This window comes from Pseudophryne corroboree, chromosome 8 (assembly GCF_028390025.1).
Source record: "Pseudophryne corroboree isolate aPseCor3 chromosome 8, aPseCor3.hap2, whole genome shotgun sequence".
Lineage (NCBI taxonomy): Eukaryota > Metazoa > Chordata > Amphibia > Anura > Myobatrachidae > Pseudophryne > Pseudophryne corroboree.
In genome coordinates this window covers 145,533,823-145,678,001 of record NC_086451.1, presented here as the reverse complement: position 1 = coordinate 145,678,001, position 144,179 = coordinate 145,533,823, and the positions used below count along the sequence as shown (strand labels likewise).

The window sequence follows — 144,179 nt, the reverse complement described above, 5'->3', positions numbered from 1 at the left end:
CTGGCAATCCCTAATTTCTCTGACGTCCTAGTGGATGCTGGGACTCCGTCAGGACCATGGGGATTAGCGGCTCCGCAGGAGACAGGGCACAAAAATAAAAGCTTTAGGACTAGGTGGTGTGCACTGGCTCCTCCCCCCATGACCCTCCTCCAAGCCCCAGTTAGGTTTTTGTGCCCGTCCGAGCAGGGTGCAATCTAGGTGGCTCTCCTAAAGAGCTGCTTAGAAAAAGTTATTAGGTTTTTTATTTTCAGTGAGTCCTGCTGGCAACAGGCTCACTGCAACGAGGGACTTAGGGGAGAAGAAGTGAACTCACCTGCGTGCAGGATGGATTGGCTTCTTAGGCTACTGGACACCATTAGCTCCAGAGGGATCGAACACAGGCCCAGCCATGGAGTCCGGTCCCGGAGCCGCGCCGCCGACCCCCTTGCAGATGCCGAAAAGTGAAGAGGTCCAGAAACCGGCGGCAGAAGACTTTTCAGTCTTCATGAGGTAGCGCACAGCACTGCAGCTGTGCGCCATTGTTGTCAGCACACTTCACACCAGCGGTCACTGAGGGTGCAGGGCGCTGGGGGGGGGCGCCCTGGGCAGCAATGATAATACCTTGTTCTGGCTAAAAATACATCACATATAGCCCCTGGGGCTATATGGATGTATTTAACCCCTGCCAGGTCTCACAAACACCGGGAGAAGAGCCCGCCGAAATAGGGGGCGGGGCCTATCTCCTCAGCACACAGCGCCATTTTCCTGCACAGCTCCGCTGCGAGGAAGGCTCCCAGGACTCTCCCCTGCACTGCACTACAGAAACAGGGTAAAAAAAAACAGAGAGGGGGGGCACTTTTTTGGCGATATTGATATATTAAGCTGCTATAAAGGAAACAACACTTCTGTAGGGTTGTTCCTATATATTTATAGCGCTTGGGTGTGTGCTGGCAAACTCTCCCTCTGTCTCCCCAAAGGGCTAGTGGGGTCCTGTCTTCGATAAGAGCATTCCCTGTGTGTCTGCTGTGTGTCGGTACGTGTGTGTCGACATGTATGAGGACGATGTTGGTGTGGAGGCGGAGCAATTGCCGGTAATGGTGATGTCACCCCCTAGGGAGTCGACACCGGAATGGATGGCTTTGTTTATGGAATTACGTGATAATGTCAGCACGTTACAAAAATCAGTTGACGGCATGAGACGGCCGGCAAACCAGTTAGTACCTGTCCAGGCGTCTCAGACACCGTCAGGGGCTGTAAAACGCCCTTTACCTCAGTCGGTCGACACAGACCCAGACACGGACACCGAATCTAGTGTCGACGGTGAAGAAACAAACGTATTTTCCAGTAGGGCCACACGTTATATGATCACGGCAATGAAGGAGGCTTTGCATATCTCTGATACTGCAAGTACCACAAAAAGGGGTATTATGTGGGGTCTGAAAAAACTACCTGTAGTTTTTCCTGAATCAGAGGAATTGAATGAAGTGTGTGATGAAGCGTGGGTTAACCCCGATAGAAAACTGCTAATTTCAAAGAAGTTATTGGCATTATATCCTTTCCCGCCAGAGGTTAGGGTGCGCTGGGAAACACCCCCTAGGGTGGATAAGGCACTCACACGCTTATCAAAACAAGTGGCGTTACCGTCTCCTGAAACGGCCGCCCTCAAGGATCCAGCTGATAGGAGGCTGGAAACTACCCTGAAAAAGTATATAAACTCATACTGGTGTTATACTGCGACCAGCCATCGCCTCAGCATGGATGTGCAGTGCTGGGGTGGTTTGGTCGGATTCCCTGACTGAAAATATTGATACCCTGGATAGGGACAGTATTTTATTGACTATAGAGCAATTAAAGGATGCTTTTCTTTATATGCGAGATGCTCAGAGGGATATTTGCACTCTGGCATCGAGAGTAAGTGCGATGTCCATATCTGCCAGAAGAAGTTTATGGACGCGACAGTGGTCAGGTGATGCGGATTCCAAACGGCATATGGAAGTATTGCCGTATAAAGGGGAGGAATTATTTGGGGTCGGTCTATCGGATTTGGTGGCCACGGCAACAGCCGGGAAATCCACCTTTTTACCTCAGGTCCCCTCCCAACAGAAAAAGACACCGTCTTTTCAGCCGCAGTCCTTTCGTTCCTATAAGAACAAGCGGGCAAAAGGACAGTCATATCTGCCCCGAGGCAAAGGAAAGGGTAAGAGAGTGCACCAAGCAGCTCCCTCCCAGGAGCAGAAGCCCTCCCCGGCTTCTGCAAAGCCCTCAGCATGACGTTGGGGCTTTACAAGCGGACTCAGGGGCGGTGGGGGGTCGACTCAAGAATTTCAGCGCACAGTGGGCTCACTCACAGGTGGACCCCTGGATCCTGCAGGTAGTATCTCAGGGTTACAGGTTGGAATTCGAGAAGTCTCCCCCTCGCCGGTTCCTACAGTCTGCTCTGCCAACGTCTCCCTCAGACAGGGCGACGGTATTGGAAGCCATTCACAAGCTGTATTCTCAGCAGGTGATAGTCAAGGTACCCCTCCTACAACAGGGAAAGGGGTATTATTCCACACTATTTGTGGTACCGAAGCCGGACGGCTCAGTAAGACCTATTCTAAACCTGAAATCTTTGAACCTGTACATACAAAAATTCAAGTTCAAGATGGAGTCACTCAGAGCAGTGATAGCGAATCTGGAAGAAGGGGACTTTATGGTGTCCCTGGACATCAAGGATGCTTACCTGCATGTCCCAATTTGCCCTTCACATCAAGGGTACCTCAGGTTCGTGGTGCAAAACTGTCATTATCAGTTTCAGACGCTGCCGTTTGGATTGTCCACGGCACCTCGGGTCTTTACCAAGGTAATGGCCGAAATGATGTTTCTTCTGCGAAGAAAAGGCGTATTAATTATCCCTTACTTGGACGATCTCCTGATAAGGGCAAGGTCCAGAGAACAGCTGGAGGACGTAGTAGCACTAACCCAAGTAGTGCTGCAACAGCACGGGTGGATTCTGAATTTTCCAAAATCTCAATTGACCCCGACGACACGTCTGCTGTTCCTGGGAATGATTCTGGACACGGTTCAGAAAAAGGTGTTTCTTCCGGAGGAGAAAGCCAGGGAGTTATCCGAACTTGTCAGGAACCTCCTAAAACCAGGAAAAGTGTCTGTGCATCAATGCACAAGAGTCCTGGGAAAAATGGTGGCTTCTTACGAAGCGATTCCATTCGGCAGATTCCACGCACAAACTTTTCAGTGGGATCTGCTGGACAAATGGTCCGGATCGCATCTGCAGATGCATCAGCGGATAACTTTGTCTCCACGGACAAGGGTGTCTCTTCTGTGGTGGTTGCAGAGTGCTCATCTGTTAGAGGGCCGCAGATTCGGCATACAGCACTGGGTCCTGGTGACCACGGATGCCAGTCTGAGAGGCTGGGGAGCGGTCACACAGGGAAGAAACTTCCAGGGAGTGTGGTCAAGCCTGGAGATGTCTCTTCACATAAATATACTGGAGCTAAGAGCGATTTACAATGCTCTAAGCCTGGCAAAACCCCTGCTTCAGGGTCAGCCGGTGTTGATCCAGTCGGACAACATCACGGCAGTCGCCCACGTAAACAGACAGGGCGGCACAAGAAGCAGGAGGGCAATGGCAGAAGCTGCAAGGATTCTTCGCTGGGCGGAAGATCATGTGATAGCACTGTCAGCAGTGTTCATTCCGGGAGTGGACAACTGGGAAGCGGACTTCCTCAGCAGACACGATCTACACCCGGGAGAGTGGGGACTTCATCCAGAAGTCTTCCACATGATTGTGAACCGTTGGGAAAAACCAAAGGTGGATATGATGGCGTCCCGCCTCAACAGAAAACTGGACAGGTATTGCGCCAGGTCAAGAGACCCTCAGGCAATAGCTGTGGACGCTCTGGTAACACCGTGGGTGTTCCAGTCAGTGTATGTGTTTCCTCCTCTGCCTCTCATACCAAAAGTACTGAGAATTATACGGCAAAGGGGAGTAAGAACGATACTCGTGGCTCCGGATTGGCCAAGAAGAACTTGGTACCCGGAACTTCAGGAGATGCTCACGGAAGATCCGTGGCCTCTACCTCTAAGACGGGACCTGCTTCAGCAGGGACCGTGTCTATTCCAAGACTTACCGCGGCTGCGTTTGACGGCATGGCGGTTGAACGCCGAATTCTAAGGGAAAAAGGCATTCCGGAAGAGGTCATCCCTACCCTGGTAAAAGCCAGGAAGGAGGTGACTGCACAACATTATCACCGCATTTGGAGAAAATATGTTGCGTGGTGTGAGGCCAGGAAGGCTCCGACGGAGGAATTTCAACTGGGTCGATTCCTACATTACCTGCAAACAGGATTGTCTATGGGCCTCAAATTAGGGTCCATTAAGGTTCAAATTTCGGCCCTGTCGATTTTCTTCCAGAAAGAATTGGCTTCAGTTCCTGAAGTCCAGACTTTTGTAAAAGGAGTACTACATATACAGCCCCCGGTTGTGCCCCCAGTGGCTCCGTGGGATCTTAATGTAGTTTTGGATTTTCTCAAATCCCATTGGTTTGAGCCACTCAAATCGGTGGATTTGAAATATCTTACATGGAAAGTAACCATGCTACTGGCCCTGGCTTCAGCCAGGAGAGTGTCAGAATTGGCGGCTTTATCGTATAAAAGCCCATATCTGATTTTCCATTCGGACAGGGCAGAACTGCGGACGCGTCCTCAGTTTCTGCCTAAGGTGGTTTCAGCGTTTCACCTGAACCAGCCTATTGTGGTGCCTGTGGCTACTAGCGATTTGGAGGATTCCAAGTTGCTGGACGTTGTCAGGGCATTGAAAATATATATTTCAAGGACGGCTGGAGTCAGAAAATCTGACTCGCTGTTTATACTGTATGCACCCAACAAGCTGGGTGCTCCTGCTTCTAAGCAGACGATTGCTCGTTGGATTTGTAGCACAATTCAACTTGCACATTCTGTGGCAGGCCTGCCACAGCCTAAATCTATCAAGGCCCATTCCACAAGGAAGGTGGGCTCATCTTGGGCGGCTGCCCGAGGGGTCTCGGCATTACAACTCTGCCGAGCAGCTACGTGGTCGGGGGAGAACACATTTGTAAAATTCTACAAATTTGATACCCTGGCTAAAGAGGACCTGGAGTTCTCTCATTCGGTGCTGCAGAGTCATCCGCACTCTCCCGCCCGTTTGGGAGCTTTGGTATAATCCCCATGGTCCTGACGAAGTCCCAGCATCCACTAGGACGTCAGAGAAAATAAGATTTTACTTACCGATAAATCTATTTCTCGTAGTCCGTAGTGGATGCTGGGCGCCCATCCCAAGTGCGGATTGTCTGCAATACTTGTACATAGTTATTGTTACAAAAAAATCGGGTTGTTATTGTTGTGAGCCGTCTGTTCAGAGGCTCCTACGTTTGTCATACTGTTAACTGGGTTCAGATCACAGGTTGTACGGTGTGATTGGTGTGGCTGGTATGAGTCTTACCCGGGATTCAAAATCCTTCCTTATTGTGTACGCTCGTCCGGGCACAGTATCCTAACTGAGGCTTGGAGGAGGGTCATGGGGGGAGGAGCCAGTGCACACCACCTAGTCCTAAAGCTTTTATTTTTGTGCCCTGTCTCCTGCGGAGCCGCTAATCCCCATGGTCCTGACGGAGTCCCAGCATCCACTACGGACTACGAGAAATAGATTTATCGGTAAGTAAAATCTTATTTTTTTGTTTGATATATAAGTACTTGCGCTATCCTCTTCATCTATTGTTTGTTTTTATATGCTGGTATCAGGGGTGTATCAGGATGGCACTCGCCAGGGGCGCCAGCCAAGGAGTGGGCGCCACCCGGCAGTGCCACCCTCAACCAATAGGTGGATTCACTTAGTAGTGGCATCACCGGGGCTGGAGGATCTCACAGTAGGCAGGAACAGGTGCCGGTGTTCAGCACCGCAGTGCACTAGTGAAGAATGTGAAAGTAAACTACAGTTCCCAGCAGCCCTTGCTGTCGGGAGCTCCTGGAAGCAAGGGTTGCTGAGAGCTGTAGTTTACTTTCACTTTCTTCATGAAGTGTGGTGCGGTGCTGATGCGTGGTGTTCCCGGCTACAGTGCAATCCTCCAGCCCAGGTGATGCCCAGCTCATCACACTAGGTACTGCAACATATTAATTGATATGTGGTTTGAGGGGGAGGACTATATACAGTGAGGGAAAAGGACTATATTCGGGGAGGGCTGAGACTCTGTGCTGGGAGGGGGGGAGGACTGTATGCAGGGAGGGGGGAGGACTATATGCAGGGAGGGGGGAGACCATGGCTATGTGCAGGGAGGAGGGAGACCATGGCTATGTGCATGGAGGAGATAGACCATGGCTATATGCAGGGAGGGGGACGGGGGCTACTGCTATGTGCTGGGAGCGGGACGGGGACTACGGCTATGTGCTGGGAACGGGACGGGGACTACGGCTATGTGCTGGGAGCGGGACTGGGACTACGGCTATGTGCTGGAAGCGGGACGGGGACTACGGCTATGTGCTGGGAGCGGGACGGGGACTACGGCTATGCGCTGGGAGCGGCACGGGGACTATGGCTATGTGCTGGGAGCGGGACGGGGACTACGGCTATGTGCTGGGAGCGGGACGGGGACTACGGCCATGTGCTGGGAGGGGAATGGAGACTACGGCTATGTGCTGGGAGGGGAATGGAGACTATGGCTTTGTGCTGGGAGCGGGATGGGGACTATGGCTATGTGCTGGGAGCGGGATGGGGACTACGGCTATGTGCTGGGAGCGGGATGGGGACTACTTTCACGTGCTGGGAGTGGGATGGGGACTACTTTTATGTGCTGGGAGCGGGATGGGGATTACTTTTATGTGCTGAGAGGGGGAGGGGACTACTTTTATGTGCTGGGAGGGGGTGGGGACTATGGCTATGTGCTGGGAGAGGGTGGGGACTATGGCTATGTGCTGGGGACAGGAGGTTATCTACACATTGGCCAGGATGGCACTCACCAGGTGCACTGGCTGAGGAAGGGGCACTGCCTGGTGGTCCCACTCTTGGCTAGGGAGTGGAATCACTTAGTAGTGGCAGTGCCTGGGCTGTTGGGTCGCACAGCAGCCAAGAGCTGGATGCCGCTGTTCGGCATAACAGTGAAGAAACTCAAAATAAACTACTAGAATGCTATTCTTAATATATCACTACATCACCACTACTAGGTAGTGTGCAGAGATACCTTTTCACTGCCATTAATATTTGATTATACCCCCTGGCCGTGGGTGGCATTGCCAAGTGGTGCCCCTCCTTGGCCGCGCCAGGCACTGCTGCTTTCTCCACAGTGTGACAAGGATTACTGTGTGGGCATGATGTGTAAGGGGCACTAGTGTGTGACATAATGTGTATAAGGGGTTCTACTGTGTAACGTAATTTGAATTGGCAGTACTGTTGTGTGGTCATGCCCCTTTCCCACAAGATCATGCCCCCTTTTTTGCACATGCACCTTCCCTATTTCAAATATGGGTGGGGGGGCGCCAGTCCCTTACTTTGCCAGGGTCGCCCGGTCCCCTAGACACACCTCTGCCTGGTATTCACGCCAAAGAGTTCAATCTTTGTCTCATCAGACCAGAGAATTTTGTTATTCATGGTCTAAGAGTCCTTCAGGTGCATTTTGGCAAACTCCAGACAGGCTGCCATGTGCTTTTTACGAAGGAGTGGCTTCCGTCTGGCCACTCTACTATACAGACCTGATTGGTGGATTGCTGCAGAGAAGGTTGTCCTTCTGGAAGGTTCTCCTCTCTCCACAGAGGAATGCTGCAGCTCTGACAGAGTGACCATCAGGTTCTTGGTCACCTCCCTGATTAGGGCCCTTCTCCCTCGATCGCTCAGTTTAGACGGCCGGCCAGCTCTAGGAAGAGTTCTGGTGGTTCCGAACTTCATCCATTTACGAATGATGGAGGCCACTGTGCTCATTGGGACCTTCAAAGCAGCAGATATTTTTCTGTACCCTTCCCCAGATTTGTTCCTTGAGACAATCCTGTCTCGGAGGTCTACAGACAATTCCTTTGACTTCATGCTTGGTTTGTACTCAAACATGCACTGTCAAGTGTGGGACCTTATATAGACAGATGTGTGCCGTTCCAAATCATGTCCAATCAACTGAATTTACCACAAGGGGACTCCAATTAAGCTGTAGGAACATCTCAAGGATGATCAGTGGAAACAGGATGCACCTTAGCTCAATTTTGAGCTTCATGGCAAAGGCTGTGAATACTAATGTACATGTGGTTTCTTAGTTTTTTGTTTTTAATAAATTAGCAAAAATCTCTAAAAAAAAACTCTTTTCATGTCGTTATGGGGTATTGTGTGTACAATTTTGAGGGAAAAAAATAATTTATTCCAGTTTGGAATAAGGCTGTAACATAACAAAATGTGGAAAAAGTGAAGCGCTGTGAATACTTTCCGGATAAACTGTACATCAGCAGTTCCTGCGATTTGCTATTGGTAACCTACATTACCAATTCCAGGCTCTGCCATTTGGACTGGCGACAGCTCCTCGTATCTTCACCGAGGTTATGGCTGTTATGGCGGCTTAACTCCGTCGCCAGGGGATCCGAAGCCTCCCATACCTGTACAATCTTTTGATTCTGGCAAATTCACAGGAAGTTCTCCTCAGTCATCTCCAACTGATGGTAATTTTCCTTTAAACCCACGGGTAGCTGATAAATTGGAGAAAGTCCTCCCTGATTCCATGTCAGAGCATGGTACACCTAGTGGCACTTCTGGAAACCCACAGTCAAAAACAGTTTTTTTCTCCAGACAAGGTCCTGAAAATTCAGGACAAGATACGACACTTCCTCTGTCACCAGTGTGTCAGTAGACTTGGCGATGCAAGTGCTTGGTCTGATGGTGTCGTCCTTCGACATGATAGAGTACGCTCAGTTTCAATCCCGCCCTCTACAACGTTTGATCCTATCCAAGTGGAACGGCCTGCCTCCTCGGATCAGATATCAGATGATTTCCTTCACTCTGGAAGTTTGCTCGTCACTGTCCTGGTGGCTACAGGACTAGCAATTGAGTATAGGCCATTGATTCTGGATCCCCAACTGGGTCCTACTAACAACAGACGCCAGTCATCAGGGTTGGGGAGTGGTGACAGAGCAACACTCCTTTCAGGGTCGTTGGACCAGGGAAGAATCCCTGCTTCACATCAATATTCTGGAATTGAGAGCAGTGTTCAATGCACTGTCTCTGGGTCTTCCATTGGTATAGAACAGACCTGTTCAAGTACAATCAGATAATGCCACCATGGTGGCCTACATCAACCATCAAGGTGGTACCCGAAGCTGGAAGGCAATGTTGAAAGTATCCAAGATCCTTCAATGGGTGGAACGCCATCTACCGACAATATCAGCAGTGTTCATTCCAGGCATCCTAAACTGGGAAGCAGACTTCATCAGTCACCAGGACGTTGGGGTTTCCCAGATGTGGACCTCATGGCATCTCGACACAATCACAAGGTTCAAGTCTTCGGATCATGAACCAGGGATCCTCAGGCGGCGTTCGTGACACATTGGCAGTCCCGTGGAACTTTTGTCTACCTTACATAGGGGGTCCTTCAGACCTGATCACATGCTACATTTTTGTCGCTGCGCTGCGATCAGGTCACAACTGCGCATGCGTATGCACCACAATGCGCAGGTGTGGTGTACAGGTGCAAAGCGGATCATTGCTGAGCGATGGATTTAACGAAGAATCCATTCGCACAGCGGATCACAAGGAGATTGACAGGAAGAGGGCATTTTTGGGTGTCAACTGAACGTTTTCTGGGAGTGTTTGGGAAAACGCAGGTGTGTCCAAGCGTTGCAGGGTGGGTGTCTGACGTCAATTCCGGGATCTGACAGGCTGAAGTGAATGCAGCGGCTGAGTAAGTTCTGAGCTACTCAGAAACTGCACAAAACTTTTTTGTAGTGCTCGGCTGCACATGTGATCACACACTTGCAAAGCAAAAAAACACTCCCCTATATGAGGCGACTATCTGATCGCAGCACTGCAAAAAATAGCTAGCGAGCGATCAGGTCTGAATTAGGCCCCTATTCCCTCCAGTGTCACTTCTGCCTAGGGTCCTTTCGTGAAGTTCAAACAAGAAGGAGGAATTCTCATTCTGATCGCTCCAGCATGGAGCCAGCACATCACTGGTTCTCAGACCTACAGGGACTCTCAACAGAATGTCCCCTTCTGCTTCCTCAGCGACAAGACCTTCTACAGCTGGGCCCTTGCCTGTATCCGGACTTGGCCAACCTGGCTTTGACGGTGTGGCTCTTGAAGCATCACTCCTAAGGACCAAAGGGTTCTCTGAGGCTGTTATTCAGACTATGCTGAAGGCCCGCAAACCGGCCTCTACCCGGATTTATTACACAGTATGGCATTCTTAATTCACCTGGTGTGCTGCTAAGAATTATGATGCCTCTAAATTCAGAACTTCCAGAATTCTGGCTTTTCTCCAGAGAGGTTTGGACTTAGCCTTCGGCTTGCCTCTCTCAAGGTACACATCTCTGCCTTGTTGGTATGGTCCCAATGCAAGATTGCCTCCATTCCTGATGTACGCATGTTCCTTCAGGGCATGGTATGTATTCAGCCTCCCTCCGTCTCTCCAGTGGCTCCATGCAACCTGTCCATTGTACTGAAGGCTCTTCAAGAGACTCCGTTCGAGCCCCTTGAATCAGTAGACCTCAAATGGCTTACGGCCAAGGTCATTTTCTTGCTGGCTATTGCCTCTGCAAGGAGGATTTCTGACTTAGGCGCATTGTCCTGTCGTCCTCCCTTTTTAATTTTTCACCATGACAGGGCAGTTCTACAAACTAGGCCTGGTTACCTACCTAAGGTGGTTTCATCCTTTCACCTTAACCAAGAGATTGTGGTTCCGGCCTGTATTTCTTCAGACTTGTCGGCTAAAGATCGGTCTTTGGATGTGATTAGAGCCCTACGTATATATGTGGACCGTACAACCCCCATTAGACAGTCTGATGCCCTCTTTGTACTGTTTGGATCCACAAACATGGCTGGCCTGCTAATAAGCAGATGTAATAGAATAGTGATTGCACATGCTTTATACGCAAGCTGGTCTTCCAGTTCCAGCTTCGATTAAATCTGTTGGACCTTCTTGGGCGGCCTGCCGTGGCGCGTCCGCAGAACAGGTCTGTAAAGCGGCTACATGGTCTTCAGTGAACACGTTTCTTAGGTTCTATGCCTTTGATACCTTCGCCTCCCAGGATGCTTCCTTTGGATGCCGGATTTTCACATCCGCTCAGGCGCGTCCCCTCCCTTGAGTACTGCTTTAGGACATCCCCGATGTTTCCCTGTGGAAACCCTATGTACCCTGCTACGGTAAATAAGAGTTATGCTAGACTTACCATTGTTAACTCTTTTTTTGCAAAGTGGGTTTGTATGGCATTAGCCACTGGTTCCTTCTCCTGTCAAGAATGTGTTCTTATGTGACTAACATATTCCTTCTCTCTTGCCTGCTTCCTGCATTGGACTAGTTAATATAACTGAGCTCACAGTACCTGGAGGCGGGGTTATAGAGGAGGGCCCCAATGCATCCTGGGACAGCTAAAGCTTTACCTGTTGGTGCCTGGATCCAGAACCATCTCTACACCCCAATGTTTCCCTGTGAAATCTATGTACTTTGCAGAAAAAGAGTTAACCATGGTAAGTCTACCATAACTCTTATTATTTTATTGGTGTATCAGCCAGTGACACATACTATATGAGATGCTGGACATTCTGGTCCATAAATAGTAGAATGCAAATACAGTATATAGCCATGCCTAATGTCCCATTACCCACCACCTTCTTCGGCACAGAGTTTTCACTCTTTCTGTTAACCTAAAAATCAGTATTAAATTGGCCAGAGTCTCCCAAACGCTGTCCTCAATGCACCCCAACAGTCCAGGTTTTAGGTATATCCATGGCTCAGCACAGATGGTTAAATCAAATTGACTAAGGTGCTAATTAAGTCACCTGTGGTCAAGCATGGATACATTTAAAACTAGGACTGTTGGGATGCCTAGAGGACCGTGTTTAGGAACCTCTGAAATAGACAATAGGCTTTATTGCCACCACCTCTAACTAAAACTCTCATTGCATACAAAGTATAATTTTAATGGCTATCATGGGGTAGGTAACTTGTGGCACTTCAGCTGCAGTGGAACTACACATCCCATTATTCTCTGCCACAGTTTTGTTGTTAGGACATGCTGGGAGTGTCCGATGTTGCCTACTCCTGGGCTATATTGGTTACTTGATACTTGTAGTTCCTAACATCTGTTTTAGTAGATGAGTCAAACATATAAAATAATGAAATTAGCTAGCCCATGTTATCAGGTCAAATGATAATGAAACTCGTGAAGCTCTAGTAACTTTATTAATGCGTGAAACAGCTTTCTTTAATAGTCACACCTTAGTGGACATTATGGACAATATTTGTTGTATAGAAACCAATGTTTTAAATGATTCCTATATTCCCATATCACTAAAAATGTACGATGATGTAGGTCTTATAGATCTGGCTCCTGTAATTTAAGATCCTACCAGTTGTAAAATTATAAATATTTTCTAGTGACTATTTGTAGATGTTTGAGGATGAGCATGATAAGACTACGATATGATAGTCCTACTTCGAGGAATTAAATTAATGAACTTCCCATGATCAAAGGTGGCCAAAAAAGGTCAAAAACAAAAGTCCCAGATGGTAAACTGACTAAAATCTGTGCACCGAAACATTATTTTAAATGTCATTCCAATTGAAGAAGCTGGGGATCCTTTAAAACTGATTTGCAGCAGAAAGCTCTGTTTTGTAATAGTAGAGCACAAAAAGCCTAGATGCCTAGATGCCAAGACTAAGGCATCTATTTAGTAAATGAAAAAAGGCTTTTCTCTATTACTGTATTTGTGCTGGAGAAAGCCTTTAATTTCTCTGACGTCCTAGTGGATGCTGGGTACTCCGTAAGGACCATGGGGTATAGACGGGCTCCGCAGGAGACTGGGCACTCTTAAAAGAAAGATTAGGTACTATATCTGGTGTGCACTGGCTCCTCCCTCTATGCCCCTCCTCCAGACCTCAGTTAGTATCTGTGCCCGGCCAGAGCTGGATGCACCCTAGGGGCTCTCCTGAGCTTCCTAGAAAAGAAAGTATTTGTTAGGTTTTTATTTTCAGTGAGATCTGCTGGCAACAGACTCACTGCTACGTGGGACTGAGGGGAGAGAAGCGAATCTACCTGCTTGCAGCTAGCTTGGGCTTCTAAGGCTACTGGACACCATTAGCTCCAGAGGGATCGAACACAGGCCCAGTCCTCGGTCGTCCGGTCCCGGAGCCGCGCCGCCGTCCCCCTTGCAGAGCCAGAAGAACGAAGAGAAGTTGAAAATCGGCGGCTGAAGACTCCGGTCTTCATTAAGGTAGCGCACAGCACTGCAGCTGTGCGCCATTGCTCCCTTAGCACACCACACACTCCGGTCACTGATGGGTGCAGGGCGCTGGGGGGGGGGGGGGGGGCCCTGGGCAGCAATTAGATTACCTTACTTGGCGAAATGCACATAATACAGTCTGATAAACTATATATGTGCATTAACCCCCGCCGTTAAAGTACATAAAAGGACAGAAGCCCGCCGCTGAGGGGCCGGGCCTTCTTCCTCAGCACACCGGCGCCATTTTCTCTTCACAGCTCAGCTGGAAGGAAGCTCCCCAGGCTCTCCCCTGCAGTATCCTGGTACACAAACGGTAAAAAAGAGAGGGGGGGCACATAAATTTAGGCGCAAAAATGTGTATATAAGCTGCTATAGGGGAAAAATCACTCAGTATAGTGTACATCCCTGTATTATATAGCGCTGTGGTGTGTGCTGGCATACTCTCTCTCTGTCTCTCCAAAGGGCCTGGTGGGGGAACTGTCTTCAAATAGAGCATCCCCTGTGTGTGTGGTGTGTCGGTACGCGTGTGTCGACATGTCTGAGGTAAAAGGCTCCTCTAAGGAGGTGATAGAGCGGATATGTGTGTGGGAGGGTGTCTCCGTCGACAACGCCGACACCTGTTTGGATATGTGTAAGTGCTGAGGTAAAATTATTGCACAAAAGGTTAGGGAACAGAAAGGAAATCTACCCTGGTCTGTCCCTATGTCACAGAGTCCTTCAGAGTCTCTCTATGTTCACTATCCAAAATAACAAAGTATCGACACGGAGTTTAACTCCACTGTCGACTACGATAATGCAAAGTTACAGCCAAGAGGGCTAAAAGATATTCAATATATGATTATTGGAATAAAAGATGATTTGCATATCACTGATGACTCATCTGTCCCTGACACGAGAGTACACATGTTAAGGGGAAGAATGCTGAGGTAAATTTCCCTCCTCTCATGAGGAAAAAGAGCGGGAATCTCCAGACAAGAGACGGCAGCTTCCCACAAGAGAATTCTCAGGCTGTATCCTTTCCCCACTAGGGCCAGGATGTGTTGAGAATCTTCCCTTTGGGTGTCCTGTTTGCACTAGCTATTCTCAGGGATCCTGCAGATAGTGTGCACATTCTAGTATACTACCCAGACCGGCGATTGTGTCGGCATGGGTTTATAGCGCTGTGGCAGCGTGGACAGGTACCTTATCAGCAGAGATTGAGACCCTAGTATGCATATAAATATTTTAAGATGCTGTCTTAAGTGATAGATATATAATTATAAAGCATGCCCAAAGGGACATGAGTATACTGGGTCCTAGAGACAAAAGCTATGTCGATTTCTGCTTGACGTGTCCTGTAGAATATACATTGGACAGATGATGCCAACTTAAGAGGCATATGGAAGGCTGAGGATTGTGTGGAGAAAGGTTCTCGGGCCTGGTCTCCACAGCTATAGCTGGTAATTCTGATATTTTGCCTTATATTCCTGCACAGCCTAGGAAAGCACGACATTATTAAATGCAGCTTTTCGAATAAAGAAACAAGAAAGTCTGAGGTGCGTCCTTTCTTGTCAGAGCCGGGGGCAGAGGAAAGAAGCTGTACAACACAGCTAGTCCCCAGGAACAGAAGTCCACCCCGGCCTCTACAAAAATCCACCGCATGTCGCTGGGGCTCCACAGGCGGAGCTAGGCCCGGTGGGGACACGCCTTCGTAAGTTCAGCCACAAGTGGGTTCACTCCCCGTTAGATCCCTGGGCAATAGAAATTGAATCGCAGGGATACAGGCTGGACTGTGAGAAGATGCCCCCTCACCGAGGACCCGGCGGGCTTCCCCCCAAGAGAGGGAGCCAGTGTTAACTGCAATTCGTAAATTGTATCTTCAACAGGTGGTGGTCAAGGGTCCCCTCCTTCAACAAGAGGGTGTTATTATTCGACCATGTTATAATCCCGAAACCAGACGGTTCGGTTAGACCCATATTGTATTAAAATCCCTGAACATATACCTGAAAAGGTTCAGGTACAAGATGGAATCGCGAAGAGCGGTCATTGCAAGCCTGAAATGAATCGGGACATAAGGGATGCATACCTTCGTGTCCCCATTTATCCACCTCATCAGGCGTACCTCAGAATTGCGGTACGGGATTGTCATTACCAATTTCACCAAGGTAATGGCGGATATGAGGGTGCTCCTGCGGAAGCAAGGTGTCACTATTATCACATACTTGGATGATCTCCTCATAAAAGCGAGATCAAGAGAGCAGTTGCTGGACAGCGTATCACCTTCTCTGGAAGTGAAACGGCAACACGACTGGATTCTATATATTCCGAAGTCACAGTTGGTTCCTACAGCTCATCTGCCTCGCCTAGGCATGATCCTAGACACCGACCAGAAGAGGGTTTATCTCCCGATAGAGAGAGCTCAGGAGCTCATGACACTGGTCAGGAATCCATTGAAAACCAAAACAGGTGTCAGTGCATCACTGCACTCGAGTCCTGGGAAGAATGATGGCATCATACGAGGCCATCCCCTTCGGCTGGTTCCATGCAAGGACAATGGAACTTACTGGATAAGTGGTCCGGATCACATCTTCAGATGCATCGGTTAATCACCCTATCCCCCAGGGCCAGGGTGTCTCTCCTGTGGTGGCTGCGGAGTGCTCACCTTCTCGAGGGCCGCAGATTCGGCATTCAGGACTGGGTCCCGGTGACCACGGATGCAAGCCTCCGAGGGTGGGGGGCAGTTACACAGGGAAGAAAATTCCAAAGTTTGTGGTCAAGCCAACAGACTTGCCTTCACATCAATATCCTGGAACTAAGGGCCATATACAACGCCCTAAGTCAAGCGGAGTTCCTGCTTCGCGACCAACCGGTTCTGATCCAGTCAAACCGCAGGGGCTCATGTAAACCGCCAGGGTGGCACAAGGAGCAGGGTGGCGAGGGTAGAAGCCACCAGAATTCTTCGCTGGGCGGAGAATCAAGTAAGCGCACTGTCAGCAGTGTTCATTCCGGGAGTGGACACGACCTCCACCTGGGAAAGTGGTGACTTCATCAGGAAGTCTTCACGCAGTTTTGCAAATTGATGGAAACTGCCTCAGGTGGACTACATGGCGTCCCACCTCAATAAAAAGATAAAAAAGGTTTTACACTGGGTCAAGGGACTCTCAGGCGATAGCTGTGGTCGCACTTGTAACACCGTGAGTGTTCCAGTCGGTCTATATATTCCCTCCTCTTCCTCTCAGACCCAAGGGCTGAGAATTGTATTAAACGAAGGAGTGTGAACAATATTCTTTGCTCCGGATTGGCCAAGAAGGACTCGGTACCCGGAACTGCAAGAAATGCTCTCAGAGGACCCATGGCCTCTGCCTCTCAGTCAGGACATGTTGCAACAGGGACCCTGTCTGATCCAAGACTTACCGCGGCTGCGTTGGACGGCATGGCGGTTGAACGCCGGATCCTAGCGGAAAAGGGCATTCCGGATGCAGTTATTCCTACGCTGATAAAGGCTAGGAAAGACGCGACAGCAAAACTTTTTCACTGTATATGGCGAAAATAGGTTGCTTGGTGTGTGGCCGGGAAGGCCCTACAGAGGAATTCCAGGGGGGTCGATTCCTGCACTTCCTACAGTCAGGAGTGACTATGGGCCTAAAATTAGGATCCATAAAGGCAAAGATTTCGGCCCTATCCCTTTTTCTCTCAAAAAGAACTGGCTTCACTGCCTGAAGTTCGAACGTTGTTACAGGGGTGCTGCATATTCAGCCCCTTTTTGTGCCTCCAGTGGCACCTTGGGATCTTAACGTGTGTTGGATTCCTAAAATCCCACTAGTTTGAGCCACTTAAGACCGTGGAGCTAAAATATCTCACGTGGAAAGTGGTCATGCTTTTGGCCTTAGCTTGGACTAGGCATGTGTCAGAATTGGCGGCTTTGTCATGTAAAAGCCCATATCTGATCTTCCATATGGAAAGGGCAGAATGGAAGACTCGTCCCCAATTTCTCCCTAAGGTGGTATCATCGTTTCATTTGAACCAACCTATTGTGGTGCCTGCGGCTACTAGGGACTTGGAGGATTCCAAGTTGCTGGACGTAGTCCGGGCCCTGAAACTTTATGTTTCCAGGACGGCTAGAGTCAGAAAAACTGACTCGCTATTTATCCTGCATGCACCCAACAAGCTGGGTGCTCCTGCTTCAAAGCAGACTATTGCTCGCTGGATCTGTAGCACGATTCAGCTTGCACATTCTGCGGCCTCAGTTAGATTTTTGTGCCCGAACGAGAAGGGTGCACACTAGGGGCTCTCCTGAGCTGCTTAGTGAAAAGTTTAGTTTTAGGTTTTTTATTTTCAGTGAGACCTGCTGGCAACAGGCTCACTGCATCGAGGGACTAAGGGGAGAAGAAGCGAACTCACCTGCGTGCAGAGTGGATTGGGCTTCTTAGGCTACTGGACACCATTAGCTCCAGAGGGATCGAACACAGGCCCAGCCATGGAGTGCGGTCCCAGAGCCGCGCCGCCGGCCCCCTTACAGAGCCAGAAGCAAGAAGAGGTCCGGAAAATCGGCGGCAGAAGACATCCTGTCTTCACCAAGGTAGCGCACAGCACTGCAGCTGTGCGCCATTGCTCCTCAGCACACTTCACACTTCGGTCACTGAGGGTGCAGGGCGCTAGGGGGGGGCGCCCTGAGCAGCAATAAAAACACCTTGGCTGGCGAAAATACATCACATATAGCCCCCAGGGCTATATGGATGAATTTTAACCCCTGCCAGATTACACTGAAAAACGGGAGAAAAGGCCGCCGAGAAGGGGGCGGAGCCTATCTCCTCAGCACACTGGCGCCATTTTCCCTCACAGCTCCGTTGGAGGGAAGCTCCCTGGCTCTCCCCTGCAGTCACTACACTACAGAAAGGGTTAAAAAAGAGAGGGGGGCACTAATTAGGCGCAGTATAAACAATACAGCAGCTATAAGGGGAAAAACACTTATATAAGGTTATCCCTGTATATATATAGCGCTCTGGTGTGTGCTGGCAAACTCTCCCTCTGTCTCCCCAAAGGGCTAGTGGGGTCCTGTCCTCTATCAGAGCATTCCCTGTGTGTGTGCTGTATGTCGGTACGTTTGTGTCGACATGTATGAGGAGGAAAATGATGTGGAGGCGGAGCAAATTGCCTGTAATAGGGATGTCACCCCCTAGGGGGTCGACACCTGAGTGGATGAACTGTTGGAAGGAATTACATGACAGTGTCAGCTCTGTACAAAAGACAGTGATGACATGAGACAGCCGGCTACTCAGCTTGTGCCTGTCCAGACGTCTCATAGGCCGTCAGGGGCTCTAAAGCGCCCGTTACCTCAGATGGCAAATACAGACGCCGACACGGATACTGACTCCAGTGTCGACGGTGAAGAGACAAATATGACTTCCAGTAGGGCCACACGTTACATGATTGAGGCAATGAAAAATGTTTTACACATTTCTGATAATACGAGTACCACCAATAGGGGTATTATGTTCGGTGAGGAAAAACTACCTGTAGTTTTCCTGAATCTGAGAAATTAAATGAGGTGTGTGATGAAGCGTGGGTTTCCCGCGATAAAAAAACTGATAATTTCTAAACAGTTATTGGCATTATATCCTTTCCCGCCAGAGGTTAGGGTGCGTTGGGAAACACCCCCTAGGGTGGATAAAGCACTCACACGCTTGTCAAAACAGGGGCTCTACCCTCTCCTGAGATGGCCGCCCTTAAGGATCCTGCTGATAGAAAGCAGGAGGGTATCCTAAAATGTATTTACACAACATACTGGTGTTATACTGCGTCCAGCAATCGCCTCAGCCTGGATGTGCAGTGCTGGGTTGGCGTGGTCGGATTCCCTGACTGAAAATATTGATACCCTAGATAGGGACAGTATATTATTGCCTATAGAGCATTTAAAAGATGCATTTCTATATATGTGTGATGCACAGCGGGATATTTGCCGACTGGCATCAAGAGTAAGTGCGCTGTCCATTTCTGCCGGAAGAGGGTTATGGACACGACAGTGGTCAGGTGATGCGGATTCCAAATGGCATATGGAAGTATTGCCTTATAAAGGGGAGGAGTTATTTGGTGTCGGTCTTTCAGACCTGGTGGCCACGGCAACAGCTGTGAAATCCACGTTTTTACCCCAGGTCGCCTCTCAACATAAGAAGACGCCGTATTATCAGGCGCAGTCCTTTCGTTCCCATAAGGGCAAGTGGGCAAAAGGTTCCTCATTTCTGCCCCATGACAGAGGGAGAGGAAAAAGGCTGCAGAAATCAGCCAGTTCCCAGGAACAGAAGCCCTCTCCCGCCTCTGCCAAGCCCTCAGCATGACGCTGGGGCTTTACAAGCAGACAGGGAGGCAGTTTTGGAAGCCATTCACAAGCTGTATTCCCAGCAGGTGATAATCAAGGTACCCCTCCTGCAACAGGGAAAGGGGTATTATTCCACACTGTTGTGGTACCGAAGCCGGACGGCTCGGTGAGACCGATTTTAAATCTAAAATCTTTGAACACTTACATACAGAGGTTCAAATTCAAGAGAAGGGGACTACATGGTGTCTCTGGACATCAAGGATGCTTACCTTCATGTCCCAATTTACCCTTCTCACCAAGGGTACCTCAGGTTTGTGGTACAGAACTGTCACTTTCAGTTTCAGACGCTGCCGTTGGATGGTCCACGGCACCCCGGGTCTTTACCAAGGTAATGGCCGAAATGATGATACTCCTTCAAAGGAAGGGAGTTTTAGTTATCCCTTACTTGGGCGATCTCCTGATAAATGTAAGATCCAGGGAACAGTTGGAGGTCGATGTAGCACTATCTCAGGTAGTGTTGCGACAGCACGGTTGGATTCTCAATATTCCAAAATCGCAGCTGGTTCCGACGACTCGTCTTCTGTTCCTAGGGATGATTCTGGACACAGTCCAGAAAAAGGGGTTTCTCCCGGAGGAGAAAGCCAGGGAGTTATCCGAGCTAGTCAGGAACCTCCTAAAACCGAGCCAAGTCTCAGTGCATCAATGCACAAGGGTTCTGGGAAAAATGGTGGCTTCCTACGAAGCAAGCCCATTCGGCAGATTCCACGCAAGAACTTTCCAGTGGGACCTGCTGGACAAATGGTCGGGGTTGCATCTTCAGATGCATCAGCGGATAACCCGGTCACCAAGCACAAGGGTGTCCCTCCTGTGGTGGTTGCAGAGTGCTCATCTTCTAGAGGGCCGCAGATTCGGCATTCAGGACTGGGTCCTGGTGACCACGGATGCCAGCCTGCGAGGCTGGGGAGCAGTCACACAGGGAAGAATTTTCCAGGGCTTATGGTCAAGCCTGGAGACATCACTTCACATAAATATCCTGGTGCTAAGAGCCATTTACAATGCTCTAAGCTTAGCAAGACCTCTGCTTCAAGGTCAGCCGGGTTGATCCAGTCGGACAACATCACGGCAGTCACCCACGTAAACAGACAGGGTGGCACAAGAAGCAGTCACTGGCAGAAGCTGCAAGGATTCTTCGCTGGGCGGAAAATCATGTGATAGCACTGTCAGCAGTATTCATTCCGGGAGTGGACAACTGGGAAGCAGACTTCCTCAGCAGACACGACCTCCACCCGGGAGAAGGGGGACTTCACCCAGAAGTCTTCCACATGATTATAAACCGTTGGAAAAACCAAAGGTGGACATGATGGCGTCCCGCCTCAACAAAAAACTCGACAGGTATTGCGCCAGGTCAAGGGACCCTCAGGCAATAGCTGTAGACGCTCTGGTAACACCGTGGGTGTACCAGTCAGTGTATGTGTTCCCTCCTCTGCCTCTCATACCCAAGGTACTGAGAATTATAAGATGGAGAGGAGTAAGCACTATATTCGGGGCTCCGGATTGGCCAAGAAGGACTTGGTACCCGGAACTTCAGGAGAGGCTCACGGAGGATCCGTGGCCTCTACCTCTAAGAAGGGACCTGCTCCAGCAGGGACCCTGTCTGTTCCAAGACTTCAAACAAACAACAGCTGGCGCTAACTGCTAAATAGATAGTGTGTGCATCAATTAATATAAATATAAAAAGGACACTCTTGATTTAGATAGCAGCTATTAAAGAGGGAAAGTACACTACCCTCTGACTGAGGCAACTAAACAAAACAAAAATAACAGCGCTAATCCAAATCATATGTGTGCTTTTATTATATGCAATTTAAAAACAATTTATACATATAAATACCCAAATCCTAGGTACCGATTAATCCTGCAAGCATGAAATGATAAGCATAATTAGTACCATACAATCTAGAGAGGATTGATGATAATTTAAACCGTAAATTAGTTAATCGTAACACATGAGTGTAATCACTCTAGCCTATTAGTCTCTTCCAACAATGATAAGATAACTTAGTATAAGTCAGTCAATTAGTAGCAGCTATTAGTAATATTGACAATCTCCACTGAGACAGATTTATCAGTGGATTCCGCAGTTCAAATTGAGCAATGATGAATTGATGCTTATAAAATTAAGCTATCAGAAATCAATGAAATTTTCATTGATTTCTGATAGCTTAATTTTATAAGCATCAATTCATCATTGCTCAATTTGAACTGCGGAATCCACTGATAAATCTGTCTCAGTGGAGATTGTCAATATTACTAATAGCTGCTACTAATTGACTGACTTATACTAAGTTATCTTATCATTGTTGGAAGAGACTAATAGGCTAGAGTGATTACACTCATGTGTTACGATTAACTAATTTACGGTTTAAATTATCATCAATCCTCTCTAGATTGTATGGTACTAATTATGCTTATCATTTCATGCTTGCAGGATTAATCGGTACCTAGGATTTGGGTATTTATATGTATAAATTGTTTTTAAATTGCATATAATAAAAGCACACATATGATTTGGATTAGCGCTGTTATTTTTGTTTTGTTCCAAGACTTACCGCGGCTGCGTTTGACGCCATGGCGGTTGAACGCCGGATCCTGAAGGAAAAAGGCATTCCGGATGAAGTCATCCCTATCCTGATCAAAGCCAGGAAGGATGTAACCGCAAAACATTATCACCGCATTTGGCGAAAATATGTTGCGTAGTGCGAGGCCAGTAAGGCCCGACGGAGGAATTTTAATTGGGTCGATTCCTACATTTCCTGCAAACAGGAGTGTCTATGGGCCTGAAATTGGGGTCCATTAAGGTTAAAATTTCGGCCCTGTCAATTTTCTTCCAGAAAGAACTAGCTTCAGTCCCTGAAGTGCAGACGTTTGTAAAAGGGGTACTGCATATACAGCCTCCTTTTGTGCCTCCAGTGGCACCTTGGGATTTCAATGTAGTTTTTGGGTTCCAAAAGTCACATTGGTTTGAACCACTTAAAGATGTTGGCCCTGGCCTGGGCCAGGCGCGTGTCAGAATTGGCGGCTTTATTCTGTAAAAGCCCTTATCTGAATTTCCATACGGACAGGGCGGAATTGAGGACTCGTCCTCGGTTTCTCCCTAGGGTGGTTTCAGCGTTTCACCTGAGCCAACCTATTGTGGTGCCTGCGGCTACTAGGGACTTGGAGGACTCCAAGTTGCTAGACGTTGTCAGGGCCCTGAAAATATATGTTTCCAGGACGGCTGGAGTCAGAAAATCTGACTCGCTGTTTATCCTGTATGCACCCAACAAGCTGGGTGCTCCTGCTTCTAAGCAGACTATTGCTCGTTGGATTTGTAGTACAATTCAGCTTGCACGTTCTGCGGCAGGCCTGCCACAGCCAAAATCTGTAAAAGCCAATTCCACACGGAAAGTGGGCTCATCTTGGGCGGCTGCCCGAGGGGTCTCGGCTTTACAACTTTGCCGAGCAGCTACTTGGTCAGGGGCAAACACGTTTGCTAAATTCTACAAATTTGATACCCTGGCTGAGGAGGACCTGGAGTTCTCTCATTCGGTGCTGCAGAGTCATCCGCACTCTCCCGCCCGTTTGGGAGCTTTGGTATAATCCCCATGGTCCTTACGGAGTTCCCAGCATCCACTAGGACGTCAGAGAAAATAAGAATTTACTTACCGATAATTCTATTTCTCGTAGTCCGTAGTGGATGCTGGGCGCCCATCCCAAGTGCGGATTGTCTGCAATACTTGTACATAGTTATTGTTAACTAAATCGGGTTATTGTTGTAGTGAGCCATCTTTTCTAGAGGCTCCTCTGTTATCATACTGTTAACTGGGTTCAGATCACAAGTTATACGGTGTGATTGGTGTGGCTGGTATGAGTCTTACCCGGGATTCAAAATCCTTCCTTATTGTGTACGCTCGTCCGGGCACAGTATCCTAACTGAGGCTTGGAGGAGGGTTATAGGGGGAGGAGCCAGTGCACACCAGGTAGTCCTAAAGCTTTACTTTTGTGCCCAGTCTCCTGCGGAGCCGCTATTCCCCATGGTCCTTACGGAGTTTCCAGCATCCACTATGGACTACGAGAAATAGAATTATCGGTAAGTAAATTCTTATTTTTATTTATAAGGCGCCACATGTGTTTCGCAGCGCCGTACAAAGGACAGTACAGGGGACAAAACATTGCATTACAGTAAATAAATAACAAATAGAGTACAGGTAACAGAGCACCACACATTCTCAAGACATAATACAGCTAAGATGTAAGTATTGAGGGAGTGATCATCGTACTACTAGAGGCTGGTGGCCATAGATGGAGATGAGCCTTTACCAGCAGGATAAAGATGGTCATTGAGTAGGGGAGAGCTGTGAGTGAAATGTGTTGAGACGAGGGCTTAGATAACAATCCCCATGGTCCTTACTGAGTACCCAGCATCCACTAGGACGTCAGAGAAAATAAGAATTTACTCACCGGTAATTCTATTTCTCGTGGTCCGTAGTGGATGCTGGGAGCCCGTCCCAAGTGCGGACTCTCTGCAATACATGTATATAGTTATTGCTTAACTAAAGGGTTATTGTATGAGCCATCTGTTGAGAGAGGCTCAGTTATTGTTCATACTGTTAACTGGGTATAGTTATCACGAGTTGTACGGTGTGATTGGTGTGGCTGGTATGAGTCTTACCCTGGATTCCAAATCCTTTCCTAGTAATGTCAGCTCTTCCGGGCACAGTTTACCTAACTGAGGTCTGGAGGAGGGGCATAGAGGGAGGAGCCAGTGCACACCAGATATAGTACCTAATCTTTCTTTTAAGAGAGCCCAGTCTCCTGCGGAGCCCGTCTATACCCCATGGTCCTTACGGAGTACCCAGCATCCACTACGGACCACGAGAAATAGAATTACCGGTGAGTAAATTCTTATTTTTGTGTTCATTATTTAGAAAAAAAAGAAAAAAATTGGGAAAATCACAATTTCTCCACCTTTCTTTCCTTGAATGACAGTACGGGCTGCATACAAACTGTATTTAATAAAATGAGAGAAGTGATACGTGCACAGTGCACATAGGGGGTAATTCTGAGATGATCGCAGCAGGAACTTTGTTAGCAGTTGGGCAAAACCATGGGGGTCATTCCGAGTTGTTCGCTCGCTAGCTGATTTTAGCAGCATTGCACACGCTAGGCAGCCGCCCTCTGGGAGTGTAATTTAGCATAGCAGAATTGCGAATAGAATTTTTTTTGCATTTTCTGAGTAGCTCGAGATTTACTCCTACACTGCGATCAGCTCAGCCCATTTCGTTCCTGTTTTGACGTCACAAACACGCCCTACATTCGGCCAGCCACTCCCCCGTTTCTCCAGACACTCCCGCGTTTTTCCCTGACACGCCTGCGTTTTTTAGCAAACGCCGGGAAAACGCTGAGTTGCCGCCCAGAAACGCCCCTTTCCTGTCAATCATTTACCGGACACCAGTGCGACTGAAAAGCGCCACAGACGCTACAGCAAAACAGCTAAGTTTATAGTAAAATAACTAAGCGCATGCGCTCTGCGTACCATGCGCATGCGCAGTTAGCGACTAATCGCAGTATAACGAAAATCAGCAACGAGCGAACAACTCGGAATGACCCCTTATGTGCACTGTAGGGGAGTCAGATATAACATGTGCAGAGAGAGTTAGATTTGGGTGGGGTGTGTTCAATCTGCAATCTAAATTGCAGTGTAAAAATAAAGCAGCCAGTATTTACGCTGCACAGAAACAAAATAACCCACCCAAATCTAACTCTCTCTGCACATGTTATATCTGCCTCCCCTGCAGTGCACATGGTTTGCCCAACTGCTAACAAAGTTCCTGTTGCGATCAACTCAGAATTACCCCCATGGTCTGTTATCTCCTCTCCAGGACATACCTTTACCGCAAGGTCTGTCCCAGCACCCTAAAAAAATATAATTATAGATCTAACAAGAAAATGAAAATATTTTAATGCCGTTTTTCGTTTTCTTTATAAAAAGACCCCAAAGGGGTAAATTTACTAACATGGGTGTTCTTTTTAAGATGGGATGTTGCCCATAGCAACCAATCAGATTCTACTTCTCATTTATCTAGCACCTTCTAGAAGATAATACCTGGAATCACCAAACGCCAGTATTTCTAAATTCCAGTCCTCACAACCCCCAAGTGCTCATGCCATATCTCCAAACTGTCCCGATTTTCACGGGACAGTTTAATTTTTTTGGCGCTGTCCCACCCGCGGGCCACAGTGTTACAGTAGGGGTTGCAGTTGCGAGGCTTTTGGTCACGTCATGGTTCACTTGTGTACAGTGTCTATTCACAGGAGACAGGGAGGCTGGAGTGCATGCCAGCAGTTCACAGAGCTCTGGGCATGCCCCCTCAGTGACGAAAAGGGGAGGCGTGGCTTGCAATCGCAGCATTCCTACGATGCCCCTTTTGCCGAGGTCACGCCCTCTTTTCGGTCACATGCAGCTTAGCCATGCTGTAGTCCCAATTCAGCAATCATAAATGTTGGGAGGTATGCTTCTGCTTTAAGAATTTCTGTCTATAGGAACAAATGGCATAATTACAGACCTAGCAAAATATTCACTTGTGTTGGTTAAATAAATCCTGAAAACATGAGCTGTTGAGGATGCATGAGGTCTAGAGTTAAGAAACATTGCACTGTGCTGTATAACATTGATGGTACTTCCCTTATGTTCCCTTATGCCCACCTTCATGTACACCTAAAACCACCTTCCACTGCCAAGTTGTTGCGTCATGGACTAAGACTGTGTTCCTTTTACTGGATAATCACTATGGCAAAGATCTTTATTTTTACTTCTGGCAATCTGTCATTCCTGCAGCTTGTTGCTTTTATTAATCTGTAAATGTTTCCCCCTGTTTGCCACATCCTCTATAATTCGTGTTGATAAATGACCTCTTATAATGGGATGTACAGTTTGACAGGGGGTGTTTGCTTTCATTGGCACAGCCAATGGCTACCATAGACGCAGGCAGTGCAGCTGCTATGGAGCCCAGAGTTGAGAGGGGCCCACCTTCCCTTTCACAGGTACATGTGTTATATATATATATTTTTCACCATTGGGGTCCTTACAAGCTTTCGCCTTGGGGCCTACAACATATTTAATTATGTTCCTGGAGCTGGTCATTGTAATGTGGTATAAAATGAACTGGAGGGCATTATAATGTTACATAATATGAACTTGGCACTTTAATGTGGCACAATATGATATGGAGGCACTATAGTGTGGCATAATATGAACTGGGGGCACTTAATGTAACATACAGTAATATGAACTGGGGACACTGTATGTTATAATGTGAATTCGGGGTACTGTGTTGCATAATGTATACTGGCAGCCATACAATGTGACATAGGGGGTAATTCCGAGTTGATCGCAGCATCAAATTTGTTAGCAGTTGGGTAAAACCATGTGCACTGCAGGGGGGGCAGATATAACATTTGCAGAGAGAGTTAGATTTGAGGGGGTTATTTTGTTTCTGTGCAGGGTAAATACTGGCTGCTTTATTTTTACACTGCAATTTAGATTTCAGTTTGAACACACCACACCCAAATCTAACTCTCTCTGCACATGTTATATCTGCCACACCTGCAGTGCAAATGGTTTTGCCCAACTGCTAACAAATTTGATACTGCGATCAACTTGGAATTACCCCCATAATGTGAACTAGGGCACTACTATGGGTCTTGACATTAACTAAAGCACTTCTATGGTTCTGAAAATGAAATAGGGTACTATTATGGGGGTTAAAATAAACAAATGCTGCAGAGAGGTGCCACTCTAGAGACATTTGGATAGGGGCTTGTGGCCGGAGAGACTAGCCAGCCACACGTATAATGGCGTCTGCGGCACTGAAGGGGTTAACCCTCGTGCCCAGCGCCATGTTGCGGACTGTTTAAAAGTTTGTTGAATGATGTGTTTTAACATGTCATATGTAGTGCTCTGTGCACCATTGCAGGAAGACATGTTTAAATGTACTTATTTTATATTCAAGACAGGCTTGGTGTATATTTAAAGGGAAACACGTGTTTAAATTAAATGTATTTAAAGGAAAAAATGCAGTTACTTTAGATGTCTGAAAAGGCATCTCTTATCCTCTGGAAATAGGAAGGGGCATGCTAATGGCTCTGTGCTAGCAGAGAGGTGTGAAGGACAATACCTTTTGATGTGTCAGTTCCTTAGAGAGAGATGCTTATCACTGGGTTTATGGGCTTGGAACTTGTTTCATGTACCTGATTTAATTGACATACAAACGACCTATGCAGGAAGGAAGACTGTTTGTATTGTAGCCTTCCTGTTGTAATCTCAGACACTGGGTTTGCCTGGAGATGTGAATGAGACAGAAACATTGTGTTTTGAAGCTATGTGATAAATTTATCAATAGTGAATGTTAATCTGATACCAAACGTCTGTGTCAGAGGAAGGAGGATATTGTTTTATTGCACTTATATCCTTGTAAAATGTGATTTATTGGTATTTTGTAAAATAACCTGATTGGTTGGAGAAGACAGGGAGGGCTTACCCCCCTGTGATACTGTGTGGAAAACTGACATAAAAAGGAAACCTGCGTGCCTCCAGAGTGGTAGTAGTTATACCATCTTATTCTGCTGGAACATCTTGCTGTATGCTGTTGCCCCTAGCAATAGGGAAGAGTTCTCTTTAGAACTATATTTGAGCAAATAAACATCATTGCCTCAAGAAGATTGCTTCATCTTGTGACCAACAGGGTTAGGCCAAACCTAGCCCCGTCCTCCGGCTGTCCAGGGAAGCACCTAACGTCTCCAAGCTCCGCCTTCCGCCAGCTACCGGTAGAGGCCTAGCAAGTGGCTAGTGGGGATTCGTCAGCACCACACAGCTGTGGTAAGGCAGTGCGTCGGCACATACAGAGCAGAACCGTGGTTCCAAACGCCACGGCAGGTTAGGAGTTTGGTGGTAGCAGCGAGAACCCGCCCACAGCGTAGTGGGTGGAGTCAGTAACAGGCGGTTACTGACGGTAAGCGGGAATCCCCTATGTGGTCAGGCCTCGTGCGGCTTGACCTTCCATTCTGTGCGCAGTCGACGGGACGCGGCAAGCGGCGAGTGCTTCCGTACGGTACCGTCCTGTCACAGAAATTGGTGGCATAGTGGTGGGATATTCCCAGGCGGCTTTTCATCACCCGATTGGAGAAGCCGAGTTACTCAGGAGAGGAGAAACTGCAGCGCAGGAAAACGCACAAGATGGCGGAATTCAGCGGAATGTCCAAGGAGGATCTGGAGATTGTATGCCAGGGGAAGGGTGTGGATATCCCTTCCAACGCGTCCAGAAACGTCATGAAGGCGGCGCTCAGGAGCGTGGAGGAGTCTCATCGGGCGGAGGTGGAAAGCACTGACGGCGTCAGCATCGCAGAGGACGGCCCACCAGTGGACCTTCGTGAGGAACCGGTGAGAACCACAAGCCCCGCCCTCTCTCACAGCAGTAATGTTTCCCAGCAATCCCTAGCAGGGCCAGGATCCCAACGTCCCAGGGGGGGCGACCCGGATACCCTAGCAGATCGGCTAGCGGAATTGGGGGAAAGGGCAACGGAGCAAGAACGCATGCTTGTCATTCGGATGTGGCATGCGGAGCGGGCATCACAAGCCGTGGTACCCCGGGAGCCGTTGTCAGCTGTTGTACACAGATCGGGACGCATTCAGTTTGCCAAGTTTGCAGACAGTGATGGGGACATTGATGGACATTTACAAGTTTTTGAAAGGACTTGCAAACTACACAATCTACCCAAGTCGGAGTGGGTGAGACACCTTGTGCCCACTCTGCATGGAGAGGCCTTGGAGGCCTATCGAGGAGTGGCCACGGAGGACTGTGGGAACTACGACGAAGTCGCGAAGGCCCTCCTCCAGCGATTCTTCATCACTCCGGAGTCTTACAGGAAGAAGTTCAGAGACTTGCCCAAGAATCCTAGCAGCACCCATGAACAGTTCGCCAACCAGCTGCGGCAGTACGTGGTGAACTGGGTGAAGGATTCGGAAGCCACTACATGGGACGCACTGATCGACCTGATCTGCAGGGAGCAGTTCTACCGCAGGTGCGCCCAAGAAGTGAAGGAGTGGGTGCTAGATCGGGAGCCACCCAGCTTAAAGATGGCTGCCCAATTAGCAGACAAGTATGTGGCAATTCGGCCACAGGGGCAGAAGCGCCCCGCCAGCAGCCAGCTCCAACAGACTGTACCACCAAGGGGACCCCCCTCTTCAGCTCATCACCCCCAAAGACAAGCATCTTCCAACCCGGGTGCTCTTAGCCAGCAACCGCACCGCAGCGTCCCTGCAACTGATCAGAGATCATCGGTGCCACGACTGGAGAAGAAGTGCTACGGCTGTGGGAAAATCGGACATCTGAGGATGAACTGTCCTGCATCCCAAGCACCCCAGACTCGTGCCCCAAATCCGAGTGCTGGAACCCGGCTCGCTTGTTTGACGAGAGGAGATGAGCCTACAGAGACTGTTCCCCCTCCAGTCAGGCTGATGGAGTGTGGCGAGAGACAGGTGCACTCGGCGGAGAGAGTCACCTGCATGGCCAAACAGCCCCTACACAACATGTGGAGGCACCTGCAGCCGGTCCACGTGGGACCCCTGCAGGGAGAAGGCCTAAGAGACTCTGGGGCCTCAATCACTGTGGTGAGCCCCCACCTTATAGATCCTGCTGCAGTATTGCAGGGTCGCACTGCCACGGTCACCCTGGCAGAAGGAACAGAAAAAGAGGTTCCCATGGCAAGAGTCTACCTGGACTGGGGAGCTGGACCAGAGTTGCGAGAAGTTGCCGTCATGGATGGTCTCCCAACTGATGTGGTCCTAGGAAATGATCTGGGTGGTGGGATCGTCACTACGTTTGTTGGCGCCATTCCCCGGAGTCAAGTTCCAAAACCACCGTTGACATCAGCTACTCCAGCACAGCCCAGCCCAGAGGAAAAGACTACAGCTGCTAGACAACTGCCAGCACAGCCAACCACAGCATCAACCAGCCCAGAGGGAAAGATTACAGCGGCTAGATCAGCACATCGACCCCGCATGCCTTTTGCCTCTGGTATGCCTACGTCCCCTAGCAACGCAGAGGATGTCGGTTCCAGCTCGTGTGATCCTGTGGGGGTGCCCAATGATGCTCCTGACCCAAGTGGTTTGCCAACTCCGGCGGTGAGTATGAGAAACCACACTGACTTTTCCATGACTCACCCCTACCAGACTGACCCTAGTAGTCCCCACCTAGATCCCCCTGTAGAGTGTCCAAATTTAGGAGAGATTGAGGGCCACAGGCAGGAGTTTAGGGAGGCGCAACTCTCTGACCCATCCCCGAAAGGCATGAGGCACCACTCTGGCAGCGGCCTTGACAGGGTTGGGGCGGGGAGTTTGACCTTGCGGGAAGGGTTAAGGTACAGGGTAGCCAGGAAAGTGGGAGGGGATAGACCAGATAGGGAATGTGTCCAACTGGTCCCCTCAGGGCACTTTCCTGTGCAACCGGTGTCGGTTGCCAGCGAAACCCCTTTGGACAGTAACCCGGAGACAGACCGTACCCTGAAGTGCCTGACAGAGAGCTTACCCTGGTCTGGAATGTCGGATGACGCCCAGACCAAATGTAAGGCTGGTGCCATGCGTTGGCAGCTGGGGCACTCCAGCGTTTGTGTTGTCTCTGGGCCTCTGCCCATAGGAGAACCCTTGCAGCAAGTTGCTGTGGACATAGCAGGTCCCCTGCGTGTGCGCAGTAGATCGGGGAAGACACGCAGCCTCCCTGTAGTGGATGCCACACATGATCCAGAGGCTGGTGGTCTGGCCGCCATCACTGTGGCACAGGTAGCGGACGAGGAGGAAGGAGTAGGCCTAGGTGACAGGGTAGGTTTCCCGAGTCATAGGTCGACAGAAGAGGATTGGAGGGCAGGTCTGACAGTTAGGGCAGACAGTTGCCAGATAGGTATGACGGAGGTGCAGTGCCTGGGGCACCATGTGGGAGGAGACAGGGGTAGGCCCAACCCAGAGGGGGTGGAGGCAACCAGAGGCTGTCCCCGACCCACATCACCCAGACAGGTACTGACCTTAGAACCTGTAAGGCCCTACGGACATGTTGTCATTGACTTTAGTCCTGTAGTGAACCCCTTGACAGAGATGGCTAGGAAGGGCATTCCCAAGTCAGTGGACTTTGCACCCGCTTGCGAGTTGGCATTCCAGTCATTGAAGGAGGCTTGGGTACCCGCTCCAGTGCTGATGGCGCACATTCTTGACCAGGACTGTGTGTTACGAACTATTGCGCCACTGCACGGACTGGGAGCTGTACAGAGCCAGAAAGAGCCATATGGGCAGGAGCACCCTGTGGCCTGGTTGAGCAGTATACTGCTATTGTGGGAGGTGGGGTATGCCAGTTGGGACACCGTGGGTGGCACTTGTTTGTAACCAGCCCCCCACCGTGGTGACTTACCACCTACCTGTTAGGTGGCTGCAACCTACCTTGGGGGAATTGGACAGACTTTTGTGGTGGCGCCTTGAACTTGGACTTCAGGTGGACTATTTGAACATTGTGCACCCACGAAGAGAGGCCCACTACACTATGGATGAACTGTCTAGGCCAGAGCCTACACATCCCAGGTAGCGTCCCCTTCAACACAAGGGACTGCGGGACCAGGACCCAAATCGTTGGGACATGGGTCCCTGGTTGACCCGCTTGAATGGGGGGGGGGGGGGGGGGAATGTGGCCGGAGAGACTAGCCAGCCACACGTATAATGGCGTCTGCGGCACTGAAGGGGTTAACCCTCGTGCCCAGCGCCATGTTGCGGACTGTTTAAAAGTTTGTTGAATGATGTGTTTTAACATGTCATATGTAGTGCTCTGTGCACCATTGCAGGAAGACATGTTTAAATGTACTTATTTTATATTCAAGACAGGCTTGGTGTATATTTAAAGGGAAACACGTGTTTAAATGAAATGTATTTAAAGGAAAAAATGCAGTTACTTTAGATGTCTGAAAAGGCATCTCTTATCCTCTGGAAATAGGAAGGGGCATGCTAATGGCTCTGTGCTAGCAGAGAGGTGTGAAGGACAATACCTTTTGATGTGTCAGTTCCTTAGAGAGAGATGCTAATCACTGGGTTTATGGGCTTGGAACTTGTTTCATGTACCTGATTTAATTGACATACGAACGACCTATGCAGGAAGGAAGACTGTTTGTATTGTAGCCTTCCTGTTGTAATCTCAGACACTGGGTTTGCCTGGAGATGTGAATGAGACAGAAACATTGTGTTTTGAAGCTATGTGATAAATTTATCAATAGTGAATGTTAATCTGATACCAAACGTCTGTGTCAGAGGAAGGAGGATATTGTTTTATTGCACTTATATCCTTGTAAAATGTGATTTATTGGTATTTTGTAAAATAAACTGATTGGTTGGAGAAGACAGGGAGGGCTTACCCCCCTGTGATACTGTGTGGAAAACTGACATAAAAAGGAGACCTGCGTGCCTCCAGAGTGGTAGTAGTTATAGTTATACCATCTTATTCTGCTGGAACATCTTGCTGTATGCTGTTGCCCCTAGCAATAGGGAAGAGTTCTCTTTAGAACTATGGCCCTCATTCCGAGTTGTTCGCTCGTTCTTTTTCATCGCATCGCAGTGAAAATCCGCTTAGTACGCATGCGCAATGTTCGCACTGCGACTGCGCCAAGTAACTTTACTATGAAGAAAGTATTTTTACTCACGGCTTTTTCTTCGCTCCGGCGATCGTAATGTGATTGACAGGAAATGGGTGTTACTGGGCGGAAACACGGCGTTTCAGGGGCGTGTGGCTGAAAACGCTACCGTTTCCGGAAAAAACGCAGGAGTGGCCGGGGAAACGGTGGGAGTGCCTGGGCGAACGCTGGGTGTGTTTGTGACGTCAACCAGGAACGACAAGCACTGAAATGATCGCACAGGCAGAGTAAGTCTGGAGCTACTCTGAAACTGCTAAGTAGTTAGTAATCGCAATATTGCGAATACATCGGTCGCAATTTTAAGAAGCTAAGATTCACTCCCAGTAGGCGTAGGCTTAGCGTGTGTAACTCTGCTAAATTCGCCTTGCGACCGATCAACTCGGAATGAGGGCCTATATTTGAGCAAATAAACATCATTGCCTCAAGAAGATTGCTTCATCTTGTGACCAACAGGGTTAGGCCAAACCTAGCCCCGTCCTCCGGCTGTCCAGGGAAGCACCTAACGTCTCCAAGCTCCGCCTTCCGCCAGCTACCGGTAGAGGTCTAGCAAGTGGCTAGTGGGGATTCGTCAGCACCACACAGCTGTGGTAAGGCAGTGCGTCGGCACATACAGAGCAGAACCGTGGTTCCAAACGCCACGGCAGGTTAGGAGTTTGGTGGTGGCAGCGAGAACCCGCCCACAGCGTAGTGGGTGGAGTCAGTAACAGGCGGTTACTGACGGTAAGTGGGAATCCCCTATGTGGTCAGGCCTCATGCGGCTTGACCTTCCATTCTGTGCGCAGTCGACGGGACGCGGCAAGCGGCGAGTGCTTCCGTACGGTACCGTCCTGTCACAGGGCTCCTTCAAAATGTTGTTCTTTTTGTGGGGCATAGCATCCCCCCCACCCCTTAGTACCAAAAGATACCCATTATAGCCCTGCCCCCTTTCTTTATAGCAGAGTGTAGGGCAGGGGAAATTGATCACCCCTACTGCAGCTGATCGCTGCACTCTGCAGAAATCAGCTACTTGTTTCCCCCTCTTCTCTTTGTTATGGCGCATGTACAACAGCGTGCCATTCGCACAGCATTCTAGGGCGATTTCAGGAGTGATATCACCTGTTTCTCTGACGTCCTAGTGGATGCTGGGGACTCCGTAAGGACCATGGGGAATAGACGGCTCCGCAGGAGACTGGGCACATCTAAGAAAGATTTAGGACAATCTGGTGTGCACTGGCTCCTCCCCCTATGACCCTCCTCCAAGCCTCAGTTAGATTTCTGTGCCCGGCTGAGCTGGATGCACACCAGGGGCTCTCCTGAGCTCCTAGGAAGAAAGTGTTTGTTAGGTTTTTTATTTTCAGTGAGACCTGCTGGCAACAGGCTCACTGCACCGAGGGACTAAGGGGAGAAGAAGCGAACCTACCTAAGTGGTGGTAGCTTGGGCTTCTTAGGCTACTGGACACCATTAGCTCCAGAGGGATCGAACACAGGACCCGACCTCGTCGTCCGTTCCCGGAGCCGCGCCGCCGTCCCCCTTACAGAGCCAGAAGCAAGAAGGTGGTCCGGAAAATCGGCGGCTGAAGACTTCTGTCTTCACCAAGGTAGCGTACAGCACTGCAGCTGTGCACCATTGCTCCTCATGCACACCACACACTGCGGTCACTGATGGGTGCAGGGCGCTGGGGGGGGGCGCCCTGAGCAGCAATACTGACACCTTGGCTGGCAAACTGGCACCATATATAGCCCCAGAGGCTATATAGGTGCTTTTTAACCCCTGCCAGAATCCATAAAAATGCGGGAGAAAGTCCGCGAAAAAGGGTCGGAGCTATCTCCTTCAGCACACTGGCGCCATTTTTCCCTCACAGCTCCGTTGGAGGGAAGCTCCCTGGCTCTCCCCTGCAGTCAATACACTACAGAAAGGGTTAAAAAGAGAGGGGGGGGGGGCACAATTTAGGCGCAGTATACAATATATATAGGCAGCTATAAGGGAAAACACTCTTTATATGTGATATCCCTGTGATATATAGCGCCCTGGTGTGTGCTGGCATACTCTCCCTCTGTCTCCCCAAAGGGCTTTGTGGGGTCCTGTCCTCTGTCAGAGCATTCCCTGTGTGTGTGCTGTGTGTCGGTACGGCTGTGTCGACATGTATAAGGAGGATAATGATGTGGAGGCGGAGCGAATGCCTGTAAATGTGATGTCACCCCCTGCGGGATCGACACCGGTGTGGTTGGACTTATGGAAGGATTACGTGAAAGTGTCAACTCCTTACACAAAAGGTCGACGACACAGAACAGCCGGCTACTCAGCTTGTGCCTGTTCCAGCGTCTCAAATGTCATGGGGGGCTCTAAAAACGCCCGCTACCTCAGATGGCAGAAACAGATGTCGACACGGATACCGACTCCAGTGTCGACGACGATGAGACTAGTGTACCCTCCAAATAGGTCCACCCGTTACATGATTGAGGCAATGAAAAATGTATTACACATTTATGATAATACCCCAGGTACCACATAAAAGGGTATTATGTTTGGTGAGAGAATACTACCAGTAGTTTTTCCTGCATCTGAGAAATTAAATGAGGTCTGTGAGGAAGCGTGGTCTTCCCCCTGTAAGAAATTGATAATTTCTAAACGGTAATTGGCAGCGTACCCTTTCCCGCCAGAGGATAGGTCACGTTGGGAAACACCCCATAGGGTAGATACAGCGCTTACACGCTTATCAGAAAAGGTGGCACTACCGTCTCCGGATACGGCCGCCCTGAAGGAACCTGCTGATAAAAAGCAGGGGGTTACCCTGAAAGATATAGTCACACACTCGGGCATTATATTGCGACCAGCCATTGCTTCGGCATGGATGTGCAGTGCTCCCGCTGCGTGGTCAGATTCCCTGTCGGAAAATAACTATGGATAGGGACAATATTTTGCTAACAATAGAGCATATAAAAGACGTGGTCTTATACATGCGTGATGCACAGAGGGATATTTGCCGGCTGGCATCAAAAATAAGCGCTAGGTCCATTGCCGCCAGACGGGGGTTATGGACTCGGCTATGGTCAGGCGATGCCGACTCGAATCGGCACATGGAAGTTTTGCCCTTTAAGGGGGTAAAACTGTTTGGGGATGGTCTTTCAGACCTCGTTTCCACAGCTACTGCTGGGAAATCGACCTTTTTGCCACAGGCTACCCCACAACAAAAGAAAGCACCGTATCATCAAGTACAGTCCTTTCGGCCCCAGAAAAGCAAGAGGGCTAGAGGCTCATCCTTTCTGCCGAGAGGCAAAGGTAGAGGAAAAAGCTGCAGCACACAGCTAGTTCCCAAGAGCAGAAGTCCTCCCTGCGTCCGGTAAGTCCACAGTATGACGCTGGGGCTGCTCAGGCGGACCCGGGTACGGTGGGGGCCCGTCTCAGAAATTTCAGCGCCCAGTGGGCTCTCTCACATGGATCCCTGGGTCCTTCAAGTAGTATCTCAGGGGTACAGGCTGGAGTTCGAGACGTTCTTCCCCCCGCCGTTTCCTAAAATCTGCCTTACCGGCACCTCCCTCTGCCAGGGAGGCGGTGTTGGTGGCTATTCAACACTATAATCACAACAAGTGATTGTCAAGGTGCCCCTCCTTCAGCAAGGAAGGGGTTACTATTCCACAATGGTTGTGGTACCGAAACAGAACGGTTCGGTGAGACCCATCTTAAAATTAAAATACTTGAACTTTTATATCAGAAGATTCAAGTTCAAGATGGAATCGCTCAGGGCGGTTATTACGAGCCTGGACGAGGGGGATTACAGGGTCTCCCTGGACATCAAGGATGCGTACCTGCATGTCCCCATTTACCCTCCTCACCAGGAGTACCTCAGATGTGTGGTACAGGACTGTCACTATCAGTTCCAGACGCTGCCGTTGGAGTTGTCCACGGCACCGAAGGTCTTTACCAAGGTAATGGCCGAAATGATGATACTCCTTCGCAAGAAGGAAGTTTTTATTATCCCGTACTTGGACGATCTCCTGATAAAGGCGAGGTCCAAAGAACAGTTGGTAGTGGGGGTAGCACTCTTTCGGGAAGTGCTACAACAGCACGAGTGGATTCTCAATATTCCAAAGTCACAGCTGGTCCCGACGACACGTCTTCTGTTCCTGGGAATGATTCTGGACACAGACCAGAAAAGAGTGTTTCTTCCAGTGGAAGCACACGAGTCCTGGAAAAAATGGTAGCTTCGTACGAAGCATAATTCCATTCGGAAGGTTCCACTCAAGGACGTTCCAGTGGGACCTGTGGGACAAATGGTCCGGGTCCCACCTACAGATATAACAGCGGATAACCCTGTCGGCAAGAAACAGGGTGTCGCTGCTGTGGTGGCTGCAGAGGGCTCATCTACTAGAGGGCCGCAGATTCGGAATACAGGACTGGGTCCTGGTGACCACGGAGGCCAGCCTTCGGGGCTAGGGTGCAGTCACACAGGGAAGAAATTTCCAAGGAGATTTCGCTTCACATAAATATTCTGGAGCTAAGGGCCTTTTACAATGCCCTAAGCCAAGCAAGGCCCCTGCTTCAGAACCAGCCGGTACTGATCCAATCAGACAACATCACGGCGGTCGCCCATGTAAACAGACAGGGCGGCACAAGAAGCAGGATGGCGATGGCAGAAGCCACAAGGATTCTCCGATGGGCGACCTACACCCGGGGGAATGGGGACTTCTTCCAGAAGTTTTCCAAATGCGGGTAAACCGTTGGGAATGACTACGGGTGGACATGATGGCGTCCCGCCTCAACAAAAAGTTGAAAAGATATTGCGCCAGGTCAAGGGACCCTCAGGCGATCGCTGTGGACGCTCTAGTGACACTGTGGGTGTACCAGTCGGTTTATGTGTTTCCTCCTCTACCTCTCATACCCAAGGTACTGAGAATAATAAGAATGCGAGGAGTGAAAACCATACTCGTGGTTCCGGATTGGCCAAGAAGAGCTTGGTACCCGGAACTTCAAGAGATGCTGGCAGAGGACCCTTGGCCTCTGCTGCTCAGACAAGACCTGCTGCAGCAGGGACCCTGTCTGTTCCAAGACTTACCGCGGCTGCGTTTGACGGCATGGCGGTTGAACACCGGATCCTAAAGGAAAAGGGTATTCCGGAGGAAGTCATCCCTACCCTGATCAAAGCCAGGAAGGATGTCACCGCAAGACATTATTACCGCATTTGGCGGAAATATGTTGCTTGGTGTGAGACCATGAAGGCCCCGAAGGAGGAATTTCAACTGGGTCGATTCCTACACTTCCTGCAAGCAGGGGTGACGTTGGGCCTCAAATTGGGGTCCATCAAGGTCCAGATTTCGGCTCTGTCGATTTTCTTCCAGAAAGAACTGGCTTCACTGCCTGAAGTTCAGACTTTCGTCAAAGGAGTTCTGCATATTCAGCCTCCTTTTGTGCCCCCAGTGGCACCTTGGGATCTCAATGTGGTTTTGGCATTCCTGAAATCACATTGGTTCGAACCACTTAAGACTGTGGAATTAAAACATCTCACGTGGAAAGTGGTCATACTGTTGGCCCTGGCTTCAGCCAGGCGGGTTTCAGAATTGGCGGCTTTGTCTTGTAAAAGCCCTTATCTGATTTTCCAGATGGATAGGGCAGAATTGAGGACTCGTCCTCAGTTTCTCCCGAAGGTGGTCTCAGCTTTTCACTTGAACCAACCTATTGTGGTGCCTGCGGCTACTAGGGACTTGGAGGATTCCAAGTTGCTGGACGTAGTCAGGGCCCTGAAAATTTATGTTTCCAGGACGGCTGGAGTCAGAAAAACTGACTCGCTGTTTATCCTGTATGCACCCAACAAGCTGGGTGCTCCTGCTTCTAAGCAGTCTATTGCGCGCTGGATTTGTAGCACTATTCAGCTGGCGCATTCTGCGGTAGGATTACCGCAGCCTATATCAATAAAAGCCCATTCCACAAGGAAGGTGGGCTCATCTTGGGCGGCTGCCCGAGGGGTCTCGGCTTTACAACTTTGCCGAGCAGCTACTTGTTCAGGGGCAAACACGTTTGCTAAATTCTACAAATTTGATTCCCTGGCTGAGGAGGACCTGGAGTTCTCTCATTGGTGCTGCAGAGTCATCCGCACTCTCCCGCCCGTTTGGGAGCTTTGGTATAATCCCCATGGTCCTTACGGAGTCCCCAGCATCCACTAGGACGTAAGAGAAAATAAGATTTTACTCACCGGTAAATCTATTTCTCGTAGTCCGTAGTGGATGCTGGGCGCCCATCCCAAGTGCGGATTGTCTGCAATACTTGTACATAGTTATTGTTGCAAAAATCGGGTTTTGTTGTGAGCCATCTCTTCAGAGGCTCCAATTGTTATCATACTGTTAACCGGGGTTCCTATCACGTGTTATATGGTGTGATTGGTGTGGCTGGTATGAGTCTTACCCGGGATTCAAAATCCTTCCTTATTGTGTCAGCTCTTCCGGGCACAGTTCCTAACTGAGGCTTGGAGGAGGGTCATAGGGGGAGGAGCCAGTGCACACCAGATAGTCCTAAATCTTTCTTAGATGTGCCCAGTCTCGTGCGGAGCCGTCTATTCCCCATGGTCCTTACTGAGTCCCCAGCATCCACTACGGACTACGAGAAATAGATTTACCGGTGAGTAAAATCTTATTTTTTTTACCATACTTTGGACCCCATACTTGGATTATCATCTCCATAATTTGCAGCCAACTGACTGCCAATTTGTAGAGCTTTCCAGTTTTTTTTTTGTAAGCTTCCAGCAGCTGCTACTGCTGTGACTCTGACTGAAACCATTATATTCTGTCTTGGCACTTACCTTCATACAGCTTTTCACAGCACTGGGACTGAGTGCAGTCAGCAGCCGCATCATACCCCGCACAGCAGCAACAGTTTATCAGACGTACCATGGAACCCCAATGATTATATATCCGGATTATACTGGTAAAGTGGACCTCTCAAGTGACAAGTCCGTAAACACTATTTACATTATTCAATTACCAGACTTTCAGTTCCTAATTTACATTCATTCTTTCAATGTTGCATTTTCCATTTCAGTGTCGGCTATTAAATAATGAGACTAATGCTGGGTACACACCTACAGATATATCTGCAGATCAATTGAACTGCAGATATATCTAAAGCCGGATTGGGCAGTGTGCTGTGCATACACACTGCCCGATCCGTGGGGGACTGACGTAATGAACTGGGCGGGCATTTTCACACGCCTGCCCAGTTCAGCTGTCAGTCACCGCCGGCTGCTGCAGCTTGTGTGCGGGTGGGCGGCTGACCGACCGTACACACACACCAATGTGCCAGTATATCTAACGATATATTGTCCGTCAGCTATGCAGCAGGACTGACGCGATATGTCTGTGAACGACATATCCCAACACTTTTGTAGTAAAGTTGACTCATTGTTGTGCTTTCTGGTACCCAGTCTGCTAATATAACACCCTTGATATCAAAGAAAACAACATGGCTTTAATTTTGGATTTGCGTTGACATGCTTTTTTTGATGGTACAGTATTTTCCAGTGCATGGACTGAGGTTTTGTCTCAGGATCATACTAGAAGATCAAGTTTCATCAACTTTATCTAAAATATGTGAATCCCCTTGAATTTGTTCCAAAATGTCTGTACAAATTTGCTTTCGATTTTTGAGAAGCCTTGGAACCATCTTAGTACAAACTTTTGTCGTGTTAAGATCTAGATGCAAAACTTGCAAAACAGTTTCTTTGTCGATGTTTACCATTTCTGCTATCAGGGTGTAGTATGGTATGCCGGCGGTCGGGCTCCCGGCGAACAGCATACCGGTGCCGTGAGCCCGACCGCCGGCATACCGACAGTGTGGCGAGCGCAAATGAGCCCCTTGCGGGCTCAGTGGTGCGCTACGCGCGCCATGCTACGCGCGCCACGCTATTTTATTCTCCCTCCTGGGGGGTCGTGGACCCCCACAAGGGAGAATAAGTGTTGGTATGCCGGCTGTCGGGATTCCGGCACCGGTATACTGAGCACCGGGATCCCGACAGACGGCATACTGTAGACCACCCCATACAGATGCTGAGTCAAAAGTAAATTAGGAAAATGTTCTAAGGACCTTATTCAGTAAGGAATGCAATTTCTGACAAAAAGCAGTTGCTGTGATCAAATAGTTGCCACCCAGAAATAGAGAAAAAACGCCCATTGCAGAAATTGCGACTGCATCACAATATGCGGGCTGATCGCAAACCCATACGCAATTCCCAGAACATCGAAGATTTTTACTATCTGCGCCAGGCAAGGTCATCCCCAGTTCTTGCGACACAAGAGGCTGGAAGTAATCATCGCTGACATTATAGGCTCTCCTTAAAAACACCTGGGCACGCCTGTGTTTTTTCAGACACCCAGAAAACTGCAGCTTTCCGCTCAGGAACGCCGGGCTCCTGTCACTCAAACAGCGGCTGCATTGCGATCATGATGTGTACACAATTTCTTTTGCTATTTTTACTCACACGTGCGCAATACAAACGCTGCACATGCGCAGTCATTCGATAATCAGCTAGACTGCGAATCACAAATTTTGCAATCCTTCCTGAATGAGGTCCTACATTTTTTCCACGTTTTTCTGTTTGTTTTCAATGTGCAATGCCTTCCGGGACGTTCATCATCTTCGACGTCCTCACAACTGTTACTAAGGGCGGGATATAATGGAGTCTGCAGCAGACATGGGCTTCTTGTTCACAAGCAAAATGATCAATAATGACACATGTTCACATAAATTGCAGTTGAGGGTGACATGCTGTAGAACTTTGGAGTGTTAATTTTACATTTTCTTTCTGGGCCTGCAAAAATACACTGTTTGCATGTGGTATTTCCAAAACTAGGAAGTGGGATGTTCCTATCTATGCACCAGGAGGACAAATATGATCAATCCTGCATAATTAAATGTGCTCTGCATATTCTGCGGTTAATAAATGTCCATTAGTAACCTTTTCCAGAACACCTGTTTAGAACTTTAATATGGACCACTTCAAAATTATTTGTGCACTGCAACATATTTTTCAGCTTTCATCATCTTTTATTGGTTTCTACAAAAGCATTTCATCATTTTCTATATACACAACTGTCAACTCTATATTGAAGACTTGCTAATTTTTTTCTGATAGGAAAGTTGACTGAAAGGAGCATCTATGGGCTAGTCTCTGTAGGCACAACTCGTCCCTTCAGTGACAGAGAAGTTTTCATGGTTGCCTAGTTAGTCCCCAAGAGGTACAGCTTTTGATAAGCTAACATATATGGTGAGACCATGAGGTAATTAGTAATCTGTTTGTTCAAATCCCTGTGGGCACAATTATCTAACTGCTGAGTTCCACCACAACTAGTATATGAAGAAAATGTCAGGGACTGTAGACTTAAAGAAAAACAATAGCTGCCTACTCGTTTAAAGATGAAATAGCATGAAACTACAATAAAAGGTCAATAAATATAATTGTACCTAAATCATTTTTTTCAGAACAGTGACTATAAAAGTAGCATTTAAAAATATATTTGTGAAATGTAAAGGTATTTGTGATTACTGGTAGAGATGAATATAATTTCTGTGTTTATTATACAGTGAAATCCCAAGAATCCTACCTTAAACAGCTTAGCCAATTCCTGAGTTACAAACATACTGTAACTATTTTCCTTACATTTCATCTGAGGAAACCTCACCTCCCTGAAGTTCATTTAATCTTCCCTCCAAAAGGGTGACCCTTTGTTTAAGGGTCTGTTGGGCATTGCTATATTCTCGAAGCAAACGTGCAAATCGAGTATGCAGCAGGTCCAAATTGGACTCTAGATGTTCCAGTTTCTCTTCAGAAGATTTACCTTTCATTGCATTTTTCTCTTTTGTCTCATCAAGCAGGCCTTCCTTTGTAAGTATTTCTCTGCCTCTCTCTTCCAAGATTTTCTTGGCATCTGGATACTCAACCAAAGCCTCCATTAGATCATCTTTTGAAAGGCAGAAAAGGTCAGAGTAGCCAATGCTACGAATGCTTGCCGTCCGACGGTTGCCCATCTTGCTCCCCTCAATATTGAGAATACTAATCTCGCCAAAGCAACTCCCAGATGTCAGAATAGCATATTGAGTGATTCCATCCTCTCCCACAACGGCTAGTTTTCCCTCTTTGATTATGTACATTTCTCTACCAATGTCCCCTTTGCGACAGATGTAATCTCCAGGGCTGAAAACCTGAGGTCGTAGTTTTAGAACCAACTCCACCAGAAGGCCAGCCTCACAGTTCTGAAAGATCCGTACCTGAAGAGAAATACCCACAAACCATAAATCAAAGAAGAAACATAACATATAGGTTAGAAAAAATATGGACATTAACAAATGTTAATTAAGGCAAAACTACCTAGGGTAAATGGATGCTTTTGCTGCTGTTCATTATGGTAGTAAGAAGAAGTAATAATAAAATTAACAGAAATGATAATAGAATTGCAGCTAAGAAAAGTTTTCAGAAATTGGTTATCTAAATGTATTTTCTCTAACGTCCTAGTGGATACTGAGATGACATTAGTACCATGGGGTCCATTGGAGCCTGACACTTTATGAAATCAATAGTGTGTGCTGGCTTCTCCCCTATATGCCCCTTCTGCAGACTCAGTTTAGAAAAATGTGCCCAAGGAGCCGGGTGCATTCTCTGGAGCTCCAGAGAGTTTTCTTCAGAAATTGATGTTAGTTTATTTTTTTCAGGCAGCACTGGTTGGCAACCAGTCTGGTTACATCCTGGGACTTAGGAGGGGGGGAACTGAACCAACTTCCTATAGAGTTAATGGTTCGTATCCCCACTGACAGGACATTAAGCTCCTGAGGCGCTGTTTCACATACCCCCAGGGTGTGCGCACACGCCGTCAGCATGCCGCCACCCCTAACAGATGGCGAAGATGCGGTGCGGTGAGTACTGACACCGGGGTCCAGTTAGCGGGTCTCCGGTGACAATGGCGGCATAAAAGCGCCATGGTCACCCGGCTTTGGTGCCCGCTGCGGCCATCTACACTGGCGCTAATATAAGGGGATTTTTAAGCTCCTTCTTTTTACACAAAACCTGCTATAAAGCCAGTATAATCTGTGAAGGACCGCGTGCCATTGAGGGGGCAGGGCTTCCCAGAGAGCGGGATCAGAGGCTGAAAAGCGCCATTACCTGCTGCTGCTGACTGCCAGGTTGCATGCTGAAGCTGCTCCTCCACAGAACTCACTGAATCACCAATTCTACTGGTATCAGGGGGTCTTATAGAAAGGGGGGCACATATAAGCAGCGCAGACACTGCTGCTGTGCTAAATAAATAAATATATATATATATATATATATATATATATATTCCCAGCGGTGCTCTGCTCTGACTGAGGCATTGTGTGCTGGTCCCAATTCTCTCTGTGTCACTCCATTCGGGCTATTTGGGGTTGTTATGCTGTTTTTATATCTGTGTTGACACTGCACTGTGTTTTTCACCTAACTCTGTGTTTTTTTTCTGCAATAAGAATGTCTGGGAAAAAGACTGTGTCCCTCATGTAACACTAAGTTTACACCTTCTCCAGGGGGGTCCCTCCTGTGTAGCCAGTGTTCTCTGCCCTCACAAGGTAGCAGTATGCAGGAACCTGAGTGGTTAGAATAATTCAAAACCATGATTACTAATATTAATACAGAGTTAGCTACCGCCAAACAGGAAAGGCAGACCCTTAAACAATCTGTAGATGATTTTTTGGTTTCGGCTGCTGACCACAGACAGGCTCTTCAGCCCCCTCTGGTGGTCTCTCATAAAGGCACGCTCCCACAGGTGCTCCAGTCTGCTTCTGATACTGACAAGCAAGAGCTGGATGAGGGAGAAGAAGATGTGGAAGATGACAAATCTCTGTCCCCGTGGGTTGAGGCCTTGATTTATGCTATTAGGGAAGTCCTTAACATACCAGATAAGGAGACCGAACCAGAAGAGGAATTGTTTTTTAATGTGAAACCAAAATCCTCGGCAACCTTCCCTATATCAAAGGAATGAAACTCCCTTTCTAAAGAGGCAATCCTGACCAGAAATTCCAAACACCTAAACGGTTACTAAATTATTTTCCTTTTCCTCCTGAGGATAGGAAAGTAGGGGAAAATCCACAGTCCATGGATACTTCAGTGTCCAGGCTGTCACATAAAATTGTACTGCCTGTACTTGGGGCTCTTTCTCTAAAAGACCCAGCTGACCTCAAAATTGAGACTACACTCAAATCTATTTATACTGCGGTGGGCATAGCTCAAAGGCCCACTATAGCTTGTGGCTGGATTTCAAGGACAATGGTAAAATGGTCTGATAATACAATAAAGGGGTTTGACTCCGTGCCTCATGAAGTGATCTTTACACTACTGCATCATATTTAGGATGCTGCAAATTTTATGAGTGAGGCTGTGAAGGAATTATGTCTCATCAATGGCCATACCACAGCGATGGCGGTCTCGACTCACAGGGCTCTGTGGCTGCGACAATGGTCAGCGGATGCTGATTCCAAAACAGGTGTGGAGAATCTTCCTTTCACAGGGGATGCCTTGTTTGGGGAAGAACTGAACAAGTGGATTTCTCAGGCGACGTCGAGTAAGTCTGCATATCTGCCATCTGCTGTGCCTCCTGATAGACGTCCCTTGCCAGGCCCTCTCTGCAGTCCTTTTGTGTGTCCAGATTCAGAGGCAGAGCCAGAGGTGCCTCGAATGCTGATAGAGAAACTTGCGGTAAGTTCTGTAAACCAGCGGCTGTGGATCTCTGGACAGGGCCTCCGGATCCTCATCCACGAAGCCCTCCGCATGATGGTTGGCCCCAGCAGCAGGGATACATTCAGATAGGTGCTTGCCTTCAACACTTCGCCCATGTGAGGGATCTCATATCCCAAGGGTACCGGTTGGAATTTCATGCACTACCTCCTCTCAGATTTTCAAGTCAAGCTTACCAGCTTCACCCACAGCAAGAGTTACCTTGCAAGATGCCATTCAAAAATTACTGCTAACTCGGGTTGTTGTCCCAGTGCCTCCTCTGTTGCACAACAGGGGGTTTTACTCCAGTCTATTTGTTGTACCAAAACCGGACGGTTCGGTACGGCCCATCTTGAATCTAAAATCTGTGAACCCGTATCTACGTATGTTCAAATTCAAGATGGAGTCCATGAGGGCGGTGGTCTCCGGTCTGGAGAAGAGGAAGTTTCTAGTATCCCTGGATGTCAAGGATGTTTACTTACATATCCCCATATGGCCTCCTCATCAGGTTACCTCAGGTTCACCATTCTGGACTGCCACTTCCAGTTTCATTCCATACCCATTGGTCTCTCCACAGATCCAAGGGTATTCACAAAAGTCATGGCAGAGATGATGCAGGAATTGCGCAGGATGGGGGTCAACATAGTCCCCTACTTGGACAATAAAGGCGGTGTCCAGGGAACATCTGCTACACAGCATCGACTTGACTACTCGCCTGCTTACAGACCATTGGTGGATCCTAAATTTCCAGAAGTCTATCCTGGAACCGTCACAAAGAATTAAGTTCCTGGGAATGGTACTGGACATGGTGTCTCAGAAGGTATTCCTTACAATGGACAAGGCCTTGACTATCCAGGCTATGGTCCGCTCTGTGTTCAGACCCCGCAAGATCTCAATTCATCTATGTACTCACTTAATGGGCAAGATGGTAGCCTCCTATGAGGCGATCCAGTAAGGAAGATTCATGCCCATCCATTCCAGCTGGACCTGCTGGACAAGTGGTCAGGGTCTCACCTGCACATGCACCAGAGTATAGCTCTGTCGCCAAAAGCACGGATCTCCTTGTTATGGTAGGTACAAGTCTCTCACCTGGTGGAGGGTCGGAGTTTCAGTGCCCAATCATGGAATCTACTGACAACGGATGCCAGCCTCCAAGGTTGGGGTGCTGTGTTCCAGGGGGCTCAGTTCCAGGGGAAGTGGTTGAGTCCGCAACTGCACTCCCGATAAATGTTCTGGAACTCATGGTAATTTACAATGCTCTACTGCAAGCCTCCTATCTTCTCCAGAATCAAGCCAGTCTGACAACGCCACAGCAGTGGTGTACATAAACCAACAGGGAGGAACAAGAAACAGGGCCACAATGCGAGAGCTATCAAGAATACTCCTCTGTGCGGAGGCCAATGCAAGGGCCATCTCAGCCATATTCATTCCAGGCGTGGACAATTGGGAAGCGGACTTCCTCAGCAGGCACGACCTCCATCCAGGGAATGGGGCCTTCACCCTCAGGTGTTTCAACAACTGGTTTACTGGTGGGGCTGTCCACAGATAGATCTGATGGCTTCTCATCTCAAGAAGAAGCTCCGTCGTTACTGTTCCAGAACGAGGGATCTGCAGGCTGCAGCAGTGGTCGCTCTGACGGTGCCGTGGACTTACCGTTTTTTTGTACCTGTTTCCTCCAATCCCTCTCATTCCCAGAGTTCTAAAAAGACTCAAAAGTGAAAGCGTTCAGGCAGTTCTCATTGCCCCGGAATGACTTCGAAGGGCCTGGTATGCAGACCTCCTGACCATTTCTCTGGAGGAACCCTGGTCTCTACCGCTTCTCAAGGACCTTCTTCGACAAGGACTATTCATCTATACAGACTTACTGCGGCTACCTTTGATGGCTTGGAAGTTGAGAGGGAGAGTCTAGCCAGAAAAGGTCTGCTATCCAAGGTTATTTCCACTATGGTCCAGGCCCGTAAGGTGGTCACGTCAAAACATTACCACCGTATCTTGGAGAAATATGTTTCTTGGTGTGAGGGGAGAAAATATTCTCTTGTGGAATTTCAACTTAGCCATTTTCTGCTCTTGCTGCAAGCAGGCATGGGCTTATGACTAGACTCCATTAAAGTTCAGATTTCGGTTCTCTCCATCTTCATCCAGAAACAGCTGGTTGTACTTCCAGAAGTACAAACTTTCCTGAAGGGTGTTCTTCGCATTCAACCACCCTTTGTCCCTCCCATGGCTCCGTTGGATCTCAATGTAGTCCTGACTTTTCTTCAGTCGGACTGGTGTGTACCCTTACACAGGGTGGACTTGAAATATGTTACTTGGGAGACTGTCATGTTACTGGCTTTAGTCTCTGCAAGACGTGTGTCAGAATTGGGGGCCTTATCCTGTAAGAGCCCGTATTTGATATTTCACGAGGATAGGGCAGAGCTCAATACTCGCCCGCAGTTTTTGCCGAAAGTGTTATCGGCTTTTCACATTAATTAACCGATAGTGGTTCCGGTACTGACACTTCGGCTGCTCCAAAGTCCTTGGACGTTGTGAGGGCTTTGAGAATTTACATCAAGAGGACAGCTCGTCACAGGAAATCTGACTCGCTTTTTGTCCTTGATGATGCTACCAAGATTGGATATCCTGCTTCTATGCAGTCCATTGCTCGCTGGCCCAGGTTGACTATTCAACAGGCCTATTCTTTGCCAGCTATGCTGCTACCGAGTTCTATTCAGGCCCACTCCACTAGGTCAGTGGGTGCTTCCTGGGCAGCTGCCCGGGGCGTCTCGGCCCTACAGTTGTGCCGTGCAGCTACTTGGTCTGGTTTGAACATGTTTGTTAAGTTCTATAGGTTTAATGCCTTGGCCAGGGATGACCTTCAATTTGGTCAGACGGTTTTGCAGGGGTCTCAGCACTCTCCCACCCATTCTGGGAGCTTTGTGACTTTCCCGTGGTACTAATGTCATCCCAGTATCCACTAGTACATTAGAGAAAATAGGAATTTAATACCTACCGGTAATTCCTTTTCTCGTAGTCCGCAGTGGATACTGAGTGCCCGCCTCAGTGCTTCGTGTTCCTGCTTACCTGGTTGTAAGTGTTCTTGGTTGGGTCTGCTGTCCCTGTTCCATGTTTGGTTAGCTTGGCTATCCTTGTTATAGTTAGCGTTTCTGTCCTCTGGTCTGGTTAGCGCTGCTATCCTTTCTTAATGTTGTGTGTTGGTTCGTTGCCTCACCGCTGTTTATGTATATATCCTTCTCTCAAAGTATGTCCGTCTCCTCGGGCACAGTTTTCCTAGATTGAGTCTGCAGGAGGGGCATAGTGGGGAGGAGCCAGCATACATTATTGATTTCTTAAAATGCCAGGCTCCAATGAACCCGATCTATACCCCATGGTACTAATGTCAACCCAGTATCCATTACGGACTACAAGAAAAGGAATTACCGGTAGGTATTAAATTCCTGTTTTATAAAGCAGCCGAAGAATGTGTTGCAAAATGTTTTTTTTAAATAGGTATAAAAAAACTTTATGCACAAATTAAGTTTAAATTGATAGTAGCAACTGACCTTCTTTAGTGTCTCCAGATGAACATTTATGGCTATTTCAGCTCTCAGTTTGTCAGGCAAGTTTTTCAACACTTCTCTTTCATCTACTGTCTTTTTGTTTGTCCAAAGATAGTCAAACCATCGAATGACTTTGGCCTCCAAATCTTTGCTTACTTTTCTGAACTGCATATAGTGCTTAATGGCATCTATTTTAGCCTGAAACTCAGCCCTGGTTGCATTCATGTTAGAGATCATGGAACCAACATTTCCTACAATGGTGGCAAAGATCAAAACACCAACCAGAAAATCAAAAATGACAAAAAGGTACTCTAAATCTGTGACAGGGGGAGGAGTTTCTCCGATGGTGGTGAGTGTCAAAGTAGACCAGTACAGGCAGTAGACATACTCACGGGTAAGATAGCCATAGTTAGGATCTGTCACATTTGGGTAAACCCATGTGTCTGTGCCAAAACCAATTGCCTTAGATATAGCATAGTAAATGCAGGCATTCCAATGAATAATGAGTAGGATATATAGAACTAGATTTATTATTCGAAACATGTTAGGGTAGCTTGTTCGAGTCTCGGTTTGGTCAAAACATTCAAACATGCGTGGAAAATGTAGAAGACGGTTGAACCGCAGCTCTGGCCGATGAAGTCCAAATGCCAGATAGCCTAGGTCAGTCGGGAGTATAGAGATGATATCTAGCTTAAATTGCAAAGTGTGGACGTAGCTGTCTCTTAGCATCTTGGGATCTCTTACAAGTAGTCCCTGCTCCAAAAATCCTAGAAAAAGAAAACAGCATGCAGAGCTATAATATATACTGACATAAACAGCGATTTCCATATAAGAATAACTCTGTCATTGCTGCAGAACTGTTTGGGTAAATATATGAATTTAGTAGATAAGACAATAGTAGCATACAGGGGAGGCACAAGAGGTGGGCTGAAAGGGCAGTGAGCCCTCCCCATGCTGTAGTAGCCACACTTCTGCAGTCACCTCCACTGGCGAACAAAGGGGTGCCTGGTTGTGCGTTGGACCACCCATTAGCCAGATCGCCAGATACTAAATCTAATTTATAGTAAACTTATATACACATATAAACGTGATGTCAAAAGAAGACTACAGCACACGCATATACATGTGCTCATTTGCGCTCGCCCAGCTGTCGGTATGCCGGCAGTCGGGATTTCGACGCCGGAATGCTGGCCGACGGGAGCCCGACCGTCGGCATCACATACTACACCCATCGGACACACATAGCTGATCACTTTAGCCAGGTCCCGCTCAGCTTTCTCTGCCGGGGCAGAGAAAGGTGGGCAAATGCCTACCTATCTCAGTGCTGCCCTGTGATCTCGCCAGCCTGAGATGGCGAGATTATCACAGGGCATACTGCGATATTTTGTCACATTTTTTTTTTTTGTAAATCTGGTCAGATCGCATTTCCAATTATAAGTATTGGGATTGCAATGTGGCTTACTAAAAATCCAAATGCCCTTAAATACATTCAGGTGATACTAAAATAATGTGAAAAGGGTGTGTAAACACCCTTTTTCACATTATTTTAGTAAAAATAATGTTAATAAATAGACCTCTATATCTAATTTGGAGGAAGACTAACAGCTGCAGCTCCCATCTTGAGCTCCGCCTTCTACTGGTTACACGCTCGATGTGACATGATGACATCATGCCACGTGAGCTCTCTGTGTGTGGCTGTGCCTGTGAAGAACCTCAAGTAACTAAAAGAAAGAGGATCAGGCAAGCTATGAAAAAAGAAGGTAAATAGGAGGGAGCCAGAGAGAGGATTGGCTCTTGAGGTGATACAGAGGGCAGGTGGCTGGAGTGACATGGGGCAGGAGGCTGGACGTGACACAGGGCATGGGGCTGAAAAGACACAAGGAGCTGGAGGGGACATGGAGCAGGAGACTGGAGTGACAGAGGCAGCATGAGAGTGGAGTGACTCAGGTAAGGAGGCTGGAAAGACCGGAGGCTGGAAATAACACTGGACATGAGCTTTGATTGACGCATGTGGCTGGAAAAGTGGGACTGAAACGGACACGGAGCTAGAGGCTGGAAAGTCATGGGGATGGAGGCTGGAAAGACAAAAGGCTGGAGGTAACGGGAACAAGGCTTGAGTGACCTTGGGGGCATGTGGCTGGAAAGACACAGGTGGCATAAGGCTGGAGTTGTATAGGGGACATGAGGTTGGAGTGACATGGAGGAGAAGGAAGCTGGAGAGACATGGGGCAGGAGGGGACACAGAGCAAGAGGTTGCACAGGGAGCACAAGGCTAGAATGATGCATGGAGCAAGAGGCTAGAGTGACACCAAGGAGGAGGGAGGAAAGGAAGATGACACAGGGGACATGAGTTTTGTGTGACACAGGGTGCTTGTGGCTGGAAAGACCCGAGGCTGGAGTCACACAGGGAGCACAACGCTGGAGTAACACAGGGTAATGAGGGGGCACAAGTTTGATTGAACCTCTGTTGTATGATGATTACAGATGTGTCCTCATACATCTAGCATCAATATGCCATGAATCACGATATGCCTGGATTGAGTGAGCTTCCAGGTCCCATGCAACTCTGCTAATGTCGGGTGTCTTTTTTTATTTTTGCTGAAAATGCTAGGACATGCGAGGAGACTGTGCTGATTAATTTGAAATGTGACACGTATATTGTATACGGAGCACAATGGAACTTGTATTGGAAAAAATCTGCAGGTGCTGCATTGTAGCACTTCGTATGCAGATTCATACACTCAGTTGCACGCAGATATAAAAGTGTCATACACAGATGTATGAGGACACATCTGTACTTTAAATTAATCAGCATAGTTTCTTGGTGTGTCCTAGTTGCATTGCAACTAAGACATATTTTCGGCAAAAGAAATCCCAATGTTAGAAGATTCTCACACATGGGACCTGGTGTGCCAAGAGGCTGTTAGGCGTGACTGCAGCAATGATGTATGAAGACACATCTATACATTGGTTATACAGTGCATCCGGAAAGTATTCACAGCGCTTCACTTTTTCCACATTTTGTTATGTTACAGCATTCTTCCAAAATGGAATACATTAATTTTTCCCCCTCAAAATTCTACACACAATACCCCAAAATGATAACGTGAAAACAGTTTTTTTGAGATTTTTGCTAATTTATTAAATAAAAGACTAAGAAATCATGTGTACGTAAGTATTCACAGCCTTTGCTCAATACTTTGTTGATGCACCTTTAGCAGCAATTACAGCCTCAAGTCTTTTTGAATATGATGCCACAAGCTTGGCACATATATGTTTGGGAAGGTTTGCCCATTCCTCTTTGCAGCACCTCTCAAGCTCCAAGGTTGGATGTGAAGCGTTGGTGCTCAGCCATTTTCAGATCTCTCCAGAGATGTTCAATCGGATTCAAGTCTGGGCTTTGGCTGGGCCACTCAAGAACATTCACATAGTTGTCCTGAAGCCACTCTTTTGATATCTTGGCTGTGTGCTTAGGGTCATTGTCCTGCTGAAAGATGAACCTTCACCCCAGTCTGAGGTCAAGAGCGCTCTGGAGCAGGTTTTCATCCAGGATGTCTCTGTACATTGCATTCATCTTTCCCTCTATCCTGACTCCCAGTTCCTGCCACTGAAAAACATCCCACAGCATAATGCTGCCACCACCATGCTTCACTGTACTGATGGTACTGTTGGCCTGGTGATGAGCGGTGCCTGGTTTCCTCCAAACATGATGCCTGGCATTCCCACCAAAGAGTTCAATCTTTGTCTCATCAGACCAGATAAATTTGTTTCTCATGGTCCGAGAGTCCTTCAGGTGCATTTTGGCAAACTCCAGACAGGCTGCCATGTGCTTTTTACTAAGGAGTGGCTTCCATCTGGCCACTCTACTATACAGGCCTGATTGGTGGATTGCTGCAGAGATGGTTGTCCTTCTGGAAGGTTCTCCTCTCTCCACAGAGGAATGCTGTAGCTCTGACAGAATGACCATTGGGTCCTTGGTCACCTCCCTGACTAGGGCCCTTCTCCCGATTGCTCAGTTTAGACGGCCGGCAAGCTCTAGGAAGAGTCCTGGTTATTCTGAACTTCTTCCATTTACGGATGATGGAGGCCACTGTGCTCATTGGGACCTTCAAAGCAGCAGATATTTTTCTGTACCCTTCCACAGATTTGTGCCTTGGGACAATCCTGTCTCGGAGGTCTACAGACAATTGTTTTTACTTCATGCTTGGCATGTGCTCAGACATGCACTGTCTAGTGTGGGACCTTATATAGACAGGTGTGTGCCTTTCCAAATCATGTCCAATCAACTGAATTTACGACAGGTGGACTGTAGGAACATCTCAAGGATGATCAATGGAAACAGGATGCACCTAAGCTCAATTTTGAGCTTTATGGCAGAGGCTGTGAATACTTATGTACATGTGATTTCTTAGTTTTTTATTTTTAATAAATTAGCAAAAATCTCCCAAAAACTTTTTTCAAGTTGTCATTATAAAGGTATTGTGTGTAGAATTTTGAGGGGAAAAATTAATTTATTCCATTTTGGAATAAGGCTGTAACATAACAAAATGTGGATGCACTGTATTCCTACACAAACAGACATCTTCTGGGCCATGTGATCTCCTACATGAACAGTGAATACCAACTGAAGACACTGCCTACGGAGGATCAATTTCTTCAGAGTAGAACAGATAGGTGAAACGCGCATGTCCTTCATATGGTGGATCCCGCTGTGTGCACAACGGACCACTATCATTGACTGAGCATCGGAAATTACTGCAACCAGGACAGGTATCAGTACACTGCTGTATACGTTATCCTCACTGCAGCTCTCATCAGCCATTGTGGTTTACCCCACAGAAGGTGCAGCTTTGACTCCTGTTTACATGCTATGCAAGCCGAGATGCTAGACTGAGCATTCACTGCCAGCACATGCTGAGTAATGTCATCCTGTACAACAGGAGTCTTTCCATTTTCTACTTTCTTCCTTCTCCTTAACAATTTTATTTCTCTAACGTCCTAAGTGGATGCTGGGGACTCCGTAAGGACCATGGGGAATAGCGGCTCCGCAGGAGACTGGGCACATCTAAAGAAAGCTTTAGGACTATCTGGTGTGCACTGGCTCCTCCCCCTATGACCCTCCTCCAAGCCTCAGTTAGATCTCTGTGCCCGAACGAGAAGGGTGCACACTAGGGGCTCTCCTGAGCTTCTTAGTGAAAGTTTTAGTTTAGGTTTTTTATTTTCAGTGAGACCTGCTGGCAACAGGCTCACTGCATCGAGGGACTAAGGGGAGAAGAAGCGAACTCACCTGCGTGCAGAGTGGATTGGGCTTCTTAGGCTACTGGACATTAGCTCCAGAGGGACGATCACAGGCCCAGCTTTGATGGGTCCCAGAGCCGCGTCGCCGGCCCCCTTACAGAGCCAGAAGGCAGAAGAGGTCTGGAAAATCGGCGGCAGAAGACGTCCTGTCTTCAACAAGGTAGCGCACAGCACTGCAGCTGTGCGCCATTGCTCTCAGCACACTTCACACTTCGGTCACTGAGGGTGCAGGGCGCTGGGGGGGGGCGCCCTGAGACGCAATAAAAACACCTTGGATGGCAAAAAATGCATCACATATAGCTCCTGGGCTATATGGATGCATTTAACCCCTGCCAGAATCCATAAAAAAGCAGGAGAAAAGTCAGCGAAAAAGGGGCGGAGCCTATCTCCTCAGCACACTTGCGCCATTTTCCCTCACAGCTCCGTTGGAGGGAAGCTCCCTGGCTCTCCCCTGCAGTCACTACACTACAGAAAGGGTTAAAAAAAGAGAGGGGGGCACTAATTAGGCACAGTATTAACTATACAGCAGCTATAAGGGGAAAAACACTTATATAAGGTTATCCCTGTATTTATATAGCGCTCTGGTGTGTGCTGGCAAACTCTCCCTCTGTCTCCCCAAAGGGCTAGTGGGGTCCTGTCCTCTATCAGAGCATTCCCTGTGTGTGTGCTGTATGTCGGTACTTTTGTGTCGACATGTATGAGGAGAAAAATGATGTGGAGACGGAGCAGATTGCCTGTAATAGTGATGTCACCCCCTAGGGGGTCGACACCTGAGTGGATGAACTGTTGGAAGGAATTACGTGACAGTGTCAGCTCTGTATAAAAGACAGTGGTTGACATGAGACAGCCGGCTACTCAGCTTGTGCCTGTCCAGACGTCTCATAGGCCGTCAGGGGCTCTAAGCGCCCGTTACCTCAGATGGCAGATATAGACGCCGACACGGATACTGACTCCAGTGTCGACGGTGAAGAGACGAATGTGACTTCCAGTAGGGCCACACGTTACATGATTGAGGCAATGAAAAATGTTTTACACATTTCTGATAATACGAGTACCACCAAAAAAGGGGTATTATGTTCGGTGAGGAAAAACTACCTGTAGTTTTCCTGAATCTGAGAAATTAAATGAGGTGTGTGATGATGCGTGGGTTTCCCCCGATAACAACTGATAATTTCTAAAATGTTATTGGCATTATATCCTTTCCCGCCAGAGGTTAGGGTGCGTTGGGAAACACCCCCTAGGGTGGATAAAGCGCTCACACGCTTGTAAGGGCTCTACCTTCGCCTGAGATGGCCGCCCTTAAGGATCCTGCTGATAGAAAGCAGGAGGGTATCCTAAAAGGTATTTACACACATACTGGTGTTATACTGCGACCAGCAATCGCCTCAGCCTGGATGTGCAGTGCTGGGTTGGCGTGGTCGGATTCCCTGACTGAAAATATTGATACCCTAGATAGGGACAGTATATTTTTGCCTATAGAGCATTTAAAAGATGCATTTCTATATATGCGTGATGCACAGCGGAATATTTGCCGACTGGCATCAAGTCTAAGCGCGTTGTCCATTTCTACCAGTAGAGGGTTATGGACACGTCAGTGGTCAGGTGATGCGTATTCCAAACGGCATTTAGAAGTATTGCTTTATTAAGGGAGGAGTTATTTGGGGTCGGTCTTTCAGACCTGGTGGCCACGGCAACAGCTGGGAATATCACGTTTGTACCCCAGGTCGCCTCTCAACATGAGAAGACGCCGTATTATCAGGCGCAGTCTTTTCGTGGACAAGCGGGCAAAAGGTTCCTCATTTCTGCCCCGTGACAGAGGGAGAGGAAAAAGGCTGCAGAAATCAGCCAGTTCCCAGGAACAGAAACCCTCTCCCGCCTCTGCCAAGCCCTCAGTATACGCTGGGGCTTTACAAGCAGAATCAGGCACGGTGGGGGGCCCGTCCCAATGAATTTCAGCGCGCAGTGGGCTCACTCGCAAGTAGACCCCTGGATCCTTCAGGTGATATCTCAGGGGTACAAATTAGAATTCGAGACGTCTCCCCCTCGCCGTTTCCTAAAGTCGGCTTTACCGATGTCTCCTTCTGACAGGGAGACAGTTTTGGAAGCCATTCACAAGCTGTATTCCCAGCAGGTGATAATCAAGATACCCCTCCTGCAAGGAACGGGGTATTATTCCACACTGTTGTGGTACCGAAGCCGGACGGCTCGGTGAGACCGATTCTAAATCTAAAATCTTTGAACACTTACGTACAGAGGTTCAAATTCAAGATTGAGTCACTCAGAGCAGTGATTGCGAACCTGGAAGAAGGGGACTACATGATGTCTCGGGACATCAAGGATGCTTACCTTCATGTCAAAATTTACCCTTCTCACCAAGGGTACCTCAGGTTTATGGTACAGAACTGTCACTATCAGTTCAGACGCTGCCGTATGGATGGTACACGGCACCCCGGGTCTTTACCAAGGTAATGGCCGAAATGATGATATTCCTTCGAAGGAAGTGAATTTTAGTTATCCCTTACTTGGACAATTCCCTGATAAGGGTAAGATCCAGGGAACAGTTGGAGGTCGGTGTAGCACTATCTCAGGTAGTGTGGCGGCAGCACGATTGGATTCTCAATATTCCAAAATCGCACCTGGTTCCGACGACGTGTCTTCTGTTCCTAGGGATGATCCTGGACACAGTCCAGAAAAAGGTGTTTCTCCCGGAGGAGAAAGCCAGGGAGTTATCCGAGCTAGTCAGGAACCTCCTAAAACCGAGCCAAGTCTCAGTGCATCAATGCACAAGGGTTCTGGGTAAAATGGTGGCTTCCTACGAAGCAATCCCATTCGGCAGATTCCACACAAGAACTTTCCAGTGGGACCTGCTGGACAAATGGTCCGGGTCGCATCTTCAGATGCATCAGTGGATAACCCTGTCACCAAGGACAAGGGTGTCCCTCCTGTGGTGGTTGCAGAGTGCTCATCTTCTAGAGGGCCGCAGATTAGGCATTCAGGACTGGGTCCGGGTGACCACGGATGCCAGCCTGCGAGGCTGGGGAGCAGTCACACAGGGAAGGAATATCCAGGGCTTATGGTCAAGCCTGGAGACATCACTTCACATAAATATCCTGAAGCTAAGGGACATTTACAATGCTCTAAGCTTAGCAAGACCTCTGCTTCAAGGTCAGCCGGTGTTGATCCAGTCGGACAACATCACGGCAGTTACCCACGTAAACAGACAGGGTGGCACAAGAAGCAGGAGGGCAATGGCAGAAGCTGCAAGGATTCTTCGCTGGGCGGAAAATCATGTGATAGCACTGTCAGCAGTATTCATTCCGGGAGTGGACAACTGGGAAGCAGACTTCCTCAGCACGACCTCCACCCGGGAGAGTGGGGACTTCACCCAGAAGTCTTCCACATGATTAAAAACTCGACAGGTATTGCGCCAGGTCCAGGGACCATCAGGCAATAAGCTGTAGACGCTCTGGTAACACCGTGGGTGTACCAGTCAGGGTATGTGTTCCCTCCTCTGCCTCTCATACCCAAGGTACTGAGATTGATAAGATGGAGAGGAGTAAGCACTATATTCGTGGTTCCGGATTGGCCAAGAAGGACTTGGTAACCGGAACTTCAAGAGATGCTCACGGAGGATCCGTGGCCTCTACCTCTAAGAAGGGACCTGCTCCAGCAAGGACCCTGTCTGTTCCAAGACTTACCGCGGCTGCGTTTGACGGCATGGCGGTTGAACGCCGGATCCTGAAGGAAAAAAGGCATTCCGGATGAAGTCATCCCTATCCTGATCAAAGCCAGGAAGGATGTAACCGCAAAAACATTATCACCGCAATTGGCGAAAATATGTTGCGTGGTGCGAGGCCAGTAAGGCCCGACGGAGGAAATTCAACTGGGTCGATTCCTACATTTCCTGCAAACAGGAGTGTCTATGGGCCTGAAATTGGGGTCCATTAAGGTTCAAATTTCGGCCCTGTCAATTTTCTTCCAAAAAGAACTAGCTTCAGTCCCTGAAGTTCAGACGTTTGTAAAAGGGGTACTGCATATACAGCCTCCTTTTGTGCCTCCAGTGGCACTTTGGGATCTCAATGTAGTTTTGGGTTCCAAAAGTCACATTGGTTTGAACCACTTAAATCTGTGGAGTTAAAATATCTCACATGGAAAGTGGTCATGCTGTTGGCCCTGGCCTGGGCCAGGCGCGTGTCAGAATTGGCGGCTTTATCCTGAAAAAGCCCTTATCTGATTTTCCATTCGGACAGGGCGGAATTGAGGACTCGTCCTCAGTTTCTCCCCAAGGTGGTTTCAGCGTTTCACCTGAACCAACCTAATGGTGGTGCCTGCGGCTACTAGGGACTTGGAGGCCTCCAAGTTGCTAGACGTTGTCAGTGCCCTGAAAATATATGTTTCCAGGACGGCTGGAGTCAGGAAATCTGACTCGCTGTTTATCCTGTATGCACCCAACAAGCTGGGTGCTCCTGCTTCTAAGCAGACTATTGCTCGTTGGATTTGTAGTACAATTCAGCTTGCACATTCTGTGGCAGGCCTGCCACAGCCAAAAATCTGTAAATGCCCACTCCACAAGGAAGGTGGGCTCATCTTGGGCGGCTGCCCGAGGGGTCTCGGCTTTACAACTTTGCCGAGCAGCTACTTGGTCAGGAGCAAATACGTTTGTAAAATTCTACAAAATTGATATCCTGGCTGAGGAGGACCTGGAGTTCTCTCATTTGGTGCTGCAGAGTCATCCGCACTCTCCCGCCCGTTTGGGAGCTTTGGTATAATCTTCATGGTCCTTACGGAGTCCCCAGCATCCACTTAGGACGTTAGAGAAAATAAGAATTTACTTACCGATAATTCTATTTCTCATAGTCCGTAGTGGATGCTGGGCGCCCATCCCAAGTGCGGATTGTCTGCAATACTTGTACATAGTTATTGTTACAAAAATCGGGTTATTATTGTTGTGAGCCATCTTTCAGAGGCTCCTCTGTTATCATGCTGTTAACTGGGTCCAGATCACAGGTTATACGGTGTGATTGGTGTGGCTGGTATGAGTCTTACCCGGGATTCAAAATCCTTCCTTATTGTGTACGCTCGTCTGGGCACAGTATCCTAACTGAGGCTTGGAGGAGGGTCATAGGGGGAGGAGCCAGTGCACACCAGATAGTCCTAAAGCTTTCTTTAGATGTGCCCAGTCTCCTGCGGAGCCGCTATTCCCCATGGTCCTTACGGAGTCCCCAGCATCCACTACGGACTATGAGAAATAGAATTATCGGTAAGTAAATTCTTATTTTTCTGAATGTCAAAATATTATACCTGTCCTGACAAGCTTGAATTGGATATCCATATATACAATTGTGGCAATAGCTCATTTGCTATTAACCAATGGGTCACTGTTATACAGTATGTGCTGCTGCAGCTCTGTTCTGTCTGCTTAAATGCAGCTCTATTCTGTCTGCTTAATTGCTGTAGCAGCTACTTGAGATTAGTGATCTTTGGAGGCTTAGCTGCAGGAGGCTGTTGATTGGCTCCTGTTCCCTTTATCTTCTGAACCGGCCTTGCACTGCTTTCAGGTCATAGAGCTGTGTTGCAGTGGAAGCCTTTGTCCTTCTGTGTCAAGTCCCAGTCCTGTTGGAACACTGCTTCCATTTTTTTCAGAGCTACAGCTCTGCAAAATCCTTGTTTGTCCCTGCAATCTGTTCATTGTTTGTTTCCCTGTGCTGTTTGTAGGCGTTCATTATATAGTTCCTGCTTCTTGTGAGAAACTGCCAGAACTGTGAACTCTCGTGCTAAAGTATCTTTGCCAGACCCAGTCCTGTCTGGTTCCTGTCTGCCTTAGCATCAGCTGCAGTGTGGATTCTTCTAAACTATACTTGTCTCTTTGTCTTGTCCGTATCTTTGGTCTTTCTGCTTGCTATCCATTATCATTTTATTTGCATACAGCTGTTTCATACGTAACTACCACATTTGTCTCTATTACCACAGCCGTAACTAGGGGGGGGGGGCGCTATGGGGGCATGTGCCCCAGGTGCAGGATTTGAGGGGACGCCAAGAAGTTACAGAGGATCATGTTTTTTGTTTTAACCGGCAGTGCTGTGCTGCTCCAGTGAGGCAGCAGACGGCACCCTTGGCAATGTCTTTGACCCACCTGTCTGCCCAGCTGGCTCCAATGCTGTGCGGGTCAGCTCCAGTACCTGGGATCTCTTTTATGCCGGCTACTGTCTTAAACTTTCTTCTTTGCCACGCAGTGCTGCACTGTACAAGCTATTGAAGTGCACTGTGATCTCAGTTAGCAGTATCAAGCTCCACTTTGCCTCCCAGATGGGTGAATTTGGTGTAGCTAATAGGGGGATGTAGTGTGCCATATAGGGTATGTATTGTAGTAATGTATTGCAGTATATAGGGGCATGTAGTGTACAGATGTGGTGTAGCATATTAGGGGATGTAGTGTAGTGATGTAGTGTAACATATAGGGTATGTAGTGCAGTGCATAGGGGCATGTAGTGTAGTGATGTAGTTCAGCGTGTAGAGGCTGTAGTATAGTGATGTAGTGCAGTGGAAAGGGGAATGTAGTGCAGTGACAAAGTGTTATGATATAGTGCAATGTATGGGGACACACAGTGGAGCATGTAGTTGAACACGCTGGCCGGGCATGTGACGCATACTGTAGGGCATTTGAGGCACATAGGGGAATATTGTCCAATAGTATCCCCATTTTTAAAATTTCCTGGTAATCTGATATTTTAGTCTGACAGAGTTTGTTTTACTGTTTTTTTGTTTTTTTTTTTGGGGGGGGGGGGGGTCACAAACTATTGCCTTGCCCCGGGTGACAAAAATCCTAGTTTCGGCCCTGCTATTACCATAGTCCCATTCCACTACAGTCTCTCTCTCAGGCCTCTTTGACCATGTACATAGTCATAGCCCTGTTAGTCTGTCCTCAGACCAATTCCTGATCTCAGTCTTTCTCTGTCTATCCTTGTCTAATCATCTCCTAGCAGTAGTATTGCTCCTTTGTGTTGGTTACTGCGGTTGCCTTGAGTAACATCCACTGGCCTGGAGCATTCTGTGTTTTTAGTGTATCTGTTCTGCTTTCCCTGTCTGAACTCTATTTTCATGCACTTCTGTTGTTGCCAGCAACAACTACTGCTAGTTCAGAGCATTCCTTGTTATTTATGTACCAGTTGATTTATGTTCCATACCTGTCTCTTTAATTAGTTTACCCTGTCTGTTAGTCGGTTATTGCCATCTCTCCAGGCTACTTCTTTGTGCTATTACCATTGGTGCGCCACTCTTTCTCTGGCAGGGTCCACAGGTTATCCACAGGATAACAATGGGATATGATGAAGCGACAGCGGATTTGCACCAATCGGTCAAAGCTTTCTGGCCTCCCAGCATGCAACGGTCCCGTCCATATATCCCCACCTCCTGGCTTAGGCAAATCAGTTTTTTGTTTGGTGCGGCAGGAGCCTGACCATGGTCAGAGGGCTGCTGGTTTTATCAGCCCTAAGATTTCTTATTTTATTTTTATAGTCTTGTGTGATCTTTCTAAAAAGCGTCTATTACGTACCTTAGAAAGAGTCACTCCAACAACTCCCCGCCGGGTCCCGACACAAGTACAGTGCTGTTTCGGCGGGCGTCTGTGTCGGATATACTAGCAGGTCCAGCAGATGTTAACAGGCTGTGGCCGGAGCACGGGGAGAAGGTAAGGCATCAGTTCCACTTAGAAGGCGAATATGGACACAGCCGCACTGTTTTGGTTGGAGACTATCAAACAGTCACTGACATGGCTGCCACCTCGGGTGCACCAGCGCTAGGCCTTAGGGATCATAGGCTCCAGGAATAGTATGAGGCCATGATCCCTAGGTTGATGTCAGCAGTGGGGAGTCAGACGCTCTCCTGGTCTCCCCTCCCCCCGGTTCATGACCAGTTTCCTCTGAGTCTCCTGCCATGAACTGTTTTCCTGCTTCCGTCTCAGATGCTGTACATGAGGGGACCCAGTCGCAGCATAGGCAACTGTGTGAATGGTGCGTCTGTGTTCACTGAGCGTCTGTGTTCACTATAGGTTCATGGAGTGACACTGTACACTAGTAGCGTCTGGATCCACTCAGTGTTTGCTAATGTGTTGATCGGTCCTGGAAGCGAGGTGAGTTTCCCTGTAGCCCACTCTACTGAGGGGTGGTCTTCAGTTTGCCGGCTGTCGGGATCCCGGCGCACAGTATACCGGTGCTGAAATCCCGACAGCCGGCATACCGACACTTTTTCTCCTTCTTGGGGGTCCACAACCCCCCTGGAGGGAGAATAGATAGCGTGGTGCGCCACCGTGCCCACAGCGTGGTGAGCGCAGCGAGCTCACAAGGGGCTCATTTGCGCTCACCACGCTGTCAGTATGCCGGCGGATGGGATTCCGGCGCCGGTATGCTGGTCACCGGGAGCCTGGCTGCCGGCATACCCTACTACACCCCTACGGAGTACGGGTAATACAGCACTAAGTCTCTATCTACCTTTTAAGTATGAATAGTTAGATAAGTGCCTATTGCATATGAGTCTGTATACATATACTGTTTCTTTTACAATACATCTGAATACGGTAGATCTGTTTAAACATGATTCAGTAATATGTTCTCCTACATACTTGAAATGTAGTTGTAGTTGATGTGCTTATATTGCTTATTATACTAATGTATAACATGTGACTGACTGCTAGTGTGAATGCTGACATTACTATATTCTGTCAGTTTTGTTTTATTCCGATCCTCAATGCTGGTGCATGGGTAGGGTCGGATTGTATGTCACTTTAAAAAACTTAAAGTGATTACAGTCACAAATTGTGTAGTATACTGTGGAAGTGTTGATTATTTATCATGTCTAAGAACAGTAAAGGTGAAGGAAGGTACACTCACAGCAACACCAACACTCATATCATGTTTGTCTTGCAAATCTGTGTTATCCTCTCATGATCTGGTTCAGGTTGGTTTGTGTGCAAATTGTTTTAGCTTTCACCAGGGGTTCTTGAAAAATACAAAGCAGTTTCAGGCTGATCCACCTTGGGCTGTGTTTGCACAGACTTTATCCAGTATAGCTGAATGGATAATTCCTCCAACTCCTGTGCCGGGTATAGGTTACACGATTTACCCTTACATGCAGTTTCCCACTTGCATCACTTCCAGCAGCAGCCTCTCAGAAGAAACAAGCTTATAAGCCGGTGGTAAGTAAATCTTCATCCTCACAGGCTACACATGGTTCAGATGAGGATTCATGGGAGGATGAAAGCTTAATTAATTCTACTTTGGAATATAAAGAAGAGGAGGAAGGTCTCAGCTCAGTGGATATACTGTAGCTGAGTTAATTAAAGCAATGAAAGCCATTCTATCCTTAGAGGATTGAGCAGAGCTTGTGTTAAAAACCAAGGCACCTGTGTTTAAACGTCCCAAAACAATTAAGACTGAGTTTCCAGGGTCAGATCAGCTGACGGAAATCATGGAAGAAGCTTGGGCTATGCCTAATAAGAAGTTTATAATTGCTAAGAAATGGAATTCCAATTACTCTTCCAGCGGGGGATTGTTTAAAAAGGGAGGTGGCTCCTAAAGTAGATACGCATGTGATTCGATTAGTGCGAAAATCTACATTACCTTTGCCTTCAACATCATTAAATTATGTCACGGATAGGAGAGTGGATGGTTTTCTAAAAAACATTCTTTCCCAGTCTGGGGCAGTCATAAGGCCAGCCATGACTTCAGCTTGGATGGCAAAGGCAGTGGCTATGTGGGCTGATGCATTGGAGGGGGATTTTTTTAATAGCATCTAGAGAGCAAAAATCCCATATAGCACATATAAAACAGGCTGCAATGTTATTGGAAGAAGCAGCATTGGATATGGGTACCATTGCCTCCAGGGAATCAGCTTCAACAGTAGCTGCACACAGAGCAGTTTGGCTACATACGTAGAAAGCTGATTCAGAATCTAAGAAGGTTTTGAAATCTTTGCCCTTTTTTGGAGATATTCTTTTTGGTAAAGAATTGACAGATATTTTGGAGTCAGAAGCAGACTCCAAGAAGGTCAAGTTTCCTTCCACATACAATTTCAAACCTAAAGTTCCGACCTTTCGGTCTCAAGGAAAAGCTAAAGGCAAAAGTGATAGCAGGCAGTCCCAATACAAGAAGTCTGGAAAGACTAAAAAGCATTGGGCTACCAGAGGAACGGTTGGTAAAACAGATGATAAGCCATCAGCCTGATGGTGCGGGCCTAAACCTGGGGGTCCCCAGGGTGGGGGGCTGACTTCAGTTTGCACAGATCTGGCAGCAGTCTATAACAGATGCCTGGGTGCAGGAAACAGTATCTCTAGGTTATGCTTTTGGCTACAAGAAGTACCCTCCTCGAAGGTTTTTTTGTACCAGCCCATCTCGGGTAGAGACGAAGGCCAGGGCTTTGCAAGAGGCAGTTCAGAAATTGCTTCAGTCAGGAGTAGTCATTCCAGTTCCTCCTGCACAACGAGGACAGGATTTTTCTCCAACCTGTTTTTAGTTCAGAAGCTAAGTGGGTCATTTCGGCCCATTCCCAATCTCAAACTGCTGAATAAATACATTTGGGTACATCGGTTTCACATGGAGACCTTACGTTCCATCATTTTGGCCATGGAGCCAGGGGATTATATGGTATCCCTGGATTTCCAGGATGCTTACCTACATGTTCCTATAGCACTATCCCATCAGTGTTTGCTATCCTCCAACATCATTTTCAGTTCCAGGCCCTACCTTTTGGGTTAGCCACAGCCCCCAGAGTATTTACCAAGATTATGGTGGTAATGGCAGCCTATCTCCGACTGCGGGGGATAAGAATTTTTCCATACCTCAACGATCTTTTAATCCTGGCACAGTCGCAGGAATTGCTTCTATGTCATCTGCAAAAGACAATAATGTGTCTGCAGAAACACGGGTGGCTCATAAATTGGGCAAAATCGTCTCTGGTTTCACCACAGCGGATGACTCACTTGGGGGCTGTACTAGATTCAAGTCTTCAGAGATTAATGTTCTCTCTGAACAAGATATCCAAGGTTCAGTCAAGGATTCCGGACTTGCTACGCAGTCAAAAGGTATACAGGGGGTTGTGTTTCCAGGGGCAATGGACCAAGGAAGAAGGTTGCCTGCCAATAAATATATTGGAACTTCGGGCCATATACATGGCACTGATTCAGGCAAAGGACATTCTTCTGGGAAAACCGGTCCACATCCATTCGGACAATGCGACAGCAGTAGCGTACCTCAATCATCAGGGAGGAACTTGCAGCCGAAAAGCGATGAAAGAGGTAAGTCACATACTAAAGTGGGCAAAATTTCATCTTCCAGCCTTGTCCGCAGTATTCGTTCCATGAGTCCTAAACTGGGAAGCGGACATTCTCAGTCGACACGCCATTCAGGCAAGCGAATGGGCTCTACACCCAGAGGTCTTCCAGACTCTAGTAGACAAGTGAGGGTTGCCAGAGATAGATCTCATGGCATCCCGTCTGAACAACAAAGTGCTTGCATGTGGGTCAAGAACAAAGGATCCCAGAGCGATCTTTGTGGATGCCCTGTCGGTGAGATGGGACTTTCATCTGGCTTATGTGTTTCCTCCAATCACTCTATTACCAAAGATGGTGAGAAAGAAAAAGCAAGGGAAAGGTGCCGTGACACTAATAGCTCCGGTCTGGCCCAGAAAGCATTGGTACACAGATCTGCAGAGAATGTTGATGGATGCTCCACTTCTGCTCTCTCAATGTCCAGATCTACTGATGCAGGGTCCTTGTTATCACAGACATCTGGATCGACTGTCTTTGACGGCGTGGCTCTTGAAACCTCTATCCTGAAGTCAAGAGGATTCTCGCAACACGTAATTCAAACTATGCTTAGAGCAAGGAAACCTTCCTCAGCTCGCTATTATCACCGAATATGGCAAACCTATATTCATTGGTGCACTGAACGGAAAATGGGCCCTAAGGCTTTCAGAGTTTCCAGGGTCTTAGCATTCCTTCAAGCAGGAATGGATAAAGGTTTGAAGGTGGCTTCCTTGAGAGTGCAAGTGTCTGCATTGACTGTATGGTTCCAAAAGAAAATTGCCAACTTACAGGATTTGCGTACTTTTTTCCAGGGAATGCTGCGCATTCAACCTCCTTTTGTTCCTCCTATAGTGCCTTGGGACTTAAGTCTAGTCCTGAAAGTCCTTCAAGTTGCCCCATTTGAACCACTTAATAAAGTGGATCTTAAATGGTTGACAGCTAAAGTTCTCTTTCTACTGGCTATGGCGTCAGCTAGAAGAGTATCAGATTTAGGGGCTTTAGCAAGTCGTTCCAAATTTCTGATTTTTTTTATCAAGATAAAGCAGTTCTAAGAACTAGATCTGGGTATCTTTCGAAGGTGGTGTCTAAATTCCACCTTAATGAAGAAATTGTAGTCCCGGATTTCCAGGTACCGGGCCTTTCTGCGGAAGATGCATCGCTGGACGTGGTCCATGCATTAAGGATCTACGTGGATCGTACCAGTGCCATCAGAAAGACATATTCTCTCTTCATTCTCAACGGATTTCACAGGAGAGGAGGGTCTGCTGATAAGCAGACACTGGCAAGATGGGTTCGGATGGCGATTTCAGAAGCATATTCTCAAGCTGATCTCCCTGTTCCGGCTCATTCTCTGCTCTCTCTGCTTGTAAGGTAGGTCCATCATGGGCAGCACAACGTGGTGCTTCAGCAGAGCAGATATGTAAGGCAGCCACATGGTCTTCCATTAACACATTCATTAGACATTATGCCATGGATACCTTTGCTTCTCATGATGCTGAATTCGGGCGAATGATTCTGGAAGGCCAGAAAGCTTTGACCGATTGGTGAAAATCCACTGTCGCTTCATCATATCCCATTGTTATCCTGTGGACTTAGGAGAAATACCGTTATCAACAGTAAGTTCTTACCATAACATATATTTCTGTATGTCTCAATACCTCGTTAGCATCTTTACCCTATTACAGGTTGAGTATCCCTTATTCAAAATGCTTGGGACCAGAAGTATTTTGGATTTCGGATTTTTCCGTATTTTGGAATAATTGCATACCCTAATGAGATATTATGGCGATGGGACCTAAGTCTAAGCACAGAATGCATTTATGTTTCATATACACCTTATACACACAGCCTGAAGGTAATTTTAGCCAATATTTTTAATAACTTTGTGCATTAAACAAAGTGTGTGTACAGTCACAAAATTCATTTATGTTTTATATACACATTATACACACAGCCTGAAGGTCATTTAATACAATATTTTAATAACTTTGTTTATTAAACAAAGTTTGTGTACACTCAGCCATCCGAAAGCAAAGATTTCACTATCTCACTCTTGCTCAAAAAATTCTGTATTTCGGAATATTCCGTATTTAGAAATATTTGGATATGGGATACTCAACCTGTACTATTCTTTGTTATTAATTCTCTGTTCTCTTGTCCCGTTCTTGTATTCTTGGTCTTGTCTTTGTTGTCTTTTCTACTGGCATTGATTTTGGTCACCCGAAGGTTAAGATCGTACTACCGCCAGTGGCATAAGTCCTGGTGGGCATCCCAGTACCGGTAGGCGCATAAAGACTTATGGGAAAAGCGGCTCTTATAGGCTACAAGACCTGTTGGCATATTCTAGGAGTCTCAACACTGGGTGTACAGGGGTCACTGCCCAGAAGACAATCTACAACCTCAACTCCTGCGAAGAACCTCAGTTGCATTCATACAGTCCTGTAAAGAACATCAGTTGCATTCATAAGTCACATGACCATGTGATGTTACTGCAAATATTTCACTTACCAATTTAATTGACATAGTCTGACCCTGTGCACACACAGGGTCAGATTAAACTCTGTACTCTACCTTTTCTGTCTGTACTCTCCTCTGCATACTTTCTAGCCAACAGCAGATAAATAGAACACTGTACCCACACATATACTGGTAGCCAGAACTCTCATTGGTCATTCACGGTCACATGACACATGATCAACAGTAGAATCTAGTTCCAAACCCTACTCTGTGTGGATACTAACTTCCTTTTAACACTACATACATTGTTACTAACCAAGTACTTTAATCTACTGTATAAAGCTTTTGGTTTAATATAACAGACTGTATAACTGAGTGTGGAATTAGTGTTCTGAAATTTTGCAGGCAACATAAGATGTGGTAAAGGTTATGGTATCTATGAGACAACAATGGGAGTGTTTTTGGTCAATTTTGTCTACTGTATATACTGGTTTGTCAGTATAATAATGGATTATGTATTGAATGTACAATTGCTTATCTACTATTAAGAGATTATTACTTAATCACATTTGAACTTTAACTGTTGTGTACTTCTTTCACTGCTTTTAAAACAAGATTATTAAAACACTCTAGGGAATATTTTATTGGGTTACAATAATCTGGCTTTAACACTGTTGTGAGTACGGCACTAGGGTAAAATCATTAACCTGTGCATCAACCTGTCACCTTCTTTTCTGTTTAAACCACCATATCCTCTAGGTAAGGTGTACTTTTATTTAGTGCACAAATTAAACAGTATACATTTTTTTTGTTTTTAGGGGGGGGGGGGGGGCGCAAAGGGACTTTTCACCCTCGTCTCTACTTTGTATAGAGCTAACCCTGGTAGCATAGCCATTAAAAAATATTTACTGTATTCTGTAAAAAATTGTTCACTATACATAGAAATCACCTGTACGGAGTCGAATTATGATATCCAAAATGTATACGATGTCACAGAAATAATCCAGTGAGAGCCATACTGTAATAAAACTGATTTGAAGGTCATTAAAGCACGCCCTGTTAAAAAACCACAAACAAATAAAGAACAAATGGACAGATATAAAGTAAAGCGCTTGGTGAAAAAATAACAAGTACTTTAGAAAACGAACAATAAAGATCTAGCAATGTCAAAAGTAAATGACAAAACATGTCTGATGTCTTAGGATGTGAGCTTTAACCACTTGCCTGGCTCTATTAGCTGCAACCACACTAGGCTGGGTTTTCCCTGACATGGTCGCATCTCATATGACCAGTCAAAAAGCCCATTGTGCGGTTGCTGGAAAATAATCTTCCAGCAGCCATCAGTCTCAGAGGGATCTCCTGGCACCTCTACACCCATGGCACTGCCCCAAGTGTCTGCCAATCACTGCTGGGTGATCGGCCTGCCCAGCAGCAGCCCCCACCCAGCGGCTGTAGAAAGGAGCAGTCACCAGGGAAAATTGAATCCAATGAGCAACAGCCCTCCGTGTGTGCCCGACACCTACTCCTCTCTGCCCCCTCTGTGTGCCTGGCACCTGCTCTTATTTTTAGGGGCCAGGAAAGTCAGTAGCAGCCCCCTCCATGTGCCCGTAGCCTGCTCCTAACTGCAGGCAGCCGGGGAAGCCAGCAGCAGCCAACTCCATGCTCCTGGCGCCTGCTCCTCTCTGCAGGCACCTGGGAAATCAACAGCAGCTCACTCCGTGTGCCCAGTACCTGCTCCTCTCTGCAGGCACTGGGGAAGTGTAAATTGAGCAGCAGCATCCCTATGTGTGCCCAGCGCTTGCCCTTCTCTGCAGCCGAACAGGATTAGTATAATATAATCAGCAGCACATCTTTGTATACTGGACTGCTGCGGAGAGGAACAGCCACTGGAAAATACCAGTTCATGATGTTCTGATCATCAATGGTTCAATATTTCAATCATTGATGTTTAAACTGATGTTCATTAAAAAAAAATACTTTTTTATTTTATCACATCATGCTTGATATGTTTTAAATAGATGTTCTTAACTAATTCCATCATTAAAAAAACTGTTTCTGAGCGGTTTCTGGAAGAAAATATTATCCATTTAAGTGGTTAAAGGGGATGTCCACCTTGTGGAACATTTCAATACATCTATCTATAGCCGTAAATCTGCAAGCTTCATTATTTATGTACAGATTCCCAAACATTGGGGGTCATTCCGAGTTGTTCGCTCGTTGCCGATTTTCGCTATACTGCGATTAGTCTGCGCTTAGTTATTTTACACAAAAGTTAGGTATTTTACTCACGGCATAACAAAGCTTTTTCATCGTTCTGGTGATCGTAGTCTGATTGACAGGAAGTGGGTGTATCTGGGCAGAAACTGTCCGTTTTCTGGGAGTGTGTGAAAAAACGCTGGCGTTTCTGGGAAAAACGCGGGAGTGTCTGAAGAAACAGGGGAGTGTTTGGGCGAACGCTGGGTGTGTTTGTGATGTCAAACCAGGAACGAAACTGACTGAACTGATCGCAATGTAGGAGTAAGTCTGGAGCTACTCAGAAACTGCTAAGAAATTTCTATTCGCAATTCTGCTAATCTTTCGTTCGCAATTCTGCTATGCTAAGATACATTCCCAGAGGGCGGCGGCTTAGCGTGTGCAATGCTGCTAAAAGCAGCTAGCGAGCGAACAACTCGGAATGAGGGCCATTGTATTTTCCAAGCACCAGTTGTAAAAGGAAACAGCATTAATAGGATGGTAGCAACTGTCAAATTAGGTATTATTTTCATACTGAAACATTGCCGCCTTTGTTTTTTACACAGCCAGACTTACCTCACTACTAGTAAGAACCAATTATATAGCACGGGTAAGGTAATAACAAGCAACCACCGATAGTACCATTTTCCTGAAGGGTCTACTACACAACGCTCAGATATCTTCCGCCTGGAAGTACAAATTAAAATGAATCATGACTGTCATATAAGCAAGAAGATGATTTCTTACACATTCATAAAACACTACCATATTAGATTGCTCTACAAAGTAAGGTCAGTTCTACAACACTGCTTGAAAACGCAAATCAAGAACCTTTGTTTTTATTCACTCTCACTAGAGAAATGCGAGTTGGGTGTTTGTTAGTATTTTAAGTCTTATTAAAACAATCGGCCTGATTCAATTCTAACGGTATTGCGGCATATAGCGTAGAGTACTAATGTTCCAGACACGTACTGCGCATGTGCAGTATGAATCATGCATTGTTGGATGCATTGCGGCTGACGATGTCACTAGAGTGAAAGTCTGCAGCCGTTTGTGGGCAGTGAGGGGTTAGCGATGGCCTTTGTTTCCCACAATGGAGGCGTTTACCGCTGTTTTGGGGGAATGCCATGGCCTCTTTGTAGGAACTGCAGCGGCCGGCTTGTGAAACCTCATTGGTCATGCAGCTGGCTGATGGTGTTGCCGGTGATCCGATGTAATTTCCGAGGACTCAGCATGGGTCACCAATGCAAGCAGGAGGCATCTACTTACAGTATATCAGATGCCTGCTGCTGCATTAACATATTAGGCATCACTGCTGATCCCAAGTAAGCAGCAGTGATGTCACCTAAGTCTACATTTTGTTAAGTTCGATTAACATTCAGGAAAAACCAATACCTTATTGCACAGTGGTTCGGGCTGCTGCGGCCGCTAAGTGTACGCACTAAACCTTTATGAATATGTATGCATGTTTGCATAAAAACACGCCGACCCACAGTGAGCACAATATAGCTATGCGTGTGGCTGAATACACCTTAAACCCTTTAACAGAAATGGAATGAGACACCAGTAGTTATATGTTATGTTGTGGTCCAACGCAGCAACAAGTATTTACTTAAAAGGGGTAACACAGAATATACAACACAATTACAGAGAAGAAGCTACAACCAATGGATACATACGTTTGTTCACCTGCGCCACCCGGATCCTGTCCTCAGTCAATCTGGAAAGATGACCTTCAGAGAATAGACTGGGGCTGGTCCGGAGGCTTGGCTTTTATACAATAGTCCAAAGCACGAAACAAAGGAAACTGTAATCTCTTCATCCATAAATCAAGGGGCAGGTCATTTACAGTACGTGAGGGGTCATAGGTTGGTTCGAACAGGTGGGCAATGCTTAGTCCAGGTGTACTTGCTGGTGTCCGCCACTGGGTTCCCGCCGAATATCAAGAGTACAGTACATACAGTGAGATATGAATATTGTATTCCTGTGCATAACTATGCGCAGGAGCATGTGATTATCTGCAAACTGCGATCAGAATATTGCCCTTGAATTACTGTACATGTGGATACCCAACACTATGTTCTGACCTATTTCTGTCCCCTCACATCCTGCAAAGTTGAATACCTCCGTTGTTATACATTCTAAGCAAGTGTAAGTTGCTGGTGTGGTGCGTGTAGACTATGTGTAAATAATGCACTATGTGTATAAAATATAGAATATGTCTTTGTGGCATTTCTATGCGTATGCTACCGTATTTACTCATACCACACGCTAATACGCAAGGCCCGCGAGCCAATGTACACTACGTGCAAGTATGCGCACGCACGGCAGAACACGCGCACGCACAGAGACCACTCTGTGTGGTGTTTGCTTGTGATGCATGTGGGTATAATATTTTCGACATCGACAGTCCACCCTTTGGCAGTAAACCATAACTGCCACACATAACTAATAATACTGAAAATATTACATTTACAATATGTACAATGTTCGGGTAACGGGAAGAGTAGTAGGTGGGAAATATATAGCCTAGTGGGATAGGAAAAAAAGTGTGTATGTATGAATAAATGTCTGAGGGGCATGTATCATCATGCCTTATATGTTCCAAGCAAGCTTCGAGGTACTGTGAAGTATACATTTAATCCTTCTCATCCCGTATTAAGGGTCTGTACGTGGGCAAACAAACACTACCGAGCTCATTCTAGGCAAGGGCCATTAGCCCTCACCTTTATGGCTTCTTATCACATCAAATGGGGAGCACATTTATCTGATGAAACATGTGGGGGGGGGGGGGGTTATGTGTATGCTATTATGTGTGGATAACGTTTATTGACTATGTGTGTTATTAACTGGAGATTGCAGAGATGAGGGTAAGAATTATAAAGATACATTCACTTATATCTGGATACACTGAAGTCTTTTCCGGTTGAATGTGTTTGGGTAGAGGGGAAAACAGAAAAATGGTGAAAGAAACAGGCCATGAATTTAATTTGCATTCCTTATCACAACACTGTTTCTACAGTTGGGTCATATATCAAATATATCCGCTGTCATAACGCCCTCGCTCCTTAGACTCATCAAATTTGTCTTATGTTTGCGCAGCATCAAAATGCGAACACATCTGAATATCAAACCAATAATTATGACGACACCCAGAATACAGAGGAGCAACTTTCCCACACTTGCAATTACACTTTGTGCCCACTCTCCTAACCCTGAGAACCATTTGAGTGGGTTCAACCATGAGGCCCAGCTGGTCAATTCATTACCCACAGCCGTTAAGGTAAGGTTGTGCTTCCTTCTGAACTCCCACTTCAACTGCAAGATCTCATCCATCTTTTGATCAATGATCTCCGTTTGGGTATTCAGTACTGTTTGTAATATACGTACAGCACTTCACACCATATTGAGTTGCCAGAGTAACACAGTACCCACCTGCCACAGCCGTGACATAATTTAAGTCCATCCTGTGCTGGACCAGCTCCTTCTTGTAGGCTTGCAGTTCTCAACATGTATACCTGAAGGTGTCATCATACATCTCAGTGATAATGTCTATCAAGTTCGCCAGTGCATGGATGTACCTATAATTTATAATTCCTCTGGCATTACGGGTGATATCTAATGCGAGAAGAATTTGAATCCCGGTGGATTCATGGATCAAATCGGAGGCTGCGACCTCTGTCCTATCTATGAGGTGTCTCTTGACAATGTGTTCATAATGTGTATGAGTATAAGGAGTCTGAGCATTGCGGTGAATGTCTTTCATTTTGTCGTGTGCTATGGTCATAACCTCTGGTAGTACTCTGCCAATGTAACACAACCCTTCAGAGCTTGGAGTAAGCCACTTGTGCGCTTTCCTTCCACATACTATATGAAATAAGCATCGTCTGGAAGAACATAGGGGACAAAATGCGTCAGAATCATGTCACAAATTACTTTCACAAAGAAACCCATCCCTAGCTCTTCCATCTGTTTGATACAAGTATCTGGCTGGATGATGTGCGCACAGTATCCCTGCGACACTTTTCCAGCCCACATGGTTTTGGTCCCACGTGTATACCTGTATCGGAAGTACTTCCCACCTGTGGCTATCCTACGTACAAGTTCGGAGTTGATGGGTACTTTATCAGCTCTATGTGAGAAAGTAATTGTCTGATTGTTCCATGTCAGTTCCCAATTTCCTGGTTTCCGGAAATTGGACACATTAAAACACAGCAGTGACCTATCTACGTGGTACTGGTGGAGCTTCAAGCTAGGGGGCCTAGATATATTGAATTTTCTGTCCATCGGTCTCCCTCCATGTAATTCGAGTACCTCACTTATCGTTAAAGGGTATGGCACTAATCCCAATTTACTCTGGCCTTGAGGTACTTGTGAGCACACCCAGCATTCCGTTTGGTTTAAGACTGTACCCACTAATGAGTGGTAATCACTCAAAGGATGTCCGTCAGTATTGATATTATTGTTTGACTGACATCTCTGGATGCACCCATCTTCGACTATGTTTTCGCAGTACCTACATATGCAGTATTCATCAGACAATAACCCTTCACATTGCTCCGTGACTACCAGATCTCTTACTGATACCAGCTTTGACCAAAGTGATGGACTAATCCTGGGGTCCTACGAATCCATACTCTCCATCAGAACCCATCCCAGATCCTTGCTCAACGTCTCGGGGACCCTCACAAAAACAAATTGTCCTGATCAAAAACAGAGTCACCAGAAAAAGCCGGAACTCAGTCTCTTGGAGTGGATCCATTTCGTTAAGGAGAAAAAAACTTAGGAAGGGAGAAAAAGAAAAAATGCAGTGGGGGGGGGGGGGGGTGACTTGGAGGAGAAAAAGAACAATGTTACGACAACCGTCCTTGATTTTTCTGTTCACCACGCTCAGGTGCACGTCAACAGTCCTGCCTTTTAGCCTTCCCGGAACAAATTCTCTGGTGATATTAGGTCTCCTTCACCATTCTCTTTCTCACGAGTTTTCTCCGGGTCAGCGACTTTCTTGCAGTGGGACGAGTGGACCCAAGTCTCTCTCTCGGCAACCTTCAGTGCTGTCGTGCTGGTCCTTCCCACCTGTCTATGAGGCAACCTGAGCGTAGAAAATTTTTAATCATCACATAATCCCCAGGTTTAATGTCATGACAATTACTGTTTGGTATGTCAGGAATCGCCAGTTTCAGATTCCTTTGCTGGTTTCTCAGTTGCTGGCTCATCCTAACCAAATACTGCACAGTCATTTCATTATTGCACTTCAAATCATCCTGGGGGTCTATCATTACATGGGGTTGTCGTCCAAAAAGAACTTCGAAGGGTGATAGGTTAAGCGGTGACCTGGGAGTGGTTCTGATGCTGTACAACACTAGTTGCAGTGCTTCTGGCCACAACAGTCCAGATTCAGCCATCACTTTGCTCAGCTTGTTCTTAATAGTGCTATTCATTCTCTCCACCTTCCCTACCTTGGCCGGTAGGTAGTGTGTAGCTTACTATTAATACCCATCAGTTTGCACATGACCTGAAAGACTTCACCTGTAAAATGGGTACCCCTATCACTTTCAGTCATTTTAGGGATACCATATCTACACACAAATTTCTGCATGATTTTCTTTGCAGTGAATACGGCAGTATTTGTGGCAGCGGGGAATGCTTCTACCCAGTTTGAAAAGACATCGGTACATACTAAAAAAAAATACTTTAAATTTCTACAGGGTGGTAACTGTATTATGTCGATTTGTATTACCTGGAAAGGTCCGTCTGTAGGAGGGATATGGGATGGCCCGTTGGTATTGTCTTACCAATATTCTTCCTCAAGCAAGTAAGACATGTAATTGCTTTCTTGCTCACCTGAGAAGAGAACCCTGGTGCACTCCAGTAGGCTCTTACCAATTTGCACATACCTTACTTGCCCAGATGAGTCAGACCATGTGCCGCCTCAGCTAGGCTTGGGAGATATACCCTGGGGGTCACTGGCTTACCTTGCCCATCTCTCCAGAGTCCCGAGGAATCCTGACCATATCCCTTTGCCTTCCAGACAGCCTTTTCCTGTAGGGAACACAAATTTTGCATTTCGATTTAATTGCTGTGTATTTATCGTGTTGAATGTCATCAGTTGTGTGGTGGTGTTTTGCGTGAGAGTGCTTGCTAAAGTAAAATGTCTCTTGAAGAGGGGGAGAGAAAAAAAAGAAAAAAGAAAATATTAGAAAAACAAAGAGTATATCAGGTCTGTGTTCACCAACGGGCCATCACTGATGTCAGGTCCCGTAGCAAAGGCCTGATTCAGATATCCCACACCGTCATGCCTATTGGTGTCTATACAAAATCTCCCTTCACCAGTATTCTCATCCTCCACCCTTTGTGCATGACAAGGCACACTGCAGTAATACTGGATGAGACATACCGGGTTCGGTCATAACTTTGAAGAACCAATATGGCATGTGGGTTATGAACAAAAATGTCAAACCATGTACCAGTACTACGTCCCAAGTATTTGACCCTCATCCTACATAACTGTAGTTTATCCACTGCGACCTGGTGTCCTGTTTGGAAGAGGCGAAACAGAAACTATTAGTTAGTCTTTGAGGGTATCTAACATACCTTGTACTTCCTGAGCGGGAGTACAATATATGTATTTCATATGTAACAAAGTCTCTGTCGATTAAGTTAGTCAGGGGCCACTGCTGCTAGGAAAAAAAAAGAAAGGGTTTAGCATCATAGAGGCCCAATCGTAACTTCAGCAGGTTTTGTCAAAGGGTAATGTTGCACTTCTTCTGTTCTTCCCATTTGCCGAATTAGTGTTTCTCATACGTCCTAGAGGATGCTGGGGATGCTTCAAGAACCATGGGGTATAGATGGGATCCGCAGGAGACATGGGCACTTTAAGACTTTAAATGGGTGTGAACTGGCTCCTCCCTCTATACCCCTCTTCCAGACTCCAGTTAGATTCTGTGCCCAGTGAGACTGGATGCACACTGAGGAGCTCTCCAGAGTTTCTCAGAAAAAAGACTTTGTTAGGTTTATTATTTTCAGGGAGACCTGCTGGCAACAGGCTCCCTGCATCGTGGGACTGAGTGGAGAGAAGTAGACCTACTTCTGTGAGATCAAAGGCTCTGCTTCATAGGCTACTGGACACCATCAGCTCCAGAGGGTCCGATCACTTGGTGCGCCTAGCTGCTCGTTCCCGGAGCCGCGCCGTCACCCCCCTTGCAGAGCCAGAAGAAAGAAGCTGGGGGAGTAAAAGAAAAGAAGAAGACTTCAGTGACTGCAGAAGACTTCAGTGTTGAGGTACCGCGCACACACACAGTGGCACTGGCCGGGTGCAGGGTGCAGGGGGGGGCGCCCTGGGCAGCATGAATACTGAAGTTTTAACTATCAAATAAGTATATTAAAAGTGCCTAGGCACTAAATATAGACCCCCGCCAGTATAATTATGTAGATTTGAGCGGGACTGAAGCTTGCCGGTGAGGGGGCGTGGCTTAGCCCTCACAGCTCTGACCAACGCCATTTTCTCTTCACAGAAGCTGCAGAGACGCTGGCCCTGACCTCCACACTGCTGTACAAGTTACAGGCTGCAAAATGGGGGGGGGGGGGGGGGAAGGCACTGTAGATTTGGTGCTATTATCTTATATTATAAAAGCGCTAGCAGGTCTGAGGCATTGTATGTAAGGTCTCAGCACCGGGTTGGGTGCTGGGTTGTGAGCTGGCAAACTCCCTCTGTCTTTCTAACAGGCTTTGCTGTGGGTCTGTCCCCTATAGCCCAGTGTGATTGTAGGTGTCAGTACGTGTGTGTCGACATGTCTGAGGCTGAGTGCTCTTCCCAGGAGGATGCCGGAGTGGGGACAGAAAAGGAGGTGGGAGTGACCCTGTCGGCACAGCGACTGTTGAGTGGGTAAATATGTTGAGTGGTTTGAATGCAAATTTGACTCGGGGGCAGATTTATTAAGCCTGGTGAAGTGATAAAGTGGAAGGTGATAACGCATCAGCCAATCAGCTCCTAACTGTCATTTTTCAAACCCAGCCTGTAACATGGAAGTTAGTATCTGATTGGCTGGTACTTTATCACCTTCCACTTTATCACTTCACCAGGCTTAATAAATCTGCCTCTCGGTTGACTAAGAGATTAGATAAATCAGAGTCTAAGAACCAGACATGGAGGAAATCCATGGAAGATGCTTTGTCACAAGCTCAGACCCCTACGGGGTCACAGAAACGTGCATTTACCCAGATAGCAGATACAGATACCGACACGGACTCTGATTCCAGTGTCGATTATAGCGATGCCAGATTAAATCCTAAACTGGCTAAGAGCATTCAGTACATGATTGTGGCGATAAAAGACGTATTACATATCACAGAGGACCCTGCTGTTCCTGATACTAGGGTCTGTATGTTTAAAGGAAAGAAACCTGAGGTAACGTTTCCTCCCTCTCATGAACTGAATGCTCTTTTTGAAAAGGCTTGGGAAAATCTTGACAAGAAGGTACAAGTTCCCAAAAGAATTCCAGTGGCATATCCGTTCCCCTCTGGGGGACAGGGAAAAGTGAGAGTCAACCCCCACAGTGGACAAAGCTTTATCGCGTCTGTCCAAGAAGGTGGCGCTTCCGTCTCCGAAAACGGCAGCCCTAAAGGATCCTGCGGATTGTAAGCAGGAAAATACACTTAAATCCATTTATGTCACTACAGGCTCGCTACTCAGGCCTGCCGTTGCTTCGGCATGGGTGACTAGCGCTATTGAAAAATGGGCAGATAACTTGTCATCTGAAATGGATACCCTGGACAGGGATAACGTGCTTTTGACTCTGGGTCATATCAGGGACGCTGCAGCATATTTAAAAGAAGCTGCAAGGGATATTGGCCTTTTGGGATCAAGGACCAATGCCATGGCTGTCTCGGCTAGAAGGGCATTGTGGATTCATCAATGGAATGCTGATGCTGACTCGAAGAAGGCTATGGAGTCTCTGCCATTTAACGGTAGTGTCTTGTTTGGTGACGGCCTCAATGACCTGGTATCTACGGCTACCGCGGGTAAGTCGTCATTTTTACCTTATGTTCCTGCACAACAAAAGAAAACGCCCCACTATCAGATGCAGTCCTTTCGGCCCAATAAATACAAAAAAGGACGAGGATCCTCCTTCCTTGTTGCGAGAAGAAGAGGAAAGGGAAAAAGGTCACAGGCTGTGGCAAGTTCCCAAGAACAGAAGTCCTCTCCGGCTTCTACCAAATCCACCGCATGACGCTGGGGCTCCTCTGCGGGAGTCCTCACCAGTGGGAGCATGTCTCAAACTCTTCAGTCAGGTCTGGGCTCGCTCGGCCCTGGATCCTTGGATATTAGAAATAGTGACCCAAGGGTACAAATTAGAGTTTCAAGATGTGCCCCCTCACCGTTTTTTCAAATCTGCCTTGCCAGCTTCTCTTCCAGAAAGGGAGGTGATATGCACTGCGATACTAAAGCTGTGTCAAAATCAAGTCATTGTCACGGTACCCCCGTCACAACAGGGGCAGGGTTTTTATTCGAGTCTGTTCGTGGTACCAAAGCCGGATAGCTCAGTCAGACCGATTCTGAACCTAAAATCCCTCAATTTATTTCTAAAAAAATTCATTTCAAGTTGGAATCTCTCCGAGCAGTGATCTCCAGTCTGGAGGAAGGGGATTTTATGGTGTCGGTCGACATAAAGGATGCCTACTTACACGTTCCTATATATCCTCCACATCAGGCTTACCTGAGGTTTGCTGTTCAGGATTGTCATTACCAATTTCAGACGTTGCCGTTTGGTCTGTCCACGGCTCTGAGGATTTTCACCAAAGTTATGGCGGAAATGATGGTTCTCCTGCGCAAGTAGGGAATCACAATTATCCCGTACTTGGACGATCTCCTCATAAAGGCGAGATCCAAGGAGCAATTGCTGAAAAACATTGCGCTCTCTCTGACTATTCTGCAACAACATGGTTGGCTCCTAAACTTGCCAAAATCACAATTGGTTCCAACGACACGGCTGTCGTTCCTGGGTATGATTCTGGATACAGAATTACAGAGAGTATTTCTTCCAGTGGAAAAGGCTCTGGAAATACAGAACATGGTAAAACAGATTCTGAAACCGGCAAGAGTGTCGATTCTTCAATGCACTCAGTTGCTGGGGAAGATGGTGGCGGCCTACGAGGCCATTCAGTATGGCAGGTTCCATGCTAGGGTGTTTCAGTGGTACCTGTTGCACAAGTGGTCCGGGCCTCACCTGGACATGCACTGGAAAATAATTCTATCTTCCAGGACCAGGATCTCCCTTCTGTGGTGGCTGCACATTTCTCACCTTCTGGAGGGATGCAGGTTCGGGATTCAGGATTGGATCCTGGTGACCACAGATGCAAGTCTCCGAGGCTGGGGAGCAGTCACACAGGGGAGAAATTTTCAGGGAAAATGGTCAAGCCAGGAAGCTTGACTACACATAAACATTCTGGAACTAAGGGCCATTTACAACGGCATTCTGCAAGCGGAACATCTTCTTCGCGGTCTGCCCATCTTGATTCAGTCAGACAACATAACAGCAGTGGCGTACATAAACTGCCAGGGCGGAACAAAGAGCAGAGCGGCAATGGCCGAGGCCACGAAGGTTCTTTGCTGGGCGGAAAGACATGCCAGCGCCCTGTCAGCGGTCTTCATTCCAGGAGTCGACAACTGGGAAGCAGACTACCTCAGCAGACACGATCTCCATCCAGGAGAGTGGGGTCTTCATCAAGAGGTCTTTGCAGAAGTGACAAGTCGTTGGGGAATTCCCCAAATAGACATGATGGCGTCACGCCTCAACAAGAAACTTCAGAGATATTGTTCCAGGGACCCTCAAGCGGTAGCGGTGGACGCCGTAGTGACACCGTGGGTGTTTCCGTCGGTATATGTGTTCCCTCCACTTCCTCTCATTCCAAAAGTGATAAAGATGGTACGAAGAACAAGAGTTCAGGCGATACTCATTGTTCCAGATTGGCCAAGGAGGGCCTGGTATCCAGATCTTCAAGAATTATTCATAGAAGATCCCTGGCCTCTTCTTCTATGGGAGGATCTGTTACAGGAAGGGCCGTGCGTGTATCAAGACTTACCGTGGCTGCGTTTGACGGCATGGCAGTTGAACGCCAAATCCTAGCCCAGAAGGGTATTCCCAGTGAAGTCATTCCCACACTGCTTCAGGCTAGAAAAGAAGTAACGGCAAAGCATTACAGGTTGAGTATCCCTTATCCAAAATGCTTGGGACCAGAGGTATTTTGGATATCGGATTTTTCCGCATTTTGGAATAATTGCATACCATAATGAGATATCATGGTGATGGGACCTAATTTCATATACACCTTATACACACAGCCTGAAGGTAATTTTAGCCAATATTTTTTATAACTTTGAGCATTAAACAAAGTGTGTCTACATTCACACAATTAATTTATGTTTCATATACACCTTATACACACAGCCTGAAGGCCATTTAATGCAATATTTTTAATAACTTTGTGTATTAAACACAGTTTGTGCACATTGAGCTATCAAAAAACAAAAGTTTCACTATCTCACTCTCACTCAAAAAAGTCCGTATTTCGGAATATTCCGTATTTCGGAATATTTGGATATGGGATACTCAACCTGTACCTGTACCTGGAGAAAATATGTGTCTTGGTGTGAATCCAAGAAGGCTCCTACGGAAGAGTTTCAGCTGGGGCGTTTGCTCCATTTTTTGCAAGCAGGTGTGGATGCAGGCCTAAAGTTGGGCTCAATTAAAGTACAAATTTCGGCTTTGTCAATCTTCTTTCAGAAAAAATTGACCTCCCTTCCAGAAGTTCAGACCTTCGTGAAAGGCGTGCTGCACATCCAACCTCCATTTGTGCCCTCTGTGGCACCGTGGGATCTTAATGTGGTATTGCAGTTCCTGCAATCTCATTGGTTTGAACCTTTACGTAAGGAGCCAAAAGTGGTTTCATCATTTTACGTAAACCAGCCTATTATGGTGCCAGTGTCTACTGACGCCTTGGCGGAATCGAAGTCTCTCGATGTGGTCAGAGCTTTGAAAATCTATGTCGCCAGAACGGCGCAGATTAGGAAAACGGAGGCTCTGTTTGTCCTGTGGGCTCCCAACAAGATTGGGGCTCCTGCTTCCAAGCAGACTATTGCGCGCTGGATCTGTAATACGATTCAGCAGGCTCATTCTACAGCAGGATTGCCGTTACCGAAATCGGTGAAAGCCAATTCTACCAGAACGGTGGGCTCATCCTGGGCGGCTGCCCGAGTGGTCTCAGCATTACAGCTTTGCCGAGCTGCTACTTGGTCAGGATCAAACACCTTTGCAAAGTTTTCAAGTTTGATACCCTGGCTGAGGAGTACCTTTTGTTTGGTCAATCGGTGCTGCAGAGTCATCCGCACTCTCCCGCCCGTTCTAGAGCTTTGGTATAAACCCCATGGTTCTTGAAGCATCCCCAGCATCCTCTACGGACTAAGAGAAAAGGATTTACCGGTAGGTATTAAAATCCTATTTTTCTATATGGCTTTAAATCCTTACTATATGTCCCTTGGTCCCATCTATGTGTTTGATAACGTGGCTCGTGTTCTTTGTCTAGGGGGTCTATACTTATTATGTGTCCCTGTATTTCTACATTCCTTAGCAACGTGTCCTTCCTTTCTACAAATATAACATATTCTTGTCCGTTTCCAGTCTTCAGAGGCCTGGGGTTTTGGTTGATTGGACATCCCTTTAAGTGCCTGTATACTTGCCGTCATCAACCTCTCCTCCCGCCGTTCTTTACGTTTGGAGATATTCTTATCCTGTTCAATAGCAGACTCCCTGAGAGTATCTACAGTGACCCCTCTCCAATTAGGCAAAGATGTCTGTACCCTGACTTTCAATGCCTCATTGAACCCGTCCATTAGCACAGAGACAGCCACCTCCCTGTGGTTTGTATCATTCCTTATATCCCTCGCCCCAGTGTATCTAGCCATTATTTGTAATGCCCTATGGAAATACTCGGATGTTGGTTCATTTTCTCTCTGTTTTATGGAGAAAATTTTATTCCACTGGACAACAATGGGGAAATACAATCCTAGTTGTTCATTAATTTGTTTCACGTTCTCCTGATTGCATTCGTCAGTCAGAGGACCGTCTGCCTCTATCTTACAATCCGTGATAAACTTTTGGGTGTCAATATTAGGGGGTAGGCACGCTTTTAAAACTGTTCGCCAATCTTTGTTTGTAGGTTCATGGGCATTACCCAGATCTTTAATAAATTTCTGGCACCTGGCTAAATGTCTCCGGGATCGGGGAATTCTAAAATGATTGACCGTAGTTCCGATCTGGTCCACAGGCAATACGTTGCAGTATTCCTGATGAGGATTACTCCCTGGCTATCGGTTCTCCCATTGGGAGTTGCTATTACCCAGACAGGATGTAACCCTACCATTCCATTCCTAATCGGCTCACTGTGAGGCGTTACTGTCTCTGCGTAATGAACAGTCTCACACTTACCGGTAGCTATGATCTCACCCGTCCCTTCAGTGGAAAACACCGTCACTGCTCTTGCTGGTTGGGCCATGCCCACCTGGGTTTCCTGCAAGGTGGCTGCCTGGTAGAGGGCTGAGATTAGGCTGGATCCATCATCTTCCTCTGACCGAAGAGTAGGTTACCCAAGGGTGCTCGGGTGCTTTAGATACGAGATGTTTTACCGAGCAGCAGCCTCTAAAGAAAGGGAAGTCACTCCCGGTTATAGTACAAAAAAGGGGGGGTTGAGGCTGCGCTATATTTGATCAATGTAACAACAATAATATTATATTTAATAAAAACACATTTTATTCCTAAGAAAAATAATATGTATTTCAATTTGAAAATGAATACATAATAAAAAATGCATGCATATCAGAAACAGATGATTGATAATATATGTTTCATAAAAACAAATTAATGGGATTACCCAATTCGCCAGGATATAGGATTTTAGAATGGTAAGGTGACCGTTCCAAATTTTTCCCCTATAAAGCTAAAGTCCAGCATTAGCAAAGTCTCAGAGATAAGCAATATCCAATGGATTGGCAAATTACCGTTAGAGGATGGTATGCTCCAGGGTCTTTTGGTAAAGAGCTCCTCATGCAGTACGGTTGATGCAGTTCCTTCGTGCAGTTTTGCTATTTGAATTCTCAGAGTTGAAATAGATGGTCTGGACAAGGTTAGGGGATGGTCCGGTCCTCCTTTGGAAAGGTTCCTGGCGGGGTCCCTTGTACACCTGACGCGTTTCGCTGCAGTCAGCTTGCAGCTTTATCAAAGGTATCCAAGGTTTGAATATGCGGGGTTTATATACCCCTTTCAATATGGTGGCTAATTAGCCCCTGATAACACCTGATAGCTTTGTTACATAATCACTAGGAAAATATGCATAAAATTGGAGCAAACATACATCAGAGACAGACCTACTTTGGATGGGATGTAATAAACATGACAATAATCAAATTATTAATGTGTTCCAGTGATTTTAATAACTTAGAACTAATCAGCATAGATAAACAGGAAGTATGGTTACACATAGCAGCCAATCAGCAGATTTGTTATGGCTGATGTTGTTATGGAGACACTGTTGCATTCCTTTGTTATTGGTTGGGGGCACATTTGTGAGTGGCACTATAGTTTATCGAGGAGTCTCCTCGTCGGGGTACCTATCACGTGACCTATGCGTCACGTGATCGGGGCTATACTGGTACACGCCCATGTTGTAAGGGGCGGTTGCTGGGCAACCGTCGAGGGATTAATTTAACTCCTCGGCGGTATCTGCCCAAATATAAACAGCAGCTGTGGGTGCCCTTGGTAATGGCGGCTCTTCCGCCCTCATCAGTGTGACGCGGGTCTTCCTCTGACCTATGACCTTGGAGAGAACTTAGAACAGAGTACAATATGCATGGGTTTGGGTTAATACAATTGTTATGCATGTTCCTATTATTTACCGATGTATCATTGGTTGTAGCTGTCTTCTCCCCATCGACATATGGTGGTGGTGGTGCGCTCGCATTCACATATCTGTCTGGTTTGGAACTTGCTGTACGAGCAAGTTCCCTTTGCACATCTCCCTCATGTTGCCATATATTTAAACAGTTATTATGTCTGATCCTTTGTTTCTTTTGATTTGATCAGACATATTCTATTCCTTACATTTTGCAGTACCTCTGGTTCAAAACTACCAACCCTAGGAAATGATGCCCTATCTTCAGCAGTCATACGTGCCCATTCATCACAAAAAGCCTCTGCGTTTGGACCATACTTCCCACACATTATCAACTGAGCTGACCCCCTGGGACTCAGCTCTCCAGCCTGAACCCTGGCTGCTGAACGTCTCTCGCTTGTGCACTTGGCTCCCATTGTGGGCCTTTTATACACAATCCCCAAATGCACAAAGAAAAACTGTGAAAGTTCTTACCGAGCCCTTTCACTCGCTCCCGCCTCCATTGGCCCATACCGCGACTTACTGTCAATAGTGGGATCGCAATGTACCCAACCTTAGGCTCCTATCAGACCCTTCAGCACCGTAATTTCTTTCGGTGGAGGTTCTGTTGGAATATTTTCCTGAAAGAGCCAGCAAAAAATTCCTTTTCGGTATCTTTCCACTGGAGTTTTTGTAGGATGAGAAACAACTTATCGATCACCCTCTCCAATGAACGCCCACCAGGGAGATTTCCTGAGAAACTCAGCAAAAAACCCCTTTGTACACAAATCACGTCTGCGTATGCTCTACAAAGCGCATATTACACAACTGCGCAAAATAGCGCAAATGATATCACGTTGCGCTGCGTATAACACACGGACGCTCGGTCCAATCGCATGGCCTATAGATACTTGTTATCTATATGCCCTACGACCACAGGAGTCGAATTCAAGCCGCGCTCCTCAGCCGGAGCGTAACACTAAAACACTTCACAAATCACAATTTATTATGCTCCTCCAACACGTTGTAGTACGTGCCTTCTTCATTAATGCGTTAGGTTGCTATCCATTCACGCTGCTGCGCCTCTACTAACTCATGCGTTTATCCACGGGATCCGGGTTTTCGGGGTTCAATACGTCCACTCCTACTTTCAGCCCACACTAAAACACAATGGTTTTTTTCTGTACAGAAAAATATCACTCCCTTTGACTGATAGCTTGTTCCAGAGGTAGTACAGTTTAAACAAAATATTATAATAATCTGCTTTTAAAATCGGATAGTTACTTGCTATGGTATAACTACAAATGCTTTTATATATATATATATATATATATAATTTTTTTTAGCAGGAGCTGGAAGCCGAGTGAAAAGGAGGTGCAGTGAGCTGGAACAACTGCATCTGCTAAGGGCTAGGGAGAGAGCAGGTAAGAGGAACGCGGGGAGAGGGCTATGGAGAGAGCAGGTAAGAACGCAGGGGGAGTGCAAGGGAGAGAGCAGGTGAGGGTATGCGGGGGGAGGACTAGGGAGAGAGCAGTTGAGAGGAACGCCGGGGGAGGGCTAGGGAGAGCAGGTGAGCGGTACGTGGGGGAGGGCTAGGGAGAGAGAAGGTGAGAGGAATGCGGGGAGGGCTAGGGAGAGAGCAGGTGAGAGGAACGCGGGGGAGGGCTAGGGAGAGAGCAGGTGAGAGGAACGTCAGGTGCCAAAAGGCTGTGTGGGCGCGCATGATCTGACATCATGCCTGGCGTTGAGGAGTGCAGCCGAGGGGAGAAGGGATCGGTGAAGAGCATGCTCAGCCTCCTCCCCCAAGATCAGCTGCTGCCGGGTGACAGTCCTCGTCCTCCAGGCTCCACACCGAGTCCACGTAGTAACGCTGGTGAGTGGTGCAGCCCAGTCTGGGGCGGGGAAGGAGAAGGGTTATGTAGAGCACACATGCTCCTCGGCAGCACTGCAGTTACCTAGCGGCGATGGCGGACGGTAGTGTGGCATGGCCAGAGCTGGATTAAGACTTCAGGGGGCCCAGGGGATTTAAGACAGGGGGGCCCTCAGGTCTAAAATTAAAAGCATAATACAAATGCATACATATACAGTATATTATATGTGTGTATATATATATATATATATATATATATATCAGTGGCGTAACTACTGCCCCCGCAGCTCTCGCGGTGGCTTGGGTGCGAGGAGCTGCGGGGGCGCCACTGACTTAGCGCAGATTGACATGCGGACGAGCATCCGCATGTCAATCTGCGGTCTCCTTCCCTCCGCTGCTGTGTTGGAGGGACACAGAGGGCATAGCGCGCGCCTCTCCCGTGTCCCTCCTGGCACTGGGGGAGCAGGCACTTAGGGGGCATATGTGGCACTGTGGGGGAATATCTGGCACTGGGTGAGCAGGCACTGAGGGGGCATATGTGGCACTGTGGGGGAATATCTGGCACTGGGGGAGCAGGCACTGAGGGGGCATATGTGGCACTGTGGGGGAATATCTGGAACTGGGGGAGCAGGCACTGAGGGGGCATATGTGCCACTGTGGTGGAATATCTGGCACTGGGGGAGCAGGCACTGAGGGGGCATATGTGGCACTGTCGGGGAATATCTGGCACTGGGGGAGCAGGCACTGAGGGGGCATATGTGGCACTGTGGGGGAATATCTGGAACTGGGGGAGCAGGCACTGAGGGGGCATATGTGGCACTGTGGGGGAATATCTGGCACTGAGGGGGCATATGTGGCACTGTAGGGGAATATCTGGAACTGGGGGAAGCAGGCACTGAGGGGGCATATGTGGCACTGTGGGGGAATATCTGGCGCTGGGGGAGCAGGTACTGAGGGGGCATATGTGGCACTGTGGGGGAATATCTGGCACTGGGGGAGCAGGCACTGAGGGGGCATATGTGGCACTGTGGGGGAATATCTGGCACTGGGGGAGCAGGCACTGAGGGGGCATATGTGGCACTGTGGGGGAATATCTGGAACTGGGGGAGCAGGCACTGAGGGGGCATATGTGGCACTGTGGGGGAATATATGGCACTGAGGGGGCATATGTGGCACTGTGGGGGAATATCTGGAACTGGGGGAAGCAGGCACTGAGGGGGCATATGTGGCACTGTGGGGGAATATCTGGCGCTGGGGGAGCAGGTACTGAGGGGGCATATGTGGCACTGTGGGGGAATATCTGGCACTGGGGGAGCAGGCACTGAGGGGGCATATGTGGCACTGTGGGGGAATATCTGGCACTGGGGGCATATGTAGCACTGGGGGGGTATATTTGGCACTGGGGGCAAGTACCTGGCACTGTGGGGGAATATCTGGCACTGGGGGCATATGTGGCACTGGGGGGTTATATTTGGCACTGGGGGCACGTACCTGGCACTGTGGGGGAATATCTGGCACTGGGGGCATATGTGGCACTGGGGGGTATATGTGTACCTTCCACATGGGGGGGCTATATGTGGCACTGGGGGCATGTGAGTACCTGGCACTGTGGGGGAGTACCTGGCACTGGGGGCATATGTGGCACTAGGAGCACGGCCCTAGCAACAAGCACTACCCCCTAGCAACGAGCATGACGCCCAGTGCATGAAACCCCTGGCAACGAGCATGACACCCTGAGCATGAAAATCCCTTGCACCGTGCATGGAACCAAGAGGATGAAACCCCTGGCAACGAGCAGGTAATTTAAAAGTAATTAGAAGCCTTACCGTAGAACTTAATGTGTAATGGGCATTACGGTGTGTGGCATAATGTATCACGGACATTGCGGTGTGTGTCATAATGTGTCGCAGGCATTACGGTGTGTGGCATACTATATCACAGGCATTGTGGTATGTGGTATTATGTCTCAGGGGCATTGCAGTGTGGCATAATGTATAACGGGCATTGCAGTGTGTGGCATAGGGTATAACGGGCATTGCGGTATGTGTCACAGGCATTACGGTGTATGGTATACTATATCACGGGCATTGTGATATGTGGTATAATGTCTCAGGGTCATTGCAGTGAGTGGCATAATGTATCACGGACATTGCGGTGTGTGTCATAATGTGTCAGGCATTACGGTGTGTTGTATACTATATTACGAGGATTGTGGTATGTTGTATAATGTCTCAGGTTCATTGCGGTGTGTGTCATAATGTGTCACAGACATTGTATGTGCTATAATATATCAGGGGTATTGCAGTGTGTAGCATAATGTATAACGGCAATTGCGATTCCTGTCATAATGTGTCACAGGCATTACGGTGTGTGGCATAATGTGTCGGGGGCATTACAGTGTGTGCATATTGTGTCATGTGCATTATTGTGTGTGGCATAATGTCTAAGGGCCATTGCAGTATGTGGCCTAATGTATACTGGGCATTACTATAAGGAGGAAAAATGACAAATAATGTAAGGGGCATGAATCAGGATTATTTTTCTTTCCTGTGGTGGCTAACGTCTGGGCGTGCAGGATGCAAAACTGGGGTATAAGGTAGTCTTTTTCTGCAATGCCACGCCCCTTTGTGCAAAGCCATGCCCAATTCAACTAAGCCACACCCCTTTTTGGCGCCGCGCACCTTCGGCGCGCGCATGTTTGTCCCTTTACTAGTGCCAATTATGGAGGATGGGTTGGGCGCCGAAGAATTTTTTGGCTTGGGGGAGAAAAATTTCTAGTTACGCCACTGATATATATATATATATACACACACATATATTTTCTATATACATATATATGTACAGAAATACATACACACACATATATATCATATGTATATATATACACACACACACACACACACACACACACACACACACACACACACACACACACACACACATTCACTTGTGTAAATTATACCTAACCCTGCAGGTTCTGCATTTTTCCCTCAATATAGGTTATTCTAACTATGGGTATGTTAGGTCTAATGTTTCTGTTTTGTTATACCTGGGATGATTCTATGTTTATGCATTTGCTTTCCAGGTAACGCTATTGGTGCACTATACTGATATTGGTTTGATTTATGTTTGTTAATCAGTGTGCCGTTCTTTCTCTTTCCCCCCCGGCAGATCTCTCCCTCATTCAGTAATATATGCCCGTCAGTGATGGTCCACAGCGCTGGTCAGAGCTGGAACGCATGCGGCTGTTCCCTTGGCAACCGCCGAGCTGGCGCCCGGATATGACGTGGCGTTTGCAGCCTGAGGAAATGGGACGCGGTGGCGGAAGTGCTTGGATGGTGACACCGGTGATATGGGTCTCTACTTAAGTGGGTAAGTGTGTTCTCTTTTTACTGTGGTGTTTATTCTGAGGACGGGGCTTGCTGCTCCGAAACGTCAATTCTTTTAAATACACCTTTATATTCTAAAAACAATCTCTGAGTGCTGTTATTGCTGGATTCTTATCTTTGATGTGGACATGCATCGGAGGAAGCTGATGCTACGTATGTGAGTGCCGGTATATACTGGATGGATATATATATACACACATATATTTTCTATATACATATATATGTACAGAAATACATACACATACATATATATCATATATACACACACACACACACACACACACACACACACACCATACTTGCCTACTTTTGAAAGCATTTCAGGGAGATTGTGAAAGTAACACCTATCGGCGCGGGCGTGTACTGCTACATCGGAGAGACGTGTCATGAAAATGACTTACATCCAAACGTAAATGAGCCCCACAGTTAGTAAAATCTATTTCTTGAAGAAAAGACACTGATATTTTGCAGGATTTGTTTGTGTATTGTGTTTTACAAGAAGTTCCATATACTGTAAGTAGCCATAGGGATCATTGTGCCTTATAACCAATGCAGGGAAATGGCACTAATGATTCCATTTGAATGTGTTTATCTCTGATTTATTTTTCCCCCAAGAATGTAATAGCTGCATAATGGGGGTAAGGTGCAATGAGGGAGATTGCTGGACTTTTCAGGGAGTGAGGGAGATTGCTGCTATTTCAGGGAGTCTCCTGCAGAATGAGGGAGGGTAGGCAACTATGACACACACACACACACACACACACACACACACACACACACACACACACACACACACACACACACACACACACACACACACACTGTATATGGGCACAACTTGCTGGCAAAAACTCACACAGTAGAAGAGCTTGAAGTTCTCTTCTCTGACGAGCTCAACCACATGGCATGCTGTGGCTGTGTGCACTCTAGTAATCAGTGCTTTCCCTGGCTGGCGAGTGACAGCTGTCCAATGGTGTGTGCAGCAGCCTGCGGCTCCGTGATTGGCTGGAGCGCAGGCTGCGGCTGCACACACCATTTGACAGCTGAGCTGTCACTCGGCAGACAGCCTAGGAAAGCTTTGCGGCGCCGGCGGCTAGCAGTCAGTGCGGTATCAGGGGGGAGCGCAGTGCTGCAGCTGCAGATCAGATCAGTAACACAGATCCGATCTGTGGCTGGTGGCAGGGGGCCATTTCAGATTGGGAGTGCCGGGGGTACTTAACCCTGGAACTCCCACTTAATCTGGCTCTGGGTATAGCCCGGTGGGTGGCTGCAGAGATTTTGCAATGCCCCTCTCGCCCATAGCTAGTTACGGCACTGATACCACCTGTGCTGCCACCCTGGTAACAGTGGCAGCCCCTACTTGCATTTACTAGGGGGGCTGCCGCTATCCCTGGGCCCGAATAGGAGTGGAGACAGTCAGTCCCCAGGTCCCGGCACCTGCACAATGGATCTGGCACATGCCAGGGCCAGCACATGCACAAATGATGCAGTGCAACTGCCCATGTGCAAACCCCTGGCTTCTATGGATGCATCGACTACAGCCCATTATTATTATCCTTTATTTATATGGTGCCACAAGGGATCTGCTCCACCCAGTGGCGCATGCAGGGGCGGTTTCCAAGTACCTAGAACCCCCCCGATGAGCTGAATCTTCTGTTCTTGAGACGAGACACAGCTGTCTCCGTCTCAGTTAAAAACCGCAATCGCGACCGCGGAGCTGCTGCACTCCAGCAGCAACAGAGAGCTACCATAGCTCTCTACTATAGACTGTTCGACGGGGGGGGGGAGAAGGGGGAGCTGCTGGCTGCGCAAGCTCCCTCCGTCCTCACACTGCTGCCCATCTGCTGCCAGTGCCTGATGGAACGGTATGCACATACTGTAACTGTGTGTATGTTTGTATTTGTAGTAATTTATGTATGTGTGTTTGTGTGTGTGTGTTTGTGTGTGTGTTTGTGTATATGTGTTTGTGTGTCAGTCTGTGTATATATGGTGCAATAGTTCCCTGGGTGGAGACTGGCATGCACCCCTCCGTGCAGGCGCCACTTTGTAGTCTTTGTGAGTAAATTAATGTAGTAAAGTACAAAAGGCATAGTGTACCGATGTTTCAATGGGTGTTTTTTTCAAAGGTGCTTTACTGTAGGCTTGAAAAAAAAACGCTTTGTGTGGCAGTGAAACGTCGCTACACTATGCCTTTTGTACTTTAATACATTAATTTACTCACAGAGATCGCTGAGTGCCGCCTGGTTTCTACTGCACGGAGGGGGGCATGCCATCTATTACATATAAGGAGGGCACCTTTGATATTGAGCAACATTTACAGTGAGTGCCTACTTTTTGTCATTAGATATATATATATATAGATATATATATATATATATATAATTATATATACACACGTACAACCCTCTGAGGAAACGACCAGCGTTGTCGGTCGAGAAACGCGTCAGGGCTCAAAGGATCCAGGCACTCGTCAGTCCTACGAGTTTATTTATTCTATACCCTCAATCTCTGCCGGAATTGATTGACCAGCTCCGTAGCCACCTGCATTGGTCCCGCTTGCTATACGGGGACCGTGGCTTTCATTTGATTCATTTCGGAATCTACAGTGCTCAAATTCATCTGAAGCACCAGCGATCCGTTTTTGGAGGCGGCAGTGAAAGAGATATCCTGCCATACTGGTCCGGCAGGAGAACGGGAGGTCGAGCCGCTAGAAAGAGCGGCGCCCGGTTCATGGTCAGTACCGCTGGGACATCTGTGGAAGCGGTAAGCAATTCAGCTCCGGATACTAGTCACAGTGAGAGAGTGACAGACGGAGCTCATGCACTTTACTTCACCTAATTACAGTATGATACCTTTACCAAACCGGTTTATCCAATAGCAAGAATACCACTACTATATAGAATAAAGGAAAACATTCATTTTGGAACTGTTTCTAAAGTGCTATATTTTTAAAAAAATTTGCATATCAAATTATCAGCCACTATTAATCACACCAGACTGATGGATCATTGGTTCTAACAAAGAACGTATACCGAATATTGCATCATTTACTAGTGCACTAGTACTGTGGGACTATTATATATCATATGCCGAGTGTGGATTCTTTGTTGAATTGAATATATTATTAGCTCTAACTAATGTCACTTTTTAACTGATTGTGATTTAACATATTTTATGAATAAATTTGTTCAAATGTATATGTAGTCTGCTTGCGCTCTCTCTTTTTCTTTTTTCTATTACATATAAGGAGGGCACCTTTGATATTGAGCAACATTTACAGTGAGTGCCTACTTTTTGTCATTAGATATATATATATATATATATATAATTATATATACACACGTACGAGATAGATATATATATATATATATATATATATATATATACACATTATACACACAAACGTACATGCACACTTACATACATACTGTACATATATACACATATACACCCACATGGAAACCCCCTCACTAAATCCTGCGTTTGCCCCTGGCTGCACCCAATTGCAGAGTACATAAACAAATAATCAAAACAGGAAAACAGTGACTTACAGTTGAAGTAGATTTACCATACCATCTGCATAAATACCTGGGTCCCATCTTCAGCACTGCAGTGGTGTGTTGTATTCTTAACTCCATTGGGTATGGATACTCCTCCATATGTTTTATAATAAAAGATTGTTTTCGCAACTTATTATAGCATTATAGCTTATTTTTATTGTTTTATATTTCCGTTGAAGTAATTATGCTATCACATGTTCAATTCTGGAGTGGATCACAGATGATGTAAAAAAAACCTTTATGAACTTTTCACCACTGTGTTTCATGTAAGCATTCATGTAAGGGTTTGCACTGTGATGCTAATTCACACCTGATCGCTAGCAAGTAATTTTGCACTGCTGCGATCAGATAGTCGCCGCCTACATGGGGAGTATATTTTAGCTGTGCAAGTGTGTGAACGCATGTGTAGCAGAGCTGTACAAACTGATTTTGTGCAGTCTCTGCGCAGCCCAGGACTTACTCAGCCGCTGCGATCACTTCAGCTTGTCCAGGACCGGAATTGATGTCAGGATCCCTCCATGCAAACGCATGGACACGCCTGCATTTTTCCAACCCCTCCCTGAAAACGGTCAGTTGCCACCCAGAAACGCCCTCTTCCTGTCACTCTCTTTGCGATTGCCCGTACAAACAGATCTGTCGAACAAACTCCATGCTGAGCGGCGATCCGCTTTGTACCCGTGCAACGCGCCTGAGCATTGTGGTGCATACGCATGTGCAGTTCGGACCTGATCGCAGGCTGTGAGAAAACGCAGCCTAGCGATCAGGTCTGAATTACCCCCAGTGTTCCATGTCCATCACATTCGGGTGACATTACGGAAGTGGAACTGTCTGGCTTTGGAGAGGGACTGGGATACCATTCCCCTATTTTCTGTTTAGACACTTATGGGGGGTTAACCCTCTCAAGACTATTACACTATTGTAAGTTTGTAATTTTATTTGTATGAAAAGAACTGTTAGTCGGGACCAAGTGAGAATTTGGAATACCACAGATAAGAATATTACCAGCTGGAACAATCCTTAGCGCAAGTGAAGTCTCTATCTGTACACACGGGATGTGGTCAGGAGACCGGCGGTCACAATACCTCCCAGTAGATCCTGCCCCCTTATAATCCCGACAGTCCGCATGCCGATTAGCAGGGACTATTCCCACCCGTCGGTGTCCACGACACCCGTAGAGTGGGAATAGAACCTGTGGCGAGCACAGCGAGCCCGCAAGAAACTTGTTGCGCTCGCTCCACCCCACACACGCTGGCCATCTTGATGCTGGTATCCCGGCGTCGATATGGTGACCGGCGGACTCCTGACCGCATACCCAACCCGTACACACTATACTACAATGAAATCGCTCACCACACACAGCATCGGTAGCTGTCTGCAGGGTGCAGGCTGTGTTAAGAAAGAATTCCCCTCATGCAGGATTTTGTCCGCAAAATACCCCACGACCATTTTTTAAAAAACTGGATACTGTGGGGTATCAGAAGCGCGCAAACCTGTGGTAATCCAATATTGTTTGCAAGGTCCGCATCATTTTTTGAGGAAAAAACCTTTGCGGCCTATTGGATATGCCCCTACTAGTCTTTCGCAGCAGGATACGCTGGTCTAGAGCAGGAAGGCAGCCTTATAATCTTCAATTGTGGAGGAGTCATTGTGGAGGAGTCCTTACAGATTCTGCAATCCATCACCATGCAGGAGACTGATTGTAATTCCACAGAATTTGCACTGCCACTGCTTGTCTCCATCTACTTTAGAGCAAACTCAATTCTCTTGTTGTGAAGCAATTTACTCTATGTGTCATGATAGTGGAATGTATATACATAGGGTTTCCTCCGGATACTCCGGTTTCCTCCCACAATCCAAAAATATACTGGTAGGTTAATTGTATCAAAACAAAATTAACCCTAGTGTGTACATTAGTAGGGAATATAGATTGTAAGCTCCACTGGGGTAGGGACTGATGTGAATGGCCAAATATTCTCTGTAAAGCGCTACAGAATATGTGTGCGCTATACAAATAACTGGTAGTAATAATAATAATAACAATAATGTCAGGAATTGTCGTTCAGGGGCATCTCACTTAACAGCGTGCTGGTGTGCAGGCCTCCGGAGGTCATGGCCCCAGTTTGCAGCTGCATGAATGCTCTGTCCGCGGGCATGATGTCCATTGTCATTGTGTACCCCTGAAGTCCATCCAGTGTGTACCCACCATCTGTGCAGCATGGGTGCCGCCATGACACTTGTGGTCAGCTGACCTGTAACACCCAATCCTGCGCTGTCTGCACACATGATTCAAGCATCCAATGCCTGCTGACCAGGGGGTATAAATCCAGAACATCGGCTCAATCTCATTGCCTTGAACAACGCGTCACATGCAGTGTACAGCGTCTCCTGGCTCCAGTCTTCTGTCTCCTTGCTCCAGTGTCTCTGTGGAACTACGGGCTCCAGCCATCCAGCTCTGCTACAAGTTCTTCCACAGTCAGCTTCCACCTCTGCATACAGTAAGAGACTCTCTCCAGGTGCTACTTAACATTCTCACCTGTGTGTTATTTATCTGCGTTCAGCACTGTGCTATTCCATCTGGCACTTAAAACAACCAGCTTGCAATTTACAAACTGTCTCCTGCTTTGGCCTTGCTTGGCTTTTTGGACTTGTGCATATGTATAGACTGTGTGAATCTATTGCTGGTGGTTTCCAGACCAATTACCGGAGTTACTATTGCCTGGGTTCACAGTCATCAGTTGCATTATCATCTGCATATTTGATCCTGTTACCATCGACTTCAAATTCGACCATCGATGTTTGCCATCGGCTTCCAGGCCAGTCACCACTGTTGTTAATCTCACTGGTTTACAGATCATCACCTGAGACTGTAGTTATACCTCTGTCAGCTTCATTGCTCAAATCATCAGTATTGTTATTGTGCTTCAGTGACTGTTCATACCTTTATGTGCTAAATAAATATCATTGCACACATGCGCAGGAATCTTCTACAGCCTCCTCGTTTCCTCCACTGCACCAGGGACGTGCAGTCAGGGGAGGCAGTGCCTCCCCTGTCATTAAAGATTGCAATAATACAAAGAAGGTACTTATGACACATATTCTGTGTCATAAATAACTTCTTCATATTAATCTATTAAATTTAGCACATGAAAGTAGTTTGGGAGGCACTGATAGCAGTGCCTCCCATTAACAATGGGAACTAAGATAAAGCGGGGGGTGGGGCCAAGCACTGGGCTGTAAAAGCCCATAAAAAAAACAGGGGAAAGCGGCACATATAGAAGTGCCTCGTTGACAGGGATGGGCTTTTAGCCCACATCAAAGCACTCCCCTGTCAGCGAGGCAGCTGTGATTGGACAGGTGGATCTGGTGCTGGATCCGCTGTCCAATCACCCATACTTGGCGGGGGGAAATCAGCAGCGGGCAGATAGCATGACTTGCCTGGCTGTAGTGGTGGGAGCCTGACCACAGCAGCGGTGTCCCCAAGGGCGGCGGCGGCAAGCTGCACAGATCTCCTGGAACAACGGCTCTTCCCTCTCCGTCCTCCTCCTAATCCACCGTCCCAGGGCTCTGATTTGGGGAGAGCTGCAGCAGCTTCATGGGGATGAGGCTGTCACATACATACCTGAAGGTACCAGTGCGGGGCTGCTGCTGCTGCTGGCTGTGGGAGTGGGCTATTTTGGAGGCAACATTACAGCCGGGCTGAGGAGCAGCAGATTGGGTAGCCAGGGCCGTACTGTGCGGGAAGGTGAGGTGCCCATCCCCGGGACAAAAATGGGGACTCTGGGAGGGGGCGGCGGGCTGACACATCACATCGCGGTGGCGGCTTCTCCTCGTCATAGTAGCGGGCAGGGGGGAGAGATGCTACTATGTAATATATTATTATAATACTCTTATATGTACGAATAATCAATCCAATTACTGAATCAAGGTAAAATATACTAGTATAAGTGCTGCCAATTCTTATGCTGGGTAAGGTGCAATATTACATTGATTATATATATATATATATATATATATATATATATATATATATATAAATCAATCAATCAATCACATGGACGTAGTGCAGAAGGGCAGAAAAGCCAGTGCCTCCCCTGCCAATGACCTCACCGCACGTCACTGCACCGCACCACCACTGACCCACTAGTGCCCCCTCCGGGAACAGAGACAGTTACAGACTTGACCATTTGTTCAAGGCCTATAGACCCGGACGGTGGTCAGAGTGTGGGGGCAGGGGCACTCCAAAGTTTAGTGTCACGACTCGATGGTCAAGAGGCTGCACAACAGCAGATTATACAGTTCCTGCAAGGGATGTCTTCCCAACTGGACACTTTACAACAGTCTCTTCCAAGTTCTGTTGCTTCAGCTCCAGCTCCAGTTTCCAGTTCCGCAGCTTCAGGTCTTCCAGTTGCTACCTCTCCAGGGTCTCGTCTCCATCTTCCTACGCCTAGTAATTTCTATGGCAATCCCAAAATGTGTTGTGGATTCCTGAATCAGTGTGAAGTCCACTTTGAATTGCTGCCACACAACTTCCCGACACCTAGGACAAACGTCGCATACATTGTGTCCCTTCTGACTGGTCCTGCCTTGAATTGGGTCTCCCCATTATGGAAGCGAGCAGATTCTCTCCTGAACAATTATACAGAATTTGTTGCTGCATTCCGACGCATATTTGATGAACCTGGTCATACAATATCTGTTTCTTCAGACATCCTCCAGATTCGCCAGGGAACACGCACCGTGGGACAATATGTCATCCAATTCCAGATACTGACATCAGAGGTTAAATGGAATAATCAAGCATTGGTTGTTGCATTCTGGCATGGACTGTTTGACCGTATAAAAGATGAGTTGGCAACCCGAGATCTCCTAGAGCAACTGGAAGCTTTAATCTCCCTATGTGTGAAATTGGACCTGCGTTTACGCGAAAGAACCAGTGAACGTTCTCGAAGTGACCCTCGCAAGCATTGGGCTATGCCTCAAGTACAGTCTCTACCCACTACTTCTGATAAGCCTATGCAAGTGAATAAGTCCCGCTTAACCCCTGAGGAGCGGTCAAGGAGGTTACGAGAGAGACTGTGTCTATATTGTGCTGCTGCTGGTCACATGATTGGTTCCTGTCCTTCTCATTCGGGAAACGCCAGATCCTAACTTGTAAAGGAGGAGTCAAGTTAGGAATTTCAGCCAAAGCTCCTTCTTCTCGAGACCTCATCCTCCCTGTAATGTTGGAAACAGAATGGATTACATACCTTTTATGCTTTAGTTGATTGTGGTGCTGCTGTGAACTTTATTACACAGGCTGCAGTTGATAAAATCCATGTTCCTGTTCTAAAGTTGTCTTGCCCAGTCTACCTCACTGCTGTGGATGGTAGTCGTATTGCCGAGGGTTCCATTAACCAGCAGACTAAGCCAGTAGTCCTGGGAGTGGGTTTCCTCCATTCCGAGTTCATTGAACATTTGGTCAACCCTAAAGCCACTCATGAGATCATACAGGGCATGCCCTGGTTTCAAATACACAACCTACAAATCAACTGGTCCACACTACATTTCACAGCATGGAGTAATTCCTGTTTCCATTCCTGTGTGGCTCAAATCTGTCCCGTGAGATATTCAGGGTTAAAACCCCAGTCTGGACTTCCTGAGGCCTACAAGAATTTTGCTGACGTCTTCAGTGAAAAGGCCGCTGATGTTCTGCCTCCCCATCGTGAATGAGATTGTCCCATTGATCTCCTCCTAGGGAAAAACTCACCAAAAGGACGCACATATTCTCTCTCCATTTCTGAGACCCTCACCATGAGTGAGTACATAAGAGAATATCTGCAGAAAGGGTTCATCCGTCATTCCTCAGCTCCAGCAGGAGCAGGGTTTTTCTTTGGCAAGAAAAAAGATGGAGGATTACGCCCTTGCATCGATTACCGAGGTTTAAATTCTATCACTATTAAGAACAGCTACCCTCTGCCATTAATCACGGAACTATTTGACAGAGTCAAAGGTGCCAGTATCTTCACCAAGCTAGATCTCCATGGGGCCTATAATCTCATCAGGATCCAAAATGGTGATGAGTGGAAAACTGCCTTCAACACTCGCTATAGCCACTACAATATCTAGTGATGCCCTTTCAGCCTAAGTAATGCCCCAGCGGTATTTCAGAACTTTGTCAATGAAATATTCCGAGACATACAGATGTGTCCACATACATCTTTGCTATATCCCACCATGTATGGCACGGTTTTGCATGCCATAGACTCAGAGATTTAACCATGCCTTGTGATTTTTCTGAATTTGCTTCTTTAATATGTTATTTTATAAATATTCTATTATGGCAAACAAAAATTTTAAAATTAATCCACTTGCTACTCATGAAAAACAGCTTAGCCGTGTTTTGCATGTTGTGCCAAATTGTTAAAAAAGCAAAGATGTAAGTGTACAAGTATGTGGTAGTCAACCTCGATGACATCCTTCTCCCATGACATGGCCTCCCATCGCCAACAAGTAAAAGAGGTTCTTCGACGTCTTCGACAGAATCATCTTTATGGTAAACTGTCCAAGTGTACTTTTGAAACTTCTTCAATGCCCTTCCTAGGGTACATAATTTCCAGTTCGGATCTTCAAATGGATCCAGCCAAGTTGGAGGCCATAGAGAACTGGTCTCTTCCCACTACACTCAAGTCGATTCAGCGTTTCATTGGCTTTGCCAACTAACATAGAAAATTTATCAAAGGATTCTCCACTTTGATAGCTCCCATTACTTGCCTCACTCGGAAAGGGGCGAGTCCTTCCCAGTGGTCTGAAGAAGCAGTCTGCCTTTCAAAAAATTAAACAAGCTTTTGTTTCAGCTCCTGTGTTACAGCAGCCAGATGTCAACAAGGGCTTTCGTGTTAGAGGTGGATGCCTTGACGGTTGGCATTGGTGCAGTCTTGTCCCAAGCCAGCGCTGATGGTAAGACTGACCCTTCTGGGTTCTTCTCCCATAGATTCTCACCCGCTGAGATGAACTACTCCATCAGAGGCCAGGAGCTGCTAGCAATTAAACTGTCCCTCGAAGAATGGAGGTATCTGTTGGAGGGCGCCAAGTTTCCCATCACTATCTATACCGACCACAAAAACCTCCTTTACCTAAAGGCAGCACAGTGTCCGAATCCTCGACAAGCAAGGTGGGCCTTATTCTTTTCTCGTTTTAATTTCAAGTTGCAGTTTCGTCCTGGCTCTCAGAAAATTAAAGTGGATGCTTTATCACGCTCCATGAGTGCTAATTAAGAATCTTCAGAACAAATCTCTCATCCAGTTCTCAATCCTGTGGTTTTTGCTTCCACAAATGTGTTTCCAGTTTTGCCTCCTGGCAAGGTGTTCATTTCACCTGAGCTTCGTCCAAATCTCCTGTCTTGGGCTCACACTTCCAAGTTCACTGGTCATCCTGGAGTCCTTAAAACTTAAAAGTTCTTGTCACAATCCTATTGGATAAGCCGATATCCAATAATTTGTAGCTTTGTGTCCCAAATGCTTCCAGCATAAAGTTCCTCGTCAAGCTCCTGCTGGTCAACTGTTGCCAAATTCCATACCAAGTCATCCCTGGTCTCATCTGTCGATGGATTTTATTTCAGATCTACCTCCCTCCAATGGTACGATACCATTTGGGTGGTGGCCGACAGGTTCTCTAAGATGGCCCACTTCGTTCCTCTCATTGGCTTGCCCTCTGCTCCAAAGCTTGCACAATTATTTCTACGTGAAATATTTAGATTATATGGACTTCCAACCGAGATTATTTTAGACCGTGGAGTTCAATTTGTGGCAAGATTCTGGAGGGCCTTATGTTCTGCCTTGCAAGTCAAACTCAAGTTTTCCACAGCATACCATCCGCAAACGAATGGGCAGACAGAGAGTGGAAACCAGGAACTTGAGACCTTTCTAAGACTCTACATCTCTTCTTCGCAAGACGACTGGGTGGATTTGTTACCCTGGGCCGAATTTGCTCACAACTTCCGTTATCATTCAGCCCAGCCCAGAGTTTCACATTTCCAAGATCTTCCTGTTGTTGATGTACCCGCTGCTTCTTCTGCTCTTCAGCAGTTCTCTCAGATTTGGAAAAAGATTCATCTTCTCTCAAGAAAGCATCCAACCAGTACAAAGTCTTTGCAGATCGGAAAAGGCGAGCAGTTCCAAATTTAAAGGCAGGTGATAAAGTTTGGTTATCCACCCATAACCTCCGTCTCAGAGTTCCTTCTATGAAGTTTGCTCCACGGTTCATTGGTCTGTTTCCGGTTGAACGTGTCCTCAATCCAGTGGCATACAAGCTGAAATTGCCTCCTTATTTAAAAATCCCGAACTCACTTCATATTTCTCTCCTCAGGCCTTTGATTCTTAACCGTTTCCAGAAAGCTCTTCCAGTGGCTCCAAAAGTTCAAACTCATTGGGGCGTAGAGTACGATGTTGAGAAGATCTTGGATTCCCAACATCGGTATGGTCGTCTACAATATCTGATCGACTGGTACGGGTATGGTCCTGAGGAGAGAAGTTGGGTCAACGCCACTGATGTTCATGCTCCACGGTTAGTTCAAGCTTTTCACAGACTTTTTCCTTCCAAGCCTCGTGGGTGTTCAGTGCCCACCCATAAAGGGGGGATACTGTCAGGAATTGGCATTCAAGGTCATCTCACTTACCAACGCGCTGGTGTGCAGGCCTCCGGAGGTCACGGCCCCAGTTTGCAGCTGCATGAATGCTCTGTCTGCGGGCACGATGCCCATTGTCATTGTGTACCCCTGAAGTCCATCCAATGTGTACTCACCATCTGTGCAGCATGGGCGCCGCCATGACACTTGCGGTCAGCTGACCTGTAACACCCAATCCTGCGCTGTCTGCACACATGATTCAAGCATCCAATGCCTGCTGACCAGGGGGTATAAATCCAGAACATCAGCTCAGTCTCATTGCCTTGAACAACGCGTCACATCCAGTGTACAGCGTCTCCTGGCTCCAGTGATTTCCTTGCTTCAGTGTCTCCGTGGAACTACGGGCTCCAGCCATCCAGCTCTGCTACAACTCCTTCCACAGTCAGCTTCCACCTCTCTCCAGGTGCTACTTACCATTCTCACCTGTGTGTTGTTTATCTGCGTTCAGCACTGTGCAATTCCATCTGGCACTTAAAACAACCAGCTTGCAATTTACAAACTCTCCTGCTTTGGCCTTGCTTGGCTTTTTGGACTTGTGCATATATATATAGACTGTGTGAATCTATTGCTGGTGGTTTGCAGACCAATTACCGGAGTTACTATTGCCTGGGTTCACAGTCATCAGTTGCATTATAATCTGCATATTTGATCCTGTTACCATCGACTTCCAATTCGACCATCGATGTTTGCCATCGGCTTCCAGGCTGGTCACCACTGTTGTTAATCTCACTGCTTTACAGATAATCACCTAAGACTGTAGTTATACCTCTGTCAGCTTCATTGCTCAAATCATCAGTATTGTTATTGTGCTTCAGTGACTGTTCATACCTTTGTGCTAAATAAATATCATTGCACACATGCACAGGAATCTTCCACAGCCTCCTCGTTTCCTCCACCGCACCACCACTGACCCACTAGTGCTCCCCCCGGGAACAGACACAGTTACAGACCTGACAAATAATAGTTATAGTGTATGTGTACCAGTGACATACGGTGAGGTCAGTGACTGGGGAGGCACTGGCAGCTAACACCCCCCACCCCCCATAGAGGGAAAAAAAATTGCAGTCCCCCACACATCACTAAAACCAGCACCAGGCAGAACCAGGCAAGGGGGATAATGCCATGGCAGGGGAGACACTCAGTGCCCCCTGCCATAACATTGATCAGCCCCCAAGGTAGTCAGCCCAGGGCTTGAATTCCTCAGAAAGTGGGGACCCCAAAAAATAAAAATGGGATCCCCCCTCCTGAGCAACAACCAGCACTGGGCTAATAGCCCAGTGCTATGTCCCGCACCCCTGGTGGCGGTGGGTGCGGGGTTCATTGTATGTTAAAATTGTTCTTTACAGGTGGCCTACAGGTCCCAGCAAGCCTGCCCCAGCATGCCGGCACTTGGAGAACCACAAGTGCTGGCATGCCCAGACATAAAGGACCCGATGGCACCTGTAGTCCATCTGTAAAGAAAATATTAAAATAAAACACCACACTGGGGTATATTTACTAAGATTCGTATTTTTCAGAATCATGTTCAAGTTCAATCACGACTGACATCGACAGTGTAAATCTGCAACTTTTTGAATTGATTACGACTCATTTACTAAGCAGTCGTATTCGTATTTTCCGTATCTTCCGATGTCGATGTCATTCGTGCTTTTTTGCTGCTGAATGCGGCCGCGTTTGCTATTTTGCGGCCGCGTTGTTGCGTTTTTTTTACGACTGCGTCACAAGTCTGTTACGGCAGTGATTTGGAATTTGCGGCCGCGTTTTTACTCCTAAGTTTCGTTTACGTCACGCGGCCGTGATTGGTTGTATTCGTGAAGGAGGAGTGTCTGTGCATGTTACTATAAAAACGCCCCAAACACTCCGCACCTCGTGGGTTTAGCTAGTGGAGAGGAGAGAGGAAGGTGTATTTGGAGTTGGTGAGTTTGGTGGAGTTTTTGGTGGATTTGGAGAGGAGTTTGGTGATTGTTGAGTGCTGTACTGTGTGTGTTAGTAGTCTTGTGATCTTTGTAGTATTGTTTTTTCCCAGTTTGTAAACTTTTTTGTCCTTGTTTTTTTTTGTTCAGTCTTTTGTCATTGTTTGTGAGTGAGTGAGCGTGTGTGTTGGCTGTGTGGTGTGTAGTAGGAGTAGTGGAGGAGTGTGTTTTGTGTTTTCATTTTTGTGTGTTTTATGTTGTTTGTCATGTCCGACTCAGAGGTCAGTGTGGTGGCGGAGGTTAGTGAGGTGGAGGCTGGTAGTGAGGTGGAGGCTGGTAGTGAGGTGGAGGCTGGTAGTGAGGTGGAGGGGGGTAGTGAGAGGGAGGAGGTTAGTGAGGAGGAGGAGGAGGGGGTGCCTGTTGCTGGATTTTCCAGTGATAGTGATGGTGTTGTGGCACCGCAGCCACGCACCACTACCAAGACTGGCAGGAATATAAAGTTCAGCTATGCTGAAAACATGGCGTTGGTGCGTGAGCTGATGAAGCACCATCGCCAATTGTTTGGTCAGGATGCTGCCAGGGTGTCCTCCCGCAGGAAGTCTGCCCTGTGGGGGCAAGTCATACTTGCTGTGAATAGTGAGGGTGTGGTGAGGCGGACAGAGGACACGTGCCGCAAGCGTTTCTATGATATTAAGCGGCGTGTCAAGGCCAAGATGGCCAAAGAGTCCAAATCTGCACGGAGAACCGGAGGTGGGCCACCTTTACGTGTAAGCTATCGGGACTGGGAGGAGCCTGTGCGGGCATTGATTCCTGGCGAAGTGGTGTCTGCTACTCATGTCCGGGATTCGGACCGACCCACGCAGGATGGTAAGTTTGTTTTGTAATATTGTTCTTAAAATGTCTGTTAAATTTAGTTAATTTCATTTTTAAAGTTTAAAGGATGATTTTTTTCTCACAAAACAGATTGCATGCCTATGCTCCCTTAAGGTGTGTTTGTGTTTTGAATGTTTTTTTTTCTTTTTTTGTTGCAATTTTTGGCGATAATGCTTGAACATGTGTGTTTGTTTAAAATCCACAAAAGGTTTTTTTTTTTTTTTAAAACAGAAAAGCGGGGAAATTTTTTAAACATTACATTTTAAAAATATTTGCAAGTACTCAATCTCTGCAATATCTGAGACCAAAAACTTATTTTAAATAAATTTATTGTGTGCCACATCAAGTACATTTTGATATTCAACTCAAAATCATGAATGTAGAAGCTCTTAAGCTTAAAAATTTGTTTTAAACAAAACCATATAGATGCTTACAGTACATTAATGGTTTTCAGTGGGACATTTTTCAAAAAACATGGTAATAATGTTGGGGTCACTTTTTCCACAGTCACACAGACCAGCCGCCCAGACAGGCCTCACACAAGTCAGGATGATGCCGGTATTGCAGGTAAGTCTTCACTGTAGTCACATATTCTGAAAACACATAGAAGTACAAAATATTAAGTTACAATTTTGCACCTAGGTTCTGCTTCTGGAAGCCGACCTCCTGTAAGGCGCCCATCACAGGGCTTGGGCCACTTACCCAGGAGGCCAACTAAGACACTGCGTCTTGGCTCTGATTCCGCACCTCCATCATCCCCACCCAGGCGAAGACTTTCGGCAGTGTCACCCCAGCCACCACTGGCACTATTGTCGAGTTCGCAGAGTGATGAGGCCAGATCACCTCAGTTATCTGGTGAGTAAAAACATAAATTAAACACATAAGCAATAATATACACAGTACACTTAAGATGTTGTTAGTTGGTTTGGAGTTTACATGTTTTCCTCAACAATCAATGTGATGTAACGTCTTCAATTGCTCAAGGTGCTTTAATAAAATTAGATAAGGTCTTAGTGGATGGTCTAGACAACCTATTTGTATGAAAAAAACAGATTTGAGGATACATTAAGCACACACACGTTCACATTTAAAAAAAAAATATGAATAAAATTAAATGTTGGACCGAAATAAAAAACCATTAGAGTGTTCACACATCGCCCCTGTCCAGTATGTAGATGGCTTACTTGCTCCGCTCCTCTGGACTATACAGGTAAGTAGTCTATATCGTGGTGAGGGGAGGGAATCTAACAGTGTAATGGTGTGGAGGGAAGTTAGTTAAGTGAGGAATATGCAAATTTGGCAATGTTTGCGCCTGTGTTGGTTTTTTAAAATATAAAAATTATAAATTGTTAACGTTGAGAAAAACAAGTGCTAATAATGCAAAAATGTAGTATTAGGAATGTATTAATGTGTTGCATTAGCCAGGCCAAATAAAAAAAAATTACAACATTGCATGTTGCCTACCCCATACAGAGCACAACTTGATGTCCGCCGAGGACCAGCAGGGACCAGAACAAGAGCCATCCTTCACACTGCAACTTACAGCTGTTGATCCAAGCATGCCAATACAGTTGCAGGATATACCCCAACCATCCATCAGTCCCCAACTGGCACAAGCTCCGCCCCCAAGCCAAATTCCTGGCGAATTTTGGGCCAGTTGGACAAGCCAACAGGCCCAAAGCAATGCCACCCTGACCCAACATACACAACACCTTGCCAGTCTGCCCCATCACCTACCGCGTATTAGTCGCAACTCGGGCAGACTGATAGTACAAGTAGGGAGAATGGCTACCTCAATGGAGCAAATTAGGGCTGAAAACAGCCAAATGAATGCACATTTATCCCGCATTATAGATGAGCAACAGCGACATCAGCAGGCACTCGTTCAGATCATTCAACACAATCAAGTGGTGAATGAGGCCTTATCCAGGATTGTAGCCAGCCACACTGCTACAAACACTCAGCTGATTGCCAGTTTAAATAATTTGAGCAGCAATATTGCTATGATGGGAGCTCAGCAAGTTACCTCCAGCTCGGGGACCACGACCCCTGTTCAAACGCCAGTAACCTCCCCTGTCCGGCGTTCCTCAAGAGCACGTGCCAGTGAGCCAGCACCCAGCACACACAAGCGAAAAAAATAACACCAATCTTTTTGTGCAAATAAATACAAAAATTTGTTAAAAAAAAACATTCCTGTGTCCGTCTCCAAAATTTTTTACGCTGGTCTGTATGTATGTAGTTATGTTTTTCAAGGGTAATGACTGTAAATGTTTTGTTAGCATCAACTAAGCACAATGGACACACCACTATAAACAACAAACAGTAAGTAACAGAACACACAATAGAAAGTAGAGCAAAGTGTTTAGTGAAGGATAATTACAGCATAATAAAACTTACCTGTAAAATATCGCAGGATCACTTCTTGACGTACCTGCCTCCCTACAATTGTACTCACACTGTCACCAGATGTATCTAACTCCTCTGCTTGCTGACTGCTTTCTCCCTCACCATGTGCCAGATGTTGACTTAAACACAGATTATGGAGAAAACAGCAGCAGAACACAATCCGAGTCACCTTTGAGGGACTATACAACAAAAGGCCACCAGATTTATCCAGACACCGAAAACGTGACTTCAGCACCCCAAAACATCTTTCTATCACATTCCGCGTAGCCTTATGTGCATGATTATAACTGTGTTCAGCAGGAGAATCAGGTTGGGACAATGGAGTAAGGAGCCAAGAGTAGCAGCCGTAACCCCCATCACCTGAAAAACATATATAGTCAACATTAGGACATATGTTACATTATTCTATCACCTCCTCCAAAATCTAGGCTGTGGTTAAAAGACATACACACATAACATTTTCAACATACCCAACAGCCAGCCATCAGGCATTTGTCCCTCCTCAAATTTATCGAAGAGCGATGACTGACTGAGGATGAAGGAGTCATGGCAGGCACCAGGGTAACCTGCAACAACACTCATAATTTTTAAATTTGCATCACAGACCACCTGGACATTAGTTGATTGATCCATATGCCTATTAGTATATATATACTGGCGGCCCTTAGGTGATCTCAGCTGAACGTGTGTGCAATCTATGGCCCCCAGCACATTGGGCATGCCTGCAAGCTCATAGAAAGCTACCCTGACAGCACTCCACTCCGACTCCTCAGTAGGGAAGCAGATTGAGGCTTTAATGTGTGGCTCCAACACATCCAAAACCTGAGTGGACATTAAATAAGCTAAGGTGAGTGTCATGTTAGGTATTCTCTACAATACTGTGGTGTTTCAACTTACACAAGCAACACTTAGCCATAACCGCATATGTATTTTTAGACTCACCTGCATCAAAAATCTTGAAAAGGTGGGCTGTGAGATCCCAATGACGTCGCCTGCCACAGCCTGGAAGCTCCCAGTAGCCATAAAGTGTAACACAGCCAGGAGTTTGTGTAGGCCTGAGACAGAGCGAGAGCGTGCTGTCTCAGGGTCTATGCCCAGTTTGACAAGGTCATACAGGTGGAAAATGTTGTTTCTATTTAGGCGGAACATCTGTATGACCCTATCATCGGACAATGCATTTAAGTTTAAACGCCCTCTAAAAAAACGAGGCTGGCGCAGCCTCCGCGGTACCTGGACAACCTGTTGGCCATGTTCACTTACCTGGTCCTGATTCCTGGAAGCCTCATGGAGCAGTCTAACGTATCCCACAGCCAACAAAAAACCATTGCCACACACTACAGCCGCCATTTCAGAGTGAGAGTAGTTCAGAATGTGCCTGAAACACCTTTATAGGCCCAAAAAAACAGGTGTGAGTAATGGATAATTAAGTTCACATGTAAACGCGGTTTTCAAAGGCTGGCGCGTTTTTTTTTAGGAAAAAAATGCGATTCGTAATTTTTCGCGGCCGCGAAATCATTTTCGCGGCAGCAAATGCAATTACGAATGGATAGTAAATGACCGAGATTCATATCTAAACAGGCGTAATTTGACCGATGGTGTAATCATTCGTAATTTTGAACTTGGACTAGCAAAAAAATACGAATGACCTCATCACTGCCGTGATTAGTGTTTAGTAAATTACCGAGATGACACTTTGAAGAAAAAACGCCATCTCGGTCAAAATCGGGAGCTTAGTAAATATACCCCACTGTCTCAAGTTTTATTAGACAGGGTCTTCACCTGGGGGCGGCGGCCTTTAAGTTCTTTTTCATGGCCGCTGCCTTCCCAGGGCTTCCAGCATCTTCACCTGGGGGGCCGCCACCTCCCCATGATTTCCGGTGTCTTCCTCCGGCATATTCACCTGGTGGGCGGTGGCCTTTGAGCTCTTTTGCATGGCCGCCACCTCCCTAGGGCTTCCGGCGTCTTCACCTGGTGGGCGGCATCCTTTAAGCTCTTTTGCATGGCCGCCGCCTCCCCAGGGCTTCCGGCATCTTCACCTGTTGGGCGACGGCTATTAAGCTCTTTTACATAGTCGCCACCCATCCATGACTTCCATGGCGTCTTCTTTCTTCAGGAGCTCTTCACTGCTCCTCCTCCGCCATTGGACTGAAGCCGCTGCCTCGTGCTGACTTATATAAGTCAGCCGTAGGGGGCGGGGTGATGATGCGGCGAACCGTGATTGGCTTGCAGCGGCCATCTCGAATTTAAAAAATGACGCTGAGGCGCCATTTTTTAAACTGGTACTGCTCCGCTGCCAAACTCTGCAGAAACCAGGTAATACTATCGCGTCCCGCCGCCTGCACCTCCGCCGCAACCCGCCACCCGCACCCCCGCCGTGCCTACCCCACACAGTGATGACAGCAGATCCAGTGACGGATTCGCTGGCCAATCACTGTGGCCTCACTGACAGGGGCGTGCTTTCATGGGTTGAAAGCACGTCCCTGTATAAAAGGTGCCGCTTTCCAATGAAATTTTCAATGGGCTTTTACTGCCCATGGCTTGGCCCCGCCTGCCCCCCCGCTCCCATACCTTTCCCATTGACAACGGGAGGCACCACGATCGGTGCCTCCCAACCCCATTTACAGAGGAGTAATGATTAAATTAATATAAATGAGATACTTATGACACAGAATATGTGTGATAAGTATCTTCTTTGTATTATTTTAATCATCAATGACAGCCTTCCCTGACTGCACGTCCCTGTATATATATACTGTCATATTTCAGAGAACAACTATCTTGCCTCTGTGGTCTTGGTATGAACTTACACCCCTGGTGTGAGAGGGCAATGCACAGAGTGGGTACAGCCCAAAACGTGTCCTGTAACCATGAACGACACAGAAGCAGAGCAGAGGGGTCGAGCTGGGATATTATTTGAGAAAGCGAAGAGATATCTGTTGGTTACATATGTGTAAGTAAGACGTATTTTCTTTTGAATTAAGTAAAAATCAAGCAACCAATGTAAGGACTGAGAGAGTGGAGCAGCAGAAGACATTTTGCATTCAAAATAGATTGTAGAGGTGTAAAGGGCCCTACACATTCGGCGATCCGCCGCCAAGCTGCCCGACAGCAGATACAGCCGACGGGTGACCCAGCGGTGAGGGGGCAGTGATGGGGGGAGTGAAGTTTCTTCACTCCCACAGTCACCCGGCTCCATAGAAGTGCAGGCAAATATGAACGAGATCGTATATATTGGCCTGCATGCACAGCCGACGGGGCACCAGCGATGAACGAGCGCGGGGCCGCGCATCGTTCATCGCTGGTGCCTCCACACTGAAAGATATGAATGTTATCTCGTTCATTAATGAACGAGATCGTTCATATCTTGCAGCCAGATCGCCCAGTGTGTAGGGCCTGTAAGTTTGTTTCAGGGAAGACCAATACGGAGGCTATTGCCATATAGGCAGGCTAATTCATGTGATGTCCATGCCACACCATAGGCAGGCTAATTCATGTGATGTCCATGCCACACCATAGGCAGGCTAATTCATGTGATGTCCCTGCCACACCATAGGGAGAGGTGGTGGTGAAGTACTCATTTTCCCAAAACGGAGCTGTGTCGCCTCCATTTTGTGGGAGTGCTATAACTAGGTTATCCATCTTACGATGGAGATTTTCTGACCTCAGCAGCGGAGCTGTTACTCAGCCAGCCAATGGTTTTTGCAGGTGATCTGATGCTACATCCTCAGACATGCAGGAGATATCTACTATTATAAGATGCCTCCTGCTGCATTACCATATGTGTGCGTCATTGCTGCTTCCAAGTAGGCACATCTGAATCAGGCCCAATGTGCGGTGGCACCAGCCGCACCCCCTCCTTATGGCCTTGGTTGAATTAATGATTTGAATAAATAAGTATATCAAACCAAAGTAAGAATTTAAAGCACCATACAATAGCACACTATGGCATACCCTCCAACATTTTACACATAAAAATCGGTACAAATCAGGAAAGGGGACATGGCCACTGGTAAAAGGGGCATGGTCACGCCCCCTTTTCCTATACTTTTAATGGGATTTTGGAGAGTCAAAAATCGGTAAAGACCGTAAAAAAAGGTACTGTACCTGGCAAAAAGGTATGCTATGGGCCTTATTTGGAAATAAAGTAAGAAAGAGTAAGTACGGTAACTGTGCATCTGGTAACACCATGCTGCATTGCAGGTGAGGTACAGTAGATGTAAAAGGTGCAGAGATTGGGGAGGGGTATGTCCAAGCTTAAATCTAAATTGCAATGTAAAAATAAAGCTGCCCAGCAGGTATACGGTCGTTAGGTCGACACCACTTAGGTCGACAGTAATTAGGTCGACCACCATAGGTCGACATGCATTAGGTCGACAGGTTCACTAGGTTGACATATACTAGGTCGACAAGTCAAAAGGTCAACGTGAGTTTAAAGAAAAAATAAAAACATTTTTGGACTTTTTCATACTTTACGATCCACGTGGACTACAATTGGGAACGGTAACCTGTGCCGAGCGCAGAGGTAGCGGAGTGAGACACCTTGCCTGAAGCATGGCGAGTGAAGCAAGACATGCGAGGGGACATGGTGCACTAACTGGGGTTCCCTGTCACTTTACGAAGAAAACGACACAAAAAACCTAAAAAAAAAACTCATGTAGACCTTTTGACCTGTCGACCTAGCACATGTCAACCTAATGACCATTTCGACATAATGTCTGTCAACCTAAGTTGTGTCGACCCAACGACCATACCTATATGTCATATCCAATGAACTATGTATGTCATATCCATCCTGCTATAAATTAGTTGCATTTCACTATATGTCCTATCCATATTGTTATATGTCATATCCATTTCACTATATGTTATATCTAAAAAGCAGCAATTAGCCATATGTTATGTGTAACCCTAGTTCTAAGGATGGGTCACCCACAGATAGATCAAAGATTTAGGACTGATCCCTAGTGTTAGTGCCTCCACCCAAGCTAAATGGATGATTTCATAAGTTGTTAGGGTGGGTTAGCTTGGGAGAACCCACTATATATATACTCATGTCTATTGGTAAGTGTACCGAAGGGGCAGAAACCTCATATATGACTTACCTCTGTTTGTGTTACAGGAGTTAGCGGATCTCCAACCATCCATGGATCACTTTCACAGTAAATAATAACTATTTATTCTGCCACACAGGCATCAGGGTTTTAACATAAACAAGACAATACGATAATTGTTTGCCAATATTAATGCTGTCGCTATATCCCTTAGCCCATCTACCCCAATTAATGGCCTATATAAAATGAATTGCATGCACTTACAAAAATATACCTTGGTACCGTGAAAAAATTAGTAAGCTCAGAAGTCGTTACCGGAAATACTCGGGTATTGTATTACTCTACACTGCAAAATTGTCATAGGTTCAAGGGTATGAACCGTTCCGGTGTCACCAACAATGGCTGACCAACGTGGCCTTACATGTTATATACAGAAAACTGCAATTTTGAATTGAATGACCTCTCATAAAACACTCCTTGTTTTCTGTTGACAGGTCAACAAGAGTTGTGTATTCTCACATGACTATCAGCAGCACTGCTGTACCTAGGTGTTAGCTTACTGAATGTAGCCATGTAGTCATGTCAGACTCCGTCCCACCAAAGGTCTGTTTCTGTACAGGTATACCATTAGCTGAACCATTAGCTCATTCTTGATGGACTAGACTCCAATGTTTTTTCTGTTTATTTACATTGTGATTATTTCAACAATTGAGACGTTAATTACATGGAGAGACCATGGTTACCAGACAAATAAATTACTGTCTGTAAACTACCGAATAGTCTTACCAGAGTTCATGCCCTAGGTGTTTAAATAAATATTTAATTGTTCCCAAATAATGTCACCTGTCAAACATACATTATTATTCATAAATGCCTTAATAGTAGCAAAGCAGTTTATACTTACTTATAGCTAGTCTTGTTCTGAACCTTTGCACCTTGGTTTTGTGTCTCCTTTCCAGCTTGCCCCTCTGTGTTTTGTAGTTCAGGTCCTCGGAATCGGTCTAGAAAGGAGTCAGGTCTTTGATCTTGGTCACGCAAGCTCTTGTGGGCCCATTCCCGGAGGACTACTACTAAACGCACTATCCTGAAATGAGTACATACATATGTGTAGGCAAAAAAATCACACCAAATTAAACTCTGAGGCCCAGATTTATCAAGCCTTGGAGAGTGAAAAATAGCAAAGTGATAAAGTAGCAACCAATCAACTCCTAACTGTAATTTTCAAACACAGCCTGTAACATGGCAGTAAGGAGCTAATTGGCTAGTACTTTATCACTGTGCTATTTATTACTCTGCTAGGCTTGATAAATAGGGACCCTTAATACAATTTACATTAAAATTCATGCAGCATATCTTGCATAGAAAGTTAGCAACCAGTGCAGAACTGCATTACGTATGTTCTGATCTAACTGGAATCCAAACAGTAGCAGTTGCTCAATCATTCCTGGAGATAATTATATATCAGGTGCTAGAAAGAGGGAGGGGTCACAAACAAACAGCAGACAGAGAGGGCGGGGGTGCTTTTTTGCCCCCTGGTATTCCCCCAGCACACTAAAATTACCTGTGACAATACCTGAACCTATCTGTTAATAGAATTTCCGAGAAATTAGTCACATGCGTTTGCAAAGACATGTTTAACTGCTGAGCCTTGCCAAGGCTTCTCCGATATCAGCAGTCCTAACACTACATAATGGTAGTGACCACATAGGGTCATGTGATTTGTCTACAGTAAGGCCTCTTGCGTTCTGGCAGGGAGCTACTCATCGCTGTGAGGGTCGCAGCGGCTGTATGTGACATCACTCAGCTGCCGCGGCCCGCCCCCCCGCACGGTCCTGGCACGCCTGCGTCGCTTGGACTGCACTCCTAAAATGGCGTCCACACACTGCTGGCCCACCCCCTCCCTGCCAGTGAATGCCTCTGTCTGTCAATCAGGCAGAAGCAATCACAGGGCTAAGACGGCCGTCGGCTGTCTGGAATGCATGCGCAGTTCAGACCTGATCACTGCTGTGCGAAAACGCACAGCACCGATCACATCTGAACTAGGCCCGCTATTCCTTGTAGTGCTAATGGGAGATCCTTGGGGTGGCTCCCGGTTAAGTTAGCCCTCTGTCTGGATGTGTTTTAGTATAAGCCTTTATCGTGAGGCCTTACTGTAGACAAATCACATGGATCTATGTGGGCACTGCCATTACATAGTGTTAGAACTGCTGATATCGGAGAAGCCTTGATGCGACCAGCAGCTAAACATGTCTTTGCAAAGGCATGCGATCAATTTCTCTGAAATTCTATTACCAGATATGTTTAGGTATTGTCACAGGTAAATTTAGAGTGCTGGGGGTTTAACGGGGAGGGAGGGGGGGGGGAGGATGGGGGGGAAGCACCCCCCTCTCTGTCTGCTAACAGCAATCCAACCAGTGCACATGTTTATTTCATATGTCTGGTCTTGAGTGGTTATCCTTCTTGTATCAGATGCGACCCACACTATACATAGAAGGGGAAATTCCCTGAATCTTCAATGTTGATTCAGTAATAGGTGATTTCTTGCAGGATCGACATGTTAAAAATCCCTGATCATTTTTGGTCGAAATCAGCAAATCGATGTTGCCCAACATGTTGGATTTTGCCGATCACCCGACTCAGACATCAGTAAAAGAGGAATTGCTCCCACAGATTGATGTCTGATGTATGGGCACCATTACATAAACTATCAAACTTTCTTTTACTAGTGTGGTGTTATCTATAAAAGGAAACTATTTCATGTTAATCCTGATTAAATCAACTTTGTAGTTATTTATATTTTATATTTTTATTCTTGACACTCTAAATTCTGCTTGAGGGACAGCAGCTATAAAATGCACTGCTAATGGTTTTTGTCAGCGTCCGGAGTATTACCGGTACGCTGGGGCCGCGGGGCTGGCTTCCTTGGCGTTGTGCGGGCAGCGGCGTAGGTGGCCTGCTGCGCCGGATCCGTGGGCAGCAGTAGCGGCGGTGAGGGGGTCCGCTCGTGGCGGCGGGACGCCGATGTTTGAACCCACGCCAAGCAAGATGGGCACTCTTCTTTACCCGTTTTTATTTTAAACTCAGTTACCGACCAGGTTCCCTCAACAAAAAGGCAGATGCATTATCTCGCTCCCTAAGTTCAGAAGAACCCTCTGACCGTTCAAAAGAGCAATTTATCCTGGAATCTACCTCTTTTTCTGCAACTAATGCCTCTCCACTTCCTCCTCCAGGGAAGATCTTCGTTGCACCAAATCTTCGCAAAAAACTTCTTACATGGGCTCACTCCTCCTCCTTTATGGGCCATGCGGGCGGTCATAAGACACTTAAATTCATTCAGCGCTCCTACTGGTGGCCTCATCTCAGGACTGACGTTCAGGAATTCGTAGCTGCCTGTCCAAAATGTGCCCAGCACAAAAGTCCCAAAGGTCCACCAGCCGGGTTACTCCATCCTTTGCCGGTACCACTAAGACCATGGACGCATATTTCTATGGACTTTATTACAGATTTACCTATGTCTGGTGGGCGGAACACCGTATGGGTCATAGTTGACCGATTTTCTAAAATGGCACACTTTGTTCCTCTGGCTAATCTTCCATCTGCATCCCAGTTGGCAAAATTGTTTATAGCAGAGATCTTTCGACTCCATGGTCTACCCCAGGAAATCGTGTCTGATAGAGGTCCTCAATTTGTGGCCAGGTTTTGGAGATCCCTATGTTCTGTTCTTGGCGTGAAATTAAACTTCTCCTCAGGATATCATCCTCAAACGGATGGTCAAACAGAGAGAGTGAACCAGGATCTGGAGACTTTTCTGCGTTTATTCATGTCCTCCTCACAGGACGACTGGCTGGACCTCCTCCCGTTCGCAGAATTTGCCCATAGCAATCTTTATCACTCTGCCACAAAATCTTCTCCATTCTTCATTAATTATGATTACCATCCAAGAGTTCCTGACTTCCAACTTCTGCCTACGCTCGAGGTTCCGGCCGCAGAGTCAACACTTCGTCAATTTACTGAAGCCTGGAAACAAGTTCACAAGACTTTGCTCAAGACATCCAAGAGATACAAGACCTATGCAGATCTGAAACGAAAAGCTGTACCAAGCCTTAAGGTAGGAGATCGGGTTTGGGTTTCCACACGTAACCTAAGATTAAAGGTTCCTACAAAAAAGTTTGCTCCCAGATTTATTGGGCCTTACCCAATCGAAAGAGTGTTGAATCCTGTGGCTTACAAAGTAAAATTACCTCCGCAGTTAAGAATTCCTAATGCATTTCATATTTCTCTCTTAAAACCACTGGTACTTAATAGGTTCAGAGCCGCTCTGCCTAAATCACCCAAGATCCAATCAGCACATGGAGATGAATTTGAGATTCACAAGATCCTCGATTCTCGCAGATGTTATGGTCGCATCCAGTACCTTGTTGATTGGAAGGGGTATGGGCCAGAGGAGAGATCTTGGGTAGATGCAGAGGATGTCCATGCTCCAAGACTTCTTAGGACATTTCATGCCAAGTTTCCAACTAAACCACATAGGTGTCCGGAGTCCACCCGCAAAGGGGGGGGTACTGTCAGCGTCCGGAGTCTTACCGGTACGCTGGGGCCACGGGGCTGGCTTCCTTGGCGTTGTGCGGGCAGCGTCGTAGGTGGGCTGCTGCGCCGGATCCGTGGGCAGCAGTAGTGGCGGTGAGGGGGTCCGCTCGTGGCGGCGGGACGCCACTACAGCGTGTCGCTCTTTCTGAACCATTGCTTGGAGACCAGGGGCAGTGAGCAATGTGGCTTTGCAAAAAGGTCTGCATTACTGGGCGCCGCCATGTTGGAGACCAAGTTTTAAGCATAGTTCCTGTTTCCTGTTTCTTCCAGCCAATCCAGGGGAAGCTCTCCCTATAAAAGGGGGCTGGTTTAGGACAGGGATGCCAGTGCTTCAAGTTACAAACCTGTTGTAGGTGCTTTAGCCTGTGCTCCCAGGATTCCTGCTGTATCTTGGTTCATCCTGATCCTGCTTGGTCGGTTCTCTGTTGCTGCTGCAGCCCTGCCGTTTCTAGGCTGCTACTGCCTGTGGAAGCGCTCCTGGAAAACCCGGTCCAGTAAGACTCTTTGGGCACAGTCGACCCCGGGTCTTCTGCCTCGTCTTTCAAGCCACACTCCACAGATCTCCTTCACCAGCCACGCCTTTGTACCACTGACCACAGCCTGCAGATTATTATCTTCAAGTCTCGTTTTCCAAACCACAGTCCACAATCCTTGTCTCCAGCCACGTTTTCAACTACCATCCACAGTTCCACAGTTCATCATCTACAGTCTCGTCTTTCGAATCACAGTCTGCAGTTCTTCACCTCCAGCCACCTCTTTAACCATTGTGCTTCAGCCTCGGTTCTCTACCTCAGCCCTGTACATAATAAATACTTTCCATTGACTCTCAAACCTCACCTACGTTCTTCATTGCTCCGTGTCCCATGCGAAGGAACTATATCCAGCCCCCTCATCTGGTTCATTCACAGCCTGCTACCTCCTCGGGCAAATCTCAGCTGCCGGATCCTCAAACCCTGCCAGAAGTGACAGTTTTAAATGACTGACCTTGCTTGTATCATTATTATTAACCTTTGGTCCACTAGGTGGGATGTAGCATACCCTAGCAAGATTGAAATTACTATAACTTTATTAAAAAAATGCGTGTAAGTTGCCGTTTTATGTAGCTGGAGATGCGACGTTGCCAGCTTGCGTAGTGACTATTTTTCCACCTATTTCACGGAAAGTTAAATATATCCTTTTTTCCACCTGGTTCATGAAAGGTTGACAGTAATGATATATGATGTATTTCTGATATTTCTTACCTGGAGAGTGCACCTCTTCCCCTAAAAGATGCCTGTGACATAACATCTCCATTATCTTGGGAAATAACTCTTTGCAACTCCGAAGAGGTGTCATCGCACACAGACAAAGCCCTGTTAGATATAATGCAGAAATACTATTAAAGATAAGATACTGTACTTCCTTTAAAATGATTATACATTGTTAAGTTCAAAATATTGCACAATTTAAAGCTCATAGGACTTCATGTAGAATTGGATTCAATAGTGTTCCGGACATACAGTAATAGGGACAGGCTTGCCTATCCTCCTGCATTCAGTGGGAGGCTCCTGATTTCTATATGAGCCACCCGCTGGCCCACAAACCTTGCCAGCCTTCCTGGTTTTTAACTGTTCTTCCCTGTAAATACATAATGTGTATAAGGGTCTCTACCTGGCGTAATGTGTAAAAGGGGCTACCTGGTGTAATGTGTATAAGGGTCTCTACCTTTAGTAATGTGTATAACAGGCTGCCTGGCATAATTGTATAAGGGGCTGCTTGGCGTAATGTGTATAAGGGGCTACATGCCGTAATGTGTATAAGGGGTATTACTGTGTGAATTATTGTGACAAAAATACACTACTGTGCAGGGTAAAGTAATGTGAATTATGCGACTGCGCCCCTTCCCCATGAAGCCATTACCCTATATTTTTCACAGGCACCTTCGGTGTGCACTGTCCCTATTTTAAATATGGGTATGGGGGCACCTATTATTTTTCTGGCACAGGGCACCAAAATGTCTAGTGCCAGCTCTTGCTGTATGTACAGTATAATGTAATGGAATATGGTACCTTGTGTACTGGGTGTGATGTGGGGACTGAGTATAAAATGTAATGTAATTTGGCTGGGTGCAATATGGGGAAGGGGGCTGTGTATAATGTAATGTATTGTGGTGCTGTGTGTACTGGGTACATATACACACAATCTCACATCAGTGTATATACCGTAGGTTTTCTATTTGTCCATCTCTTCTCACAAATGTACACGGTACCTTAATATATAGTGCAACTTTATTATTACTCTAATGTACCTATATTTTGCATGGCACACCCTCTCAACGGAAAGCATTGCTATATTCTACTGCCTCCGGGAATCTCCCTGAAACTAGTTTTCAAAAGTAGGCAAGTATGAATAGGGATGTACCAGGTGTGGGAAAGCACTTGTACATGTTCATTGGATGCATCTCAAAATATGTCCAGTTGTACACCACTACCATATGTGCAAGGTTTATGTCAAGAGTAACAAGTGTGTATGCTTCCACAACACATTAGCGAAAGTGCAGGGACAGCGTAGAGAGAGTCATTCCATATCATACAGCTCCTGTAGCTTCCTTCAGTGTGACAATGGTGTGACCTAAGGTTATGTCAGCGTCATTCACAGCAGAGGGCTCACCATGGAGTAAAGAAGCAAAGGGAAGAAAGCAAAAGTACAGATAGAGCCTCTCATCTAGTGCGGCTCCATCGCAAACGTGCACTCCCGGCAGGACTAGGCGATCTGGCGCCTAGCCCCGATACGGGAGTGCACAGAGATGTTCTCATTGTAGTGAACGGCGCGCCCAGGCACAGATGGGGCCACGATTAGCGTGACTCCATGTGTCAGTAACTTATGAGAGCTAGGTTGGGGATTAGATTGGTGGATACATACAAGGGGGAGAGTTTTGATTGCTGGAAACACACAAGGGGAGAGACTTGATGACAGCAGACACAAGGTGGGGGGGGGGGGAGTTGATGGAGACACACAAGGGGGAGAGACTTGATGGCTGGAAACACAAGGTGGGTGGAGACTTGATGGCTAGAGACCCACAAGGGTAGTTACACGAAAATCACATTACCCTATTTGTACACATTGTACAAATAGAATGAAGTGTCATACACAGGAGAATATATTGTCTTAAAATGTTATTAATTACAGTAGGCCCTGTCAATCCTTAATCAGACAATCATAAGTTGCTAGTTGCTTGTGCATCTGATCATCATCATCATCATCATCATCATCATCGCATATACCAGTCCTAAAGCACTTCCTGACAGAAGTAAAGTGCATTTACATGAGCATGTACTTACTGTACTTAGTTTATGCTTCATCGACCCTTCCCTCCCCTGTTCTGTCTCTCCAGTAGTAAGGAGTTCTAGGAGTAAGTTGTAACAAAATCTACATACAGTATGGACATAGGCCCTCATTCCGAGTTGTTCGCTCGTTATTTTTTTCTTGCAACGGAGCGATTAGTCGCTAATGCGCATGCGCAATGTCCGCAGTGCGACTGCACCAAGTAAATTTGCTATGCAGTTAGGTAATTTACTCACGGCATTACGAGGTTTTTTCTTCGTTCTGGTGATCGTAATGTGATTGACAGGAAGTGGGTGTTTCTGGGCGGAAGCTGGCCGTTTTATGGGTGTGTGTGAAAAACGCTACAGTTTCTGGGAAAAACGTGGGAGTGGCTGGAGAAACGGGGGAGTGTCTGGGCGAACACTGGGTGTGTTTGTGACGTCAAACCAGGAACGAAACTGACTGAACTAATCGCAGATGCCGAGTAAGTCTGGAGCTACTCAGAAACTGCTAAGAAGTGTCTATTCGCAATTCTGCTAATCTTTCGTTCGCAATTTTGATAAGCTAAGATTCACTCCCAGTAGGCGGCGGCTTAGCGTGTGCAAAGCTGCTAAAAGCAGCTTGCGAGCGAACAACTCTGAATGAGGGCCATAGTGTATGCACTGTTGGTGGGGACGAAGAATGCAGAAATATGAATTTTATGTTTAAAAAACAAAAAAGAGAGATGTTCAACTCTACATGAGCTCAGTACTGTACGTAGTGTACAAAATATAAACATTTTACTTAAATGGAAAGAATTATATATCCCATGTGTTGTCTGTTGTCAGATGCAGGTTGCCAGATCTGTAGGGCTTATTCACTTCACACTACAGTCTGCGTGCATTTTTTGAACATTGAAAATCTGTTTATTTTATGGGTGTTTCAAGTGTCAATCAGAACACCATTTCAACACTCATTTAAGTGTGTTAACGGATAAGTTCCTCAATATGTTGTACTGGAAAACAAAGCGCATGCCCTAGAGGGGTTACACAAAAATTACTCAAAAATATTTGCACAATATCACAAACGAAGACACCAATTTTGCGATGTGTCCTTACAATTTTTTTCTTTCAAAGATAATTCCCATTGTGTCAAGTTTTAAATGCAATTTACTGTAAAATGGTATGTCTATATTTAGGGAGTTATTCAGGTTTGTTAGCAAATCAAAGTTAGCAATTAGGCAAAACCATGTTGCACTGCAGATGGGGCAGATGTAACATGTGCAACCTCTCAAATATTTCACAGCATACTTGCAACAAAATGTCACAGTATATAGATGTACTTCCTGTAAATGCCTCACCTGCTCCTGCAGTTGTCTGCAGATTCCAGTTCATTTTCGCTTGGCGTCTTTATAGCTGAACTTGGATGTAAGTTGGGAGAGGACGAGTTCTTGTGAACATTTGTCTGACCAGTCATCCTCCATGGGTGCACTCAGAGGTTATGAACTTCAGAACCAGAGTCACAGGCAAGCACAATAGTGGCAAGAATGAGAAGATAGTGGTACTGCACATAATACATAAAACCAGAGAAACATTTATTCAGATACTTCATGATTAGAGACATTTTTTTTTTTGTGATGTGAAAATATAGATGTAGTTATCTGCAATGTTTTGCTGTATCATAAGATAACTACATCTATATTTTCACTGTATTTAGTTTTGTTCTAGAAATTATTATTCTGTGACCAGGATTTTTTTTTTCTATGGGCTTGTTTGTGGTTTTTAAAGCATACCAATAAATGTTAATTTTTATTGTTTACCATTATGGCCTTAAGAGTGCCCCCTACCAGAGTCACTTTCTCTTTCTCCTTAGACACTGTATACCCATTTTTTTTAACTTCATATCACATTTCTCTTCCTGGTCCTAACTTTACAGATAGACAGTAATACCCCTTTCACATCGCACAAATAACCCGGTTTCGACCCGGCATATTGCCGGGTCGACACGGGTCAGTGTGCGGTGTGAAAGCGCCAAGTCCAAATTCCCGGGTCGCCTGACCCGGTAATTAAACACTGGTTATAAACTGTGTTATTCCCGGGTTGAATACCGGGTCAGTGGCTGCGTAAACGAATTCCCGGGTCAACCCGTTTACTAGATAGGGAGAGGCGGTGCGGAGATCTCATCTCCCAGCACCGCCTCTGCCCCCGCTGCCGGCTCCGCCCCCCACCGCTATGGCAACCGACCCGGCATATTGCCGGGTAGGAGAGTCTCCAATGCCGGACCCAACCCGGGAAGGACCTGTTTCCAATTGCCGGGTGGTATCCAGCATTGGAGATGTGAAAGGGGTATAATAAGAATGTATGATTGCTTAGTAAGTGTGTTTGCTTAGTAAGTAAAAGAGTGGTGTTGTAAGATTAAAGTTTTAATTTATATTGGAAAAAAGTTGGCATATGAGTCAGATTTTCTTTATTGGCATTCAGCAGAAGGAGCATTTTTGCAGCTAGAAAAACTTATACTGTATTTATGTGAAAGAAGAGAAAAACAAAACAAAAAACAGTTCTTGACATGCAGTGCACCATGACTGAGAATTATCTGAAAATGCAGATGAGAGTTAGGGCCCCATACACTAGTGCGATATTGCCTATTTTCATGCAATTGAGACGCATTGCTGAGACGGATTGCATGAAAAGTGTCACATTGTATGTCCTTTTCATGCGATTGCGATGCAATGGGTATTTCCGTGTGTCTCCCATCGCAATTGCAGATCACACGTGCTGCACATGAGATTTATCTCAATTGCATGGAAATAGGTTTAATAACATTAGATTGCATGAGATAAATCACATGAAAAATACACTTAAGTAGCAAATCGCAATCGCCGGGCTCCCGAGAAGCTCCTGGCCAGATTGCAGGAAAATTGCATGCAAGTCATTGCTGAGATACATCTCCCTAGTGTATGGGCCCCTTATACTAGTGGTTGCTTTGGGAAGGCAAAAACTGTCAAAATGTGTGAACCACTGTGTGTACCACCAGAATGTATGAATGATTATCTGTAGTCTGCAATGCCATAAAATACTGTACCAACTTTATGTATATTGATTGATACATCCACTGTGTAGTGTGACGAGCCAGGTAATATAATCTGCATTACATACTTTTTTTATCTACTGTATTATGACACCTGTAGAAGTAATGTCACTGTGTAAAACATATTCATATGTGTAATCACAGTCGCATGGGAGACTTAAGGTAAAGTAACATCTATAAGAAGTCCACCAGACCACCTACCAAGCTTTACTACCAAACCTGTAAATCAACAGGATTCGTAATGGAACAGTGGGACATGCAAAGGGGGCTTGTGAGTGTCCAGAACCCAACCCCTGATGGATGGATCTTTTTTTTTACGAGACAAATGACTTGACCTGCAATGGTGAGGATCCAATATTTCCTCACCATTGCCATTGTTCCCAATGTTTTACTGATGTGTGATACCCTATTGGTGTAAACACTTGTAGTGATATATATGGGGCATCACTGTGCATACAGAATATAAACATTTATTAAAAAAAACTCGGGACAGTGGGACTTATAGAAATGCATAGGTGTCCCTCACAGAGGGGAGACTGAGGGGGCAGAGTTATACAGAGTAATGTGTGTGATCTGTCTCTGAGGAGAGGGGTGGAGTGATGCAGCCTGAGAGTGATGAGTCCGGTCAGGAGATCTCTCCTGAGGTAACTGTGGAGAAGGATGGAGCCATACCCTCCAACATTTAACACATAAAAACCGGTACAAATTAGGAAAAGGGGCATGGCCATGGGTAAAGGGGGCGTGGCCACCCAGTAAAAAGTAAAACAAAGAGTGTTACATGTCCCCTCTGAAGCTTTGTTATCCTCCTGTAATCACTGTGAAAGGAGCATCCCAGACACCTAGTGACTGAAGAAGGCGAACTTCCCTTCCTTCAGACAAGTCGTGAGTCCCTGTCAAAGACAGCCCAAGGGAGCAGCCTGGATAAGGGGTATATTCAATAAGAGTCGGGTCCATTCCGACATGCAGTTGTCGTAATGGACCAGACAACCCCTGTTCAAAGAGTGGGCAAATCCGACTGTCAGATTTGAACATCCACGGTTTCCTGACCTGCTGCTGTCAGCGGCATCGGAGGGAGCTGTTAGCTGCGCCGGGGGATGAGATGTCTGCGGCGCCGGGGGAAAGATGCCTGCGGTGCCAGGGGAGATGTCTGCGGCGTGTGTGTGGGGGGGATATCTGCGGCACCGGGGGGGGGATGTCTGCGGAGGTGGGGGGACCAGCGGAGGAGACAGAGAGGATGGGGGGAGGAGAGGCGGAGATGGGGGGAGCAGCGGCTGCAGCAGCGTATCTGGAGGCTCACGGCAGCGTCCATCTGGCTCCAGCAAGCGGGACCTCACTTGCTGGAGCCGGGTAGACGCTGCCGCTGGGTTCCTGCTCTCCCCGCTGCTCCCCCCATCTACTGCTCTCAGCTCCCTCATCTCAATCTGACTTTTTTTAAAGTCGGATTGAGATTGTCGAAAGTGGGGCTAAAACCTGACGGGTTTGGCCCCACTTCCGACAATGCACGCTGAACGGCGGCTGAAGCCGCCAATCAGCGTGCATCCCGACAAGTCGGGTTTCCCGACTTGTCGGAAAAAAATGGGGCCGGAATTAATAGGTCAAAACCCCTTCTGACCTAAAACTGTCGGAAGCTGCCGTCTTTCCGACAAGACGACAGCTTCCGACAGTTATTGAATATACCCCTAAGAGTGACACAAGTGTGCAGAGTTTTGCATGAGGCTGGCAAGTGAGTGACTGACTGAGCAGGGTAGTCTGTGAGGCGGATCCAGGCCTTCCAAATAAAGTGCAAGGCAGGGACAGTAGTTGACAGCCACTACAGGAGAGGTACAGTATACTGTGCCAGCGAAACACTTCACCTCACACGTCATTGACTGGACAACACAAATTTATAGAGATCGTCTCCCTAGATCAGCCTATTTTAATAAACATACTAGAAATGGGCCTAAATGAGCATTTCACTGCTAGACACTGAACTTGTACCAGGAACTGCAGAGTAGTATGTTCCTGCCGAATGTTTAGCAGATTTTAATATTGCAAAAAAACAGCATCCCTTGCCAGGTCTCACAAATTGCCAATTAGAAGCTTTGACTCTTAACTGTACAGTCAGGAACAGACATTATTACACTTCATTCAGTGCATTATCAAGCTGATCCCTAATTGCTAACTCTCCAGAAAGACAGTCAGTGACAAGGAAATCTCAAAAGTAAAACATTTACTCACATGTAAGCAAGAGATACTTCCCTCTCCACTGAGAGGTTACAGACAGCATCCTAATGGAGTAACAGATGTCTCAATGCTCTGATTCTTGCATAGTTTTTGAAGATTTACATAGCGAGAAAGGAACGGATATATTCTAATCTAAGCTAAATAACCATCTAGACATTATAACCAGAAACTGATTCTGAGGAAACAAAGGCTCCAGTAATTTAAACATAGAACATCCTCTTCCCTTATTGCAGCAACTTCTTCATATGTGCACCAACGTATGAGTGCTCACTTGAACTGTACTGTCGGAACAAATGGGAAACTAACGTTAATGCTGATTAATATACAACTTATATTATTAAACGTTGTGTCAACTGTTATAATGTTAACACTCAGTTTAGAGATAAGGTTTATGGCATACATGACAAGTATATATGCTTAGAAACAGTTGTAAATGCCAAATTGCTTTCTAATATTTAAAATGCCCGCCCTAATATATACTGCGGATGCCAGGCGCATCTTATTACCATATATAATAAAAGTGCGCTGTACATCGCAAAACACTACATCCCTTAAGAGGAAACAATACACACACACATTGTCTGAGTTCCAAAGCTCATTGATGTATATATTTGTTATTAAAAGGATATGTATTCAATATATCACAATGTACAGTATATATATATATATATATATATAGTTATATATATAGTTATATGGTTATAATTTATACAGTAAGCAGTTAATACAAACTAAATCAAATACATACATGGCCAGCGATACAATTACCATATTTTGCTCAATGCTTTCTAAGCTCCAGTTCCTCCATCTTTAGCTCTCAACTCCAGCTAACAGAAGCAAAATATCACCAACACTCCATCTCGCTCAGGACCCAGGGGAAAAAGGACAGAGACTCCTGTGTGTCTCATCAGCAATGTACTATATAGTTTGGAGGAGTGCACAGACTAGTCTAAGGGAGGGAACTTTCTCATTCATGATGAGTCACTGGTCAATTCATATGCAAACGAGTTTCAGCCTTGATGGACAAATTACAGGAGATAGCCACTGGTAAAGCATGCTGTCTTCCAGGAAATCCATTGTTCTAATAAGAGTGACTATAGCTTTCATACATTTAATCATATCTACTTATTGCAATGAGCTACAACTTTATAACAGGCATCAAATAGATATACACATTAATCTGGTTGCTTTAATACCAAACACGACATGTCTATCTTGCTTCGTTCTAATAATACACATACATGACGTTACTCCATTAAATACATTTAAAAGATTATGATGTCTGGCACTTGATATGTTCAAATTATGTGCTGTATGAAATATGTGTCGAATCTATCTCTGTGGCATGTCTGTGTAAATGCGTATGGTACCGTATATTGCTGTGCTCTCTTCGTGCATATTTGCAATGACAATGCTAAATTCCTTTGTCGTATAAACAACCCTTATGAAGCTAAGAACACTGTACGCTGTTTACTTAAGAAATACCGTAATGATACGCTATTTGCGCAACGATCGCTCAGCCGTAGGCGAGACGCTCAAGCGTCACGTTCGCTCACGGCCCAGCGATCACAGGACACGTTATTGGTTATGTCTAGGGGAAAGATTCGCTGTAACGTAGCGTACGCTCGAGACCACGAGGAGGTCACCAGCGGTGCAGACGCTCACAGCACAATACCTTTATATTTAAACCTTTTAACAATGTAATGCGCTATATACCTTAATGTGAATACAGGGTGTAAATGCAACTTTGTGTAGCCTGACTACCTACAAAGCTGTTTGAGCGTCACCGACGCTCAAGTGAACACTTAACACTATAGTAAATACACAGATACTGTTTTAGGGTTCCAAAGCCTATTATCTGTATTATATCTAGTATACTTGTAAAAGAGTAACACAGTACAAATGATACACTACAATATAACAAAGCCTTCCTAACCAAACACCTAACTAAGGGATAAACTACAATACTATCCTGGCCTAACACAATACAATACAATACTATAAAGTATAGTCTAGGGGAGTTACGAGAGAAAAGAGAAAATAGAGAGAGAGAAATAGACACAGAGGGAGAGAGAGGAATTGGCTCACAGAAAGACAATGATTACGGAGAGAACTTACGCACAAAGGGTATGATCGCCTGCGCCTCGATATCCAGCTCCCGATTATCAGCAGATAACCGTTGATGAGAGAGTGAGAGCTGGATGTGGTCGGCCTGCCTATTTATGCCCCACACACAATGCAATCTCCTGGTCCTACAATCCTTCAGTTTATTGGACACAGGAATTCGGCCCTGTACTGTAACCAAAGGTCATAGGTTGATTCATACAGGTGGGCTGTGCTGAGTTTAAACGGCTCAGGTGGGTGGGAAACTGGGTTTCCCGCCGCATACCTGAGTATGGGTAAATAATAGAAATGGACATAAATTTCTTATGTTCATAACTATTCGCACGAGCGATTAATACGCTCCAAACCAACACCGGAATATTGCTAATTAAATACTCTTCCGATGGGTATCAAACACTGCTGTATGACTCCTGTTAGACCCTTCGTGCAATACAAAGAGGGATTCCTCCGCTCAGGGACATTCTATCTAAACCAAACTTACAGAAACTATTGAGGGGAACATGATCTATAAACGACATTAATTGTGAACCTTTGTAACGAATGAGTCGCACGCTACGATCACATAAACTCTACCGTAAATGCGCATACTGCGCGTGCGAGTGCACGCTATTGCGGGTATGCGCTTCCACGGGAGAGCATACGCATGCGCAGCACGGACCAGTGTGCGGTGCAAATATGGCAGTGTGCATTGAGACATTTTTCTGACTTCGACAGTCCACCCTTTGGCAGTCAATAATAACTGCCACAAAATATTTAAGGAGAAAAATGTAAGTCAGGGGTTAATTGATTTCCATGGTGGGGAAAGGAGGAAGAATGGAGTAGGTGTGAAGAGAGTATGACCTAGTGAGAAAGCAGGAGCATGTGTGTATGAGTCCATGTTTGGGGGGGGGTCATGTATCATCGTGCCGTACGTGTGGTAAATCAAGCTTCGAGGTATTGCGAAGTATACATTTGAATTCCTTCTTATCCTGTGGTACAGGTCTGTGGATGGGCTGTCAAACTCTACCGAGCTCATTTTGGCTGTGGTTGTAACACAATGGGGATGCACATTTTAGTTGATGATACATGAATTGGGGGGGTATGTGGTTGCTGCTATCTGTACCTGTATTCCCTATCGACTATGTGTGTTATTACCTGAGGGTTGCAGAGATGAAGATAAAGAACACTTACGAAAAATGCAATGATATTCTATGTCAGGTTTATGTACGTTCGTCGATTGAGGTCTTGATTGGTATCGTTTGATTGCAGTCTTCTTCTTTGTGCTTTTGCTCATAAATCGTGAGTAAAGCAAACAACGTCCATGGATTTACAAAAAAAAAATGTTGGGCTAGCGTGATTTTAAAGTTCCTAGGGAAACTGGGGTACCCATGGCATTGTCCATAAAATCTTGTATATCAGGTCGTCTGCTCTTCTTCTTTCCATCTTTCCGTTGTCGGCCCCTTGGCTCATCAGGTCCTTCGTCTACGTGGGTCTTTGTACCTCGGAGGAAAACATAGAAATGGGTGAAAGACGGACCGTATACTCATTACATCATTACGTCATGGTTTCTAGCATTGGGTCATAAATCAAATCCAGGTTAATTACAGTTTCCTCACTCCTCAAGCTCATCACTTTCGTACTTTGTTTACACCTCATCAAAGCCTGCCCGCATCTAAATATCAATCCAATAGATATAACGACACCTAAGATACACAGGAGAAACTTTCCAACATCCATTATGATTCCTTGAGCCCATTCTCCCAAACCGGAGAACCAATTTCGCGGGTTCAACCATGACACCCAACCAGTCAGCTCATTACCTACAGCAGCAAGGGTGAGATTGTGTTTCCGACGAAATTCCCACTTTAATTGCAGAATATCATCCATCTTTTGGTCTATGACCTCTACCGGATCCTCGGTACTATTTGTGATGTACGTGCAACACTTTATGCCGTACTGTGTTGCCAATGTAACACAATATCCGCCTGTTACTGCTGTAAGGTAATTAAGAACCATCCTATGCTGAACTAGTTCTGTTTTGTAAGCTTGAAGTTCTCTTCCAGTGTATCTAAACGTGTCATCATACATTTCAGTGATATTATCTAACAAATTGGCGAGTGCGGAAATGTATTTATAATTCATCACTCCTCGAGCGGTACGAGTGAAATCTAACGCTACCAGAACCTGAATCCCGGTGGATTCATGGATAAGATCAGAGGCCGGATGCTCTAACCTTTCTGACAGTTGTCTTTTAACTCGGTGTTCGTAGTGAGTGTGAGTATAAGGAGCTTGGGCACCACGGTGTATGTCCTTCATTTTGTCATGTGTTACAGTCATCACTTCAGGCAATACTTTTCCAATATAACACAATCCTTCAGAGTTTGGGGCAAGCCACTTGTACGCCTTTCTCCCGCATATGAAATATGCATCATCGGGGAGAACATAAGGGACGGAGAAGGACATGACCATGTTACAAACCTTCCAGGTGAAATCTCCTGACCCTAATTCTTCCATCTGCCTAATGCACGTATCGGTCTGTACGATATGTGCACAGTATCCTGGTGATACCTCTCCAACTCTAGTAATCCTATTTCCTAAGGTATATCGATACCGAAAAGATTTTCCTCTACTGGCTATGTGGCGTACGAGCTCTGTATCTGTAGGCATTCTATCTGCTCTGTGTGAAAAGGTCATGGAAAGGTTGCTCCATGACACTTCCCAATTTCCCGGTTTTCTAGGATTGGAGATGTTAAAACATAAGAGGGACCTATCCACATGGTATTGGTGGAGCTTCAAACTAGGAGGGCTGGAGATGTTAAACCTCCGGTCCACCGGTCTCCCACCACTTAGCTCAAGTACTTCCCCTAACGTTAAAGGAAATGGTACTAGCCCTGATTTGCTGTGACCCTGAGGTACTTGAGAGCATACCCAACAATCTGTTTGGTTCAACACGTTACCCACTAGAGAGTGATAGTCACTCAATGGATGCCGGTCCATATGGATATTAAAACTAGATTGGCATTGCTTTATGCATCCATCTTCAACCAGATTACCACAGAGCCTACAGATACAATTTTCCTCAGCTAACAATCCATCACAATTTCTTCTATCGGATCGTTTTCTGATACTCGCCTTTGCTTGTTGGATTGGTTGATCTTGGAAAACTACGCCTCCATCATCATAATCGGAACCCATTCCAGAACCTCTCTCGACCTCTATGGTACTCTCGCCGGAACAGACTGCTCTGGTCAACATCATGGTTAACATCAAAATCCGGATCACAGTCTCTTTGGGCAAGTCCATCTTTGAGGAGGAAATGGAGAAGAATGAGAAAGGGGAAAAAGAAATATCAAGGGAGAAGGGATGGGAAGTGGAGAAAAACAATAAAAGGGAGAAGGGAGTCGACAACTGCTTTCGATCTTCAAGGCTCAGGTGCCGCCTCAGTCCTCCTGGAACAGACACTCCAGTGATACAACCTCTACCGTCTGTTCCTTATCACGGGACTTCTCTGGGTCAGCAACCTTCTTGCAGTGGGATGAATGGACCCAAGTCTCTCTCTCAGCAACCTTCAATGCTGTGGTGCTAGTCAATAAGACCTGGTATGGTCCTTCCCATCTATCAATAAGACAACCTGAGCGTAGAAAATTTCGTATCATTACATAATCCCCAGGTTCAATGTCATGACAATTACTATCTGGTAAATCAGGAATCACCAACTTCAGATTATCATTTTGACTCCTCAACTGCTTACTCATGTTAATCAAGTACTTTACAGTTACTTCATTGTTACATTTCAAATCATCCTGAGGGTTAATCATGACATGCGGTTGTCGACCAAACAGAATTTCAAAAGGAGACAGATTAAGAGGGGACCTGGGAGTGGTTCTGATGCTATACAAAACAATGGGTAAAGCTTCTGGCCACATCAATCCTGTCTCTGCCATTACTTTACTCAATTTATTTTTAATAGTGCTGTTCACTCTTTCGACCTTCGCACTCGCCTGTGGACGGTACGGAGTGTGCAGCTTGCTATCAATTCCCATCAACTTACACATTCCTTGAAAGACATCACCTGTAAAATGGGTACCCCTATCACTTTCAATGATTCTAGGGATACCATATCTACATACAAATTCCTGCACAATTTTCTTAGCTGTAAACATGGCGGTATTTGTAGCTGCTGGAAAAGCTTCGACCCAATTCGAGAAAACATCTATACAAACAAGTACATACTTTAAGTTTCTACATGGGGGCAATTGGATGAAGTCAATTTGTATTACTTGGAAAGGGCCGCCGGCAGGTGGGATATGGGAGGGTTCTGTAGGTATTGCCTTTCCAATATTCTTTCTCAGACAGGTAAGGCATGACATTGCTCTTTTACCAGCATGAGAGGAGAATCCTGGGGCGCACCAGTATGCTCTTACCAATTTGCACATCCCCTCCTTGCCTAGATGAGTCAGCCCGTGAGCTGCTTCAGCCAGACATGGAAGGTATGCCCTGGGGGCCACTGGTTTACCATGTCCATCCGTCCAGAGCCCTGAGGGCTCCTGGCCATATCCCTTTGCCTTCCAGACTGCTCTCTCTTGAGTGGAACACAAACTCTGCATCTCACACAACTTCTGTGTGTTGATGGTATTAAATACCATCAACTGTGTGGTGTCTGTCCGTATGGGGGTAGCAGCTGCAAGCTTTGCAGCTTCGTCTGCTCGGCTGTTACCAAGGGATACTGGGTCTTGGCTATACGTATGTGCTTTACATTTGATAACAGCCACTCTGTCGGGTTCCTGTATCGCTGTTAGAAGCCTTTTTATATACGCTGCATGCGCTATCGGTGTGCCAGCTGCCGTCATGAAATTTCTGAGCCGCCATAGGGCTCCGAAATCATGGACTACCCCGAACGCGTATCTAGAATCGGTGTAGATATTGGCAGACTTACCCTTAGCCAATTCACATGCTCTGGTTAGGGCGACCAGTTCAGCAACCTGGGCTGAGTGAGGTGGGCCTAGCGGTTCCGCTTCTATGGTGTCTTGGTCATCTACGACTGCGTATCCAGTACACAAGTCTCCCGAGTCTGACTGTCTGTGACAACTACCGTCCGTGTAGAACGTGAGTTCTGCATCTTCTAGTGGATTGTCACTGATGTCAGGCCTTGCGGTAAAATTTTGGGTCAAATATTCCATACAATCATGTGCATCCTCCTTTGTATAAAATCCTCCTTCCCCATCACTCTCACCTCCCACCCTTTGTGCCTGTCCAGGCACACCTGGGAGAAATGTTGCAGGGTTTAATGCGCTGCATCTCCTTATGGTGATGTTTACTGGGGCCATTAATGCCAATTCCCATCTCGTAAACCTTGCTGATGAGACATGTCTGGTTTGGGCAGAATTTAATAAGGCAGATACTGCATGTGGTGTATGGATTGTGAGGTTGTGGCCTAGCACGACATCTTCGCTTTTCGTCACTAGCAATGCTATCGCCGCAACGCTACGCAAGCATGTGGGGAGGGACCGCGCTACCGTATCTAGCTGAGCGCTGTAGTATGCAACTGGCCTGCTGGCGTCACCGTGTTTTTGTGTTAGTACACCTGCTGCGCACCCAGCACTTTCTGTTCCGTATAGTTCAAAGGGTTTCCCATAGTCTGGCATACCTAGTGCAGGTGCCTGCGTTAGACACTGTTTGAGTCTCTCAAATGCCGTTTCAGATTCGTCTGTATGCGAAATCCGATCAGGTTTGTTTGAGGAGACCATTTCCTGCAGAGGTAGTGCCAATATGGAAAACCCTGGGATCCAATTACGGCAATACCCACACATTCCTAAAAACGTTCTGATCTGTTGCTGGGTTTGTGGTAGTGTCATGTCTCTAATGGCTTGGATTCTATCAGCGGTCAGGTGTCTCAGTCCTTGTGTTAGACAGTGTCCCAAATATTTTACCTTAGCTTGGCATAATTGTAACTTGTCTTTGGAAACCTTGTGACCTGTGTCTGAAAGGTGAAACAGGAGTTGTTTCGTATCTTTCAGAGAGGCTTCCAGTGAATCTGAACACAGTAGTAAATCGTCCACATACTGTATCAATACTGATCCACTTTCTGGTTGAAAAGACTGTAAACAATCATGCAAAGCCTGAGAAAATATACTTGGACTATCTATGAAACCTTGGGGTAATCGAGTCCACGTGTATTGGACTCCTCTGTATGTAAATGCAAACAAATATTGGCTGTCAGGGTGCAGAGGTACCGAAAAGAAAGCGGAGCAGAGGTCAATGACAGTGAAAAATTTGGCAGTGGGAGGAATTTGCATTAGGATGACAGCTGGATTAGGCACTACAGGGAATTGACTCTCAACTATTTTGTTAATCCCCCTTAGATCCTGCACTAGCCTGTAACCCCTCCCCCCACTCTTTTTAACAGGGAAGATGGGACTATTTGCTGTGCTGGACGTTCTTACTAGAATGCCCTGTTGTAGCAAGCGCTCTATTACGGGAAAAACTCCTAACTCCACCTCTGGCTTCAGAGGATACTGTGGGATTTTTGGAGCTATCCTACCATCTTTTACTTGCACTACTACTGGAGCTACGTTTGCCATTAATCCAGTGTCCTGTCCATCTTTTGTCCAAAGTGAATCTGGTATCTGAGATGTCATCTCTTCTACCTGGGATGGATTCCTATTTGTCATAATGGAATGTGACATTAATTTTGATGGGGAGTCTAACATATCTCGTACTTCTTGAGCGTGATTCTCAGGTATGTCCAAGAATACACCTTCAGGAGTACAATAGATGACGCAACCCATTTTGCATAGTAAGTCTCTTCCCAGGAGATTGGTAGGTGCCGATGCAGCCAGCAAAAAGGAATGCTTGGTATGCAAAGGTCCTATTGTAATCTCTGCTGGTTTGCTAACAGGGTAATGCTGGACTACTCCTGTTACTCCCATGGCTGGAACTGTCCTACCAGTGGTTCTCATGCCCACTGTCGAATTTATCACTGACTTGGCCGCCCCTGTGTCTACAAGAAATTTTAAAGTTTTACCAGCCACATTGATTGCAATCTCTGGTTCGCTTCCAAGACTGGCAATCAATTTAACTGGCTGCAGGTTACAGGTATGGCCACACCCCTATTGGGTATGGTGACCTCCCTGAATCCCAGTGGCAGCAACTACTTGTGGGGGAGTTAGCTGGGAACTACCAGAGGCGTGCCAATCTCTGTTCGGGGGGTATCTTTTTGTTTCCCCTGTATGTGGCTCAAAACTCCGCCTCTGTGGACCCTGCTCCCAATGTCGTGTGTGGTGTTGTTGTCTGGGGGGTTGAAAAGATCTTTGTACATTCTTTGATCTACATTCTCGTGCAAAATGTCCTGGTCTGTTACAAGAAAAACATGTTATTCCACTTGCCTTACCCACAGGATTCGGTGGTACATACGCAGGCTGCCTTGTGGTCAGCGCCTGTATACTTACGGACATCAACTTATCACTTTGCGACTCCCTGTGCCTAGTGATGTTTTTGTCGTGATCAACAGCAGCCTCTCTCAAAGTGGACACTGACAGACCTCGCCAGCATGGTTGTGTGGTCTGTACCCTAGCCTTTAATGTTTCTTTCAAACCATCCATCAGTACAGATACTGCTACTTCTCGATGGTTTGGGTTGGTCTTTATGTCTTCTATACCAGTGTATTTTGCCATTTCTGATAATGCCCGGTGGAAATATTCTGCTGCCGTTTCAGACTCCTTTTGTTTAATGGAGAATAGTTTATTCCATTTAGCAACGGCTGGGAAATATTCTTTTAGCTGCAAATTTATCCTTTTTACATTATCCTGGTCGTACACATCTGTAAGTGGTACCTCTTTGTCTAGTCCACAATCAGCCAAGAATTTAACTGGGTCGACACTGGGGGGTAAGCAAGCTCTTAGCACTACCTGCCAATCCTTATTATTGGGCTCTAAAGTGTTTCCTAGATCCCTGATATATTTTTGGCTTGCCACTAAATCCTTTCTGGGGTCTGGGAATTCAGACACTATGGTCCTTAATTCCATTCTAGTGAACGGGCAATACATGGCGATGTTCCTGATGGGTGTGACTCCTGATGCATCTGTTTTCCCATTGGGAACTACTATCACCTTAACTGGATTAACTCTTATAACTTCACTCTGTGTAGATTCTACAGCTTGGGGTGTAAGTGTTTCAGTGTAATGCATGGTGCCGTACTTACCTGATGACACGACCTCACCTATCCCTCCGCTAGGGGCCTTCACTAATCTCGTGGCTGTTGATGTGCCTACTGTAGTCTCTGAAATGGTGGCTGCGAGAGAGAGAGCTGAAATTGTTGATGGATCGTCTTCTTGATCACACTCCTGGGGAAGGTTCAAAACAGGGTACAACTTGCACGGGTTAATACTTGCATGGGTTATTTGGTTAACATCATTAACATTAACATGGTTACTAAGAGTTTTAGTTTTACAACCCAGTGCGTCTTTCTCCGTAATCAACTTCTCTCCTGATATATATGGTGGAGGAGGAGCTGTGGCTATCAGTTTCCTTACTGCCCCAGATCCTGCCGCCAGAGCCAAACCTCTCTGTATCTCACCTTCCTGGTGCCACAACTGTAAATAATCATAATGCTGAATTCGTCTCTTTGTTGGTTTTACGAGACATATCCTCCTCCTTAAATTTTGTAACACTTCCGGGCTGAAACTACCTATTCTTGGGAACTTGTCCCTGTCTTGTACAGTCATTCTCTCCCATTCATCACATAAAACCTCTGTGTGACTACCGTATTTTTCACACATTACATATCGTGCCGACCCAACTGGTCGGTTCACAGAATCAACCTGAACCAGGGTTGATCGCCCCCTACCTGAGCAACTGGCCCCCATCGTCTGTAGGTGTTGCTTAGTCCTCCTTGGATTTTCTGTATCAAGGTTTTCAGCAAGCCTTTACAGACAACCAAATTACTCCACAGTAGGCCGGCGGTGGCGGTTTACCGAGTACCCCACTCACTCGCCCACCTCGACCAATACGACCTGATCACACCGATATGGTGCTGGCGTACTCGATACAGGGCCCCTATGGAACCTTCAGTTTACTGGAACATATGAGGGATACCCGCAGGACACTTACTCTTTCCAGTAAAGTTTAGGTTGTTGGATAGTTCCTGAGTGACCAGCGAACTTCCCTTCCAAAAATAAAAAATTACACAAATCACGTCAGAATGTACAAATAGCGTTTATGACCTTCGTACACAAATAGTACCGGTCAGGTTTACTAATGCACACAATTACGTGCGGTACAATCGTTCAGCACATAAGCAACTAATCTTATGTGCGGAGCGACCAGTGGAATCGAAAATTTCGGCTGCGAATTCCTTCAGCCAGAGCTTAATGGCCTATATGGGTTCTGCACCAACACCCCAGGCGTTGTGCCACTGGACTTTTATAGCGGACCTTTTTACCTTATGACCTCCTGGTCTTGTTACCTTATGACCTCCTGGTCTTGTTACACTATGACCTCCTGGTCTTGTTACACCTTATGGTCCGCTATACTCTAATGCTCAAATATTTATTTAACCAGAGATGCCTCCCTAGCCACCGTATATGTCACTTACACGTATGTTCCTTGACGAGTACTCGGCTTTCCTTTTGGTTCCCCCTTTAAAATTGTATAAACACACTCACTCAACACATGTACACTTTTGTTTCTACCTCTATTTCTGCGCAGAAATTTGTCTTCAGCCCAAGTGTGTTACTAATTAGGAGCAGGATCTGTTAAACTAAATTTCGGGTTTTCCAAAAATTGATTTGCGTTATTTACCGCGTCGCGTTATCTACCGCTGTGCGTTACTTATCGCCTTTGCGCTAATTATCGCTTTGCGCTAAAATCCACTTTATCACAACTTGAGCTACGTGGACGTAACCAGACGCTACGTTGCGTAATGTACGCTGCGTGCGTCTGCCTTTCGGATTGCGTACGCTAGTCTTTGTTAGCGACACGTGTACGCAATGCAGAGGATCCACCGTAACACAATATTTATCAATGTAGATGATCCCTGATCATCCACCGCAATCCACACTGCACACTGGCTGCCTCGTCTCTAAGACAAAACCGTGTTCTATACTTTAATTATTACTTTTACTATTAAATAACAGCAAATCTCTTTTTGCACTTTCTATCAACTATAAAAATTGGCAAACAGGAATAGTGATATACGAAAAATGAAATATACAAGTGGAAAGAAATGCAGGTATATGCGTGCGTACGCAAGACAAAAGAAAAATAAACAGTTTTAAAAGACACAAGCGTTTTGTTCTTACTTCCGGTTACCGGGTTCCTTCAGCACTCTTTACCTAAGCGAAGCAGACGCTTATCCCGTCAGCAACTGTGAGACAACCTCCCACCCTTTTGCTGGGGGATAAAGTCTGCTGATCTACCTAGTGCAGATGTGAAAAGGACCGGGCGAGCCCGCAATTGACAATGCTAAATTCCTTTGTCGTATAAACAACCCTTATGAAGCTAAGAACACTGTACGCTGTTTACTTAAGAAATACCGTAATGATACGCTATTTGCGCAACGATCGCTCAGCCGTAGGCGAGACGCTCAAGCGTCACGTTCGCTCACGGCCCAGCGATCACAGGACACGTTATTGGTTATGTCTAGGGGAAAGATTCGCTGTAACGTAGCGTACGCTCGAGACCACGAGGAGGTCACCAGCGGTGCAGACGCTCACAGCACAATACCTTTATATTTAAACCTTTTAACAATGTAATGCGCTATATACCTTAATGTGAATACAGGGTGTAAATGCAACTTTGTGTAGCCTGACTACCTACAAAGCTGTTTGAGCGTCACCGACGCTCAAGTGAACACTTAACACTATAGTAAATACACAGATACTGTTTTAGGGTTCCAAAGCCTATTATCTGTATTATATCTAGTATACTTGTAAAAGAGTAACACAGTACAAATGATACACTACAATATAACAAAGCCTTCCTAACCAAACACCTAACTAAGGGATAAACTACAATACTATCCTGGCCTAACACAATACAATACAATACTATAAAGTATAGTCTAGGGGAGTTACGAGAGAAAAGAGAAAATAGAGAGAGAGAAATAGACACAGAGGGAGAGAGAGGAATTGGCTCACAGAAAGACAATGATTACGGAGAGAACTTACGCACAAAGGGTATGATCGCCTGCGCCTCGATATCCAGCTCCCGATTATCAGCAGATAACCGTTGATGAGAGAGTGAGAGCTGGATGTGGTCGGCCTGCCTATTTATGCCCCACACACAATGCAATCTCCTGGTCCTACAATCCTTCAGTTTATTGGACACAGGAATTCGGCCCTGTACTGTAACCAAAGGTCATAGGTTGATTCATACAGGTGGGCTGTGCTGAGTTTAAACGGCTCAGGTGGGTGGGAAACTGGGTTTCCCGCCGCATACCTGAGTATGGGTAAATAATAGAAATGGACATAAATTTCTTATGTTCATAACTATTCGCACGAGCGATTAATACGCTCCAAACCAACACCGGAATATTGCTAATTAAATACTCTTCCGATGGGTATCAAACACTGCTGTATGACTCCTGTTAGACCCTTCGTGCAATACAAAGAGGGATTCCTCCGCTCAGGGACATTCTATCTAAACCAAACTTACAGAAACTATTGAGGGGAACATGATCTATAAACGACATTAATTGTGAACCTTTGTAACGAATGAGTCGCACGCTACGATCACATAAACTCTACCGTAAATGCGCATACTGCGCGTGCGAGTGCACGCTATTGCGGGTATGCGCTTCCACGGGAGAGCATACGCATGCGCAGCACGGACCAGTGTGCGGTGCAAATATGGCAGTGTGCATTGAGACATTTTTCTGACTTCGACAGCAAGCATAGCAACTCATATGTGTGGAGTCTGAATGTTCTCTCTATGTAATATTTTTGACTTTGACAGTCCACCCTTTGGCAGTAAACAATAACTGCCATCAATTATTAACATAAGAAAAAAATATTTCAGACAATAATCGGTGACCTAGACACATGTATGTCTTCATTTTGCAAATCAGACATTTGACTCTATTTGGGGAAGACAGGGAGGAGGACGAGACATCCTCTATATGCACTCGGCGGTCACGGGACCACTGGTTGGGTGTGGGACAACATTCAACCTATAGAGTATGCTGGGAGAGTGCTTTGGCCTATAATGTCTGATTTGGACGAACATTTCACACATACATGTACCTGCGTCTTTGTACACTGATGTTCGGATTCGATTGAGGTTCTGCTGGGTAGATGAAGAAGACTCAAACAAATTGTGAAAGTGACATGTAAAATTTTCATGATTTACATATTCCTATAATTTTCTGAACATTGTTTCCATTTCTGGAATGTATGCTAGGTCTGTTTAATCATTGAACAAGGGTTATAAGTAGTGTCCTTCCTAAATAACATAAACCTTCGGAGTTCGGGGAGAGCCACTCATAAACCTTTCTTTATCTGCAATGTGTGAATAGCCATTGTCTGATTGTTCCTGATTACCTCCCAATTTCCTGAAATTGGTGAGATTTAAACATACCAAGGATTTATCTATGGTACTGGTGGATCTTAAGGCTAGGGGGTCTAGTTATATTATACTCTTTGTCCACCAGTCCCCTCCCCCTTCCGTGTAATTCAAGTACCTCAGCTAACTCTAAAAAAAAAATGGCACTAATCCTGCATCTTTTCATCTTAGAGGTACCTGTGAGCACATACAACATTCCGTTTGGTTTAAGACCTTTACCAACTAGTGAGTGGTAATCACTCAAGGGATGTCTGTCACCTTATTGCTAGACTGACATCTCTGGATGCTCTCAACTTCAAATATGGGGTCACAATAACTACAAAATACAGTATTCCTCAGACAATAGCCTATCACGTTACCTCCGAACTCCGTAACTACTAGACCTTTGATTTTTTTTCTCTGGCTTTAACAAACTGATTGACTAATCCTGGGATCCTATAAGGAAATAACCCCTTCCTCCAGAACCAGTTCCAGTACCACACTCGACTCCTCATGAAAAACCTCGCAAAAATAGAATGTCCTGAAAAAGAAAAATGTTTGTCAGCGGGAAAGAGAGAAAAGAGAAATAGAACAAAACAACTCTTGTCCATAGCAAATCAATTAGAACGACTGGTCTTTCTGCAATCCTTTAGTAGGCTCAGGTAGTGTTCAACAGTGCCACCTCTCAGTCTTCACGGAACAGACTCTCTGGTGATTCTTTTGCGATCTCACTCCATTTACATGTTCCTTCCGGACTACCAACTTTCCTGCAATGGGAATCGTGGACCCAAGTCTCTCTCTCGGCTACTTTCACTGGGATAGTGCTGTCAACAAAACTTGGTATGGTCCTTCCCACCTGTCTATTAGGCAACCTGATTGTAAGAACAATCACACAGTCTCTTGGTTCACAATCAAGACAGTTAGTATTTGGCATACCAGGAATCAACCGTTTCAAGTTCTTTTGTCAAGTTCTCAAATGCTGGCTCATCTCAATAAGGTACTGTACTGCCACCTCATTTCTGATCATTGTGCGGATCAATCATGACATGAGGTTGTCTTCCAAAAAAACACCAAAAAGACACAAATACCAAAACAAAAACAAAAACGAATTTCGAAGAGGTTGATTCGTTAAGTGGAGATCTGGGAGTGGTTCCGATGCTACATAATACTAGTGGCAGTATCTATGATCCCAATAGTCCAATTCAAAGCTTTGCTCCTACTTCTATGGGTACCATTATCTACACACAAATTTCTGCGCTATTTTTCTTTGCGGTAAACACAGCAGCATCCGTGGCGGCAGGAAATGCCTCTACCCAGTTTGAGAAAACATCAGTGCACATCAATACATAACAATAATTCCTAAAGGGTGTTAACTGTACGAAGTCGATTTGTATTACCTGAAAAGGTCCGTCTGCAGGAGGGATATGGGATGGTTCTGTTGGTATTGCCTTACCAATATTCTTCCTCAAGTAAGTAAGACAGGTCATTGCTTTCTCACCTGCATGAGAAGAAAACCCTGGTGCACTCTAGTAGGCTCTTACCAGCTTACACATACCTTCCTTACCCTAGGTGAGTCAGACCATATACTGCCTCAGCTAGGCTTGGGAGATATGCTCTGGGGGCCACTGGCTTACCTTGTCCATCTCTCCAGAGTCCTGGGGACTCCTAACCATACCCCTTCTACTTCCAGACCTCCTTTTCCTATAGGGAACACACATTTGTATCTTAATTTAACTGTTGCGTGTTTGCAATGTAGAGTACCATGAGCATAACTCAAAAAAAAACCCCATCTCTAGAGTAGAGAAAGAAGGAGAAAATGAAAAAGAAAAATGTCAGGTTTGCTATTCACCAACAGGCATATCGGTGTCTATACAAAATTTCCCTTCACCAGTATTCTCATCCTTCCTCCACCCTATGTGCATGACAAGGCACACTGCAGTAATACTGGTGTTATCGTGCTGGTGAGATATACTGGGTTCGGGCAGAACTCTGAAGGACCAATTAGGCATGTAGTGTTTGAACTGTAATCGTGTCCATGACTGTACCACCCTGTGTGAACGCAAAAGATGAAGAGGAAACTGTGGAGAAACAGAATAGAGGTTGGTGACAGATGAGTTTGTAGAGGTGGAAAAGATTTGACTAAAATGACAACTGGATTGGGCACTACGGGGAAGTGATTCTCTACTTGGTCTACTCCCCTTAAAAAAAACTCTGTGTTTGTTGTATCGCTATTGGGACTATCCCAGCCATCAATCCAGTGTCCTGTCCATCCTAAGTTCATAGGGAACCTGGTATCTGTGAGATAATTTTCTCTACCTATGATGGACATGCATCTAGAACAGTGAAATGTAACATTAGTCTTCGTGGGTGTCTAACATACTTTGTACTTCCTGAGCGGGAGCACATTATATGTATATCATATCTAACAAAGCTCCTGTTAAGTTAATCAGGGGCCATTTCTGCTAGGAAAAAGAAGCAAAAGTTTAGAGGCCCCATCTTAACCCCAGCAAGTTTTGTCAAAGGGTAATGTTGCATTTATTTTGTTCTTCCCATTAGCCGAATCTGTGTTTTCTATGTCTTGTGATTCCTTACTATATGTCCCTTGGTCCCGTCTATGTGTTTAATAATGTGGCTTGTGCTTTCTGTCTAGGGGGTCTATATTGACTATGTGTCCTACTACTCCTACAAACTCTGGCAAAATGCCCTTCCTTCCTATAAGTGT

General features: G+C 46.4%; 1 protein-coding gene across 1 annotated transcript; it reads right to left on the bottom strand.

Annotated features, from left to right (window-relative positions):
• Window positions 1-43,088: 43,088 nt before the first annotated feature.
• CNGA2 (cyclic nucleotide gated channel subunit alpha 2) lies at window positions 43,089-123,037 on the bottom strand. The gene is made up of 7 exons (XM_063938522.1): window positions 122,868-123,037; window positions 119,467-119,577; window positions 114,543-114,722; window positions 71,569-71,679; window positions 69,710-69,816; window positions 49,713-50,476; window positions 43,089-43,700 (listed from the first exon to the last, which is right to left on the bottom strand). The coding sequence occupies exons 1-7, from the start codon at window positions 122,981-122,983 to the stop codon at window positions 43,089-43,091; spliced, it is 2,001 nt and encodes a 666-aa protein (XP_063794592.1). The 5' UTR covers window positions 122,984-123,037.
• Between the last annotated feature and the right edge of the window lie 21,142 nt (window positions 123,038-144,179).

Bases quoted from the DNA above. Each gene is read 5' to 3' on its own strand.
- CNGA2 (XM_063938522.1), bottom strand. From the start codon at position 122,983: ATGACTGGTCAGACAAATGTTCACAAGAACTCGTCCTCTCCCAACTTA. The intron at 71,680-114,542 runs GTAAGTATAAAC...TTGTACTTCCAG, and splicing joins CAGAACAAGACTAGCTATAA to GCGGAAGATATCTGAGCGTT. The intron at 43,701-49,712 runs GTCAGTTGCTAC...ATTTCTCTTCAG, and splicing joins ATCTGGAGACACTAAAGAAG to GTACGGATCTTTCAGAACTG.